The sequence below is a fragment of the Dreissena polymorpha genome, chromosome 6 (assembly GCF_020536995.1).
Source record: "Dreissena polymorpha isolate Duluth1 chromosome 6, UMN_Dpol_1.0, whole genome shotgun sequence".
In the NCBI taxonomy this organism is placed as follows: domain Eukaryota; kingdom Metazoa; phylum Mollusca; class Bivalvia; order Myida; family Dreissenidae; genus Dreissena; species Dreissena polymorpha.
In genome coordinates this window covers 109,577,142-109,685,077 of record NC_068360.1, presented here as the reverse complement: position 1 = coordinate 109,685,077, position 107,936 = coordinate 109,577,142, and the positions used below count along the sequence as shown (strand labels likewise).

At 33.4% G+C, this 107,936-nt stretch overlaps 4 protein-coding genes and 1 long non-coding RNA gene across 5 annotated transcripts; 4 read left to right on the top strand and 1 right to left on the bottom strand.

Annotated features, from left to right (window-relative positions):
• Positions 1-20,272: 20,272 nt before the first annotated feature.
• LOC127835991 (adhesion G-protein coupled receptor D1-like) lies at positions 20,273-33,335 on the top strand. Its single transcript, XM_052362407.1, has 15 exons — positions 20,273-20,957; positions 21,356-21,424; positions 22,718-22,791; positions 23,558-23,607; positions 24,071-24,185; positions 24,660-24,763; positions 25,609-25,711; positions 26,443-26,544; positions 27,776-28,049; positions 28,413-28,608; positions 29,487-29,583; positions 30,125-30,286; positions 31,526-31,621; positions 32,059-32,131; positions 33,036-33,335. The coding sequence occupies exons 3-15, from the start codon at positions 22,771-22,773 to the stop codon at positions 33,056-33,058; spliced, it is 1,416 nt and encodes a 471-aa protein (XP_052218367.1). The 5' UTR covers positions 20,273-20,957; positions 21,356-21,424; positions 22,718-22,770; the 3' UTR covers positions 33,059-33,335.
• A 7,644-nt stretch (positions 33,336-40,979) lies between these two features.
• Positions 40,980-44,245, top strand: LOC127834827 (integrin beta-like protein A). Its single transcript, XM_052360886.1, has 8 exons — positions 40,980-41,074; positions 41,359-41,450; positions 41,864-42,105; positions 42,253-42,387; positions 42,670-42,814; positions 43,210-43,359; positions 43,648-43,796; positions 44,116-44,245. Exons 1-7 carry the CDS (start codon positions 41,056-41,058, stop codon positions 43,684-43,686), a joined length of 822 nt encoding a protein of 273 aa, XP_052216846.1. The 5' UTR covers positions 40,980-41,055; the 3' UTR covers positions 43,687-43,796; positions 44,116-44,245.
• Positions 43,993-52,329, top strand: LOC127835990 (fibropellin-1-like). The gene is made up of 12 exons (XM_052362406.1): positions 43,993-44,004; positions 44,090-44,283; positions 45,134-45,171; positions 45,712-45,831; positions 45,989-46,102; positions 46,463-46,576; positions 47,232-47,345; positions 47,706-47,819; positions 48,492-48,605; positions 48,996-49,109; positions 50,444-50,604; positions 51,587-52,329. Exons 1-12 carry the CDS (start codon positions 43,993-43,995, stop codon positions 51,992-51,994), a joined length of 1,617 nt encoding a protein of 538 aa, XP_052218366.1. The 3' UTR covers positions 51,995-52,329.
• A 9,093-nt stretch (positions 52,330-61,422) lies between these two features.
• On the bottom strand, positions 61,423-67,948 carry LOC127835989 (uncharacterized; the record flags this gene model as incomplete). Its single annotated transcript, XM_052362405.1, has 5 exons — positions 61,423-61,462; positions 63,305-63,424; positions 63,815-64,061; positions 65,919-65,977; positions 67,914-67,948. Coding segments are annotated over 5 exons (501 nt in total), but the record flags the coding sequence as incomplete, so codon positions are not given.
• A 13,982-nt stretch (positions 67,949-81,930) lies between these two features.
• On the top strand, positions 81,931-85,340 carry LOC127834682 (uncharacterized). Its single transcript, XR_008028052.1, has 5 exons — positions 81,931-82,365; positions 82,819-82,895; positions 83,091-83,186; positions 83,792-83,873; positions 84,165-85,340. It is a non-coding gene; the product is annotated as an uncharacterized LOC127834682 (long non-coding RNA).
• The last annotated feature ends 22,596 nt before the right edge of the window (positions 85,341-107,936 follow it).

Genomic DNA, 107,936 nt, shown 5'->3' with positions numbered 1-107,936 from the left:
ACACAATTATGTAACTTGTCGCCATTTTTATAAGATAATAAATAATTTAATAGAATAGGATAATCACTCATTTCTAGGTGTGAAGGTGGTAAATATGCTTTTATGTCAGGTTTCTTATTTCTTTAATATTTAAAGTAATATTACTACTCAAAATCAACGAAAATTGCGTACATTTGTTCGTCAAATAAACTTAGCCAATTAAAAATCATTGATCCTTATGGCAAGTGACGAAATTTCAACGCCATATGTGGTCTGGTAACATAAATGTTTGTAGATACAAAATGCTCGTTTTTATTATTGTTGTGCATATTTAAATCCATTTTAATTTTCCGCAACGATATCTATTCATACGACACATGAACACTAACATGGTGTTCGTGTGTCGTATGAATAGATATATTCGCGGGAAATTAAAATGGAATTGTGTCACAAATAAATAAAAACGAGCATTTTGTATCTACACAAATCTATGTAATCATACCACATCTAGCGTTGAAAATCGTGGCTTTTGCTATAAGGAACACTGATTGTTTAGTTGTAACTTTATTTTACAAAATACTTTACGAAATTTGCGTTGATTTTGAGCGTTATAGAGATTTTAATTCAAGTTATAAACGAATTAGGGACCATACGGACCATGGACCATACAGCTCAGACTTTACGGCCCAGATTAGCGGACCATACGGCCCAGATTTGCGGGCAATACGGCCCAGATTTGCGGACATTACGGCCCAGATTTTCGGACCATACAAAACATGTTTGAATTAATATTCATTTTGTGTTCCATTTTTTTATATTGTATTTATACATTTAATAAAATATTAAAGTTGATATAATCCCATTAATGACTACACTCTTTTTTAAATTTTGAACATTTGCGGACCATACGGCTCAGATTTTTGGACCCTATGGTACATGTCAGAATTAATATTCATTTCGTGTTCCACTCCTTCAATATTGTATCGAATAATTTAATAAAAAAAGTTGCTGAAAGAACATTCATGACAACATACTTGTTAAAATGAACATTTGCGGACCGTACGGCCCCGATTTGCGGACATTACGGACCATGTCTATATTAATAATGATTTCGTGTTCCATTCCTTCAATATTGTATCAATAAATTTAATAAAATATTAAAAGTTGTTGTAATAAAATTAATGCCAACATACTTGTTTAAATTTGAACATTTGCCAACTATACGGCCCCGATTTGCGGAACGTACGGATCATGTCTACATTAATATTTATTTCTTGTTCAATATTGTATATATTTTTTTTAAATATTTAAAGTTGCTGTAATAAATTTAATGGCAAACATACCTGTTTAAATTTGAACATTTGCGGACCATACGGACCAGACTATACGGCCCTGATTAGCGGACTAAACTGCCAGATAAGCGGAATGTACGACCTAGATTTGCGGACCATACGGAACATGTCTGAATTAATACATTGTATTCATTTTGTGTTCCACTTTTATCAATAGATTAATTACAATATTAAAGTATATGTAATGACATTAATTAAAAAATACTTGTTTAAATGTGAACATTGGCGGACCATTCGGATCATGTCTTAATAAGTAATTCATGTTCATTCAAGATTGTGAGAAAATATAACATATACAAATGACGGGCCATGAACGGCAATAGTTCTATTATGTCATTGTTTAACGAGACATCAAGTATCAATTAGTGAAATTATTAACATCAAACAATATGTGTCATAAATGGGCGTACTCGAGATGCAAATATATGCCGATGTTGTCTACACTGATAACGATTGTCGTACTATACCTTTAATTGGTAATTACAGACGTGTAAATCAATATTCTCAACAACTGAAATAGATAACACCAATCAGTAAGTGTCATAAATAGGGCGTACTCGAGATGAAAACATACAAGTTAATTATGTGAAAGTTATACCCGTATTGACATTTTGAAATATACGTTTGACTGCTAAATTTTAATAACATGTATTAACAAGAGATGTCTCCATAGGATGACATATGCTCCCGATAAACGCTTTGATAGAAATTATGAGCATTTTTCGAAACCTAAACGCATTATTCGAAACCTAAACGCGGACCCTAAGTTCGAGGTCAAGGTAAAAGGGGTCAAAATTAGTGTGCGTATGAAAAGGCGTTGTCCGTATACACATGCATACAAAATATGAATGTTACATCTGAGGCGACATAGAAGTTATGAGCATTTGTTTGAAACCTAAACGCAAAGTTTGACGGACAGACAGACGGACGGACAGACGGACGGACGGACAGTGCGATCACTATTTGCCCTCCTTCAGGGGCATAAAAAGGTATAAGACGTGTTTTATAAAGATACTTAGAGAAAACATGTGTTGTTTGCATTTATTTTTTAAGAAACACATGTGTATTCTTTTGTAAAATATTTATGTGATGTAAGAAATTTTAATAAACGTTGTCACCAAGCTGCATCTAATAATTTTAATAAGTATTAATGTCCAATTGTATAAAATATACTTTTTCCATGAAAGTGCATGTTTATGTGATGCATACTGTTTAAATGCATACTGTTTAAATAAATAATTGATGACACAATTAAGATGAGTTAGAAATCTGAGAATATGATTAACGTGATTGAAATTATCATGAACACAAACGTTTTATTACCTTTTTTTTGTTTTAACAGATGCATAGTATCACAGCATACTAAGAAATGTAGTATTTCGTGCATTAAAATAATCTCCATGGCGTAAAGACATATGGTCCGTATGGCCCGCAAATCTGGACCGTATATTCCGCAAACGTGGCCGTATGGTCTGGGCCGTATGGTCATGGTCCGTATAGTCCGTATGGTCCGTATGGTCCGTATACCTTATCAACCAAGATTTTCACACATCATATTTAAATCAGAACTAATGCTAATAAATAAACACCTGCATTTGACAAATCTTTTAGCGTTTTTATCAACTGAAAGAAAGGTAAAAATATTATAAGAAGCATAATCCTCTTGAATTAAATGGTTGTCTGTTGCTGATAAGTGTGGGTAAAAAATAATTCTATATTTTTCTACACACAAGATAAGTGATATAAAAGCATGTAGACTTTGCCATCAATTTAATTGGCATCAACATAAAATATACTCATACAATATACTAGCTGATGATATTAACTTTACAAATCATATAGACCAGAAACTTTTCAAACGGAGGACACTTATGTTTATTATTAACCATAACACATTAAAGTTATTGAAAATGGTATACCATTGGCTTTATTTCTCTACCTATACAAAACAGTAGAGTTATTTAGGAACATACCTTTTTGTTTCTTAGGTATCGTTTTGCCCAAACATTCTTCGGGAGCATTACACTTTTGGATCCGCAGCTTTAAATAAATATTGCATATTTCATTAAATTGAATTTGTGTCATTATAAAATAAAAATCCTATTCTTAAATAAAACTCACGACTTAGACAATTAGTGCCAATACACTTATAGCCCATCCCGCGCCTATAATTTTTTTATCTGGCCATTGTCTGATGTTGAAATAAATATACTGGTATCGCTGTAGCATAATTTCTAAACGTGTGTCAATTCTTAAAACTTAATAATCTACTAAATAACTAGCGCTGCTTCAAAAGATAAATTTGAGTAAATACACGCAGACATAATGTCAGCCAGCCATTACCCAATCGTTAGACTTTTTCCTGAAAGATTATATCTGCTCCAGTAATTTACATTTCATATCTGTACAAGTAACTGAAATTCTTAACAAACGAATTTGTCCGAAATTACCGACAGTCCGAAAAAGATAGTATTTTATGAAGCTCTAGTTAAATGAAACTATACCGATGGTTTACATATATGCTCGAGAGCTTTTTAATATTGACTGTAAGATTTGATTACTGCATTTCTTTTTCAAAATCATGCCTTACTTATAATGACCAATGAGATAATCAGCATTCGGTTAGGTGGCAGGGGATATATCAGTGAAAGGGGGGTCCATGAAAATTACATATCTTTAGGGTAGGGCTAACCTATGGTCTTTAAAAATCAATTAGGTATTTATTAGATGTATTTCTTGTGTTAGGTTTGAGAAAGAATGTCTCAAAATTTTGGAAAAAAACATTGAAACTCGTGACAGCTCCCTAGCAAGTAAATTTTGAATCTTCAAAAAGGAGGTTTTCACTTTTGGCGGAAGTCAATATTTCACGCTGCAGAAACAGAACAGAACTTTGAAGGTAAATTGTGAAAAATCTAAACGTATGGGAGACACTTTTCTATGTGAATAAACACAGCACAGGGATGAAATAAATGAGTAATGTAGCCAAAACTAGGATTGCATTCTGTTTGAATGTACTGTGCATGCCATGAAATGGGTCAAATTTCTTAAGTTTTCATTAAAAATGAGGTGGGTGGGGGGAAAGATCAAGGGCCATAGTTTCACAAGTGAAGAAGCCAGCCTTGTGTTTGACTGTATTTTCAATGTATGTTGCCTATGTTATGACACTGACACAAAAAGACTTTCTTGTGTCACTTTTTCTTTTGATGAAATGGATTTGACTGTTTGCGGCCTTTCGGAACTCGAAATTTGGTCAAAAATATATCCCCTGCCCCCTTAACTGCTTTCCCCCCAAAAAAAATAAACCGCCATTTATTGAGTTTGTTACAATCAATTTCATTGGTTATTGTAAAGCTTAATATCCAATCAAAAAACACTTTAATGCGAACAATCTCGATTGAAAAAAACACGGAGTTTTAATCGATTACGTCTACAATATTGTATTGGTTTGGTTTCCGTCTTACGTTACGCTGCTGTACAACGTTAAGAGAGACAGGTTAACGAATTATAAAATGTATAAAATTATGCAGTTTGAACAACGATTTACCGTTTTCACATTCGTAAGTTTAGTTTTATAATACGATGCGATGATCATGCGAATATAAAAGCGATATAGTTACACGAATTTTTTTTTAATATACATATTTATAGATAGCTTTTTGGTAACACGCAACTTAATTTAATATACGTAGATAAGACGTTATTCCAGAATGCAAAAGAATAGATATGTATATTGTATTTACCTATATTGCATCAGAAAATTCACGTTTTCACGATATGGTTAATACAGATGCACATTTCCACTAAGAAAACGATATATGTAATTTTCAAAACAAAGGAATAGTATTGGCTTGTTGGGACTTTAATGCGAGGGTAGGGCAGAAATCGGATTTTATACGCTTTGATCGACATGTATCTCAATCAACATATGACGAGATTGATCTTTACATTCATCGGTATCTAATGATAATAGAACTAATTAACGCATTTGGCGACAGCTTACTGGAGTTATGCAAAGCTCGTGATTTACGAATATGTAACGGTCGAATAGGGAGCGATGCAAGTGTTGGTAAATTCACGTGTTTCACGCATAATGGCGAAAGCGTTGTTAATTATTTGTTAGCAAGTTACAATTATTTTGATCATATAACGAATTTCTGCGTACAAGATTTTACCGAATTTTCAAATCACGCCCCACTAACGATTTAAAAACGAATACAAAAATATCTGCTCATAATATAAACGAAAGTTATTACGTTAAATGAGATAATAATTATTGTGATCAGTTTTTAAGGGATTTAAACTTATGTATATACATGAAGGATATTAAATAAAATGTTAATGTAAATTATTATGATAAATATAAAATGCACAAAATTTCATAATATATTCATTCATTTTAGCAGATAGTAATGTTCAATACTAATTATTTAGACAAATGTTTAAAGTACATTTGTACTGACAATTAAACTAAACTGTAAACACATTCACCATTAAAATATGAGTTTGAACATACTTTCTTGTAATTAAAAATTGCATTTGAAATATTTTCATGGTGGTCATTGAAGTTGTTATTTAAATTATTTCAGGTAAAAGTACAAACATATTGTTTCAATTCCTATATAATCATCACTTTTTGTTGGATATTAACAATGGTATAATTAATTGTCGGGTGAGGCAATTGTTTATTAGCGGTGTACATTACCCAAATAACGCAAAGGTAACGGTCCAGTGACTTTTTACATTTATCTGACAGGTTTTATGATCGTTATCAGGTCGTAAAACACATCTGTTATGTGTCACCGGATTAACGGACATTTTTTGATTACCCGATAATATGCAAGTATCAAATAATTTAGATTCATTAGTTATGGGGAAACATTAGATGCCTTACCTCAAAATGTAAGTCACAACAAAGTCACACAATCGCTCGCAGGCACTGCAAGAAACAGCACGTTGCCTCTGCCTAACTGTCATTCCACAATGTATACACTTACATAACTTTTTAGTATGACGTCTGAAATGAAAATTACAAGAACCTTTGGCAAGCAAGGATTCATTTTCACTTGAAATGTTGGTCATTGTGTTACTCACACATTGCATTGTATTTTGAGACTGGCTTCAGAAAATTTGAAAAATATAGTAATATACGATAACTTTTTGAGGAAATTTGTTAGGCGAGCATTTCACTGTGAGTTGAAATGTCTGCAAATTTGTTATGCTGGCATAACAGCGCGTGTTTGACTTCTGCAAAGCGAAATTAAACGAAACTTGTAATGCAAGCCATTTTTTGTGTTGAAATGTCTGATATCTGTTTTGCTGATAGAACAGTGTGTGTTCGACTTAAGTTAATTATTATTTATTGGAAAAAAGTAAAGCCAGCTACTCTCTTTGGGGAATTTTACAATGAAGGTGTAACGTTTTGAGTATTAGAAATGATAGAACATTTGTAAAAAGCAAGCCAATTGCTGTGATTTTTACTACTAAGGTTTCGCTTGATTTTGGGTCTGTAAATTAAAAATAATAAGATTTAATGCGAGTTATTCACTTTCACTTGAAATGTTTGTAATTTTAATAAGATGGCGTTAAATTTTAAGATTGGTTGCTTTTAATTAGCAATGATAGAAACTCTGTATGCCATTCACTTTTTGTTGAAATGTTTCAATTTTGTTAATGTGAGGGAACATTTTTGAGTTTGGGTCTGTGAATAAGAAACAATTAAAAATGTGAGCGATTCAATTTTGAGTTGAAATGTTATGAATTTTGTTATGCCGGCGTAACATTTGAGTTTGTGTCTGTAAATAAAAAATTATTGGAAATGCAAGAGATTCACTTATGAGTTTAAATGTTAGAAATTTTGTTACACCAGCATAACATTTTGTGTTTTTGTCTGTTAATATGGAATTATTGGGAATTTGTGAGCCATTCACTTTCTGTTGAAATCTTTATGAATTTTGTTACACTTGCTTAGCATTTGAGTTTGTGTCTGTAAATATGAAATTATGGGAAATACACGGAATTCGCTTATGAGTTGAAATGTTTGGAATTTTGTTATGCTGGCATAACATTTGGAGTTTAGGTCTGTTAATAAGGAATGATTGGAAATTTGAGAGCAATTCACATTCTGTGGAAATATTATGCAGGCATAACATTTGAGTTTGGGTCTGTAAATAAGAAATTATTGGAAATGCAAGGGATTTGCTTATAAGTTGAAGTGTTATGAATTTTGGTACGCTGGCATAACTTTTGAGTTTGGGTCTGTAAATAAGGAATGATTGGAAACTTGAGAGCAAGGCACTTTCTGTTGAAATATTATTTATTTTGTTATGCCGGCGTAACATTTGAGTTTGGGTCTGTAAATATAAAATTATTCGAAAAGCAAAGGGTTTGCCTTTTAGTTGAAGTGTTATTAATTTTGTTACTCTGGCATAACATTTTTAGTTTTGCTCTGTAAATAAAGAATGATTGGAAACTTGAGAGCAAGGCATTTTCTGTTTTTTTTTCCGGCGTAACATTTGTTTCGAAATGCAAGCGATTTGCTTTTGTGTTGAAATATTTGGAATTTTGTTACGCTTGCATAACATTTTAAGTTTTGGTCTGTAAATAAGACATCATTTGAAATACAAGCGATTCGCTTTGGAGTTGAAATGTTTGGATTTTGTTACGCTCGCATAACATTTTAAGTTTTGGTCTGTAAATAAGAAATCATTTGAAATGCAAGCGATTCACATTTAAAGTTGAAATGTTTGGAATTTTGTTACGTTGCAATAACATTTTATTTTTTGTATGTAAATAAAAAATGAATTGAAATGCAAGTGATTCACTTTGGAGTTGAAATATTTGGAATTTTGTTATGCTGGCAAAATATTGTAAGTTTTGGTCTGTAAATAAGAAATGATTCAAAATGCAAGTGATTCACTTTGGAAATGAAGTGTTTGGAACTTTGTTACACTGGCATAACATTATAAGTTTTGGTCTGTAAATGAAATGCAAGCGATTCATTTTGGAGTTGAAATGTTTGGAATTTTGTTACGCTGGCATAACATTTTAAGTTTTGGTCTGTAAATAAAAAATGATTCGAACTGCAAGTGATTCACTTTGGAGTTTACATAATTTATTCGAAATTTTGTTACGCTGGCATAACATTTTAAGTTTTGGTCTGTAAATAAGAAATGCTTCGGACTGCAAGTGATTCACTTTGGAGTTGACATATTTGGAATTTTGTTACGCTGGCATAACATTTTAAGTTTTGGTCTGTAAATAAGAAATGATTCGAAATGCAAGATTCACTTTGGAGTTGAAATGTTTGGAATTTTGTTACGCCGGCATTACATTTTAAGTTTTTGTCTGTAAATAAGAAATCATTCCAAATGCAAGCGATTCACGTTTGAGTTGAAAGGTAATGAATTTTGTTAAGCTGGCGTAACATTTTTTATCTGAAATAAATAAGCATGTCGAAATTATCACAAAAATGATTTTTTTTAAGTAGAACAAACCTGTAACCCCCCCCCCCCTTTAAATTGGGATTGATGGACATTCCCTTTTTAAAATAGACACAGTTCTAAGTAATTTCTCTTCATATAATATTTTGTAATATCAAATTGTTTTGTATAACGTTCTAATAGCTGTACTCTGTTTAAAAATTTCTTCTTCCAAATTTGTGCGAACAAGTTCATAATTAAATTAATTGTACTCGTCATTGGTATATGTTCACCCATCACAACACTAATATTATCATTGAATACTTTAAAATTTGTAAAAAAATCTAATGTTTGTACAATTGATTAATTGAATTATTCATGTTTTACAATTTTATATTCTAATTATGCATTTAAAGCCTTATCGCATGTTCCAATTTAACTAATCCTGCGATAAGTTTACGTTTACTTAAGCTTACAACAACTGTTTATTCCAGTAACCTATTTTTCTCACCCACCCTTAACTTTTAATTTGGTATTAAAGGTGGAGTTTTCGATCATATTTGCTGCTACAGAACATATTATTTAAATTGATATTAACATACAAATACAAAATAAAACATTACCTTAACAAGATATTTGGGATTTTTTATGTTATGTTAAATACTTGCGTGTATATCATACACAAGTAAACATAATACAATAAAGCTGAACTCCTACATTATTTTCAATCGCATTTATATTATACATTCAATATTATGTTCAAGTTGAATCACAAATTGATAGTGTTTAAAGTGATATTATGGGCATCTAACAGTTTATAGGTGTATATCGCAACCGTTGTTTATTTTTGGTGTTTTCACTTCATATACACTTATATTTGTTAATGCAGCATCAACACACTAAAACAATATCCCGGAAAGAGAAAAATAATGCATTTGAATATCAACCGTACTTTCGTTTGACAACTGATCACGCATGAACAATGTGCACCAAAATTTAGTTTAGTGCAGATTCGTTTATACGACACAAAGACACCATTTTGTTGTACGGATCATTTCGGCTTACAGGATTGGGTGGGTCACGTAAAATATATAATATAAAATATATTTTTATAAACAACTGGTAGCAAGATGAGTTACAGATAATTGGTCAGTAACCACATTTTAACTTACTATTTTGACCTGTTAATTCTTTTCAGCTCAATTCAAAAGTAAAAAATGCCCACAATATCACTTTAAATCATCGATGTAAATAAAATAGTATGTAATTACTGTACTTAAACTACATTCATTTATTACAATTATGTGATAATTATACATTTAACTTAGATAAAAAACAAAGAGCCATTCTTATTTAAACATTTTTCAAAGTTAAAAGAAACAAATGGTAATTCAAGATTATCTAGGATTGGCTCGTACACTGGTGTCAATGTTGTCATATATCATCATATTATGATATATGTTTTGTATGCGCTTGTAAAGGATTGCGTTTTCTGTCAATAATTTGTAAGGTTAGTCACGATAAATAATTTTACTCCTATAAGAAAACATTATTTAACCTTAAGCAATAATGTGAATATCAATAATTATTACTTTATTCGAATACGTAAGAAAGTGTTTAAAGGAATTTTTGACAGACAGTCGAAATGACAAATTGTCTATCTTTGAGTCACATATTTAAAATAAAAAGAACACTGTACATAGGGTATGATATAACACTAGTAACGTAGACGCATCCTGTAAATGCATGTTCGACAATAAGTAATCGTAGATAGAAATTTATACAATAATAAAACGCGGAACGGCATTCTGAATAATTTTCAGTGTTTCTGTAAATATATTTTGTGATAAAACGTGAATTTCGTAAAATGCGTGATATCTTGGAACAGACCGGATGGCGGAGTGGTTAAGGAGATAACTTTTTAATGAAAATAATTTTTAAAATATTAATAATAACAACACATCGCCCCGTGGGAAAATTGTATTTAATAGATATAATTTGAACACAATCAATTGTCGCATAGCAAGATGGATTATCAAGTTATTAAATTAAATATAATAAATATAATACTAAATACTAGTTAGATATTATATTGTTTTTATTAATAGACTAAATATTATAAACATTGGAAAAATATAAACAATAAAAAATTCAATTGGCAAATTCCCTATATAACCAATATCGAACATACAAAGATAAAATCTGGCATCGTGGTGCATGCAAGTATATTCAGTCGAAAGCCAATACACCTATGACGGGTTGTTGTTTAGATTGGCATTCAGATATGAATGCCATAATGGAACTTCACGATAAAACCCGTCGCGAGTTGTAGTCGCAGTGTTCATTCTAGACCGCGCGATTGCGCGATTCGCGCTATTTTTTCAAAGATCGCGCACATCTGCAGCATGTGTGCGAGAAAATTCGCGCACTCGATTTCCGTTACGGGTTTTTTAAACTGTTAAATTCTGCTTCGCGTATTTATTGAGAAAAACACCGGAAATCAAAGGGAATTAACTCTTCGATTCACGGGTTAATAAACTTTAAAGAATTTTCGTTTAAAATGATACTTGGGTTAATTAAAAAATAAGAAATTTCGTTTAAAAATAAAGGGATGCGACTCGTGAATGATTAAGGAAGAAAATTGTCCTTTGATACTGGAATGTAAAAACTTAATTCTATACATTAATTAAGACACTTACATGACTTAGGTTTTAATATCATATCATCATTCATATTATATCATGATAGACAATCAGTTTTTTTTTATTGTTTTAAATGATACAGAAATATCATGTGAACAATTATTTTCATAATCCTTTGTTTTTATTTAAGTCAGCAATATACTATGGAAAGTGCAGTTATATTTAATAGCAGTAACAATGGTATTTCACTGACTTGACTGTTTTAAGTAATGTAGAAGTTAAAACAAATAAACATTAAAACGAAAATGAAAACATATAAATGGTACTTGATCAATTCCCCCCCATTTGTGAAAAATCCCCCCTATTTTTCAAAGTGAGGGGGGAAATTCCCCCCTACTTTTCGATTTCTAGAATGAAGACTGCAGTCGTACGTAACATACGGACGAATATAGCTTTGGGGCGGTGTCTATATACCGAGAATCACAATTAAGAAATAATTGATCACGAAAGACTTAAAGATCAGATAGGTAGGGCATTTACCTTCTTATTATACCCAATTAATTAATCAAAGGATACATGTCTTCGTATGATGCTAGATGTCCAGTACATGCAGCTCGGCCTATATAATACTTACCCCAAGACATGATACTGCACTAGTGTTAGGAAGTAGGGTAGGTTTTTCTATGTTATTTTAAAAGTGTTTTAAAGTTATTAATTATTATAACTTGAGATTGTAAATTAATAGAACTTTATATTAAATAAAATTAGCATTGTGAATTGACTTAGTTGTGTTTTATCATACTTAGAAAGATAAGGTATAGAACTACATTACACAATGTTCTTTTTTAATGAACATCAAAAATGTATGTACAATATAACGATCCGCGTGAAGTTAAATGAAAACCATATTAATGTTCTGCGTTCGTAGTTGCATAAGGCGTAATTACCCTAAAATGAATAGATTACGAACAGTAAACCGACTTCCTGAAAATGAACTACACCTTTATTTTTTTACCCAAATATGTGAATGGTGTAAACAGCGCCACCGAGTTTTTTTTAGGAACATACGCTGTTTCTAATTGAAATTAAATATAAAAAATAAGCTTAAATTCGGCGTATTGAAGAAGCTTAATGTAAATATTGTATTAATACCACTTATTTCTTTATTTTAAGTATTTAGAAAGAAAGAACGTTTAAGTTTTTTTGCAACTTTTTTTGCAAAATTATATTACTATCCTTTGCACCACTAACAGCTCTGCTATACATGCCTATTATAGACATCCCTTTTCCGCGACAAAAGTTCGCTTTAATGAGAAAAACATGACGTAATACAGACCCATCATCGAGTTCAGCTCAGGCGCTGTATTTCTGAAGTCAGCTCTGTCTTAAAAGAATATGATTAACACAACACTCGATCGTGAAAGGCTCACTTAAATAAGACAATCATTAAATAAAACCCAACCATCCTTGGGACAAAAACCTAGCTCTTTATTTAGCTGTTCATTGAATACCTACGACAGCCACTAGAATCCTGCTACACCCATTTACAGCAAAAATGACAATCCAAGTAAACGCAACATACAATCGAATGCAGATCGTACTCTGTATTCATCTCTAAAGTCAGCTTTGAATGATTACGCTATGAGAGACATCACAGCCGATCGCTATAAGACAAGCATCTTGAGTGTGCAGACTTACCATCGAATATAGACTAAGCTCTGAAGTCAGCTCTGCATTGCAAACTTATGATGAAAACAACTGCGAGATACCAGAATTGAAATAGATCCATTATCGAATACAGCGCTGGCTATTTTGTTCAGCTCATCTTTTACATACATTGACAGATACCCCTTTCCCGCGACAAGCGCTCTCTATATTTAGACACGCATGAAGCAGCACAAGTTGTATACAACCGAGTGCGGAACTGGTTATGTATACAGCTATGAATTCATCGCTTTGAAAGCCTGTCAGAGAGACTATATTTCAGCTACATGCCACGCTGTCAAAGCAACAATACGAAGCATGGGCGATTCCTGTCAGCAAGTGATATATGCGGGGAAAATAAGAAGTTTTTTTCAGTACTGAAAGCTTCTTCAACTGGAAGTACGCCACTACTTTAGAGGAAAGGTCCATCAGTTATGTTTCCATAAGGAAGACATAGAGAAACGCGCGGCGCTGACGCGCGTCATATATGTCATAAGAGAAATCCTTTGCAGCATAAGCTTTAAGAAGAAAGAACACAACCTGAAACAGCTCAATCATATTTCACATAGTATTCCGTATCCTTAGTGACAGGGATTGGCATTTTGCAGACACGATAAAACGGCAGATGATCTTTATTGAAACTATAGTCAGACTACATGACAAGGCGGATACATTCATCAATGAAGAGAACATACTCCTTCGTTTCGGTCCTCAAATAGACATGCAGACATTGAACCATGTAATAGAAAATACGTTACTTAGGATAAAGATGTATGTAATTCTCTAAATGCCATGGTCAATTTTTCGAAGGTGACGGAACGAAACGGGTGTTGCAATCAAAATAGCAACTATGTGTGTTGTGTTCCGTAGATTCAAAGGTTGTCTAGTAAAAGTCATATTGCAATTACCGGTGTAACTTTATGTCGACAGTGTATATGTTGTCATAAATACGTTTGTTGTTTCTGAGAGTTCGTAATGTTGTTTTTACATATATACATACATATACGTGTGTTGTTTATATGTAAATGAAATATAAGGAAAAAAAACGTATACGAATGTTAAATCACGACGTTCTTTAGCGTTCAATAATTCGGATATTTACCTTAACATGTTTTGTTTAGTTCAATTTTAATAACATTTAATTAACGTATAGTTTATATATTCATTTAAGCTGTCATTAGTTAAGTATAATAATGATTTATCTATAGACTATCTTTTGTCATTTTCTGTGCTTTTTTAAAATGCGAATTAAGTCTTCGCTTAGGTTTATCGCTCACCTGTTTACATTAATCATAATGACATAATTATATCGCTGAGAATTATTGTAAATACGGTAAACAGTTGTTTGTAGTCTTAACTTAATAGACACCACCATCCTAACTACCAATGGTGACTATCTTACAATGTCAGTCGTGACGTATATGTTTATAAAAAAGTATGCGGATGATAGAGACAAAAACGTTCATCATACTACCAGATGATATACATTTATACTACCGATAAAATAACGCATTAAAATATGATGCTACAGGAAATATAAATTATTCATTAACAATATTATGCGAGTTAAAATTGAATAAGGTGAAGGTATATATCATAAAAAAACTTAAGTAACATAACATGTACACATGTACACTACAACAAATTAGATTATTTTGTAAGATAAATATACCTGTTCTAAATTCTTTTTTATATACTTATCTTAGGAGTTTAACGTATCGTAGAGCGCATCGATAATTGGTTGAAGATTCTAATTTAGACAGGTCGTATAAAATTACTGTCAAGGACAGGAAAATACAACTGGGATCAAAAATGACAACAACAATATGTGCATTGATTTATTTTCTTATGAGCCAACTAACTCGGCTTCCAATTATAACAAAGCATCGTTTGATCCTTTGTTCACAAGATAATCGCCAACTGACAGTACGACATTAAGTAAATATTTTAATACTGGCGCCTTTCAGTAGCGTCACCAAATGGTGTGATATCGCCACATGTTTTCGATGCGGACATATAAGATTCAGCAATTTTATCGCTAATTTGAGATTTATATGAAAGTCCGGAGAGTGCGGATGGCATTAATGAAACTTCTTAAAACAGACATTAATAATTGTTCAGATTAGCTCTAATAATTTATTTGCAATGTCCTGTATTTTGTAGAAGCTTGCTTGGTTTGTTTTCTGTAGCCACCATTTTACGGCTGTATTTTAATGCGTAAATACATTCAGACGTTTTTGTCTGTGCTGTGTTGAATATAACATAGGGTCCGTAGCCCTTCATACTCTTAAAATTGTTTTAATTTAACATTAGCATTTTCACTAAGATAGTAATATAAATAGAAAGCGAGTATAACTCTATATATAAATTTTTTTTTATTATTTAAGTAGCTTGCCTCATGGAATGGGACTTCCGAGGCCTAGAGCTGGATATGCTGGTAGGTATCTAATTACTTTAGAAACTCTTCTGAATAATCATAATTAAACATTAACATTCTGAATTGTCAATTTCTACATGAAGGTTTACTCTTATCACATATTTTGAATCAGTGCAGGAATGACTTCAAAGATAAGCTCAACATATTCGGATCACGTATAGCATTATCAGCAAACGGAATAATTTTGTTTAACATCATTAATCTCGACTCGTTGTTTTTAAAGTTATTTTTTATCATCGCAATATTATAATTATTGATATTTAAAAATGATATTTCGTTTCAAAGTTAAACAAGATAAAATTGCTCAATATTATACAGTATTCAGTCTAAGACAAGTAGTTCGGAAACATGTATGAATAATACAAAACTACATATGTGCTTGAAACCTCTTTAACCACCACAAAAACGAACTTTGTATCTATTTCTTCAAAATTTGTCGATAATCTGTCATACAATATACAATTTAAAAAACAACAAAGCAGATAAATAGCAATACAAAAGTCGGTATAGTTCGTTTAATATAAAATCACCATTAAGAACAAAACTTGATGAAAAACTTCCCACAAATTACAAATAAGCATCACGAAAATTACTGATACAAATTCCAGAAATCACTGATAAACATCGCGAAATTATTTGATAAACATTGATAAAATTAAAGTTGAAATGAATCTCGCAAGAAACATTCAGTAATTACTTCTCGAACTGTGAGTTTTAGTTTCAGTTCCACTTGTTAGTGTTTGCCTTTGTTATCGGGTAGTGTAGCAAAAGTGTGGTTTTGTATGCATTACATTTATAAATCTGTTTACTAAAAAGCAAACCATTGACCTGATTGGATTAAGAGAATTTTTTATTATAATGGAAAAAGCTATGAAATGCTTTGCTTGGGATTTTATAAATAGAAGGCTTTTTTGGTTCGCTCCCCCGGTCTTATTGGCCCAGATTCATGTCAAGATGTGTGACGGTCTGATGGTGTTTCTTTGAAAAGAAGTAAAGAAATGTTAGGTATTTGTATAACACTTTTACTTGTATGACTTTCCCATACGCTTGTCTTTGTAACATGTCCTCTTTTCAGTCTTCTCCACACCCGCGTTTCGCATAACCGATGAGAAATGTATGTGGACCGGAGGTGGCGGTAACTTGTCGTCTGCGAACCAGACATGTCGCGCTGATGGCGGTGAAATATTTACTTTCAATGACATGGGTGCTGCCAATGAAACGCTGCGTATGTTAAACATATATAAGTGTAGAAGTTTTTTGTTTAACAAACGTTGTATTTTTTTTTACTTAAAAATCATGTTTGATGTATTTAATGATTTTCATATGTATTTAAAAGCAAGATGTACTAAAGCTTTTCAAAAATTCGTATGGCTATCAAATCTGACTAAATGTACTTATGTCTGAAATATAACACGTTTTATATATTTTATGTTTGTTAATCTTAAATGTTCTTGCGGGCCTGTTGAACAATGCATTGAGCTGCAAAAAACGTACTGGACAGAAATGCAAAAGCAACAACATTCTTCTTAATATTATCAACGAACATTTTCAGCACAAGCGGCCACAGTGTTCATCGGCGCAATTGTGAATCACGTAAATCACAGTTCTCGCTTTTTTGATTGGCTCTCCCGTCCTGGCACTTGGCACGAATCGCTGAATGAGCGATTTGTTGACGTGAATGATACTGACAACGAGGATAAACGCTGTATAACGCTAAAACGTGGTTCGCTTTACCTGGAGGATTGCAGTAGACCAATGAATGTAACTATATGCGAAAAAGGTTAGCTATTCTTGTTTACGAAAAGCATGGTTGCCTGGAATCAGTCTTATTCCATTAAAATATGAAGCTGAATCGAAATTTAGTCCATAATCATGTGGTTTAATAATAAATCATAACATTTACACAATCTCCAACATGTCACAAAAACGCCCCTTTAAAGGTCTGTTAACAGTGAAATTGAAATAATACCGGCTTGCCGAAAAATGTATTGATGTTGTAAGCTACAGTGATGTTTACCTTTACTCGATCGGCCCAAATTGAGCCTCTTTGCAAGTTACCTAAAAACAAAGTTATAAAACAATAGCAACATTCGAAGATTGATCTTTTCATTGACTTAACGAGCCCCAAACGTAATTCTGATCTGGGTGTCTATTTGCGTTGCAAAACGGGTTGTTTTAACAATATCAAATTGCAATAAGACACTCTAACCCGTTTTGTAATGCAATTATCATTTCTGGGTTTTCTTCAATTTAGTATTACATTGGTTGAAATCACTTTCTTCACCAATTCGGTGTTGTTGTATCACATTTTCTTATGAAATTGATCTTTTTAACTGCCTTTTCTTTGTTGGTCGAATCTTACACATCTGTCTTATTTTGAAAAAAAATCCTTTAAAACAACATTTGAGACTTTCTTCGATAAGTTTCCAATCAATTGGAATCATAAGAACATGTGTGATGAATTAGGGCAAAACGAGTTTATTGCGAAACGGGCTGTTATTTCTTTTTTTTACATGGCAATAAGACACTGCAACCCGTTTTGCAATAACATTATTTGATTTCTGGGTTAAATTCGCTTAATCATGAAAGTGTTAAGATCACTGTTTATATACATTCTACATTCTGTGTTTGTTTATCACATTTACTCATGAAATTTGTCACTTTCAATGTCTGTTAGTTTTAGGTCAAATCGTACACCTCTGTCTTATTATATGTATACAAACTCCCTTAATACGACATTTGAATCTTTCTTTTCAGCGTTTCAAATCAATTTGAATCAATAAGTTCAACTTCAATTTTGCAATAAAATTATGCACTTCTTGGTATTCTTCACTTAATTCCCGAATTGGTGAACATCACTTCATATATACATTCAACCTTGTTTTATCATATTTACGTTAGAGACAAAATTTAAAACTTTATACCGTTTCAAATCAATATGAAACAATTAGTATATATTGTTAGTATATATATATATATATATATATATATATATATATATATATATGATTTTATTGCGAAACGGGTTGTTACACAAAATTCACATTGCAATAAGACATTTCAACACGTTTTTCCATAAATTATTGCATTTTTGCATCTTAACTTTAGTTCTCAATTGTTTGAAATAGCTTTCGATACACATGCTGTGTTGTTTTTTCGTATATCTCGAAATTCATCACCTTCCATGCATTTTAATTTAAAGTCTAAACTCAAAGTTTTGTCAAATTTTTTGTAAACAATTTTATTTAAATACGAAACTTGAAACTCCCTTTGAAATGTTTCAATCCATTTGAATTAATTAATACAAGAGTGATGATTTTATTGCAAAACGGGTTTATTACAAAACGGGTTGATTTCACAATGCAATAAGACACTCCAACCCGTTTTGCAATAAGACACTCCAATCCGTTTTGCAATAAGACACTCTAACCCGTTTTGCAATAAAATTTTTTGCAAAACGGGTTTATTGCACAACGGGTTGTTACAAAGCCCTATTTGTATATGGGCGTATAAAAAGGAACGCACAAAAACGTTCCATCTAAGTAAATGGGTATTCTGATAAAATCTGATATCAATATCACACCTTAAAGCGATGCATACAACGTTTTGTCAATCATCGAAATGGTAATGTCATTCAACTCGTAAGATCTAAAGGTCTGTACCCGGTCAGCCTGTCTGAAAGTCTACCCTTATCTCCAGAATAGGCCACCGATATTTGCTCCGAACACAGGACGTAAATGTTCTGGCAAAAAGTATCGTGGTTAGATATTTCATATTGCAAAACGAAATCATGTATACATATCCTTTTTGAAAGTGAGGAAAGAAGACTTCGTCATAATCAATGTATTATATACTATGCATTGATTTATGAACTATACAACATGAAGTATTTTTGTCAAACATATGCATGCAATACAGTACATATTTGTTTAAAATTTAATTATTTAAAAACGTACATATTAAATCTTTATTGTCACAATTAGAATATACGCCCAAAAGTTTATTATTCTGTTATACTGTTTTGTTATTATTTATGTATTGCTAAATTGTTTGGTGCATGATAATCTAGAAACAAACATATTACTTTCCTTATTATCCTTATATGCTCGTATTTGCTCAATTTCAACTTCTTGGAAAGTGTTATTCGGCCAAACTGATAACAAGTCCCGTTTATACAGAGTGTGTATGCCTAACGAACGACAACTCTTCTAGGAAAGATTGCCTTTGCTTTAAGTGACAGTTCGTGTTTCATTTATGGTCAAAAGTAATTTCAATGAATGCGAATTTAAAAAAGTATCTTACACGTAATTTCATAAAAATACACATATTTTTTTACCAGCCTACTGATAATGAAATATTTTTTATATATATTATGATTTCATTATAATCCGAATGTACATAATAATTGGAGTAATTAAATAAGTATACGTTCCCGTTCGAAGGATATAATAAAGGATGTGAGAGCGAAGTGCAACTTATTCTCAGCAAGCGACACGATCCACCATCCGACTCTGGTCCTAACGATGCGCCGATTGGGACATCATACCACTTAACGTATATCGTGTCAACTGATGCTTTTGTCCACGATGCATTAGATCAGATTGGAAACATTAACACCGACAATCTTACCATTGGCAATGAAACTCATGCTGCGAATGCACGTGAAATGAATAATATTGATGTAGCCAAAAGAGATATATCGGTGAAAGATTTGAATGTAACCGAGAACGTCTCGTCTATCAATGCAAGTACTTCGCACGTGGCAACAAGATCGCCGAAATAAACGGAAAGCGATGTCAATGGAACATTATCTGACACAATGCCAGAGGAAGACCAAAGTATTCCAATTTTCTCAACAGCTTCTACGTGTTCAAATGACAATCTGACGTCGTCACTGACGTCGTCATCAACAACACCTCCTGTTCAAACATTACCATCCGAATGTCGCGACGGTGACGTTAGTAAAATCTGCAACAGAACATCACAAATTGGCTTGTTCAGCAACGAAATTTTGCAAAACGTCCCCGACGGGGAAAACGGTACGAAAACAATAGAATTTACTGAGCTCCTGAACGAGATTTTCGAAAAAGCAGAAAAAGGCAACATTTCATTGCAGAGGCAAATGTCGTCAACGGTGGCGACAATCAAGCCACCGCCTTTTCCTTTTCCGGGACATCCCATCAGCGCTTTGACAAACGGCTCTCCGGGGAGCCAGAACAGTTCCGTACCGATCAAAGAGGTTTCATTCCACGTTTCCGAAGAGAACGCGGAAGCGGAAAATGGTCGTTTACGTACTAATGTTTCTCGATTACATTTACCGCTTCTCACGGAAAATCACGTCATCAGTTCACCTGAACTGAGCAATCTGACACGTCTGCTGAAAGCGCTGAAGGACAAACCCCGCGTCAACCAAACAACCATCGAGGTTAGATTTCGCTTGAACTACATGTTTTGGAAATGATTATGTTATGATTTCATAAAACTCATGTTATTGAATAGGAAGCGTCATTTTAAGGTTTTGAAAAGAAGAATACTTGAGAACATGCTCTGTAGAGTAAAGGATCTCATCCGTTAACGATATCTTCTTTCATGTACTAGTTTTCATTTTTCACGTTATTTCCGTATCTCTGAAAGTACATATTTGTTTACGATTTCGTGTTTTATTTTGTCAACATAATGATAATTTAATTAAACCAATTAACAGCTTTTCGGTCAAAATGTATTCTGTGTTCATTTTTATATTAAACGTATATTACTGTAAGTTTCTTTCATCGCCAACAGTGTTACAATGCTGTCAGCGCTTTGATTTAAATTATTTTCCAGGAATTTGCTGTTACTGTTTCCAACACGGTCGCTAGCAGCAGTGCCTTGGCTGAATCAAGTCAACTTAAGGTTGCTTTGTTATACATTCAAAATACAATTTGACAGTTTTTAAAACCACTGTTACAGGGACAAAGTGTTCTGCGTATTTTAATCATGCAATACATGTAAATTAGAGTTTATACAAGAGAGTTTTGACATTTGGGTTTCAGTATATCCAAACCAGTTCATTAAAAATCGTGCATGTTTGAGTAGATAACCTTGTTGCAAATTATCTATACTAATACAAAGAATGTTATAACATAAGTCGAATCCTTTCTGTAAACATTGCAAAACATGTGTTCATCTTGCATACGGAGTGCTGTAGCCTTGAGTGATTGTGCATGTACTTTTGTATTCGAATATCAACCGTTACATATCACGGCGTAAAGTCGTTCGTTAATGCAACAAATGCGCACGTAAGCAGTCACGTGATGGCGGTCAGCCTGTGTACTCAATTAATGGTACGTAGGTTTCAGTTCATGCAATTAATTGTATGTTTGCCCAAGTGCATGCTATTGATTGTACGTAGTTGGTCACATTCAACGTATTTTAGGTTACAATATACTAACCAAATTATATGTGCAATGGTATAAACAAATCATCTTAATATACTATTCTCTATCTCATGACCCACCGTTTTCATTTCTTAAATGAATTCAAAGAAAATGTATACCTATAATAGCATCAACGTTCACAATGTTTTTTCTTTACTAACGTTGAACGTTTTACGTTCAACTACAATATGGATTCAAACTAGTATTTCGTGACGTTAATGGTATGTAGGTTACAGTGTATGCAATTCACCGTATATACGTTACAGTCTACGCAATTAATTGTACGTAGGTCACAGTGTACGCATTTTCTTGTACGAAGGTCAAAGTTTATGTAAGTAATGGTACCCAATTCATAGTGCACGCTATAAATTGCGCCTAGATGCAGTGAATAGTAATTAGGTCTCAGTGCATGCACATAATTTAACATATATCATAGTGTTTGCAATTAATGGTAAACACGTCACCGTGTATGCAATTAATTGTTCGTACGAACCCAGTGTATGCAATGCGAATTCTCGAATGGCGCGTCGGAACTATTTCAAGATTAAGTCCGCAATTTTCCACCGATTCTATCTTGAGAAAAAGTGAATCGTAAGAATTTTGATCTACACAAAATCAAATAATTATTAGTGTTCATTAAATATAATTGAATCATATAATCCTGTACATGTTACCACTAGAAAATCTTATAACAGTGACCCAAACAAAATACACGGACAAATGATTTTTCACAATGCAACATAACAGCGCGAAACTAATTGTTTTGCAGGAAATAGGGCCATAAAGCGTTCTTTGAATACAGCGGGTGCCATCACGTTTGAAATGAAAACGTTTGTATCGAAGGTATGAGAACCTTGCTCGTGAATAGACATGTATGCAACAACAAAAACAACAATAATACTATCAACGAATTAAATAACATTTATTTTCAATCATTTGATTTATATCTCACAACCATATAAGAACATTAATCTCAATAAAGGTTTGTATAAGACTAACTGATATCAATTTAAATAATTACATAATATTTAGGTAGACAAATCCTGTTGACTTTAAAACGTCACATTTACTTTCCCAATTCTTTAGGTTGTTGTTTTGGAGAGATAAAACTTCCAAGAATGCCATGGAAGAAGCCAAGTAAATTCAAAGAAACATTATATCGTATTAAATCAATATTTGACATAAACGACTGTATCCGTATAAAGACTTCATTAGTTAAAAATGTACTGTTTAAACAAGATGACTAATACGTAACTTCTTGTTTCGTGTGTATTGCAGTCAAAAGGTGGTGTTTCTTCAATCTAAAAGTACTTCTATTGTCCTTTTAAGTTATAATAAAATCGCAGCACCGTTTAATGTACACAATTAGAATTTCTTATTGTACTAAATTTGGCATACAATCATCTTAAAATAATTTGACGATTGTTTGAATTGACTTGTTAATTGCATTAATTAAAACGGATAAGATAGTAAGCTACATTTTACTTATCTTCACATAATTTCGTAACTGTTGGTATTAAATCGTTTAAGAGCTGTACAAAAAAGATAAACATCGTACAACCCGCGCATATGTCGATGCAATCGTATAATAGACACGTTATTTATACAGCATAAAGAAGAAGCCGCGAGAGAATGCGTCTTCTGGGATTTCGCCAAGAGGTAAGTTGATGTGGAGGTTAACTTTGATATAATCTGTTGCATGTTTGTTGAGGATATTTTAATTGAAGTTTTCAGAACTTTGCTTTTATATAATAAATGTTACTTTACGTTGCTTTTAATTTCCGTGTAACGTCATTCAAACTAAACTAGACATACTATAGAACACAATACAATACTAGACTAGTGTAGAACACATTACTTGAGAGATTGAATCAAGCCCCATTCAATAGGCTTGTATACTTAAGCATATACCAAAAAGTTATTGTCAAGACCAGACACGGCTAGTTTGGACTTGTCATGTTTTCTTTTTCCTTTTTTTTGGGGGGGGGGGGAATATCTGTACACCATTTTTTAATGGCACAAAATCCGTTCGTTTTTGTACAATTTTCACTATGTTGCTGCCCTCTTTCCATTACACGCAAACACATATTAATTAACACTTTTTTTCAACAAACACTCACAGTGCCTGGTTTAGTGCCGAATGTAAGGTTGTTGATCAGAACGCCTCGCACACCACGTGCACTTGCAATCATCTCACCAACTTTGCCGTGCTGGTGATGTACGTGGAAACCAAGGATGTGAGTTGCTTGCTTATTTCTCCCTTGATCGATTGCATTGCTATAAGCATGCGTGCGCTAGTATCACATACACAATATGAGTATCAGCGTATATAATTATACACAAAACATTGTTTCATGCTGATACTATTTTATCCCTATCATATCATCACCATTACTTAAACAATCGTTATTGTACTGACCGTCATTATTTACAAAATATTCCGAATTGAAAGCATGATAATCACTATCACCTTCACCATCATAAACGGCGTTAATCATTTGCATCATGATATTCATCGTTTTCATAATCGTCACCATCACAATACTATCAATGCTTCAAATACTTTAATCACCGCCGTCATTACATAATGGTCGTAAAGTTGTGTTTCAAATAAGCCCGTGTATTTCAAATAATAATAATAATAACAATAATAATAATGATACTAGTACTAATAATAATAATAGCAATAATAATACATAACTGCACTGTAGATGTCACTTGGTAACCGTCATGCGCTGTTTACTCTGACCACGGTCGGCTGCATCCTCTCTATCGCCTGTCTACTGATGACCCTCATAGCCTACGTGTACTTGAAGTAAGTAATTTCACCCCCGCCAAGACACATTCAAACTTCCTTATGACTATCATAGCGTGCGTGTACTTGAAGTAAGTGATCCCCCCACCAAGACACTTTCAAACTTCCTGATGGCTATCATAGCTTACGTGTACTCGAAGTAAGTGATCCCCCCCCCCAAGTATTCACTTAGACAATGTCAAACTTTGTTATCAGAGAACAGTGGAGTAAATTTATATCTCATTAAACGTCTTATCAAATTACATTTTGTTCATTTATATTTCGTTATACGACCCCAAAATGGTTTAGAGATATCTACGATATTATTTTCTTTCAAGACTAAACAAAAATATGCTTTTCGAGAATCCCGACATTTCAACGTTAAATTATTACTTCACAAAGGAATTCACCCGAGACCACTTTCACTAGATCATGTGTTCAAAATAGGCGTTTTGTAATCATTTCACTGGCATTTCATAAAAACTGCGATTTAGTACAAGAACAGCGTTCCAAAACAGCGTTTCGTCACAAATATGTAATATAATGAAAAATGCACATGTATTGCTCTTATAAATTGATTATGTATTAACTTTCTTGACATGAAACAGATTTGTAAAAAAGCGATCATTAAATGGGCCTGGTTCTATGAAAACTGGGCGTAATGCATATGCGTAAAGTGTTTCACCGGCTAATCAGGGACGATATTTTCGTTAAGAAGAGACTTCCCTTTAACGGAAATGCCATAAAAACGGAAAGTGTCGTACCTGATCAGCCTGTGTGGACTACACATGCTAATCTGGGACCACATTTTACGCACATGCATTAAGACCAGTTTCAAAAGAACGAGGCTCTTATTTTCGGAACAGCATGCTGGGTAACGAGAAGATACTGATACATTTCAACCTCTCCCTGGCGCTCATGATGAGTCAGCTGGTGTTTGTTTCCGCCAGCGACGCACACCGGAACCAGGTAGAAATCTCGCATAAGGAATGTTTTGCCCCATCCATAGGGTATTTCATGAGCATACAAATGTCGCATCTTATACTCACGTATGTAATATTTTATCTAGCTGAATTATCAATCGTTTACTAGACTTCTGCAGTTGATCATCACCGATATGGTCGCTGCCGCGTTACCAGATCGAAAGCCAGTGCACATATAAAATATAGTGTGATATAATGCACGGGATTCGGAGTCGGATTCAAATGAAGAAGGCTTAAACAATACCTATGAGCACTTCATAGTTTAAATTTTATCTTTGTTTATCTGACACCATGTTTGTTCATCGACAAAGATGATGTATTATCCCCCGTTAAACAATGATTTGAAGGTCTGATGCTCGTGAATAATAAATCTACACTGCAGAACGACTAATAGTTGTCGTGTTGCGGATAAACACCAGTAGTAAATCAATTACTTTTTGATCCGAAACAATTTGTATTGCAAAATCGAAATGGGAACTACATTTATGTTTACTGGGAACCGTGGTGTAGTGGTAGAAATTGGATGGTGCCTGGTTCGAATACCGCTAAGACCAGTAGAATATTTCTGAGAAAAACATTACTATCAAACTTGTCCATCTTCACTCAGGAAAACCTATGAAGAAATAAGCCAATGTGCCGTGGTTGCATACTGCGCGGACGAGTTGATGTTAAAAGTCGGCTGAAGATGAACCCAAACTCTAACCTTTTTACTCTCAGGCGGCGTGTAAGGCGGTGGCGGTGGTGCTCCATTTCCTGTTCATGGCCTCGTTTTCCTGGATGCTCGTGGAGGGCATCGCGCTCTACATGTGCTGCACAAAGGTGAGACCGGAAGTATCAAACCGGTATTTGCGGTCAGACTAATTGTTAAACGACGCCAGCTCTCACACCGGTATTGTAGCCCTATTTAAATCGTTTTGACCATTTGCGAGATGCCATCGGTAATAAATTACCTTTTTTGCTTCGAAAAACAAAACGTGCCATTCTTTAAATCATATTTTTGCGCACTTAAATTGTCTTTGGGCTGATACATGTTTTTATTCTACGTTAAAGGCCCCGTCACACTAGGCCACGTTCATGAAGACCGTGCTGCGTCCTGAAAATGTCGTAGGACGTAGCGAGGACGGGGTAAAAAATGTAAAAAAATGCATTTCTCAAGTTTCTGCTACCCTCATACTACGTTTGCGCTAAGTTCTTACTGCGTCTAACACGTTCCCACTATGTTCTTATTACGCGTGTATTCAGGCGGGTACCACGTCTAACACGTTCTTGCTATGCTTTAACTACGCTCGCACTAGGCTGCTACTACGACCGCCAAGATAGCACTGCGTTCTTACAACGCGCCCATCACGTTCTCACCGTGTTCTATGTCTGCACGAAAATTCAATGAAAGAGGAAAGTGGTGTTCCGGATTAGCCTATGCGAATTGCACAGGCTGATCCGAGAGGCATTTTACGAAGGTATCAATATAACAGCTTTTCTCATAGAACGACCCAATTTTATTAACTGCAGTATCACCTATGAATCAACAGAGTTAAGATTTTAACAATTTAGTCGTACATATTAATGCGAAGGGTCGTAGTGAGAACCTGATGGACGTAGCAAGAACGTAGTGACAATCTAGAGACAACGTGATGCGAACGTCACACACTCGTCCACGTCTGCACTACGCGTGTATTGCGCCAATGAGGTTCTTACTTGGTTTAAGCTACGTCATTACTACGACCTTACCAAGTTCTTACCACGTCCTCATTTGACCACGTCCGCGCCACGTAAATTTTGAACATTCTCAAAGTTCACCCACGTCCTTCACGTCCATGAAGACCGTACCACGCGAAAAGCCGTGTCTACTGCGTCGTCGCTACATTGTACACGTTCGCACTGCGTCCTGGCATATTTTTGAGGACGTAGTGGGAACATGGCCTAGTGTGACGGGGGTATTATGCTTTTTTGAGAATTTAAACAAAATGACTTCTAACACGTTGCAAATATTAAAAAACATTCAAATTTGAAGTTTGTTTAAAACGTAAACACATATTTTCCATAAATGAAGGGGATATTTAACCATCGGGACATGCGCGTCAAGTACATCCTGCTGGGATGGGGACTTCCGCTTCTGATTGTGATCATCTCGGTTGCCGCCCGTACTCCGGAATACGGGAACGGACCCCAATATAGGTGCGTTAAAACACGATTGTACGGTAAAACACGAGTCTACGGTAAAACACGAGTCTACGGTAGTACACGAGTCTACGATAAAACACGAGTCCACGGTGAAACACGACTCTACCGTAAAACACGAGTCTACTGTAGTACACCAGTTTACGGTAAACCATGTGCATACACGTGAATTACTCAATATAAACGGTTTTGTAATTTGTAATTTGACAAAACATAGGTACCTTGTATTAAACCCGCAAACATGGGTACCCAACATTGGACGCCATATATCGGCAATTTATTATTGTATTTGTGCCTTGCTTTGAGAAAACGCAGTTTAATGCATGTGCGTAAAGTGTCGTTCCAGTTTAGCTTTTGCAGTCTGCACAGGCTATCCAGGAACGACCCTTTCCGCCTAGATTGGATTTTTAATTAGAAGGGACTTTCTTTATACGAACAATTTAATACATCGGAAAGTGTCGTCCCTGATAAGCCTGTGCGTACTGCACATGCTTTTTCAGGGTGACACACTTCGCACATGTTTAAGTTCCTTTTTTCAAAGAGTGAGTCCCTTTTGTTTATCAGCTGCTGGTTGTCCGTGAAAGAGGGTCTCATCTGGGCCTTCATTGGGCCAATGCTGGTCGTCGTGCTGGTAGGTGACTTCCGTTACTCAACTGCCGAAGGGAGGGGGGCTTTTCAGAAAGTTCATATGATGAATAACATTATGGGGACTCTCTAGAACATGCTTCTTCTGTTTGAAGTCCTCTTCTATACATGAGCTTAAATGTAAAAACCAAGCATATAAACGTGAAGTATCCATTTTAATATGACATAAAGACTACAGCGTTTTAGGAATACACTCTCGTTTTATCAAACAGGTTTTGGGAATACGGCCCTGGTACATAACCTCAACGATAAATTTAACAATTTAAGTAACGAATTAATATCATTAAGTTTCTGACATTTTGTCTTCAAGTTACATTATATATCAATAACCAGACTACAATAAAGTGACAAAAACGAAGAAACGTGGACTCTGATATATTTAGTGCTGTATATACTAAGTAAACCCCCCTTTTTACTTTGTCAAAGGATTCGGATATATTACTACACGGCAAAAAACATTTTCTGCGCATGCACGGACTGCATTGAAATTAATATGATTGGGGCCAATTTATTCCCCATCATGCGTTACAAAAAAATATTATGTCCGTTTGTTTCCGCGTAAAACTTGGGCACACATTCATAACAATAATTCGTTTTTAGGACAATGCTGTAATTTTTAGAATAGAATATTCTTGATTTTAATGATTTTAGCTTTAAATACTACTTTAAAGCTATTTTGTAGTATATCTAGGAGCTTTGCGAACTCTTGGTCTGCATTGATGGTTGTTTCTGTTTAGTTGAACATCTTACACGTTTAAGAATAAGTAAAATTATTAGTTTAACACGTCATTTGTGATCAATATGTACCTGACGTTATGGGTATGCGGAGTATAAAACTAGTGAAAATAATATATCGTAACTGAATCGCAGTATATAAATGTATATGTTTGTTATTTTCAAAAATTATATCGAATATATTTTTCAACGTGTTAAATAAGATATGTTGCAGATGAACATGTTCGTTCTGGGACTGGTGGTGAAGGTTTTTCTGACATTGAAGACCATCTCAGAAAAGACGGAGTTAGCCAAATTAGGGTACTAACCAAACGTGGCAAGAAATCTGCTTTCAGTGAAGTTAGTGTGTTCGCTGGGGATAACTGTTTTTGCTCTATAACTGGTGATTTTTTTTAAATATCTATGTTTTAGGATCACTGTTCATGAACTCAACATAATATTCCTCAGCGACATTCTGAGCGCTAACCGCCTGCCGATCGAGAAACAATTACACTGCGTTATATTGTATAAATGTACAGTTAATCACCACGGAAATAGGCATTTTCTTTGTTTCCTGAGCGTGTTATATGTTTACACTTCGCAATATTTGCGTCATTAACGCGTGAAAATCAAACGCTGCAAAGTAAAACATTCTAAACGCACATACAATATAGATATTATTATTAATATTATTATTATTGTTATAATAATAATAATGATGATAATAATAATAATAATAATAATAAAAATAATAATAATAATAATGATAATTATTATTATTATTATTATTATTATTATTATTATTATTGTTATTATTATTAACCTTATCATGATCATTATCATCATTCCGAATACCCCCAAGGGAAGCCTCCGCGCGATGCTAACGCTGCTCCCCCTGTTGGGCCTCACGTGGATCCTTGGTCTGCTGGTCCCTATTAATGTCGTGTTCCACTACCTCTTCGTGATCGCCAACACAGTGCAGGGGATGTGCATATTCTTTCTCCACTGCATCTGCAATGACGAGGTATTGTTTTTAAGGGCTGGGTCATAGAATATCGTTATTTTTAAAGGTAATCATATATACGGTATTAACTTAGACACAATAATATTGAAACTAGTTTTGTGATATAATTACAATAGCAAGAAAAACAAAACAAAATGAAAACAAGCTATTGCTTCTCCCTGGAATCAGCGACCTATACGTTTCGAACTAGGGACAACTGTACGCATACTCAACCTCGCTACCATTTGATCATTCAATCTAATAATGTTGGCAGCGTATTTTAATCTCTATGTAAGAAATCGACGTATTTTCAAATTGTAAGATGGCAATCATTACTAACACTTTATTATTTCAGCGATTCAGAATGATAATCATCCATAAACAAACCATTATTTTTTGTGTAACCACTAGTGTTATTTAATATGGTTCGTACTTACCCTGGGGTCGCCACCTTGGAATGGTCTTTTGAAATGTACAGATGATTTTTTTCTGCGGCAAAACGCGATATATTATCCCCGAATCGGACATAATTACGCGTTTCATGCGCAAGGGTGTTACAGTACTTTCTATTGACTGTTATATAACCCATCAATTAATGTGTTTATGAGTATATTTCCATAGCTATTAGCAGAAATATGAACGTTAAATGTTTTTAACCAGTCCGCGAGTTATCGGATTGTTTTATGATGTGAACTTTGATCCCCTGAAAGCTAGACAATACATGTTTGTATCAGAAAAGGAAATAACTGTTTATACATAGTAATAATTACTAAACATACCGGTCAGGCGCCGTTTTATTTTTTTCAGTTGTGTCATATACATAATGTATTAAATACCCGAGGGAGAGGTATTTTTCTAACCGTTCTCATGTCGTATTTCCTTACTAGAATATGAGGCAATTACTTTTTTCAATAGCGACTGCGTCATTTATGCCGTTTAGTATTTGCTCAAGGTTTATGCTCGATTCTTACAAATGGTGGTGTGGTAAAAAATGTTTATAACATACAGGGGACATTACTATGTTAAAACATTGATTGATTTCGCACAATTTTTCACTTGCCAAACGTACAAAAGATAAGAAATGCGTTATAAAACCACATAACCAATTATTTATTCCTGGTTAGAGAAATGCACCGTTTTTAATTCATTAAAATTTGTTAACTATGTGCACGTATATGTGCATGTATATTGTAAAGATTATTAAAATAATTAAAACCTAAAAAACCCACATCGTTTAAATAGCATATTTTGATCTCGCAGATCCGGAAGAAGTTCCGTGAAAAGCGGCGCCGATGGTCGACGACCAGGACCTTATCTGAAGTTGATATGGCGTTTCCCGGTCGGCGGAAGTTAGGGGTAACGCATGATGATTGGTTGCCTGTCTTCGCGTTCTCGACTGAATTCAAAATTGAGTCGATTTAATTCAAATACAAATTTAAAATTGATTTGTTCCTTACTTTCGGGACTTATTATCTGTGAAATAAGTATGATGATTTATTAATAGTTTTGATGTTATTTACTTTGTTCATTGTTGAGATGCTCGATGTGCTTTTGTCCTGCAATTTCTTTAAAATACACCAATAAAAATCAAAATAAATTCTATATGCTTATAACACCATGCCGTCAAATTCTTGGATACTCTGTTATATCAACATGTGTTGCTTTGTTCGTCATACACAAATATCGACTATTTATTTATTTTTGCAATGAATTTCGTGCATTAAATAAGTTGTGATATGTTGAGAGTAATGTTAGAATGTCAGTTTATAATATATGTTTTGTATTGTTTGTAGAGTATCGATACGGCGAAATTTTCAGCTGTGGGAAATGTTATGCAAAACACGGCGGATTGCATAGTCTCCAAACGTAAGTATGATAATAACAACTACTTTTAGTTAGATCGAGTTTTTCAATTTGGATTAGTTTTCTTTCTCGTATTTAAGACACGTTAGACTTACTGATTGCTGTTTACGTAACAGGTTGCCACACGTCTATCTATTGATAGTATTTACATACATTTCTGACATCAACATTTAAACGTAATCTGTATACCCCTCAACGAAGTAAATGATGTTAGCTGGAATTACAAGGACTTTTTTGGCCTGGCAGTCCGCAGATAAAATGTCTGAAGGTGTTCTGCCCCACCATTCAGCATACAGCTTTCAAACTTGCAGGCTGTGTTTCTTAAGACATTTATTTTTGCATGTCGGGTGTGCTATCATCTTACGTTTAAAAAAATGCAAATGTTATGCCCTCTTTGCAAATAAACATTATATGACCTCATTATCAATATGATATTCCTTTAGTTTAAAAACTCCTCTAAAACAAAATTGTTTACGAGTTTTAAATTTGGTATGTAACATCGTTTAGCAGTTCTATACAAAGCTATGACCATTGTGTAAACTGTGGCTATGCCCTGAAGGTCGCAAGGTTTTAGCACAATAACTTCAATTAACCTTTGTCTTAGCAAACACAAGGCAAACGGTTTTAATATATTGGATGAAACATAGTATATTAGCAATCTATACAATTTTTTTATGTCATACTTCAAAGTTTAAAACTGGACACACTCGTGGGTTCCAATTATATATATACAGATTAAGATATCAACATAACTTTTCTTCCGGATCAGCAGTCTACTAATCAGTAAACAATATTGTAAACTGATCCTAGACATATTGTTTACAAGTAGGGAATGATGTGTGTGTGTGGGGGGGGGGGGGGGGCGTGTAACTTGTGTGATAGCTCTTCTTTATAATGTCTGTTTTAGTTCCTCAAGTCGTCTGGTCATAAAGCAGGAACCGTGATGCCCCCTACCGGCACATGCAGTAGCACGTGACGTTCGTGATTACTAGCCGTTGAAGACCACGGGGCTTCTCGAGCTACAGCCACGATATTCTGTGGGATTTCTTGCTATATTCATAAACACTATTTGAAGTCAATGTCGTTCATTGCGAATTGCATTGTTTCTTGTCTTTTTTTAACGTGAGATCTTTGTGAAATATTTAGTGGTTAGAGACAGATTATATCTGTTTAGAACTTCTTAAATTACACAGAAAACAAAAACAAATCGACATGGTCTTTTTCATTTAAACTCAAATATATGTACATACCTTTGCGTATAAATCGATGGCGTAACAACAGCAACTGACAGACAAAACGGACAGGACCGTTCAACAAACAAGTGTTAAAATGAGTGGTCACCTATATAGCTTTTACACAACCAAGTGTTGGATTGTACTTTTGTGTTTTTGCTTTTTCCACCGACACACATTATAACGTCGAAGACATATCACAAAAAACGCGAATGAGTGAAAATAAATCACCAACGAAGGAAAAAGATTTTAGGCAAAGTACTGGTGCAATTAGCAAATGCGATAATATAATCTCAGAATAAGGATCTTAATTTGCTTAATGGCTGAATTTAGACGGGAGAGAGAACCTTGATCATCAGCCAAACTTGTATAAGAAATAGCCATAAGAATTACAAAAGCAGCATCCTATGAAACGCAAATTTTCTCGTCCTCGCTTTCAGTTGTTCGCAAAAACAACTAAAATGTATAGTGGTGTTTTGAAAATTGTTGTGCAAGGTACTACCATTCACCAAATCACACTCAACCCGCATCCGTGCCGAGAAAGAGTTTGTGGCGAGGTAGATTATACTTTCAATAACTTTTTTTTAATGAAAAAAGTCTACTGCGTGTAACGTTTATATCGCGTTACACAGCTCTCCTTAAAGGCCACAGGGGCGGATCAGCCAATAAATGCATTCGCGAAGACACACAGGGACAAGTAAATAAACTCTTAAGGGACCTGTAAATAAACTCATAGACAATCCCAGAAATCGATACCTCCCGGATTACCCGCCCCTGAATACAATCGTGCGCCTCCAAAACGGTACTGAAGAAATAAACATGGACCTATTTATGTGTGTATAGGTCCCTACGCAAAACAAGGAAGCGAAACGGGTTTATCAAATATATTTGAGGATTTAAAGAGTTTCTGTTATCGATCTGACAACCAGATAATAGTTCGTGTTTTTTAATTAATATAAATTACGTAATTAGTAGAAATAAGGTTCATCTGCATTCGTTTAAGAGTAATAACACACAGCATGGACATGGACCTATTTGTGTAGGTCCCTGGCATGAATAAGGTGATATCTTATCTAAATTTCGGTATCAACACATGTGCAGACATGTGGTGTCACGGGCAAACCCATAAATGCTTTTAATCCACACTTGGAACATCGCCTCCCATTGAGCGAATTCGTTCGCGCATTTATCGCTGATGTTTTTTTAAAGAGATGTATGTTGCTGTCATTAATAATCCGTAATTAAAGAAAAATAAATCACTTATTTTGTGCGTGTTTTTATTTTTTAAGCGTAAATTTAGACCGTTTTACGAACATTTAATAAAGACATACGTTTAGGAAATCTAGAGAACACAATTGGAACTATTTAAGTTTATTTAAGGCTCATTATTTTTCATGTTGAACATTTCAATCGTGAATTAAGATGTTATTAAGAAAATTTAATAATATTTCAGGCAACATGTAAAACGTTATTTAAATAATAATAATAGAAAGTTGTAGACAAAAGCTGATATGTCCTTTTCAAAAAAAAAGTATGACATATCCTGACATCTTACACAGTTTTGCAAGCGAATAACTCCGATACTTGTTCATTTAAATCACAAAATTCATTTCCGGCTAGTTATTTTTGTATAAGCTTGAGAGCGATTTTTTAATAAAAGATTGCTAAAAACCACTTTAGTTTTAGACTAAACTATATATATTATTTTAATTTAAAAAAAATCTCTACCTGAAAATCTTACAGAGTTTTGATAACAAAGATTTACGAAACAATTTTAGAATCACAAACTTCATTTCGGCTATAGATTTGTATATTACCTGTAAAATGACACTTACAAGGGAAATATTTATAGCGAAATGGTAACTGTTTAGACAAACAAAGAGATGTATTATTCAATTAAAGAAGTCGTCCTAAGTCTTTAATCTTACAACGTTTCTTAATGAATATCTCCGGAAAGTATAGAAAGTACGACATTTAATAAGAAATAATATAGGATTTAACAAAGGCAGATATCAATTTAATTGTCTACATCGATCTTAAATCTATCTAATTAGTATCAAAGATCTATCCAAAAAATATGGTCTGAATGGATGTTTCCAATCTTTATATATTGATAGATCTTTGTTAATATCTCCTGCCCTATGTACGCTAAAATCACAACGTTTACTTCACACTTTAGATATTTCTATACCTTTATAATTATGCTTGAATAATTTTATTCCATAAAGAAGTAATTAAATTTTATACAAAGGCATTATGCTGAAAGGTATGCTTAAAAATGCCAACTCGGCCTTAAACATTACGTGTTGTCACTGAATATTGTTTCAAAAACACATATTTTATGAATCTATCGTGTATATTTTTAATTTAAATTATATTGATTTACGATGTGATACATATCGACACTTGGTTTCATGTTTCACTTGTTTTCAATCCTAATGTGCGAAGTCTTAAAGTACTGTTTATTGGAATAAAGCGGGTGTACACTATGATAACGTTGTAATCTGTCAAATTCTTCAGTACCGTTTTCAATCGCGGGTTACGTAATAGCCAATATGGCGGCGCCCATATTATCGATTCTGGGATTGTCTATACACACACGGTGAGAAACACAATGCGCGCAGCACAGCAGCTGAAGCTATTAATCAGCAACCTTAATAACAGTCGATTACTTACCATATCAACGGGAGAGAAACAGAAAAACCCAATGCCACTTTACTAAGTTATCAATAAAACCATTATTTCATTGTGTACGGCAAGCACATATTAGATGAAACATGTTTTGTTTTAATATACATACACATTCATTTTATTACTGTTTAATAATGATAAGTAATACGCTGTTAATTGAGAAAAATCATGACAATCGGAAATCATAAATCCATATTCAATTAAGTCAACATAAAACAACAACAAGGTTTGTTTTGATCATTGTCGATATTATTGTGTTTGATATATGTTTAAATGATACTTAGATTACTATCAAAACCAGTTGTTCGCATTGATGGCAAACTTCGTCCGGGGAAGACGTACTGGACTATCGATAAACGTTAATAGCACAGTATTAAATTTAAGACGAGGAAACCCAAACTATCGAGATAGAATGTAGGTAAAATTGCCAGAGGTAAAAATGCCATAGGTAAAAATGCCAGAGGTAAAAATGCAAGAGGTAAAAATGCCAGATGTAAAGTGGTAAAAATGCCATAGGTAAAAATGCCATAGGTAAAAATGCCAGATGTTAAAAAAGTAAAATAGAGTTTTGAGCAATATTTTCAAGGATATTGAGTATTGTAAGGAAACATTTCTTATTGAACATGATATTTTTATTTTAATTGTCTCACTAATAAATTTAGACTATAATTTTGTTATTGTGCTTTATTCGTTCTGTTTATTGGTTAGGATTTTTTGTTTCTTTGATGTATCGGTCATTAAATAACACTTGTTAAATTCCTTTTAAAAGCTATTTTTATTGATGTAATGGAATCTTTTGATTTTTGAGGTCAATTAATTATTAAAGCAATGTGTGACAAACAAGCAGGGTTTTGATGGTGATTATGTTTACATTAATTATTAAATGAGGCATGTATTGATAGGTATAGCTAATTAAAGCATTTTAACTTAAAGCCGATAATATATTGATTTATTACAGAGTAAATTCCCCTCCCCCCACAACTGAAAGTTTGTACATAATATTTATCTGCACTTTTTTTCTTAATCAATTACGGATTTTAAACATTCACTTAACCCCTACAATACTCAATATCCTTAAGAATATTGCTCAAAACTCTATTTTATAATTTCATGATAAGGCGGAAGTCGTTTCATTTTCTAACCGAACATGTTTGTCATACTCGGTCAGTCGGAATTGAAATCTTTCTTGAAAGATTGAATAGGCTAACGAAATTTGCCTGTTTGCTATAAATAACACAGTTTGACTTCAATTTTCTATCGGAAATTATTGTGCTTAGATATTCCAATTATAAGAAACAAAGAGAGACCCGCGTCATGCGAAAATGGATCTTATGTCATATACGGCGAGCGTAACTTTAGCCCAGCATTCGCATCTCGCAGTCTAGCCAGGAGATACCTAATAAGACCATGAAAAATTGCTTGTTTTATAGCGGACAACAATTGCACTGACTGGGCTTGAGCTGCGCAAGTCGAAACGAGATATGTCCCATTTTCGCATGACGCGGTCCTGAAATTGTGATTTGAATGTATCGAAAGAAAACTACGTGTAAATCAAATACTAAAATACCATAAATTTATAAATGGTGAAAAAATAAACTCATAATAAGCCATTTCAGGAACACATGATGTGATCTCCCGTTATATAATTTTATTTATAAACATTAACGTGTGGTTTGAATAAACGTGTACTTAATGAAACTCATTTCATGCGGTGAATATGCAAATAGCGAGTGATAAAAACAACAATTAAAACTTTTTTTTAATTTAATAATTTTAAAGTGTATTTTTCTAACTAATTTCAAAGTCAGGATTGATATATTAGCGTTTCCGAACGCCAAAATCGCCAATGACGATTAAATCGTCCAGAAGGCGATTAAAGTTGAAAATGTCAATAACGGCGATTATTAAACGAATCAAGGTTTCCCTATAATTATACCAGTGTTCCCTAATGTAAAAGAGTACTCGATACCTACTTCTACGCGTCATCGCAATAAACCTCCCATGGAGTAATATATATAATCCACTGATAGGAGATTACAGAACGTGCGTTTTGAACAGTCAGTCAATCCTCATTACACAATCATGTTTGCTGAAACAGATACGTCACTAGAAATTCTCAGATAACTTTGCAGTCACCAAAATGTGTTTAACCGTCCAATCGGTTTCGAGAATGCTTATGAGGTCGGGTTAACTGGCGACTATTTTTGTATCGACGTCGGTCAATGAAGAAAGCGTTAACCGCAGTTATATTAAAGTAATTACAGCTTTACCATTTAACGTAATATAAAACGGTAATGAATACAGTACATTGAAGACAATGTCGGGCATCATCATCACATCTTTGAACAGTAAATTAATTCTAACACAACGGTTATTAATGCCCTTACAATATTCTGAACTACAAGATATATGCAGCAACATAACGGCCGGGGCCACCCCGAGACAAAATCAAATTGTGTGCCTTCTATATCCGACTGTGTGCTTGGTACTCTTCTTCCCTACTGAAATTGAATATATTAGTATAGATTGGAACACTCAATGGTGACGTGTGCGATTTCCGACGGGAACGTGTTCAAAATCATGTGCCCAAAGGTAACGACGTAAACAGATGTATGCAACAGACGTATATGGACGTCAGCCCGTCATTAACACGATATTATACAAGAATCAATGGGCCGCATGCTTACCCAAGACATGACTAATCAGCAAAACGAGCAATGAGTCATTACTTGGTGCATTCTTTTCGTCTAGTCTTACGTTAACACGTGTCTATTTGCACATCCATCTAGGTAGAGACGATATTGCACTTGCTGCAAAACAAACATAAATTAAAACTATCCTTAGTTATATATTTTAGGCACTATGTGACACATATATTGCTTGTGTGGGTCTTATACCTTCGCAGCAAAAACAATCCGTTAATAATGTCTCGTACACAAATACATAAGCAACCTCTACACTAAGAACTCATGTATTTGCTGAAAACAATATTTGAACGTTATACCTTTCTACGTTATACGTGATATTTTGAATCAATACATGAATTATTTTATACTCAAATATATACTCCTTTTCATTGCTCCCAAATTGATAAAGCCCTGCATGACGTTAACAGAAATATTACAACGGATATAATTCAGATTTTGAAAGCAAGCTTGTACCTCTTTGAGTATTTTGCGTCTAGTTTGTTATGTGATAAACAAAGCCATTCGCTTCCATAAGTGTTGCCTAGCTTAGTTAGTACAGTGCTGGACTACACGTTCGATTATTCGATCAATGGCCCAACCAAATGACCTGTGTCATATTGTGTAATATTGGTAATGGAATCATTTTTATAGCCAATACCTCTGCTTTTAATATGGGATTCGTCATTTACAGGTACGAAAACGAATTGTTAGTTTATTGAATGTTCGCGATGTGACCGAAATAAAAAACGGCGAAAAACAAAACAAAAAAACTTTATAAGTGCCTTCGCAAGACAAAACATTATTTTCTGAACACGTCTTTACAACTTTTTGGTCTAACAACATTTGATATTAGTTATTCTGTTTTATGATGTTGTCAGCATGATAACTATTCTTTAAGGCACTAAGGCACTAACATTATATTATTGGAATAATTATAATGACGCATTTAAAGGGGCCTTTTCATGTTTTGGTAAATTGACACAATTGAAAAAAGTTGTTTCAGATTCGCAAATTTTCGTTTTAGTTATGATATTTGTGAGGAAACAGTATTACTGAACATTTACCATAGTCCAATATAGCCAATATATGTATCTTTTGACGATTTGAAAACCTAAAAGTTATAAAGCGTTGCAATGCGAAACGATTGAATAATTTGGAGAGTTCTGTTGTTGTCGTTTAAATTTACGAAACTACGAAGATTGCTTATATAAGGTATAAAATAGTTATTCTGTGTATACTCGGCGGAATAGCCGAGAGGGCCAATGTGTTTTTACTTCAGACTAACTCCAGGACTCTGGGGGTCACTGGTTCGAGCCCTGGTACCGGCTACTTTTTTCCTTGTTTTAATTTTATTCTTTATTTTTTACTGGAGCTTGTAAGATCCAATGTTTACATTTATCAATATAAAGCATGCAATGACAAACTTCAAAATATGCCAAAATCTGTGAAAAGGCCCCTTTAAGTGACGTGAAATAAATTTTAGCAGACGATACCGAATGACACCAATAAGGTGTACATCTGCTACCGGGTGAGTAACTATAAATATTTTACCGACGTTCTTCCTAGTCATTAGTTTGGTCTATTAATTTGTACTTCCAGTTTATCTCATTGATAAAACTTTGTTAACCCATTCGCGGGATATGCGTAGAGAAAAATATGGATTTAGATAACAGTTATAGTTTTACTCACCAATACTTCCTACCACAGACTTAACCTAGTTTTGAGAGCATTACAAGCAATACATACTTATTTACAATTACAAACCGCTATCAAAGAAGGTTTGATCATAACGTAATTACATCTACCACTTCGACATATCAACAGTGTAATTGCTTCATAACTAAACCTATAATTAACTTAATTTATTGTTAAATAATAGTATTTGTTCTGACAGTGACCTGAGATATGACCTCCTTCAAATTAATTAATCATTTCCCTATAATCATGTTTAATATAAACACAAGTTTGTGTTTATATTTCATTTTACTTCTTTGGAAGTTATTATTATTCGCGGAGGTACTGACTGATTAACATAAAAATGTCACTGTCAGACATTTACATGAAAACCTTTAGCCCAATGAGTAAACCACATTACATTATTACGTCTCAAGAAGTTAATTATTTACTTATCGTACATTTATAATTTGCAATGTACATGCTATCTTGAGATTCGTTTGTATTGGTTGGACTTGAAAACAAGACTCATTGGTTTAGAATAAGGAAGCGGTTAACAGTATAAAACGGTATTTGTTTTTTAATGTGAATGTAAAATGCTTTTTACATAGTGTTAAACAAATTCCATTTGTCGATAAAGAAAATGAACCGGTTAGTTCATGGTAAGGTATTTTGCAAATATTATATTATGGCTTGGATTTATAAACATTTAACGCAGTTGCGTTGTATAGGAGTACATAGAGTGTGGACAAATTATATCCAACAAACATTGAATTAACAGTTGCTTAAACCATATCGTGTTCTAAACTGCTATGCTAAATATCTCGTAACATCATTAGTAAGCCGGCTTATTGAAAAAAGAAAAGTGTATTCATTGTATTACGAAAAACGTTTCAAACAATCCATCAATCATACATGTTGATATCATTGTCTGATTTCTATTTAGGTTTTGTTATTTTTGCAATGTTGGCGAGTTGTTCTGGAAGCCATTTTCGAGGTGGAACAATAACTTGGAAATCAACAGGACATGGTTTCGAAGTATGTACGTTTTTCTGATCAGATCACTAAAATGTTATTTAAACTTAAGTGTTTTGTTTATTATACATTTTTGATTTACTAGTTTTATGCTTTTAATTTTTCCAAACAATATAAATGTAAGATTTAGACGGTTTGCGTTTCTTAACGTTAGCCGACGCGCATACATGTAATAATTATTATCGACCTTACTCCACGGTAGCAATTTCATTAATTCATTAATATACAGTGTGTTGCAAGTTGCAAGGCAAAACAATAAACACTAACTATTCTTCACTTTTGTTTTGGAGTCTACAATACAACTTCCTCAATCATGGCAATATTTTGTATTAAGTTAATCACGGTATGACAGAAAATAAGAGCTGATACGATAACGTGTAAGCACACTAGCTATTCGATTCTGTAATATGTGACAGGTGGAATTCAGTTCAAAGCTAGGATGGGTGGCTGGAATGTACTGTTCGATAGCGACGGTCGGCTCGGGTCGGAATGGATCGGAAGCTTCATGGAAATGTGTGAAAGGTTGTTTGGTACCGGTGTTTGTCAATGTCAACCAGACAAGTTTTCAGTGCACCGGTTTTAATTTAGCGCAAAAATGGGAACGAACAGAGGGCGTCTTCAAATACACATTTCCTGGAGCTGGACCGTTTGAAGTTGAGTGAGTGTCATTACTTATTAAATCAGCAGTTATTTCATTAAATAAAACGAAACAACTTTTATTATTATAATTTCAGTGTAAACGAGATGACTTTATATTCATACCAATGTTCGTATATGCATAATGTGAATCTCTGTATTGATAAAGGTATTCCAGCGGTGCTTGGATAGCCGAAGTTGGTGGCGGGTCCTGGACACTTAAGACTATAGTTGATCTAAGAGACCGTTCGGACACTGGTGCTCCTAACCATAGTCCAATAATACCATCTAAACCTGTTTATTTGTGAGTCATTGTTTTTTACATGGCATATACGTTAATAATTTGCTTGATAAAAGGTACCTGGGCTAATTTTAGCAAATACTTATGGGGGAAAACTACCTCATTCATGCTGTTTACTTGCAGATGTATTTTAAGTCTTTATTTTTAACGCATTTTATTAACAAACGTGTTTTACAAATTAATAAAATTATTAATGAGCGTTTTATTATTTGATTCGAGTTATGTTTTCCCTCACACAAGTCGAAACACTAGCATTATACTTTATTATACCACTGTGTAATACAGCATCAAATACGGTTGCACTGGTGATATTGTTCTACCAACTATTGACGAGGATAACGACAACGTCACGTGTAGATGGTCTGTTGGAAACGAATGCTCGTCCATATGCCATCACAACGGATATGCACAAGTTGCAACACTTAATGAGGTTCAATTTAATAAATACTTCATATTGAATATAATTGTATATTCTTTTAAATACACTTGTGTGTATAATTTGCAAATTAAACTAAATAACAATATAAGATTGATATTAAAATTTTAGTTTAGATATTGTTTACTATTGGTTATCAAGAAAAACCTAGAAACACACGCTAAAACAACGTGACTTTTTGTTACTTTATGTGGGTATTTAGACATTGAGGAATCTATAAAATATTAAGTTGCAGTTTAACGTTATTAATATATCGCGTTTTGTTTATATGCTAACACGAAAGAAAGGTCTTATTTCTGTAATGTAAAAATCAATACATGATTGTTAATTAAGATCTAAGACAATTTGTATAACCATGTTTTTTTTCTCCTAACTACTAATAATTTAAGGAGACATGCACTCTTACGATAAGCGCCAACTTAAAGATAAACGACAGTTACGCAGTGGCAATAACCATAGAGGACAGACCAAAGACATCCATTACAATTGGGGGAAGCCCCTATGCTGCTGGAACAGTTATATCATCTGTACCTCTGCAGGTGCGCTGAAGTTTAGATGTAAACATTGTAATGCATTTGCGCTAATTTTGTGAGTTTGCATCAAAATTCTATATATGTGGCAAATCTTTATGCAAACTATATTTGTGTAAATACGGCCGTACCTTCAAAACAACAGCGTGTTAAATCTTCAATTGTATAAAGACTTTAAGTTTATAAGCATACGTTTAGTATAAATATACATATGATACAGTACTTATTCGTGGTACTTTATAATTAAGAACATTTATTATTATTCCACGACTTTATTAATATCGATAGATAATAAAGTTTATTCTAGTAACACCCGATATGCCGTCAAGAAATTGAGACGACAGACCCGAATTTGTTGAGCCAACTCCTTCAGAGAAAGACCTACTTGTGTACCAGATTGGAGATGTGGTTTTCATCAGTTTTTACGCTACGTCTCGTGCGGCAAGGTTGAACAAAATGAACCGTTTATCGTAAAATTGCAAATATTTTAACAAACAAATGGTGTTGTTGTGTGGAGAATATTTTACCGACATATAAAAGCAACAATTAATGCTATATTGTGTGATTCTTTAATAACAAAAATCCTTTCGTTATCTAACGTGTTTGACCAGAACAATATTTGTCATAATAGATTAATTTAGTATGAAACGACAGGTATGGTGTATTTATTAAATTACCTGGTCGACGTGCATATTTTGTACATTAATTGGTCAGGCTACAATATATACAATTCCACCAGGTATCAAATTACAACCTTTTTTCAAGAATCACCTCCTTCACGCTGCTAGACCCGCCCCCTAATGTGAAGCAGTCCACTCTGGGAAATGACGGTAAGTTCCGCCCAGGGGTGTTTGCTGTTGACCTTTCTTGGATCCCGACTGGGGCCGAAACAGGAGAGAAAAAGATATGCGTTGAAGCAACGGATGAATACTTGTAAGCATTAAATTCGCTATTATGTATGTTAAATCTAGTAAAATAATACTTATGTAAACAACTTCTCATGCCAATAACTCCACTTACGTGTTTGGGTCAAACTGTTTGAATCAATATATCAATATTTGCTTGCTGAGATAAAATGTGTGTCATGTATTATATGCATTTTAAAACGATTTCATCATGTAACTTAATATGATTAAGATTAGAAATAAAACAAAAAACTAGCCAATTTGAAAGCCTTTAACTTATAAATATAAAATAACGTGAACATAAAATAAATATATTAAAGTTGATAATATTGATTAAAGCCACACACCTTATTTGGCACAATAAATTTAAGTATAAATAAGAAACATATTATATCTATGCCAATTAGAATATATCTGGTGGTGACAAGGTATAAATCCGTCTTTATTGCGCTTTAAAACTTAAAAATAATCACGTTTGTCGAAATGGACGTATACGTCTAGAAATCCTACTTTTGGTTTTAAAAGCGGTACCGTTTGAAAAATAATAAATTTTTTGCTAACTAGGCGATATATTTAATTTTATCTATGCCAATTATAATATATCTGGTGGTGACAAGGTAGAAATCCGTCTTTTTGCGCTTTGAAATTTAAACATAATCGCGTTTGTCGAAATGAATACGTCTATAAATCCTACATTCGGTTTTAAAAGCGATACCGTTTGAAAAATAAGAAATTACTTGCTAACTAGGCTATAGATTTAATGACAATTTTGCACACTCTCAAACTGCATCTATATGTATTGATTAACATGTATTTCATTTCAAAGTCAGAGGCAATGTGTGTGGGTTTAATAAAAAAAAAGCTTAAATTGTCTTTAGGTTGAGCCATCAGCATTGCGTCACTGTCACAATTGCAGGTACGTGATGCATTAAACTTCTATTAAATGTGATTCGATAAATTAAAAATATTAGTATTTAATTGCAGAATTGCATTTATAAACATTATAATTCATACATCTCATCGTAATATTAATTGCTAAATATCGTCATTCACCTTTTATCACTACATATATTAATTAAACAGAGTGTATGTGTTGCTTTCGTGCCTGTATAATGTTCTTAAAAATGACAAAATAATTATCGAATGATAGCAACAATGTTTTACATAACTATCGTGGAAAAATAGCATCATGGTTGCGAAATCTTAGATAAAAAATGTTTGTTGTATTGTTCATTAAGTGTTATAAGGACTTCCTTTAAACTGCTCTAGACTACATGTATCAATTTTGTCAATGAAAGTGACTATCAAATCAACGGTAGTTAATTTTCGTTTATGGTTAGGATAAGTTTTGATATATATTTTCATAGCGGTGAAAAATAGATTTATCGTATAATTTTGTTTAAGATCGTATTGTGCATCAAATATAAATAAAAACGAAAGTGTTGTTGTGTTTTAGTCGTTGACCCGTGTATCAATACGCTCTGCCAACATAATAGCACTTGCATAAGACATGGATTTACAAATATATTCACATGCGAATGTGCACCTGGGTATACAGGAAGTCGTTGTGAAACAGGTATGATCCAAGGAGGTATAGCTTTAGAATACACAGGCGTCTTTGTCTTGCATTGTTATTGAATTGAACTCTTCACGGACCAATGTATTGATCATAACTAAAAATCTCCGATGTTTATAACAGTTCTCAATTATATTTGCCTTACTATGTGATGTAGATATCGACGAATGTGCCAGCGCTCCGTGTCAGAACAACGCCACGTGTTTTGATTTGGTAAACGAATACTTCTGTGGTTGTCACGTGGTATACAGCGGAGTTAATTGTCAGACAGGTATAATGGATATAAATTAAATATACCGGGTAATACAAATGTTTAAGTTCGCTTGGTTTAGGCTTCTCTACAACTATAGTTCGCTTAAAAAATTCATCTCATGATCAATGTGGACGAACTTTTTGTTAGTGCTTAATTAAAAACAAGACAAACACAATAATCCGTTTGGGCAATTTCAAATGACATAAAGTTAGTTCATCTGGCATCAACAATTGGGTATTAAAAATAATAATACCAGAGTAATATGTATATTTAACCAAACTGACGGTTTAATAAAACTATTTTTAAAAAAGACTTGTAACACACAACACGTTAATTGTATACCACTGTAAAATTTAAGGTAATTTTGTGTATTTCTAGATATAGACGAATGCTTATTGCGCCCATGCAAAAATGGCGGAACGTGCAACGATCAAATCGGTTGGGCGAAATGCACTTGTAAACCGGGATTTACTGACGAAGTGTGCCAAACAGGTAAATAAGAATTGTGGCATAAGAAAAATTCAAGTGAATATCACACCATTTTCAGAGCCATACATATTTCATAAGTTTTTATAGATTGATAAAATCGCAATACTTACCCATAATAACGATGCTTATCATTGACAAATAAACATTTTATTTATTTTAACAATTACTTGTTTTAATATTTAAACGAACATGAATGTTTAATTAAAAGCAAGCATTTACGATCTTACTCTTGTTTGAAGAACAGATAAAACGTCGATGAATCAACATTTTAATAAAAACTCATAATAAGTGGTACGAATATCAACAAAATAAGAATTGTTTACAATTTTATATTGTTTAAAATCAAAACGACATCACTTTACTAAGGACATGTACACTAAAATGTGTCGGCAGATTTCTTCATACGTTACGTAGAACATATTTGTATCGGCGTAAACTTGGTCATTATGAATTTTATTAGGTGACCATTGAACGATAATTTAAAATTGTAAACATTCCTTGTTGATTAATGCGCTATGAACTGAAGGAGTTAATATTCATGCACGCTGTTAAGAATATGCATATATAAGCATAGCTCAATTTCTTTAGTCATATGTTTTATAATTGTATTAACCGATTGAACAGTTCTCCATTATATTTGCCTTACTATGTGGTGTAGATATCGACGAATGTGCCAGCGCTCCGTGTCAGAACAACGCCACGTGTTTTGATTTGATAAACGAATACTTCTGTGGTTGTCACGTGGGATACAACGGAGTTAATTGTCAGACAGGTATAATGGATATAAATAAAATATATCGGGTAATACAAACTTCTTATGTTCGCTTGGTTTATGATTCTCTATAATTATAGTTCGCTTAAGCACAATCAGCTCATGCGAAATTCGGATGAACTTTTTGTTGGTGCTCCATTAAAATCAAGACCAACACAATAATCCGTTTGGGCAGTTTTACATGAATTCAAATTAGTTCATCAGGCATAACACAATCAGTATTAAAATATAGAACCAGAGAAATCTGTATATTAAATTAAAATGACAGCTTTCTTAAAATATGTTTAAAGTAGACTTGTAACACATAACACGTAAATTGTACACCACTGCAAAATTTAAGGTAATTTTGTGGATTTCTAGACATAGACGAATGCTTACTGCGCCCATGCAAAAATGGCGGAACGTGTAACGATCAAATCGGCTGGGCGAAATGCACTTGCAAACCGGGATTTACTGGCGAAGTGTGCCAAACAGGTAAATAAGAATTGTGGCATAAGAAACATTCAAGTGGATATCACACCATTTTCAGAGGCATACACCTTTCGTATGTTCACGTCTAAGTTTGAATAGATCGATCAAATCGCAAATACTTACCCATAATAGCGATGCTTATCATTGACAAATGAACATTTAATTAATTTTAACAATTACTTATTTTTATATTTTAACGAACACGAATGTATTATTAAAAGTTAGCATTTACGATCTAACTCCTGTTTTAAGAAAAAATAAAACGTCGATGAATCAACATTTAAATAAAACTCATAAGATGTGGTACGAGAATATAAATAAAAAATAAGAATTATTTACAATTTTATATTGTGTATAGTCAAAATGACATCACTGTTCTAAAGACATGTACACTTAAATGTGTAAGCAGATATCTTCATACGTCACGCAGAAAAAAATTGTATCGGCGTAAACTTGTTCGTTACGAATTTTTATTAGTTGACCATTGAACGATAATTTACTTTTTAAACATTTTTTGTTGATTAATGCGCTGTGAACTGTGGGAGATTATATTCATGCACGCTGTTAAGAATATGCATATATAAGAATAGTTCAATTACTTTAGTCATCTGTTATATAATTCTATTAACCGATTGAACAGTTCTCAATTATATTTGCCTTTCTGTGTGGTTTAAGATATCGACGAATGTGCCAGCGCTCCGTGTCAGAACAACGCCACGTGTTTTGATTTGATAAACGAATACTTCTGCGGTTGTCACGTGGGATACAGCGGAGTTAATTGTCAGACAGGTATAATGGATATAAATAAAATATATCGGGTAATACAAACTTCTTAAGTTCGCTTGGTTTATGATTGTCTATAATTATAGTTCGCTTAAGCAAAATTAGCTCATGAGAAATTCGGATAAATTTTTTGTTGGTGCTCCATTCACATCAAGACCAACACAATGCTCCGTTTGGGCAGTTTTACATGAATTCAAGTAAGTTAATCAGGCATCAACAATTCAGTATTAAAATGTAGAACCAGCGTAATCTTTATACTAGTATTACCAGCGTAATCTTTATACTAGTAGTAGATTAAAATTATAGTTGTCTTAAACTATGTTCAAACTAGAACTAAAACATAACACGTAAATTGTATACTACTGTACAATTTAAGGTAATTTTGTGTATTTCTAGATATAGACGAATGCTTACTGCGCCCATGCAAAAATGGCGGAACATGCACCGATCAAATCGGCTGGGCGAAATGCACTTGCAAACCGGGATTTACTGGCGAAGTGTGCCAAACAGGTAAATAAGAATTGTGGCATAGGATACATACAAGTGGATATAACACCATATTCAAAGACCTACACATTTCATATGTTCACGTCTAATTTTTTATAGAGCGATCAAATCGCAAATACTTACCTATAAAAAGATGCTTATCATTGATAAATGAACATTTTATTTATTTTTACAATTACTTGTTTTAATATAAACACGAACATGAATTTATATCAAAAACAAGTATTTACGAGCTTACTCTTTTTTTAAAACATATAAAACGTATATAATCAACCCATAAATAAAAATTCATAAAAAGTGGAACTAGAATATCAACAAAATAAGAATTGTTTACAATTTAATATTTTGTAAAGTCAAAATGACATCACTGTACTGAAGACGTGTACGCTAAAATTTGTAAGCAGATTTCTTCTTACGACACGTAGAAACAATTTGTAAGCAGATTTCTTCTTACGACACGTAGAAACAATGTGTAGGCAGATTTCTTCTTACGACACGTAGAAACAATGTGTAAGCAGATTTCTTCTTACGACACGTAGAAACAATTTGTAAGCAGATTTCTTCTTACGACATGTAGAAACAATGTGTAAGCAGATTTCTTCTAACGACACGTAGAAACAATTTGTAAGCAGATTTCTTCTTACGACATGTAGAAACAATTTGTAAGCAGATTTCTTCTTACGACACGTAGAAACAATTTGTAAGCAGATTTCTTCTTACGACACGTAGAAACAATTTGTAAGCAGATTTCTTCTTACGACATGTAGAAACAATTTGTAAGCAGATTTCTTCTTACGACACGTAGAAACAATTTGTAAGCAGATTTCTTCTTACGACACGTAGAAACAATTTGTAAGCAGATTTCTTCTTACGACACGTAGAAACAATTTGTAAGCAGATTTCTTCTTATGACACGTAGAAACAATTTGTAAGCAGATTTCTTCTTACGACACGTAGAATCAATTTGTATCAGCGTATTCTTGGTCGTTATGGATTTCATTGAAGTTATCATTGAAAAATAATTTAACTAATAAAACATTCCTTGTAGATAAGTGTGCTGCGAACTGTATGATTTAAAATTAATACACACTGTTAAAATATGCATATATAAGCATAGAACTATTTCTTTAGTGATCGTTTATACAATTGTATTAACCGATTTTAATAAAAATTTGCTTAACGATATATACAACAACGTGTTTATGTGCATATGCATCACCATCGTTTCATGTATGCATATTTAAACGCCAAGGTATTTAAATTTAAAACAGCTTATGGAAATATGACTGTACAATGTTGTTTGTCGTTATGTATGACTTACGACCCATTTTGTTTAGGATTAGACGCTTGCGAGTCCAGGCCGTGTCAAAACGGGGGCACTTGTTCCTACCACGTGTCTTTCGGCTACGCATGCCAATGTGGGGATAGCTGGCTTGGAAGGAATTGCGAGTATCGATACGAAAATGACACGTTCCTATTGGGAAACATTACTCAGATGGTCTGTACATTAAATGTTGTGACTTTATCTTCATTTTAATGCATATTATCAGAAAACGCTGCACAGCTTTGTCCCGGTTATTCGTAAATGATATTACTTTACAAGGCTTTCACACATAATGTTGTCTTGAACACATTCACACATACCATTGTCAGATGAAGGAAATAAAGGTACAATATTGACTGTAACCTGAAACATGACCATGACCTTGATTTTATAACCAAACATATAATTATGCTGTTATATATTTTTTAAATTCAATACAGTATCTTATTACATAATTGTTACTTTTGTAATGACTACGGAATGGGTAAACATGTTTTACAATCAGAGAAAGGAGTGAGGTATCATAATTTAGATATGCATACTATACATAAAACGAATGTCAATACTATATAGGTAGTTAATATTACACCTAGAATGAATTAGTATACGGATAGATATTAATCAAATTGAATACAAATATAAGCACACTTTTTATGTGCAAGCTAAAAGTATTGCAATTATGACATATATTTACAAATCTATATATTATACTACACAGGCTGTACCAGTAAATGACGTATGTGAATACTATTTTTTATTTGAATAGTGTGTTAGATGTGTGTATTCGGGAATAATATATACACACTTTAATTACAATGTTTATCCATTTGCTCATCACGAAAGAATTATAATCATGTTTGTCGTGTTCTGAGAAAACTGGGCATAATGCATGTGTGCAAAGTGTCTTCCAAGATTAGCCTGTGCAGTCCGCACAGTATAATTAGGGACGACACATTCCGCCTAAATTGGATTTTTGCTAAGAAGATACTTCATTTAAACGCAAAAAATGTCATAAAAGCGGACAATGTTGTCCCGGATTAGCCTATGTGGATTGCACAGGCTACTCTGGGACGACACTTTACGCACATGCATTAAGCCCAGTTTTTTCAGAAAGCGGCTTAGTCATAACCATTTTGTATCATCTTCCTGGTTCCAGACCTCCAGCTACATGCATTACTCCGCCTGTGACTGTGTGGTAGCTGAACGACGACAGGATAGATGTTACCAATACTCACGCAGCAAACACGCCGGATATGGGTTCCTGTCGGCTATAGCTGGCATCATAACCGCTATTTTTTTATACATTCTCTTTGATGCTATCTCCAACAAAACGCTTTGCTGCTATCAGAAGACGAATATGGTTCAAATGGAGAAAACGATTCCTGAAAATAAAGTAGTGCTACATGTAGTAGAACCAACGGAACCAGAACCGAAAGTTGAAACGCTGGAAAAACTCGAGGCCCCGCGGATCAGGAAGCACCATTGCTGGGCATGCGAGGTGAAGTACAACAAAGCACCCATTCCAGCCTGGTATAAACAGGGATCAAGAACTAACAAACATTAAACTGACTCACGTATTATTAAAACATAGTTTTCAGTAAAGATATGCAAGGATTTTATCAAGCTGTATTAGTTTTTTGTGTTTTTATTATATTTTTGTCTTTACTGCATCGAAAATTGCATATATGTGAGCACAACTAGGTTGTTGCGTGGTAAAGTAAAATTGCAGTGCAGGGGAGATCCTTTTAACAAATTATTTAAACACGCTTTTTGAAGACGTGTAATGCTATTTATACGAAGAACTTTTATTTCGATACATTTTTTTGTATTTTCTATACTGTATCGTATAATATTCTACGTATATTTTCACATTTATATCGAATATATGAAAATATCTTATTGTTTATTTTAGCTCTTGCACATTCTCATAATGCCATTGCTTTTACACTGATTTTTGTTTTGTTACGCCTGTTTGTTCCTGTGTCCAAAATTTAAATGAAAACGTAAAGGCATATAAGGGTTGATGACACGCAGAGAATTTAAACTGCAGTCCACATGAACGGTTTGGTTGAAACTTGGAAACGCAAACACTAAAATAATACACGAAATAAAACTGATATAAAAACAGTCATACAAGCCGTGGAATTCTTAACAAATTAGTCACGAATCGAAGTGTTGTATTTTACAAATGCGATGGATTGCGATCAACTGAAATATTGACGATAACTATTTCGCGTACGAATACCTTTAGTTGTCAGTTTCATGAACTTCATTTAAAATATCTCGATTTCGACTGACTATTGGTACCCGGTTTCACCGCAGAGCATACACACGTACTTTCCACTTTAACAAATATTGTATTAAAAATAAAGCAACATTTTCAGCTCTGCGAAAAATAGAGTGTAAGGCGTGAAAGCCAGCCTGATGGCATAAGAACATGTATTCTTTATGTCGTCAGCAACTATTCCCTATTGTCGTCGATCATACCTAAGGTAATCAGGTGCGCGATTAAAAAAGAACTTTTATGTGTCAACAGGTGTATATAATCTATCATTCTAATTATATACGTTTGCTGGTGGTTTCACCAATTTGTTAAAATTTTCAAACAGTCAAATAGACGGATGGGCTATAATTGAAATAAATGATTTATGTACTCAATAGTAATTATAAAATATAAGCTACACACCACAGTACAATTCAAGCATATTAAACATGTTATCGTGCAAATACAAATAACCGGTGACGTCATAATAAGCTATAACATTTAATACCGAATACTGAATATATTTGTTAGGAAAACATTTAACACGTATTTAAAGAAAATTACTGAAAATCATGATACATTGTTTATATGATCTTAAAAGAGATACACATATACCTGTGCAATGAGAATTTTGCGAAGCAAAGATTTATATATATAGGTATCCCAATTTCTAACATTAAATGGTATTATACATGTATGATACAGTACAGGTTACACAAAATGTATTTAACACAAGTACCTGTCATTTTATAGTTACTGAAACAATTTATATAACGGAAACCAACAGAAGCATTAAGCGTACATTCGTGTTCGTGAAAACATAAACGTTGATGTAAAACGACATTTCTTAATTTCTCGTCTTAAGTGTCCTTTCTTCATCATTTTCCTAATTGGATGGTCGCTCTGACTGCCTTTCTGGCTTTTTTCATTACCGCATTTTAGTGTTTGTATTTTATAATCTTAACTTCGTTTTGTTTCCTTTCAAATTTTATTCACGTTTAACTTTCGTTCATTCTCTTGTTGTTGGTATTTATCTCAGTTTCTACTTACTTCCGTTGAACTTCCTGTGACGTTTTCTTAAAAGCGTTAATATGAACTAAAATCTATTCATTAGTAATTAGATTTATCTAGATTTTATTATTTAATGCATTTTTACATTGAACTAACAGACGGGAGTTCAATAAGATACATGCATGAAATTCACCTGGCGAGAATTCAATTAAGTTATATTAGCCCCTTGGTAATTGGTTACCCACGTCTTTCGGATATTACCGAATAACCTGTTTTGATAATTCGTACAGTGCGCGGTAATTTTCCCGCAAAATTGATATAAACGTACTCATTATATGCTGTTTTCGCCAAATAGTCTTTATAATACAACTACAGTATAAAATCACGACAATAATGCAATTGAGAGCTATAAAATATGACATCAGTTCTGAGTTCTTTTCTTACAGGTACGGAGCCCAATGTATAGAAAGCTTGTCCGTACTTTCCATCTGGTCAGTTTGTTATATTGAATGGTTTTACCGAATGTTTAATGTATCATTCAGTAAAAATTAAAACAAATGTAATGCACACTTCACGGTCTTGACTTTGTTTTGCGCGATTAATTAATTTACATACAGAGACTTATTTCGATCACAGAGGCACTGGAACTGTTGATGTTCGTGTCACCGGTACAAACAATGGTGCCGCTTAATACAACAGTCCATCAATGCTATATAAATCTTCTCAACGTTTTATATGTAGCAGCATTCAAGTGAAAACGAAACGCCAACAATCCGCAAGCTTCCAGCTCAAAAGATCAAATGTAATTCTTTTGTGGAGAGTGTTGGGTGTGGAACTCGGGGATGATACATTAACAATAATACAATATATAATAAGTTATTTCCAAATGTATTATTGCATAGGACATTAAGATCATGTCAACAACGTGGGCCTTAATAAACGAAGGTTCAGCAGTGACTGCGGAATAATTTGCCATGTTTCATGCTATCTGCTGGTCGTCGGTAAATCGGTAGATAAGTCAATCTTATCAGCCTCCACTTCAATGCACCATCGGAGCAAACTAATTGTGTCGAAAGCATTTGAATTGAATAAATCGATTTTTTACCCGTCGTTTATAATCTTGAGCCCGTCATCATCAACGGAAAATGTACTACATATTATACCGAAGCATGAATTTATGCACATAATACAAATATGATTACATGCTTATTAATTATACTTGTTAGCGTCGATTGGGACGTTTTGTTTAAGTGTACTTTCTTTGTGAGATACACGTTTGTTTTAAAACTCTGTGAACATTTGGCAACAAGATATGCGCCTCTAACAAATCGCACATTGATTGTTTTTTCCTTATGAATATAGTTAGGATGGGTGGTTTTTCAACTTCTGTGGAAATATCGCAATACAAATTTGAAGTTACAACTAAAATATCGAAATGGGTGGAGACAACACAGATACATAACTTGCCCTTTGAATATTGAATGCGATGCGGGTTGAATTGAACTGCAGAGTAATACTCAATACAGCAAATTAGATATCGTATATTATCACAATAGACACATTGTATTATATAGCAATGACTTAACGGACAAATATTGAGACGAATTCACGCGCTATAGCGTCGATTTAGTAAGTAATTTGTGATGGTAAATTACTGAAGAAACATCGTTGACAGACATAATTTGTACAATTTATAAGCATAACACAGTTGAAAACATAGTTTAAGAACAAGCTCTAAAAGTACTGAACCTTTATTCATAGCGCAACTGATTTTATAGACTGTTTATTTAAGAGTTAAACTTTTAACTGATGCATTCACACATACAAGATATTTGTAGCAGTAAAACACCAGTAGCGAGTTCATATTTCATTTTCTTTTAATGACGTTATTTGTTATTAAAACTACAGTTTTGCTTTATTGTCTGTAAATTAATATTGTTGGTCTAAATCGTCCAACCTATTTGTATATTTCCTCTTTGATTTAAGCTTGTTAAAACACTTGCCCATATCCATCTGTGTTAACTTTTAAACGACATTCATACCAATATAGTTCCAATGATGTGCTTAACTTAAGAATCATGAAACATTGCAAAGGAGCATCCTGGAAGTCCAGAGCATGTATAGTATTTACAAAAAAAAACTATATTTAAAAAGAAATAAATTGCAATTTTAGCTACACAAGCGGAGGAGAACCCTGATTATCTCCCGTATTACTTTATTTCTAGCATGAAACCAATGTACACACAGTACTACACGATTTTAGAACACAATACATGTATACACAAAAAATACGCAACAGTGAATAAGTACCAAGTTTCGCGTTGGAAAGGTCAATGAAAAACATGTAACATCAACAGTGTTAAAAAACACACGACAACAACTCCACCATAACAATCTTACCAGAACCGGATACGCAATCGGGTCTAGGTTTGACATCGTACCGAACTGTCAAGTTGCATATAAATTGGAACACTGTTAAATGATAAGATTTGAGTTGTTTATAGTATCATAAAATCGATAATAACAATAATAACAAAACGCTGTGCACACTCATAATACTTAAATTTCGATTTAACATGATATTGCAAATTAGATCAAATGCAAATGCTAGCTTTAAAAGGAGTAATCCAACTTATAAAGGTTAAGCTTACCCTAATTACATTTTTTATATAATACTTATAACAATAACTTTTCAACAATTTAGACGCCTTTTTTATATTCATCCATCTATTAATCTGAACTAATTTTAAATCTCACTTCTTTTGGAATGTGTTGTATCGAATTCTAACCATAATGACCAAAAACTCGATTTGCGAAATCGACTGACTGGTCAGAGCAATTGCTTTATTCCCATTGAAGTTGCCAATTACGCATATATAACACGTTTTTCAAAATATGTTTTGGATTCGTACGCTGTATATATATTGAACTTGTTCTTCTAACAGTTTCTGTTCCAAAATAAAGATAACTGTTGACCCAAAGATAACGAGCGTCTATCTTAAACTGATGTGTTTTTACGAACAACAAGATGAGTTTTTGCGTATTTATTTGAATACAAATATGATAAAAGACGGTTGGTAACAAATATTTGCGAAGCATGAAAATAAGAAAATGTATATTATGAATGATAATATTTGGCAGAGCTGGGCATATAAAAAAACATCCAAACTCCGTCGTATCTTACTGTCAAAGCATATAGAAACCTTATATGTACATGTAATCCACGATTAAAAGAGATATCAGAGTTGTGGAGAAATGACAATATGTAACTTCAAAATTAATGCGAGAACAACATATGACATTACAACATAATTTCAGGAATTCAAGGTTGACATCTTTAAAGCTTTGAATACATAAAGATCATTTGGACTTGGAGTTGGACTTGATTAAGGCAAAAATAAGTTAAAATAATTAGATAAAAACAATAGTTTCTTCGGAGGCATGTTACTTCAACCATTCTATACACCAACGACACGAACGCTTCTGTGTGTTACTGTTCTACTGCGCATATCTGTTGTTATACTGTCAGATATTTGTTTTCTATATTATATTAAATAAAGTATTATCCAACAGAACTCAAACATGATGTTTGCCTGGCGTCAGTCAGTGCGTCTGTTTGTAAAATATGTGTCTTTAAATCTGCATATGTTTAATGTCTGACTTTCTGTGTGCAATTCAGATTTTAGTGGAAAGTGTGACTGACGGATTTCGTGCGTAGTCAAAAACTTGAAACACCGTCCCTCTTTAAAGTAGTGTAACTGTATGTTATATTAAAATATATATTTCCTGTCGTTACATCGTGCAGGCGTGTTCGTTTGATCGCATGTATAATGCAACTTATTATTTTCAACTACGGTTAGCGTATATCTTTGTCGTACGTCTAGTTGTCTGTTTTTTTCTGAGGCTATTTTGTCAGTGTTTTTAATCAACAGTATGCATTTTGCACCAAACATCACAACGCTTCCTATAACATCTAAACCTATCAGTGGTTCTAGGTTGTGCTCGTAACTCAATGTTCACACATTAAAACATCCTAAGACTACGACAATGCTTGAAAGCTGTTTCATAATGCCCTTCTTTCATAATAGAAATATATCAAACAATATATTATGCAAACAATGATAGCAAAATAAATATAATTACATGCCAAGAGCGTATTACGATTTTATTTAATATAACAAACATGCTGTTGTTTTTGCAGGAGGAATGTTTACAGCACACAAAGACCAAATATGTTATTGTTATTTGTTCACAAACTCAAAGAGAGATACTAAATATTAATTAACAGGTTTTCATGACAGTGACGTCTATATTCAACTGTACATTTCCGTATGTGAACACCATATGTGTTTACATATTCAAAAAATAAGTCTGGGCTTTGGTAATGTTAAACAATTCTTGGAAAGCCTGACGTATTCGAATTTAAACAAGTCTTCGATAGAGCAGAGTTAATCTGATGGTTACATATTATATACAGTCCAAACGTAGTGTAAAACATTTGCAACACAATTGTCGAACATATCAAGCACTCCACTGTGCAGCGCCGCGTACCAAGTTGTATTACCATAGTACTCTCCCTTGGCGCTTTAATTCAGTAAGTACTGACTCTTTTGTTGTACAAAAATCCATTCATTTATGACAGTTTAGAATATTATTTGTTGGAGTATACCTATTTCTTCATAACATCGTTTACATTATAAGTATCTTGCTTCATGAAATGATAAATCGTATTTGATAATATATTCGTAAGATACTCATGTATTTCTAAAAGGTAACTTTCTTTGAAAATATTATATTATTTGTTTATTCGTGTGTATTCGAGTGTCTGAATAAACCAATTGTGTTTTACAAGTTTCTGTTCTTTGTTTAGGTTGCTAGATGACTACGTCGTTTTAAAAATAAACGTATCACCCAAAGGGTTGATGTAGACTACACCATACAATACATCGTCAAACATTATGTATATACTGGAATGTATTTTAGAGTCTCGATGTAACGAAATAATGTCCAATCACTTATCTTAAATTATTTGAACTGGCATTATGAAATATATTTGATTCATTCGTTTTAACTTTTAATGTTCATTTTTTGGTCTGGGGCGTAGCCCCAAGGCCATAGTAATGATATTAATTTCTGAGCCTATCCGAATTGGCTGGCCGCCAAAAACCAAATCCCAAAACTCCGATTTACCACTTAATATATGCGCAATAAAAGTAGTCCTTCGCAGATCTCAATAACCCGCCTTGTAAATACAAAACATCACTATATAACTTTACAGTGTCATAAAAAGTGTAAAAACATATGATTGAAGCAAAATTGCTAAGCATTGGCTACGGCATAGTTTTTATTGTTTACATATTCATGCGAGAATAAGTTCCACATTTGACGGTCTAGGCCAAAAAGATACGAGTGTTTACGGAGACAGTAAGAGGATCTTTTTTCTGAGACATTTTTTAAGACATTATATTTTGTATTTATAAAATATATTTTAAAATAGTGTTACCGTAATTACTCTAAGTTTTCGGACACTCTAAGTTTTCGGACACCCCCATTTTTTGCCAAAATAATTATTGTTCCTGACTCAATATTTTCGTACATACGCTTTTCGTCCATAATTTAAGTCTCGAATTTTCGGACAGTTTATTTTACAGCGCTATTTTACTAGATTTCTGCCCTGCTTTCTTGGACCCTTCGATCATGTATATTTACTACCGGATTAAGGTCATAAAACTGGTATAGAATGCCCTGAGGGCAATGGACAATTACAATTGCGTTATTGGGTAGATAACCATGTATTTTGGTAATAAATAATGGTTTCACCCAACAGCATTTGAAATGATATCGTATACAGGAAGAAGTATGGTTGTTTTTATAACGTTTTTATATACAATTTCAGATAAGACATTGCAATTAAGTGAAGTTGTGTTTTATGTAAAGTAGAGAGTACAACACAATACAATTATTGTACATTTATTAGTTGGTTTTATTTTAATATTAAAATTGACTAACAAACATAACATACATGTCTCTAAATTTTCGGACACTCGTACTTTTTAAATACTTTTCGTATCTAAATTTTCGGACATGAACAAAACTAATTATTTTAAGTGTCCGAAAACTTAGAGTAATTACTTTTATTTTGCGTATACAAGATTAAAAAGAAATTAAAAAACAACAAATATTCATGATCATCTTGGAAAAAGACGAAGTAACCGGATATGGTATTTCAATGCGCAGATCGAGCGCGAACATCGAGTGCGAAAAGTTCTACGTGAGACAAAGTACACATTGTATACCCATACAAAGGACGTATAAGTGTTTTCCTGATCTGTTAATTATGTAATAAAAAGCTATTTTAGGCTATTGAAAGTGATTTATTTTACGTCAACAATAACAGTTTGTTGCGGCCATGTTGTTAGACGAACCTCTACCAGATCTGTAGAGTTAAACAAAAGGTTATCGTTCCCACCACCAGTATCATGTAGTCGTCCACCGTCTATGTACACTGAAGTATATACACAAATATTGTATTTTCTTACAGTCTCTGAGCTTCTGCACTCAACCGCTATGGCAAATCCGTATAAATTCGGACAAAGGGAGCAATTCGGACAATACTTCTCCCCAAGCACACTTAATCTAGCTCCAGGCTGGGATATTTTGATTATCATATGTTTACACTTACCACGACCGTTCATCCTGCGCGCTACCTTTTTTGAGATGCATTAATAAATGAGCCAATGCAACTTCCGAGGTGGCGCTCAGGCCCGGATGTTTTGAAATTTCATGGATAATTTGACAGGGTAAATATATTCTTTTCCTGTTTTATCTCAAATTTACACTTTATTTGGAAAATTGAATAAATACATAGATAAGTGAAGCAAATAAAGAGATCTCTGGAACAGGTCAATATAAACTCATCCATTTTATTTCAGCCGTTAGTGTATTTCATTAATTTTAAAATTACAGTTTAAGCCAAAGGCAGTTATGAACTTTCAAAAAAAAGTATGCCGCGGCTTGAACTCTTCCAAAGTCTCCCAACTAAATATCTTCTGAACCTCTTCAGTTAAAATCGCTAAATTTATTTTCGGCCACGGCTTCTTATATTACCTCAGAGTTTAAATATTCGAACATGAAATGTTAATTTAGAAATGGTAAAGTTGAGGGCAAAGGCGGATATGTACTTTACAATAAGAAAATATGCATCGACATGAAATGTTACAAAGATTCGCTTATGAATATCTCCAAGACTATTCACGCTAAAATCAAAACGTGTTCGTAGCAGTGTTAATTTTATATTACCTTTAACGTAAATCAGAAGTATTTTTTAAAGACACAATACAGTTTTAAGCAAAGGTTGATATGTAATTTTGAATAGTCTAACTCGGCCTGAAATATCTGTAAGTATTGTAATTTAATACCTGCGGAAGTATTAAAGTTAAAAGCAAAAAGTAATAGACTATATATTTGATATAACCTTTATACGTATACTTTATTCATTGTTTCCAAAAATAAATACTTAAGTTTAAGGGAATGGCGTATTGGAAGGTGTCACTCATCTAACATACTATTATAACTTATCGTGGCTTTATATTGGTTCAGAGCGCATATTTTGTTTAATATATTATGTTGTATTTATAAATCACGCTTAATATCAACGCTACTAAACATAGCGCAACTTTTTTTCACGTGTAACATGTTTTCAATTGTATTGTGCGAAGTCATGAACTTGTGTTTATTGGAATCAAGCGGGTGGACACACTGCAATAGCATATGGTATCGCCAGATAACAGAGGGAGATCAGCGACTGCTCGATTGATGTCACGTGATGTAGATCTCGTATTCGCGGCTAGAAAGTCGGATACTTTTTTTTACGAATAGACTTTTCCAATCTGTGTGTATTTATCTTTGGAAAGGTCTACTTAAAGTCCGTTAAACCGTAATCATGTTTAAACCTTTAGACAATATAAAAGTGTTTATTTGGTATTTTAGGAGCCCTATTTACTCCTTTCAAACATCAAATTCTTTGAATACACCGTTACAAGGCGATTATAAACGTTTCATATATGTCTGCATATTTAGTGTGTGCCTCTGTGTTTCTCGCTTTTAAGGTATGTCAATCTGTTAAGAGATATCTCGATTCAACAAACCACCAGCCGCGCATAATTATGTTTCTTCGCGGAATATGCATTTGAAGTGTTTTATTGTCCCCTACTAGTTTCACTGGAGGGGACTGTTTGAGCTCTATGCGTATGTGAGTCTGTCTGTGATTCTGTCTGTGAGTTTGTCTGTCACACATTTCTGGATCCTGCGATAACTTAAAAAGTTCTTCATATTTATACATGAAACTTGAAACATGCTCAGATGGCAATATGAAGATTATGCACGTCTTTTCATTTTGTTCCTACGTCAGGAATTCTGGTTGCTATGGCAACAAATTAAAAAAAATCTGACAATGGTGTAGCCGGCAGAGGACATATATTGCTTGGAAATAGTCTTGTTGTTTATATTACAATGCATCGATTTTATCAAACAATCATTAAATGAAATAAATAAATACCGTAGTAATTGTGTGTTGCTATGGTCACATATCCTTTAAATTTAAATAATACGAATATACCATTTAGCGTTATTTTAATACAACCCCTAATATATTGAGATACAGAATTATTTTATTCGTTTTCGACAGACTCGGTCGATGAGTGATTAGCTTGCGTGATTGATAAGATGCCTTCCTTAACGGTCTGATTGCCATATGTCTGTGTCGTTCATTTTTCTGGGTGCACATCTTGGCAACATGTCATGTGTTGGCTTTTTGCGTGCAGAGCTTTTTGTTTGAAATTGGAGCTGTTGTCGTTTGTTAATGTAAGTTTCTAAGCCTAGTTATATGTGTTTATAAAAGCCCTGTTTTAAATATATAATTTCTTATTTTTGAAAGTCGGCATTGCGCTAGGTTGTATTTTATGATTTGTATAAATTACAATACATAACTAAAACACGTATTCCGTTGCGAAGTACGATTTATTTTTCTGTTTATGTAACGTTGCTTTGTTAATTTGGAAGAATGCTACGCCATACAAATCTGTTCAAAAGATTTTATTTTAAACAAAAAATCAACGTCAACAATAATATATACAATACTATTTATATACATATTTTTTCCTAAACCAAGTTTATCAAACTCAATATATTACTTATTACAAACACATGTGTACATTCTTGCTTGTCACACAATGACGTGTTAACGTGTATGTCCTTTCTGCTGGAGTCTAAACATAAACGGCTTTCCCGGGGCGTTTGCCCGACCCGCAGGAAACAGTGACGTTATTTGCAGTAGTAACAATGGTGAAATCTGATATCTTAGAAGTATTTCGGTACATGTACATGCGTTGATGAGCAGCAGCTCTTTCATCGGTCCTCTGGACTTTATTAAAGCGTCTCAGCACTTTTGCGTTAAAACTGTTCCGAAATCTACTTCCAAATGTGTAATATATGACAAAATTAATTGCTAGTGACATGTAGTGTAACATCAATGTAGCAGTCTGAAAGGCCGATTCGTGTTGAGAAATCATAACTGATTCAATTGCATATAAATACATGTACCGAAGACGCACGATATGTGAAGGTAGATTTAAAATAAGGAAAATTAAAGTTATTGCAAAAAGCATTGTTGTAACCTGTTTTACTGGATGCCCGCACGTCCTTGACCATCTAGTGGCCGTCCTACGATGTAGATATGATCTTGTGCCTGACCAGGCCATAGCAATGAATGCAACAAGCATGATTCCGATTGGTGCGAACATTGTCATTACGCTATCAACGTAAACCATAGTATGAATTGTGACATGATGCTTTTCTAATGGCTGGCAGTTCTTGCCTACTGTCCAAAATGGAAAAGAGTAACAGCATAGGATTGCTGCAGTCATGAACAAAGTAATGATCGCCGCATTCTTTCGCTTGCATATTTTGTACACAAGGAACGGCTTACATATGCGTATGTAGTTTATCAAGACAACAAGCCACACAGAACTACAGCTGAACACATATGTTAGGTATATCATCAGTTGACATATTGGAATTATACGACTCAAATGAAGATCGAAAGTTGTTGACATCCAGATAACCAAAAGCGTTATGAGAAACCCACTGTCCGAAACGCTCCTCATTGACAATAACAAACTCGAATAACTTTTTATCAGCGGTTTCGTTGAAAATATTGCACATGAAAACGCGTTGCCGACTAGGCCGAACACAGCAATGACAGGCACAAGGACTAGTTCAATTACAGCAGAAGCGTTATCCACTGAAGATATCTCATTGCCGTCTGTTGTGTTTTCTGTCGTGTTTGAATCCATTTTCTCTGTAGTGATATAAATAGTTTATTTGTTATTAAGTCGATGAAATTAAAATCAAATCAAAGTCAATACAGCTACATTTGGTACAGTATAACAATAAAATGAGGTTAAGTCTACAATATTACCATCTAAATAAATCTGGACTTTAATTTAATTTGGTTTAAGTAAATATCTGAATAGAAGTTTAAATAAAAAATACATGTATATATATATGACAGATAATTAAAACTCAATTCGATTATGATAAATCTGGAAACAAAAACTGTTGATAATGACTGTACATTATGCGAATTGTAAACAAACTTACCTTGTTCACTTATACACGCGTTTTGGTACTTCATCCAGCGGTGTAGATTCTGACGACAAACTCGTTACATACATGTGTTTAGGGTAATATATACGTTTTTATTTCAGATAGAAAAAGTGTTAATTATAAGCGACCAATCGCTTCGTCCTTTTGATTAGCAGTTCTTGCCGCTATGGTTTGAACCTTCACGAGGGTGTGTTGAGAGAGAAAGATGATAAACAGACCTCTGATACGATACTATATGGCGACAATATCATTTTCAGCAATGGACAATTTAAAGACTTACATGTTATTTGTTTCTGCTTATAATGCTGATATTTGATTATTTAGGGTCAATTGTAATTGATAGTGTTATGTTTTATTATTATTATGAATGACGTCCATTTCTTGAATGATTCCCTTTTTGCTTTGCAAAAGTACAAACAATTACTAATTGTGCCAATAATAATTGATACGATTCACCCTCGTACATGAGTTCTTACCTTGTTGTAGTCTATCTAGTATTCAGGCGTCAAACTTAGAAGGTATATGCGATTTTTACTCTTATGACATTATTGTATGTTATTATAAAATCCTACCTAAACTTATAACGCTTTCTGGAAAACATTTTCTATTGTCTTTTTTCTTGATTGCACAACTACATACTCAAAACGTTCGATTATCATATCTAACGTCACAATTTATTCAAATTACCTTCGTAACTGTCAACTTCTTAAGTTTTAAATCACATTTGTGTTAATATAGGACACATATCAAGGTATACAATAAATACCACATATTGTCATTGTAAAGACCAAGATTCTCAAAATGCAATGTGCGTTAAAGATATCAATACAATAACGAACTGTAAACCTATTCACACGTTTTCATTATCTGATATTGGAATAGCATAAAACATTGTACCTTTTGTTCTTTTGAAGCAAATGTTAACAGCAAATGGATCGCTTACAATACGTAGAGCTGTCGGCAATAACATTTGCATAAAAATAAGAAAGCAATTAGCATGCGCGTAATGTCTATGAATATTCGCAAGTATTTTGTTGATAATAAATGATGTAGTTAACTTGTTTATTTTCATATGTTGTACTTTTTGTTAAGATTTTCACATGGATTAGACTAACTTATATTATTGGATAAATGCCATTTACAGTGTTGCTGACTGTTTATGCTATTCGGCAGATGCTGTTATATCGTATGCGGATTAACAACTCTTTATGAAGGGCCAACAAGCATCATTTATACGTTCGATAAGATGTTTGTCAGATCAGCAATGCGTAAGAAATACAATAAAATTAAAATCCACTGTTTCTATATTAAAGAAATTATACTCAATAGTGGGTATAATTTGTTTTCAGCGCAAATAATTCAAACCGATTGTATTATCTGGCTATTTAATATGCAATCTGAAGAACATAAAGAAATGAAAGTTTCTGTTATACATGTCTTAATGTTAACAAAACGATGCACTCACATACGTTAACCAAGACGTATAAGCAAAGGAATCAGCGCAGACTAATACGTTTTCTTACACGTATATACAGTACATACTTATAACTGACATAAATACATTCGTGACTAAAGATCCGCGTATCGCAGTTTCGATTTCCTGAACCACTTCATAACGTGTTTAAAAATTGATCAAATAATTATTTCAATGGTAATTCCCCCCTAACGTCTGATTTACGTAGGACAGTTGTCAGTTACTAGCATAATTATGTACATATACAACAATACCAGAAACACACAGTAAGCATATGCAAATATACTTAAATCGCAGCACACGTTCTAACATACACAACAATATCATCACTATTATTATGTTCACAATCTATACATTTGTTAGGACCTTCTCGCTTCATAGTGACGAACTGTTATAAGGTCCAGCTAATATGTGCCGTCTGACTTGTGAATAAATTGTGACGTTAGATGAGTCGCTTAAATGCAGTATGGTCCTAAAGTGATATGTTCTATCTTGTGTGTAATACCTCACATTTTTAATGTGCATATACATGATAACATGCACACATGTAGTTCAAGAATTGGAGAAGCACGTCCTAGTGTTTAACACGTGCACGTCTTTATGTTTGATTTCGCGCGCATATTATGTAATTTCTGTATTTAATAAGATTTTCAATAAAAAGTTTTGATGATTTACCTTTTATGACACCTCTTTTTAAAAACTGTTATTTGGGACTTTTCGTCAACAGCTTATACATTATCGATACGTACAATAAACGTACAGACATTTAACTTTATAATGAACGTATGAGATTTGTATTCCCCAAACAGAAGCAGAATAAATAAGGTCAAATATATTATTTAGAAGAGTATGTTTGTGATACTGCATGCAGTTTACCAACAAGGGCGCAAAGCACAGTACGGAACAATGGTGATACAATTCTGAACATAATAATAATTTTCGAAAAGATGACATCTTAGGGCGAATATTCACCGTGGAATTGTTACGCAAATGAGGCAAGTCAATGGCAATTCAGTTAAGATAATTGCAATATGAAAATATTGTTTTAACGATGGTTTGTTTTCTTAATGGACTTCCAAGAAAATTGAGGAAAATAGGAGTAGTATAATAGCAGGGAGACATACTCACTGACTGACGGGTTTGTCTACATTTGATATACCAATTCTGTAACAGGAATGACACAGTAACTATACATAGCACGATCTTAACTATTTTAGTCTACGGTTGCATGCCAAAGAGCTGGTACTCAGTTTTCAGCGATGCACACATACTACGAAAAAAAGAGATTTCTAGTAAAACACTTCATTAGCTCAATCATATACATGTAAACTAAGTGACACATGCCATAATGACAAAAAAGTTTAACTTATTGATATTGTCCGTTAAGTTAAATAGATTTCCGTTTGATTTCATCGGCTCTAACACTGCAAACAAATCCGAGATAAGCAATCGACCTTCATAATTGATTAAGATTTACCATTTATCATACTTCGTGCATAAAAAGCTTGTTACGCTAGTTTATTAACTAAATCAATCTGACGACTAATTCGGCTTATCTATCTGTGGTACTTCGTAAAAGAAGACATGCACGCCATCATTGCCACGGTAGATTTACATCAAAGCGGACTGGCAATACCCAAAAATATGACTTGAAGATAATTTATCAGCTGCATAAAATCACAAATCAAAATAAGGTATAAACGTATGTTATATTCATCTTATTCTGATCTTTACCTGTGGTTACTATGGATTTATATAACCTTACTCGTTTACGAACACAGCGTATAAACATACGATAAAGTGTGTAATGGGCGTGCGATAACATCGTTGATGGTCATTGAACATATCATGACTGAAATAAACATACATGCATAAAATAGGGTCGCAAAGAGAATGGCTTTATTTTTTACAATTAACATTCTTTATTTTATTATTTTATTAAGATGAGTTTAAACCATATTTGTATGGAGAAAAACTATACTTTATGTAGAACGAATGATTGAATGTATGAAATATCCCGAGGAACATGAGACGTTTGATGAAACACTGTATATAGACAACGTTTTTAACCTTATATGCATGCTCGTTGAGAAGTGTATTCCAATGTTTACGACCAATGTTGATAGTTAACAACTAAATATTAGAAATTTGAATACGAAAATATCAGTACAAAACACTTCACTTTGTTTTTTTTATTCGACCGCTCATTCTTCATTAATGATATGTACGATGTTTTGACCATAAGTGATTTTTTTCAAACTGATCCGCAGATCTCTACTGAAAAAAGCGTGGTGCCTTTAAGTCAAGTTTTTTCGGTACAAGTGTATCAATTGTGTATAATGATATGTAATTTATTAATTAAATATTGTCCTCTAAGTAATGTTTTTATTTAATGTTTTATTGTTCTTAACGTGTATATATCTAAAACCGTAACCCTCATTTAACGTAAATACATTATCTGCTAGGTATAGTGAACGATGCATCCTCATTATTTTTTCTTTCCAACAAAACAATTGAGGCAATATTAAACACCGTTTTAGCAACTGCAAAATTAAAACAGCTTTACTTTGGGAAAAAACTTCACAATGAAAGGGCTTTGTACATCCAAATAAACAGTAAACTACATTTAAACTTTAATCAGCATCTTCAAGTAAGAAATCAATAAATATGTCAATACAAACAACGCTATGGACGACCGTTACTTTGCAGACGATACAACATTACAAATGTAACATAATGAGTATATGCTAACAAGCCCAGTATCGATTTCCTTCGGGAGTTGGATCGTAATATTATCAATTATACAGACTTATGACGTATGCATTAACACATACGCCTTGTTTACTTGTATTTGTTGTCGCAAAGTTAACAAACGTGCTTTTGAACAACGAAAACAATAATATTTATTGTCGAAAAATGCGTCACTTCTCCCGATGTGCTAAGTATCGCTATACTCGCTAAATAAAGAATTGAAAATCGTGTCTTTGGTGTTAACAGTTGTCTACACAATTCGAGGAAACTGGTATTATATTAATATTTATACCCGTTTTAAATTTCGCAAAGCGAAAATACAAGTTTTAAACAACGTTAAGTTCCAAAACATCTATGCGAAACAAAAGCAAACCATTGACATACAAATATGTGTTTTTGAGAAAATAAGACTTTGTATGATTCTGCTTCTACACAAAAAAAACATGCGGCTCGTTTTCAATCAATATTTCAGCAAAAAGGTAATAATGCATATAATTATTTGCGTATACGTAGTTGTAAAAACGCTTATCGAGTACATCATTGGTGTTCCAAGACGTAGGGTCATATTCGCGAACGAAACAAGCAAATTATAACTTTCTATAAATGTAGTTAAACGGTTTGTATTGTTATGAGATAATTGACACTTTAAATGTATAATATTTATGTGTATATTCATGTCCGTTAGGACATTGCGATCAACATAAACATTTAACAGATACATGTATCAACAGCAACCTTCATGGTGTATTATTTGTCATGTTACGATTTGAATTAATTACTGTTTTAACAGGATCTTTTTACGTTTTGGTAAATTGTTAAAATATATAAAAAGATGTTTAAGAACCGCAAATTTTCGTTGTAGTTATGATATTTGTGAGGAAACAGTAATACTGAGCATTTACCATGCTGTAAAATATCCATTATATGCGTCTTTTTTACGATTTAAAAACCTGAACATTATAAAGCGTTGCAACGCGAAAAATCGTTAAATTTTGTGACACTACGAGGATTGCTTATATAGAGTATAAAATACATTCATTCTTGTATGAGCACGGATGGCCAAGTGGTCTAAGCGATAGACTTTTTCTCCAGTGTTCAGTGGTGCGAGCCCAGTTTGGGTTACTTTTTTATTTCTTTAATTTTATTTTTGTTTTAATACTAAAGCTTTTTAAATCGAATGTTTACATTAATCAATATAAAGCATTTACTAACAAACTTCAATACATACCATACATACCAAAATCTGTGAAAAGGTCCCTTTAATTAACTATGATAGTGAAAAGGCCCCTTTAATTAACTATGACACACATTGTAACCAGTAAATATCAACACTGAAAACGTAATAAAACCGATGGGAACTTCGAACAGGCAAAATTGCAACAAAGCATTTAGATTTTTCTACACAATTCTTGTGTGTTATTTTTATGTTAAAAAAAAAAAAAAAAACACACAAAACAACAACAACAAAAAATCTCTAAGTTTAGACACCAAAATAATTAAAGTTGAGTCGATGCTCACATATTTATGATCATTAATTGGTTTTTAGTGTCCGTCTTGGACGCCATCTTGAAAACAACATTTTTCCGGTGGTGTGCTTTTGGTAAACTGTTGATATGTTATAAATGACATTCTATCCTAACAGGGTCAGTTATAATACTTTTTATAGCAATTGTTTGGGGGTTGAGTGGTATTTTTTCATATATTGATCCGATTATATCTATTTCATGAAGACAATCCTGTGCACAGCCTACACATAGAGAACAACAACAAATCTTACTCCATACGGGATCACGTTGTGGCCGTTTGCGTCTGTTCCTGAGCATGGACTACAGACTGTCGTAAGACAGACTGCATTTATGTAAAAGGCGTCAAAATTATGGTAGTGAAAATGACTGTATGCCCTGTTCTGATTCTGTTATAAAACCATAAGGATACCACATTGAACGAACTCGTACACTCATACTAATGAAACTCAACGCTCAGTGACCGCTGCCATGTCTGATTCTTATCCATTTCCCTCTACTGATTCCTTTTTACAGCACATTGCTCATTCCCTTAGAATGTAGTTCAACTCTTGTAGATTATCAAGGTGGTGAAATAACGAGTTCTAGCAAGGGTCTCTTTTTGCCCTGTTGCGGCAAATTTTCGACCCAGCAAATCTATACCCCGACGTCGCCCACCAGAAATGATATTTTAACAGCTCGTCGAGTATTTTGTTTAATGTTATCATATTTCTTCAATCTGCAGTTTTTATGAATGATGTTTTGTAACATCTAATTGTTGAATGTAACCTTCTGAGTCTGTTACAATTTCATTTTGCTAGCCTTGTTATAAACATTTAAATAGCAATTGCCTCTTAATTTCATAAATATTTTAGAGAAATGGTGTTAAAATCTCAAAATAATTAATAGATTCTTTTAAAAGTTTCTTTTTTTTTAAATTCTGTTCATAATTGTTTTCATTCTCTTTTGAACATAATGTAGATTACAATTTTTGTTAATTGATTAATTTAAAAACAAGAACCCTAAATATTAGCACTTGGCGCTTAATTTACTAATATATTAATGCGAGAATGTCATTGTTAGCCATATGGTAACCAATATTGTTTCAAATGCTTTGTGTTTGCAATTGGTGAGTTTGTTTACAGCTCCAAGTTAAACATTTTCATTTGGGTGCCTTTGTTATTTGTTTCATACATTACATGGGAGAAAAACTTTATGTAACAGGGAATTTAATGATAAATTGTTACTCCCCTTTGACTTCAATGTTATCCATAGCAGTACAGTTTACTCGTATGTATCATGAATGTATTAATTCCAGGTTCGATTATCTTTTATTCGTGTCTATGTATGTGTTCTATTACTAAATTCGTAATTTCTATTAACTTGTTATTGTAGTAATCTCTGCATGTTTCCTGTTCTGGAAATTAGTGTTTACAAGTTCAACTAGTTTTGAGACATTTTGCAGAAATGAGGGAAAGTTTAGGATATGTCATTGTTACTTTATGGTTTATATGTATATATATTTGATATACAGTTTTCAATTTTCCTGACCTTATGTGAATCCGTTTGAACGTGTTGTGAGGTTCGTTTATTGTCCTATATTCTCCCATTTATCTACTGTGATATCATGCATAAATAGTCCAGTAAGAATGCGAGATATGTAATCAACACGTTTCTGATTTGTCAGCGCTTTGTTTTATTAGTTATGTTCTGTTTATTAGGATCTAAGTTAATAATAATACGCATTTAAACAAGTTTGTTAGAAATGTAAGTAAACAATGAATTAAGACTTAATCATGTTGACAATTTTTGGTACGTTTCTGTTTGATTAAATAATACACATGATTATGAAAATTACGATATTGTCAAAATATATGTAATAATTATAACATAATTATAATGGAGGAATTAAAAAAAGAACGTCAATAATTATGGATTGATTATAAATATACTTTAATTTATTACTTTACTAAATTAAGTTAATGTTATTATATTAATTGGTTTAAAGTAATATTAATAAAAAATCCTTTTTAAATGTTTTGAACCTGCTATTGCGGTCAGTATATGTACAATTCTTAAGGATTTTTCACCGGATTGATATAAACAAGAGCCCCGCATATTAAGTTAACTGAAATATAAGTTTTATTTAGTTGCACACCTGTTATGCTACAAGTTCAAACTTTCGCTATATTGATCTAATACGGGATTGATGTATTAACATACCTAACATGCCAGTAAAACAAAAGTAAGCATACATTTAAAATAATATTTACACATATAAAGATTTCGCTTGATCACGATATGGGTTTATGGATAAGGTTGAAGTACTGTTGTGTAAATTTAATTAGTGTGTAGGAAGAACATTAGAACGAACTGTAGACTATAGTAACACAAAACGCCAGCTTGTCTGTTATTATGGCTGTATTTGGTGATTATTTTATAAGTTGCAGAGTATATAATTTCGTTAAGCGATACCAATATATCAAATTAACCGGAATCTTCACTTTTTACTTGTTCATTTTGCTGTCTTATTCCGATATCATACAAGTGACGACCCATGTTGTATAACAAATACTTACCAGAGTTGCGACACCTTAAGGGTTTCGCAGGATGGAATGAGTGGGGAGATCAAATCAAATTGTAAACCGATTATTTCTACCAAAAAATTGGGTACGAAAAACATTTGGGTACGAAAAAAATAAATGGGTAAGAATAAAAAATGTGGGTACGAAAACGTTTGGATACGAAAAAAAATTGGGTACGAAAAAAATGGGAACGAAAAAATAATTGAGTACGAAAAAATTTGGGTACGAAAAATTTGGGTAGAAAAAAAATAGGAACGAAAAAATTTGGGTACGAAAAAAAATTGGGTACGAAAAATTTTGGGTAAAAAAAAAGAGTGTGTACGAAAAAGTTTGGGTACAAAAAAAGTTTGGGTACGAAAAAATGGGTACGAAAAAAAAATTGGGTACGAAAACATGTGGGTACGAAAAAAAATTGGGTACGAAAAAAAATTGGGTACGAAATAAATGGGTCCGAAAAAAAAAAATTGGGTACGAAAAAATTTGGGTACGAAAAAAATGGGTACGAAACAAAAATTTGGGTACAAAAAAAATTTAGAAGGAAAAAAATGGGTACAAAAACATTTGGGTACGAAAAACATTTGATTAAGAAAAATATTTGGGTACGAAAAAAATGGGTACGAAAAAAAATTCTGGGTACAATGGGTTCATGTTAAGGTTTTAGCATGGCAGACGCCGGTGGCGAAAAGACACTTCATGACACAATGAGCTTGCTATGACAAAACCTTTTGTCCGAAAACAGCCGAGCTCATATGCATAAATCAGTGAGTAATAGTACTTATACTCAATAAAAGCTAGGCACAGCGTATAAAATCAGAACCACTGGGCCGAATCTGCTGAAACTTGGTCGCATTATAGATTATGGTCCAAACAAGCTACAGAATGAGCGCTTCTGGACCTGACAGCGTAAAACATTAACCGATAACGGACAGCACAAAATGGGTCATTTTGTAAAAAAAAAAGTAAACTTTAAGTGGCATTTAATGACTTTAAGACATCAGAAAGTTCAAATGTTTCATAATCTGCACACTTCGACTTGTTTGTTTTTTTTACAAATTTAGAAGCATTTATCCTTGGGGTGTATATAAACCCTGTTATTCAATGTCAAAAATAGCTAAGCAGCAATTCCCCTTTAACATTATTCCTTATATTTAATTGTATTGTTTAAAAAGATAACTGTGTATATTTAATCATAATGGCTCCGTATTTCACACTTGATAGGCCACTGCTGGGGCTTGAACCCAGAACTCATCTCACATTGTAAGATGCATTTTTCAATTAAACTACAATGACTGTATCGTGTGAAGTGGAGCCAACATACGCCCACATAAGTGAAAAAATCATTACGTCGATATATTTGTCCTGGGCGTTTTCGGACATGTCGCATAACTGTTTACAACAAAAGATGTATACATAGATAAATATACATACATGTAAATGGGGAAAAAATGAACCGTCTATTTTTTATTTTTGCTTCATATAAACACATTTCCTAGCCATGATATAAAATTATATCATGTTGAAATCATTTTTAGACAGAATATTACTGAAACTGCAATAAACAATAAGATGGATAGATATAATGTTTAATTCTATCTTAATGTTTAATTCTATCTAGTACAATGAACAAATGTTCTTCCGATGCCATTTTCACTAAGGTATAGGTATTGAATCCTGATATATATACGACTAAAAATGAACATCTAAACAGCAGTATTTTACATGAAGAGTACTCACAAAACCACAACAATAATACTCGATGAATGGGCTGTCCGAAATCCGAAAAATATTTACACTACAATAACAAGACGTTAATACAAAATATGCACGTTAACATTATTCAAGATATGAAAGCAATATATCAAGGGATATAGGAAATATTTGGGGTGGTACGCACACTTTAACATAGAGTCAGTGTGCAAATTTCACTTTTGAAACCACTAGCCCGTTCGGGCTACCAGATGGAATTTTTCACTAGCCCGAACCAAAGTTTACTAGCCCGAACTGTTTATCACAAGTTTTTAAAATAAGTTGATATTTTTGCGGTTCTGGATAGATTTTATTGCAGGTAGGGTGTAATTGATAGGGATTGCAACTAACAGTTGATCCCAATTAACTGGAAATGTTATTATAATATTTCAATGACACAATACGATTATAATATTTATGTATGAGGATATTCGTCAATCAATACCTTACATGCAGTCAAGATGCAAAGGTATATATCCAGTCTGTAAATAATTTTAGATGTCAATTGTCCCAAATTTGAAATCCGAAACATTTAGCCGAAAGTCTGAGGCCGTATGATAAAGCGAATAGAGGGCAGTGTCTCCTCCCCCTAGCTTACTGTTCTTTTTTATAGTCTTTCTAGGTCCAATTCTGGTGAGTACAATGTGAAAAATTATCAACCAGACCATCCGTAACATCGCATGTGTATTCATCATTCTAGATATTTTTTTATCAAGAATGTCGAAAATAAATTAAAATCGACAGATAATACCGTATCTGGAAACAACTGTCCAAAAACATATCAATGTCAGTCTTTGCACGTGAAATAAAATATGCATATCGTTTGACTGCCAAAACTGAAAATCAGTAAAAAGTAACCAAGCAACTACGCTATCAATATATAATTTGGTTGACATATTCTATTAAAATATGATATTGCAATGTGTTAATTCGTCAATAGATCATTACAAATCCAAGATGGCGGACATTTAAAACATTTGTAGACTTGTATGGTTTTCTGAAAGTACAGCAAATTGAACAAGCTGGGTAGATCCGCATTTTATTCGCACGGTATCAAAAAAAAATGTCATTCAAACTCTGTCATGTCAACATAATAGGAAGGGTGAGGAAACGCGATACGAAGCTAAATAAACCCGCTAAGGTATGGTTCGAAAAATCAATAGCCCAATCGGGCTAGTACCCATGGAAATTCAGTAGCCCGAAACAAGATCAACTAGCCCCGGGCTAGTGCGAATTTCAAACACTGTAGAGTTATCAATAATATGCATATTCATTTCTACATGGAAAAAGTGTCATAATTCTTACGAAATGCAAGTGAAACAGTTGTCTGCTCTTGTATTTAGGTTGGGGACATGTTGGTTAAGAAATATGCAAAATATGGAAGCAATACGTCAAGGGACATAGGAAATATTTGGGGTGGTACGCAAACTATAACATTTGCACGCTAACGCCAATGCCGGGGTCAGTAGGATAGCTCCACTTTATATATTTCATATATAATAGTCGAGCTAAAAAGTAAATATACTATATTAATAAAAACAAGCTTACCTCAATCACAACTTTAATGCAATGCTTATAACAATAAAGTTACAATGATATTTCATTGATTAAAACTAACTTATTACTATTGGTTGCCCGCACTGGCAACCATCTTTAGTATTTTGGTTGCCCAGATAAAAAATAACGAGCCCAGAAATATGTACATGTGTATATTATACTTTCTTTTAATAAAATAATAGATAATTAAATAAATTTGCTGACATTGCACTACTCAATGTTTGATGTTTTATTATGAGCCTGAATTTGATCATTTCCTATTCCTAAATAATGAATGTTATTTAACTAGTATTGATCCATGGTGGTCAATTGTTATTCAATTTTTATTGCACTGAATTGTTTTAAGCTTTAAAAAAAAAAAGTTGCCCAGCCGGACTATCAACTTTGGAAATTGAGTTGCCCAGGCCAAAGCTACTTGCCCTGGGCTCACGGGAAACCACTAATTTTCATCCCTGTATACCCTTTCATTTTCTGTTCTTCCATCCCATTCTCAAAATGAATTTTAAACCACAATACTTTATAATAACATTTGTATTGAATGCTGACCATATTATGACCCAAAAAACAATTTTACAAACCCATAATCCAGTCGCAGCGAGTTTTTTTATTTAGTTTACCATTATCAGTGTTCTCTGTAAGACCGGCAGCGGGCCATTTCGCCGGTTACATTTACTCTAGACGCCAACTATTTTCCCAAAGTATATCAAGTAAAATGTCACAAATGCTTTAGTTTTACTGCATAGTTGCTGGCCATATAACTGGCTACACAATTTTTTTTGGAAAACACTGAATTATGCATGACAAACACTAAATATTAAAATACATCTTAGATTTGTTTGTAAAATAAAATGACACTTTTAGCTTGTCTTCATTGAAATCCAAAGAGTAAAATAATATCATACGAGATAAGACAAAAATTGCGCTATCAATGGAATGGAAAATTAAAGTAAAAAAGCCAGAATTTACATAAATTTATGGTTGATAAACACAACAAGGTAAAGGTAGTTTGTGAGATATAATCATTATACAGTTAGTAAGGCTCCATTGGTCATTTTCGCCTCGGGTACTACATGTACTTACATGCACCTCAGGTACTCTTAAGTACACTGACATGTACCCTGGGTTCAATAAATATACTACAACGTACTGGTGAATTTTAACGCTAAATCGGTTGTTGTTGGCAAATTTGTAAAAATTAATTATGTTCACATTTATGTCAATTTTCTGCTAAACAGCCTTTATAGTATCTAAACGCATACTCAAAAAGCAACATGATGCAGATATTTTGAAAAAGAAGTTTGTTTAAGGTAAACAATATCATTTTACGGTAATCAGTAGCGTGTTTTACGACATCGGATTTTGGGCGGATATACAACTAGGGTACAGTCTAACATCACCGGGTACGTTTAAGTATATTTACCATACCCGGAGTACATGTAAGTATACTTTAGAGTACTTGGGGTACATGTAAGTAGAACCCGAGCCGAAAATAACCAATCAAGCCATAGTAAGTGAGTGATGGTGTATGGGATATACCTCCTCAGTAATTTCATACCATACGAGAGCTTCGCTGTTTGATCAGTTTCATCTTTTCCCTTTGATATCATGAGTCAGAGAAAAAAAACTCAATAATGAAAAAAAAAAAGGTAAATAGAGGGACAAATGTTTTCTTCCCATTCATTCATTCAATTTAGATTTAATGATTAATTTGTCCAGTGTGAGTCTTTACATATACTGTTAATTTGTTAAACAGTTAAAACACAAGAGTTGTCCTTATATTATATATTAGGACTGTAAAAATACATTCGAATTACTCGAATACGGCTGTGGATGATTCGTATTCGTTATTCGTCACCTCCCGAACCGAATATTTGACGAATACAAACAACGTGGTTCGAGTTTGAAAGTTTAATCATCTTACCTTACAAATGAATGTTCATACAATTAACCCCTATATTTAAATGTTCTTCTCCTAATTCCGGTGTTTTTCATCATGTTTACCCCACCCACTATGTTACACAGTGAGATTATCAACAAAAATGGCGGGAACCGGTTAAATATTTACGACATTGAAATGAATTGAAAAATCTTTCGTAGATGTTTAATGTTTATTTAGGTAAATACGAATGATTTGATGCTTAAACATACACACAAAGGATAAGCAGATGCAATTTCTTTTTTGTTTATCTTTACGACAATGATTGTGCAACTTATCAACAAACATGGAGCCTTGCACAAGAATGCTATTGGTATCGTTGACATGCCTGCCAAATACACGTTGTTTGTCTGGCGCTACTTTGGTCTCCCCAAAAAAGACGATGAGACGATGACAATTTGCAGTGTTTTGTTATTTCAAAGTGTTATATGTCATATTTTCAGTATGCAATGATACTCAATTAATCAAATTGACAAATACACATAGTTTCATACTATATAATGTCATGTCAAGTTGTCAGTATTACTTTTGTTCATTGAAATTCATATTCACGAATAAATATTCATATTCGCTACCCTGTATTCCTGATACGTATCGTATTCGTCACCTAGTGTATTGGTTACAGCCCTAGATAATATAGGCATATGATATGGCCGTAATCAACTTTAAATAAAAAATAATTACGAATATCTTTAAACTGAAACCTTTTTTATAATAGACTTGTTTTTTTCCTCAATCATTACTAGCGATAGCTGTTTTGTCACAAATTAGAGGAATTTGCAATGCAAATGGTCAGTATTTTAATTAGAGGAATTTGCAATGCAAATGGTCAGTATTTAAAAAAGTGTGCAACTCATTTTTTCACATTTTTGAACAGTTAGCGACTTTTTTTTTTCTCACAAATTTGAACAGTTTGAGACTCATATTTTCACAAATTTGAACAATGCTCAATAAATTATTTTCACAATTTCCAACAGTCACAAGTCAAATTTGTTCACAATTTTGAACAGTGTGCAACTTATAGGGGACAAAAATATTTCTAAACTGCACTCGTCCTGCAGGACGAGTGCATTTAAATTTGCACTCGTCCTGCAAACACATGCACTCGTCCTTGAATATGTGTGAAATAAATTTTTCAAAGGGCTCATATGACTAATAAAATTGCCTATATCACTGCTAAAATGCTGCTTACTCAGTTATTCATGCCAGCTGATCAAAAAAGAAATGTTAAGCAGTGAAATAAGTTCTTTATGAGGAACACAAAATAAATTAATGAAGACTGCTGTTTTACTTTTTCTAATGCTTGCGTGATTTCTGTTTCGGACGTTTGAACATCAACCCCCCCCCATCCCTTTAAAGAACGCTCAAATGTCAGATATTTTTCGGACGAAATTCAGACTAGTTATAAACTGTACTCTGCAGTTAAATAATTCTTTAAAAATCAACACTTACAGTGAATGCAGTTGGATGGTTCCCTGTCAACATTGACACCAACATTTACATGTACTCGGGACTTAGTCTCGCATAACAATGCGCACCTGTTGTATGAAATTTACAATTACTATTTCCAGTTCATTCTCGTTCTACTTTCGGAATAGATATGCTTTAAGAAAATGATTTTATTTAATTATTTACGGGTCCTAAAATACATATTTTAACATCTGCTTTTCCTCTTGTCCTGTAGGACGAGCGCTTTAGGGAAATTCACTTGTCCTTATAAAGTTTTCACTCGTCAATATGAGTGGACGAGTGGAATTTTTGTCCCCTGACTTATTTTTCCATAATTGTCTAGATCGCGAGGCTCATTTTTTACAACCTTCAACATTGTGCGACTCATATTTCACAATTTCCAACATTGTGAGACACTTTTTTTTACAATTTTCTAATGTTTGCGACTGCAGGGGACAAAAATTCCACTCGTCCGCTCGTATTGACGAGTGAAATCTTGAAAGGACGAGTGAATTTCCCTAAAGCTCTCGTCCTACAGGACGAGTGAAAAAAAACTGATGTTAAAATATGTATTTTCTGACCAGTAAGACTCTTTTTCATTAAATAAAATCATTTCTTAAAGCATATCTATTCCGAAAGTAGAACGCGAATGAACCGGAAATCGTAATTGTAAATTTCATACAGCAGGTGCGCGTTGTTATGCGAGACTGTGTCCCGAGTAAATATTGGCTTTTTGGTGTAAACTTTGCGCGTCCATGTTGACAGGGAACCATCTGACTTCATTCACTGTAAGTATTGATTTTTTTAAAGAATTATTTTACTGCGAAGTACGGTTTTAAACCAGTCTGAATTTCATCTGAAAAATGTCTGACATACGAGCGTTCTTTAAAGGGGGCAGGAGCGATGTTTAACCATCCAAAACGCAAGCATTAGAAAAAGGAAAAAACAAATTTGTCTTCATTTATTTATTTTGTGTTCCTCATAAATAAAGTAAGTTAACATTTCTTCTGTGATCAGCTGGCATGAATAACTAAGTAAGCAGCATTTTAGCAGTGATTTAGGAAACATTGTTAGTCATATCAGTCCTTTGCAATCTTTCTTTCACACATATTTGAAGGACAAGTGCATGTGTTTGCAGGACGAGTGAAAATTTTAATGCACTTGTCCTGCAGGACGAGTGCCATTTATAAATATTTTTGTCCCCTGGACTGATATTTTAAGAATTTTAAACAATGCGCGACTCATTTTTTCACATTGTTGAATAGTCAGTGATTTTTTTTGCTCAAATTTACAGCCGAATTTCGGCTGCTTCCCAATCGCAAAAATACACGTTTTTTCCCAAAATTCTGACCAAAATTTCCCCCAAAAAGCCCAACTTCCAAAAAAAAAAAACATTTTTTTTTTTTTTTTTTAGAAAGAAGTCTCATAAAACTTACAAAATATATAACTTGAATTTAGTCATTTTTGTCCATAAATCATTCCCAAACTTGCCACTTTTATTGATTAAAAAAACAACAATTTGACCAGACTCCTTTTCTAGAAAACTCCCTGAACATGCACTTAAAAACAATATCACAATATCACTTCTGTTACTTATAATCCTATTTATAATGTTAATTTTTCCCAAGTTCATGGTTTATCGCGCTATTTTTCCCAATTTCACGGTTTATCGCGCTTATTTTCCCAATTCAAAAGGCACAGGCTGTAACAAATTAAAGGGATCTTTTCACGCTTTGGTAAATTGACAAAATTGAAAAAAGTTGTTTCAGATTCGCAAATTTTCGTTTTAGTTATGATATTTGTGAGGAAACAGTAATACTGAACATTAACCATGCTCTAATATAGCCATTATATGCATCTTTTGACGATTTTAAAACCTAAAAATTATAAAGCGTTGCAACGCGAAACGATTGAATAATTTGGAGAGTTCTGTTTTTGTCGTTAAATTTTGTGAAACTACGAAGATTGCTTATATAAGGTATAAAATACTTCCAGCGTATGTACTCGGCGGAATAGCTCAGTAGGCTAGAGCGTTTTTACTTCAGGACTATGGCAGGACTCCAGGGGTCACTGGTTCGAAACCTGTTCCGGGCAATGTTCTTTTCCTTTTTTTAATTTTATTCTTGATTTTTTACTGGAGCTTTTACGATCCTATGTTTACATTTATCGATATAAAGCATTTAATGAATAAGTTAAAAAATGCCAAAATCTGTGAAAAGGCCCCTTTAAAGCAAAAAAAATCACTGAATAGTCACCACCCATTTTTCTCACTGTGAACAGTGCGCGACTCATTTTTCCACAATATGAACAGTGTGCGACTAATGTTTTCAAAAAATGAGGCGGCAGAGGTTGCTGCACAAAGATAAAAAGCCCACTGCAATAAATTTTATCCAAAAAATAGCAACATGGCTTATTGAAGCTAAACAACCCTTTCTACATGTACTTTCAACAAGCACACAGTAGCAATAACCACGCACCTGCTATGCAAATTATTGCGCAATCGGTGTTCAGGCAAAAAGTTGACCGAAAAATGTAGGGTGTTTTTAACGCTTCACTACGAGCGTGAAAGAAGTAATCCAAATGAAAAATTTGCATATGTGGGAGGAGATATGTCCAAATAAGCAGTATCTGACCTTGCCATGACCGGAAAATAAAAAATCATTGCTCAAAAGTGAAAGTAAAAAATTCGAAGGCCAATATTTTGCAGAAAGAAGGCAGATTCACTTGAAATTTAGCTTTTAATAAATCAATTATTGTGTTTTTTAATAAATTCTAACCATTTGAATCAGGTATATGCGCGTGAAATAATATATATTTATTTATTTCCAACACCACTATTCCTGTGCAGTAGAGTTACTCCCCTTTACGCGGAATTATTACATTGTTGTTACGGTGAATTCGGGAGCGATCTTTTGAGCAGTTTTACGGATATCGGTACGATAAACACAGTATTTGTTTGGCAGGAAGAGAAATCGTCTCATTTGGTATCGATGCAGGTATGAATTCACTTAAATCACCTAAATTATTGTGTTAATTATGTCAAAGAAAATCTGTTCCAGATCGTACCCGCGCCATGTCGTACCGGACTTGTCTTCATTTGTAACAAATGTAAAATGTAACTTCTGTGATTGATCATAATCATAAACTTAAAAGCTAAGGTACGTTATTAGTTTTAAGTTGATTATACATTTAGGGAGCATTATAATTCGCACACCATCTCATTATTAGTTTTGTTAACGTGTTAAAACTGCTATAATTAATTTCAGTTCTTATTTCATTTACAATATTAATATACAAAAAATAAATGGATATTATTATATATAAAGGTTAGGTTCTAGAATTAACCTTTGCAAAATTGAGGATGCAATGCTAAGACTCGGTTATTATGTGTCGCAGGTTTTGTGCATACCAGTATTGAAATTCTATTTTATTTACTTGTTATTTTATAGAGAACATGACTGACAAAGATCTATTGGACAGTGATTATGATGGGATTTCACAAATACATGAGCACAGTTACATTGTGGTAAGTAACATTTTAAGCAGTTGCATGTTGAAGACATTGAATTTGATGGTTAACAATTATATCCTGAATTAAAACTTAATTATTTAATAATACAGAATATACACATGCCTCTACTGTAAGAAATAATATTATTGTTGGAAATGTACTTTGTAAGTATGATGACAAAAATATGAATGTGTCTGTTCATTTGCATAGATATCGGACTCTGACGAGACACAACCACCTTCACCTTTTGGTTGACAGGAATATTCCAGTGAAAGATCAGTTGTTCAACAGCCTTTTTGACAAACAGTATGTGTGGCTGCATCTTATTATTAATTTTAATATTACTATTAAAATTAAATTGGAAATTACTTCAGTTGGCAAAGGAATTCCAGTTATTTCATCATATGGCGCTACATTAAAAAGATGACTTAAATGGATGAAATATTAAATGCCCTTACAATTGGCTAATTTTGATCTCAGCATGATTTTTTAGCAAACTTTGAAAAAAGAAACATTGAATCAGTAAAAGCTTGTAGAAAACATTTGCGGTTAAATGTTCTGTTCTTTCAGTTTGTCAGTATCACTTAATTAATATTTGCATGCAGTGCACTATTATATTTCAGCATCTTTGGAGTTCCTTTCATGAAGAAAACAAGCTCTTAATTAATGTATCGACAATGATTTACTAAATCCAAGAAGTTGTTTAAAGATATTGAGCTGTTACATACATTCGCCTATTATGAGTTCGAAACTTCTTACAGTAATTATTATAATATTTTTTTAATTATTTTATTATATGTTTATCTTTTTTTGAATAGGTGTGTGTTAAACTATTCTAACAAATAGTGTTTCTGTTTCATCTTACAAAAGTATATAAGATTTAATTTAGCAATGCATTGTCGATCTTTTAGAATTCCTGGTGCTGCCATTCCTAATCAACCGACATATCAGAATTTTGGATAAGAATTCAGATTACTGGCTGCATATTCAACCGTAAGTGTTTTTCCTGTTCAATTTAACTGCTAATTCATAAATAAAACTTTGTTTAAGAGAAATAATATTACTTAGAAAATGTTCTTAAATACCAGGTTGTATCACATTTGTATTGGGTGGGTGGGGCAGTTGTACATGTTTTGGATAATGTTTTTTTTTTAAATACTAACCAAATAAGTTTTTGTTTTTTGAACATTTATTCTTGTTTTGTTGTACATTATTTCAACTGTGATATTGAATCACATGCACATTTGCAATTAAAAAAAATCAACTTTGTATTGTCTATTTCAGGAATTTTTGGGTCCTGGGTTGGTGGGGGGTAACGTGTTTCAGACCAGAATCCTGCCGGACCATCCAATTGCAAGGACATCTAACATAGCTGAAATGTATCTGTAATGAATTATTAAAAGTTTGGATAAAAAATGTGTTCTTAAATCATTATTTTAAACAAATTATACACCCAGGTTGACTATTTTGAAAAAATGAAAAATGACAATTTTTACACATGGGATTTTTCAATGTTTCCGCATTCACTAACATTACTTTAGACAATGTAAGATAGACAAACCATACATATTTGGAAATGGTTTACTAATATCTATCAGAAAATGTATAATTTTACTGGGTTTATGTCAATTTTCAAAATCAGTGGTTATTGCTACACACAGACCAATGACAGTAGGACTACTGGCACTGACCGTTGGTTCATCAGCATGAAAAATGGGTGTCAAAAATAGCACAAATAATGTAAAATGTGTAATATGCATGTATAACGATGAAACTTACCAACCACTCGACCAGGAAACATCTGTTGCAGACTATGTGGGATTCGGGATGCTCTCCCACTGGCATCATATGCAGATCAGTGGTCACAAGAACGTACACATCATTAATGTCAGCAATATATATCTCCGACTTCAAACACACAGCTTGCAAAATCGCTGAATATTGCACAAAAGCAGCTTCGTTACAAACTTCCAGCAACTCGAAATCCACAAGCAGTCTCGTTCCCCACCAACTTTGACTTCGCAGCGAAGGCATGTTTTTTTTTGGAAACCGTTAACATCTCACAACTAAACGTATACTACGGAGATTGACAAGTTGAAAAATAAATTACTGTTATCACTTCCAATTTGCGCACTACGTTAAAATCCAGTTCCATTTTGTCTTTATTGTTGAAATGCTACTCTACACATTCGCTTTGAAAATAGCGGTTGGCGTGTTGTTGGAAGTACATGTACATGTCGAATGTGTTATTGTAAAAACTATTGGTATTGTGTTTTTAGTGCAGACATTGTATTTAAGTTTCGATTTCTAGCTTAAATTTATATATTTTGTTCAATAATTTGAGTTTAAATGTGATTGTTTGTTGCTTACTTACGAACTATTTTTTATGTGTAAATATGCATAGACGCTAGTGGATATGTAATCAGGTTACCATATTTACAACAATAAAATTTAACGGTTGTTTGTTTTTGTTTGTTATGTTAATATTTTCTTAAACGTATGTTAAACGCAAGATGAAATTATTAATTAATTTTGGAATAAAATCGCATTATGTACTATTTAAAATCAAATTTGAATTGCCTAGCGCGTGAATTGTCTCCTGGGGGTGAATTGTGTTTGGGTTGCTATTAACGCTATTAACGCTTCCGGCGAGAACTCATTTTATAGCGATTGCGCAATAAAAAACACCACTTTTTCGTCATTTTATCAAAAACTGGACTTTTCCCAGACATGACGAATACGCCATCGTCTAGATCGCGTTCTGGTCCATATACAGGTCAAATTTCAGGCACAGTGTTGGGCCAGTTTTCATGGCCCACAAATCGCGGCTATACCCTGGAGCTTAACGAAACTTAGCCCCCTTTATCATTCGTTCGATTGAACGTCATCAATGATGACGTCCAATACATCACTCATTCCATATTTTACTTGCGTCGAACGTTAATCGAAACTTATAACTGCGAATGATATAACATGTTAAGCATATTTACTACTAGACTTGCGACACCTTAAGGGTTTCGCGGGATGGAATGAGTGGGGAGATCATATACAATTTTCAGCTTTCAGGAAGCAAGGACCCTCTAGACGTGAAACATAAGCTTTCCAACACTATATGATTCCAGTTCCACAGCACATATTGCATTAGTTCAATGGGAAGAACATTAAACGGCATATTCACAAATCTCTGAATAACAAACAGTGCTCAAAAATATTTAAAGTAGTCATTTACTATTTAATTGATTATGTCCTCTGATTGTTGCATTTTAATTTAAATATGTGTTCCTATATGCATTTATTGTTGTTTTGACTTAAAAAACTAAAATGGATGCCCATTCTTAGTTTGCTGTCTTAGTCTACCCTAAAATTATACATGTTTCTTGCATAATTGAATTATCAAAAACTGCATACTTGTAAAGGCATTGTCAGAGTTATTTGGTTAGGTTAGAGACAAAGTAAAGCAAATATATTTATTTTTCTTAAAATGAATCATCCTCTGAAGCCCCCACTGGGATTCAAACCCAGATCTCTTTCCTCTGGGAAGGAAAGTATTCTATCTTGAAATACAAGGGCAAGTAAGAGGACAATTTGCAATTTTAAACCTATAAACATATAAACTTAATTTTTCACATGACCTTAGAAACAACACAGACATCTCCGAATCTGAAATACATTACAGTTACAATTCAGGTTTTTAGTATTGTGCATTGTACATGAATGTTTAAGTGTTGTATTTATCCTTGGTACACAGAACTGCCTAAAGATGCGTAAAATACCAGTATTCAAATCTGAAAACATCCCATGTGTTTGTTTTACTCTGTTAGTATCCCTATTTTATTTCAATAAAGCAGTTTTTTCCTTCTCCTGAAAATTTAACTAAATATCAGTTATGCTACTTTTTACATTCAGCAAATGACATGTGTCCGTAATGTCCATTTTGAAAATTTGGTTAAAAAAACATTATTTTTACCAAAAAGGTAGACTTAATAATTATTATTAAACAGTTGATGTATGTCGCCTTAATAAAAAAACAAAAATGGGAAAGAAATAAAATGTTTAAAAATGTCAGTTACATGACTTATAACATTAAGTAGACGATATAGCTTTGATACTTTAGGATAAGAGTAGACCTTAACACAAATAGGATAAGAGTAGACCTGAACTTAACCAAATTTTCAATTTTCTAACTATAAAAGGGGGCATTATTCAGTCAAAAAACAGAAAAAAATGGGTACAAAAAAATGTGTGTACGAAAACAATTGGGTAAGAAAAAATTATGCCGAAAAAATATATGCTAAAATAGCTTGGAGTCTTGACCACCAAAACGGCTTGGATTTTAATTATGCTGAAATAACTCGGGGTCATGACCACCAAACTGGCTTAGAATTCAATTATGCTGAAATAGCTCAGGATCTTGACCACCAAACTGGCTGGGATTTTTATCATGCTGAAAAAGCTCGGGATCTTTACCACCAAACTGGCTTGGATTTGAATTATGCTCATAGATCGGGTTCTTGACCACCAAACTGGCTTGCATTTTAATTATGCTGAAATAGCTAAGGATCTTGACCATCAAACTGGCTTGGATTTTAATTATGCCAAAATAGTTCAGGATCTTCACCACCAAACTGGCTTGGATTTTAAATATGCGGAAATAGCTTGAGGTCTCGGCCATGAAACTGGCTAGGATTTTAATTATGGTGAAAAAGCCCTGGTTCTTGACCACCAAACTGGCCTTGATTTTAATTATACCGAAATAGTTCAGGATCTTGACCACTAAACTGACTTGGATTTTAAATATGCTGAAATAGCTCAAGGTCTCCCCCACGAAACTGGCTTGGATTTTAATTATGCTGAAAAGGCTTGGGGTCTTGACCACCAAACTGGCCTGGATTTTAATTATACCGAAATAGTTCAGGATCTGGACCACCAAACTGACTTGGATTTTTATTATGCTGAAATAGCTCGGGGTATCCTCCACCAAACTGGCTTGGATTTTAATTATGGTTAGAAAGCTCGGAGTCTTTACCACAAAAATTGACCACCAAACTGGCTTGGATTTTAATTATACCGAAATAGTTCAGGATCTTGACCACTAACCTGACTTGGATTTTAATTATGCTGAAATAGCTCGGGGTCTCTGCCACCAAACTGGCTTGGATTTTAATTATGGTGAGAAAGCTCGGGTCTTGACCACAAAAATGGCTTGGATTTTAATTATGCTGAAATAGCTTGGGATCTTTACCACCAAAGTGGGCGGGGCCCTGGGGTGGGTAATGTGAACATGGATGGTCGAGACACTGTGTTGTCATAAGAAATCTTTAGTATTAATTTGAAGTCAATTGGTGAAGAATGGTGCGGCAGAGGCCGACGCGTATTCCCACGCCGCATGTTTGACCCAGGGGGCGCCCCAGGTTTGGTAATGTGGCCATGCATGGTTGAAATTGACCGTAACTATTGTCTTAAGAGATTTCGAGTGCTTGACAGGTTAATGTAAGCCATCATGGAGAGGGGTGGTTTATGTGGGTTGGTGGTAATTTAAAAGATGAAGTTTCAAAAATAATTATAAAAATAAAATTGGGGGGGGGGGGGGGGAATTCTTGGGTGGGGCATGGGGGATAGTTTGGGTGCAGTGCATTGTGGTATGTCAGGTAAGTGTTGTTTTGTCAAAGTATGAATCAAATGTGATCATATATAAAGAAGTTATGGCAATTTAAGCAAAATGTTCAATTATCTAAGTATAAAAGGGGCAATAATTCTGTCAAATGCTTGATACAGTTTTCTGCTCTTGTTTATAGATTGGGATCATGTTGGTAAAGAAGTATGCAAAATATGAAAGCAATATGTCAAAGGACATAGAAAATATTGGAGGTGGTATGCAAACTTTAACATAGATTTATCAAAAATATGCATATTCTAAGTATAAAAGAGCAATAATTCTGTCAAAATGCTTGATACAGTTGTCTGCTCTTGTTTATAGATTGGGATCATGTTGGTTATGAAGTATACAAAATATGAAAGCAATATGTCAAAGGACATAGAAAATATTTGAGGTGGTATGCAAACTTTAACATAGATTTATCAATAATACACTTTAACTCCAATATAGTGCGGTCCGTTATAACGCTGTGTCCAATATAACGCGGGGGATCCTTGGATCCCTTTTTTTCTCCAACCTTCCATTTCTGATTCAAATCCATGTTATGCAACTTCATGTATTTTCATAAATTCAAAGAAGCTGGCGATCACAGCTTGATTGCTTTATCCGCCCGTTTAACTGATTTTAATCGATTAGAGGTTAAACAACACTCGACAGCTAATTGGTGTTAATCTGTTGTGTAATGTCAATAAAGGTGTGAAAACAAGCGAGTCAGTGTTTATTACATGTATTCCCTATCAGAGCGGTTCGATGCGCTAATTTCAATAAGGCAAGTGCAAGCGGATTAATTATCAAATTAAAGTTATTTAAAACTATTACCTGTTTATGTTCCATATTTATCGTGTATTGTATTTCGTTGGTATAAAATATGGCTGTGTAAGTGTGTTATTGTTTATTATATGCTACACATGCTTGATAAATAAAGTTATCTTTGTGTGTGTTTAATGTTTCAGTAGGTATACGAAAAATACATTTAACAAGGGACAAAATTGTCACAAAACCAGGTTTTCATTGTGAAAAAAAAATCTGATAAACGGAGAAAAGTCAAACTGAACTTTTGAAATGAACAAACAAAATTAACCCCCTTTATAAGTTTTTTTTTTTTTTAAATCTATTTTTAGTCGTGGCGACCTTGACATTGGAGATATTGACGTGATTCTTTCGTGCGACACACCATCCCATGATGGTGAACAAATGTGCCAAATGATTTTAAAATCTCACAATGAATGACATAGTTATGGCCAGGACAAGCTCATTTATGGCCATTTTTGACCTTTGAACTCAAAGTGTGACCTTAACCTTGGAGATATCGACGTAATTATTTCGCGCGACATACCGTCCAATGATGGTGAACAAATGTTCCAAATGACTATAAAATCTGACAATGAAAGACATAGTTATGGCCCGGACAAGCTTGTTCCGCCAGCCCGCCCGCATTCGCCAATCTAATAACCATTTTTTTCCTTTGGAAAACCTGGTTAAAAATCCTGACGATTTATTTACATGCTAACGCAGTGTAATAGTTAACAGAGATGCACTTAAATTTTTGCCAGTTATCAGAAAGTCCACGGAAAGCACGTTTTTTACATGCTGCGTATGACGCAATAAAACATTTCTTTGTACATGTATCATTTTGCATCGTATTGCATTCAATCTAAATTTAAATTCGCTCGTTCAATGAAAGCTGTGTCCCATAATGCACTGTACTAATTTTTCTGAAAAATGGCGTAGGCATATGAATTTGTTAACGAAGTTCGTAAACATATTTCTTGTCATAAATGTTAAACATTATTTTTTCGTAAGTGATATAATTATATTGGATTATCGGATAAATGTGCACATTAGAAAAGCGGTAGTTATACTGTTATCGCTCGATTCGGTTTACATGCATGTATTTGCGGTTGACAACACAGCATGAAGATACACAAGACCTATATTATAGGCTATACTTTACCTGTTTTTATAGCCCCTTAAATAAATTAGCTCAAAACTTATAACGCTTTCTGTTTATAACGCTGTTGCGTGGCTTGGACCCCGTCATCCGCGTTATATTGGAGTGACAGTGTATGCATATTCTTAGTATAAAAGGGGCAATAATCCTGTCAAAATGCTTGATACAGTTGTCTGCTCTTGTTTATAGATAAGGGTCATGTTGGTAAAGAAGTGCATGTATGCAAAATATAAAAGTAATTTGTTAAAGGACAAAGAAAATATTTGGGGTAGTACACAAACTTTAACATGTGCACGCTAACGGTAACGCCGACGTGATCAGGATAGCTCCATTATATATATTTCATATATATTAGTCGAGCTAAAAATGAGTGAAAATCTCTGACCCGTCTCCACCCCATCCCCTTTAACTTTTGACCCAGGGGTCAGATCAAAATTCCAAATAGTGCAGGGTCGCACATAATGCTCATAGCTACCATGTGTTTAAGTTTCAAGGTTCTAGTGCTTATGGTGTAGGAGATAGTGGCTAGGACAGACGGACAGACTGATGTTGGAGATAACCACAATGAACCTGTTAACAGCCAACTAACGCTGCCAACAAAGCACAAGCTTTACGTGTCAGGATGCGGCACTATCTATACAAACTGCATAAGGAATTACAAGACGCTTAGGGTTTGAGGGACACCAAACCTGATTATGAGTCTTCCACACCTTAAGCATCTTAATAACCCTTTGCATGCTGGTAAATTTGTCGTCTGCTAAAATGTCGTCTGCTGAATTTCTAAAATCAGCATTTTCTTCATTTTTTTTTCAAAGAATACTATCAGAATAGCAAACAGTTTGGATCCTGATGAGACGCCACGTTTTGTGGCGTCTCATCTGGATCCAAACTGTTTTCAAAGGCCTTTAAAATTCGGTTCCTGCACTGAAAGGGTTAAATATACTTATTTGCTTGTGTACATGTACCTGATAATAAATTATTATTATTACCTGTTTTGGCATCAACAAGCTTTATCGATTGGCTCTCAAATTTTGCACATAAACGCTACACGATCAACCATTGGCCTTTTCATTTCAAGTCGGAGAGCAATTTAGCCCTTAGTCGGTCATAAAAGGGTGGAGGATCTATTTAAAGTACAACTATTCCAGATACAAAAATATGAATTCATTTATTTAATGCACTTATTTTCTTCTCTTTTGCTACGAAATGACCATAAACCAGCTTACGCATATTTTGCATTAGCAGATAATATTTCTTCTTTTACATATGAAAGGTAAAAAGAAATTCAAGCAGCATTTTATAATATAAATTCTCAATTTTATGGTTTACTATCTATTTTTCCCAATTTTATGGTTTATCTGGATTATTTTCTGAATTCAAAAGACACTGGCTTAAAAAAACTGTCTATGCATGTAACTGTTTATTGAAATCTCTTTATGAGTGATTATAAATGCATGATAAAATTCTAACATGTTATGTAATAGATAAATCTATATTGTTTGTATTTTTCGTAAACATTATTAGCCACCGTTGTGGTCAAACATATTTTTTTGTTTTATTAATGACTTTGTTTCACAGATTACTGTAACAGAGCTACAGATAAGGTGCGCATTTGTGTAAATACCCAATGTAAAATTGCCGATAACGCATAGAAAAATAAAACCATGCGTTCCGAAACCCAATTGAAATTGCCGATTACGCATATCATATTTTTCCTTTGCATAACGAGTAAATTTGTCCCGGAAATACCCTGGTCAGAAATACCCGGATTCTTTCCGCTTTGTCCAAGTGCTTTCAGTATAACCTTCAGCACAATAATATGTACGGAAAAAAGTGTCTTTGTGACTACATGTTATTGTTGTGAAAATGTCGAAACCTTGAGGCCTTAAAAATGGAAACATCGTATCCTAGGAACAAAAAAACTCAATTTTAAGATATTTAACCGCAGGCAACACAAAATCAGAAGCGGAAAATATAGTGAAACTAATTCTTGACGATATTATGTCGGAGGCAATCGCTGTCAGTGCTTACATTGTAAGAAAACTGGTGGAAAAAATCGTTGAACTTTTTGTTTTAATCAAGACTGTATATTATGGATACATCTACATAATTACACAAAATCTCTGAAACTAATCAATTAAGAGTGGAACTACAACCAGCTTATTCAGGTAAGCAGGTGAGAATTTAAGACAATGAACATACCCAATTTTAAAACAAAGGTACCCAATTGTCAATTAAAGTACCCGGTAGTGGGTACCGATTTTTTTGTACCCAATTGAATATGAAAATACCCAATTGAACTCAAAAGTAGTGGGTATTAACCAAATTACTCAAAAAAGTTATCTGGAGCTCTGCTGTAACGTACAATCTTTATACGGAATGAAGGAGTTTTTATTTACAAGTACACTTTTTGTATTTTTTTGATAGTCTACTTAATTTTTGTTTTACTGTTAAACAAAATTAAGCCGCACGCGTCAGACTAATGTCGTTACAATCTAGAGTTTAAATGAAATTATGTCACACGATAGACGTATTAAAATATTTAACTGCATGTCCGACTTGTCGTCATTAAATTCAAGTAGTCATCAAATTCAAGATTTAAAATGAAAATACGTCACAAGATATATGTATTTCATACCATCCAATTTTTTAAGAATATTTTCAGATCTGAATACTGGTATTTTACATGTGTTAAACTTTAACTGTAATGTATCGCAGATTCAGAGATGTATGTTTTGTTGTAAAGGTCATTTAACCCAACATATCTCAGACACAAAGAGTGTCCAAATTTGTGCGAACAATTAAATTAAAACTAAGACATTTATCGATTGTCATTACCTGCTGTATAATTTATTTGTGTACTGACATATATTCAATTGTGGTGAAATCAACCGGGATCACCTTGGTGAGAATCTGGTGGAAAAATCACTGCACTAACCTGAGGCATCAGAGTGTCATGATTGATTGCTCAGTTGTACATATTTTTTGAATTCTGGCTACCATAACTTTAAATGTCGCTTTTTATGATTTTTGACTGGCGCGACTTTATAGTTATGGACCAACCCCATTAGGAAAGTCAACCAGAAAATGCCGAAAGTCGACAGTTTACAAAGACCGGTCCAAAACAGCTTTTAAATGCAGTTATTGGCCCATATCAATCACTTGATTGGAAAGATTGACATTTTTCACATTTAACTGATACATTCTTTCACAAAATACTATCTTAAACATTTAAAATTTATCTATTCTGCTCTTTCATATCGAGAAAAACAGCGATGTGACAGACTTTCTTGAAATGCGAATCTCCCGAGATTTCACGGTCATATGATGGTATTTCTACTTTTAGTAACATACCATGTGCTCAAGTGTTTTCAAATTCAGAATGACATTTCCCGGTATTTTAGAATATTCTGGCTTGTTTTGTGAACAAATTGTAGTGTAAATACAAACTCAAAGTAAATATTTAAAACTTCACACTGAAATCATTTTTATAATCCACCAGACTTGTTGTTAATCACAAATAATAGATTTCAGAAAACGAAAGTAATGTTTACAATTTCAGCAAAAAATGTCAAGGTCGTTCGAAAGTATCCAAATTAAAACTAGTCTTGGACAAAGCGACAATGGCGTCAAAATTGTGAATTTCAGACTGATGAGAGTTATTTTCATCTATTGTAAGATGCATTTGAAACATTTGAACCTTAAAATATTCCTTGGTGCAGTAATTTATATTCATTCACCAATATATGTAGAAATGTATCCAAGAAAATGAGTATTCTTTGATTTATAGCGTGACATAAATATGTTACGACTCTGGTTGACTTTCGATACGGGGTTGGCTTCATCATACAGGTATGTCAATACTATATCAGTGTCCGACAAATTTCTTATTTTTCAGGGAGCCCACTGGGCTACCAATAAAAATATTTGGTAGCCCATATAATTTTCCTACAAAATGATAAGATGCAGGTTTTCATCTTTATTTTATTTCTTCATTTACATATATACATAATATGTATACATACATATACATAATACAGCAAGTAGTCTGATGTACACAGTCAATATCGTTAATTAATGTTACAGTACAGGCACCGTGTACTTAAATGTAAATGTACCAAAGAAAATCATATACTACATGTAGATATTACATGTATGTGCACATGTATGTGTACTTAAATTCGGACAGCACATTAAGTTGGAAACGTAAATAAAGCGTTTAGATGATCAATACGACTGACTCGTATGGTGTTAATCAATGCAATTGCTCTTTTTAACAACAAATACCGAGTTTCAAGAAATCAAGAGTATTAAATCATTTATTTACTTGTGTCCGACTTTAAGTTCTGTCCGAATTTACATATTGCATCCGTATGTTACGACACTAGTGTGCAGTCAGTATACAATACAATAATTGTTTCAATAATGAAGGAACTGATACAGTGTCATGGCTCGAAATTAACACTCGCACACTCGCAAAATGCGAGTGAAAAATACGGATTGCGAGTTAAGTTTTAAGCCACTAGTAATTTTTTGCGAGTAAAGAAATAGTGAAAAAAAAATAAGTAATATTGCTAAATATGCTTGACGTTCTGAACGCTAAACCGTAGGTCATAGAACGTCCATATACCCGTATGCGGAAGTCCGCACCTTGTATGTAGACTGGTAAAGATATAGTACAGATTCGCGGATGGTATTCGTACAGAGAACGTTAAACAGTCTACTAATTCAAACGTGTTCATTGAACTTGAACAGACATGGTGTCGAAGCGAAAAATAACTAGTTTCTTTTTGCCCACAGGCGTAAATAACAATACGAAAGATAAAGCAAAGTTAACCTTTGAGTAAAAAAAAACAAAAACGTTAAATTATGTTTTCAGCAAAATTTTCGAGAATGTTTTTGATTTTGCGAGTTGGTATGAAAGCTGCTCGCAATGTTTTGCAAGTAGAAAAAAAAAGTTAAATTCGAGCCCTGAGTGTTACCGTAACGATACAGCGTGTTTACATTATATTTTATGAAGAGGAAATGTCAATGCCAAATAATTCGCGAGATACCCCGGTACTTTAGTTGAAATTCACAACGAAACTTTTAATGGAAATTAAATGATCTCAATGATGTACCCACTACAAAATTTTTATTTACAAATAAATACACCCATGCCAATTTGTGTGCGCTTTTTATCTGGACCAGGGGTTATACGTTTGTATAGGTCCCTGTCTGGACAAAGAAATTCATTTATTAAATGTAGAATTTTGTAACCTAAAATAGCTGTACACAACGTGTGCAAACCGTCGCAGGTGATTTACGCAAGTTGCAATTGAACGGTCCTGATTGGGAGCTTATTTCATCATATCTTTAAATAGAATCATATGCCGAAATTCAATTGACACTTAAGAAAATTTCAAACGTTTGTGTTTATGACTCTCATCGTCTATATTACCCTCCCATAATTTGGTTTAAAAAAAATTAAATTGGGCATATATGGGATTATTGATTAACAGTCGATCAATCCAATTATTAATTGACAATGCAAACTTATTAGCAGGTGTTAACCGCGTTGTTATTAATATTCATTTTCGGTTTCATTACCGTTTTGAAGAATCCGCTATTGTTTTGATTTATTTAATGTTCTGCATCCTTGGATATTTAACGACATAAAAAACGTAGTCGCTCTTACTCATAGTTGCGGTTAACAAAGAATTCCAAACTGCGAAATGATGTTGCATCATGTGCGCCAACTATCCAACCGGCTCTCATTATATTATTAGCAGACGACAAATGTTGATTCTGATTGAATGATTAAAATTCACTCTTACTGTTTACGACATTACCGCAAGTGATCGGTGACTGATAAGATAATTGATTGCACTTTGTTATCGGATTATAAACAAGACACGGTGTAGAAACACATGGTCAGCGTGTTTATTCTACGTATGTCTGTCAATAAAACGGGCTACCGCTCTTATAGATTTATAGTAGCCCGGCGGGCGTCAGCTGAACATTTCAGTAGCCCAATGAAAAAATGGATTTGTCGGACACTGCTATATAAATTGTACGCTGAAGTTTCTTTAGCTAATATTTTTCTTATGTTGACAGACCATTGACATTGCTGGGGTTTGTTGAGATAAATACTTATTATCATCAGGGGCAGGAAGACATTAAACAGCGTATCATTACGTAGACAACAGTTGCACAACTGTATGCGTAAAAGGTAAATCAGTATATTAATAATTATGTTGACAACTAGCTTACGTAGCAACGTCCGAAAATATGAATAATCCGACATCTATTTCAATATTTTAAATTCAAGATATAATGACTACTGAACTGTTTTACTTTAAGGAAAAAACAGTAAAAGTATGTTTTTAAAGAAAATGAAACACAACAAACAATATACTTATCATGATAACGGCTAAACGACTTATTATCCCAATATAACACTGTCATTGAATCGCACATTTCAATTTAAAATTATTCCCCTTGAAAGTAAATGCATATTGATATAACGAATTCATCAAACGTTATCAAACATGAGTAATTTGCATTGCATCGGATTCCCACAATATTATGTGGATGTAAATCGGATGCGATTGTTGTTTATGTGTCAATTTGCCAGTGAGATACTTAAATTTCTTGCGTAGTAAAATCGGCTAGATTGAACTTAACCGGTACGCAGTTGTTTACCACTATCAAATCTACTGTAAAGTACACAAAGATACTTACATAATTCTGCCGTATCTGTCTTAATAAACATCCGCTGCACAAAATATAGACATTTGTATTAATGATTATAAAACACAATCATATTTTTCTGTGTTTATTGAATTTATGACACTGAGTTTCTTTGTTGCGTTACAAGATGGCGGATCTCTAGCGCTGTTTGTGAAGTGACGTCACAATGTTTATTTGAGCGCGTGCTCGTTCCCACAAAAAAAGTCTAAACACAAAATACTCGAAAACTTGATTTTTGCCAGGTATAACGCCTACGCCAACAGGTAGATCGCATTCTTGTCCATATACATGTCAAATTTCAGCAAACGTGTTCGGCCAGTTTTCAAGAGACCCAAATCGCGGCTATATGCCTCAACTTAACGAAACTTAGCCCCCTTTATCATTCGTTCGAATGAACGTCATCAATGATGACGTCCAATACATCACTCATTCCATAATGAGCATATGTCTACATATCTCTATGTCTATATACCAGAGTTGCGACACCTTAAGGGTTTCGCGGGATGGAATGAGTGGGGAGATCAAATCAAATTGAAAACCGATTATTTCGATCAAAAAATTGGGTACGAAAAACATTTGGGTACGAAAAAAATAAATGGGTAAGAATATACAAATGTGGGTACGAAAACGTTTGGATACGAAAAAAAATTGGGTACGAAAAAAATGGGAACCAAAAAATAATTGGGTATGAAAAAATTTGGGTACGAAAAATTTGGGTAGTAAAAAAATGGGAACGAAAAAAATTTGGGTACGAAAAAAATTGGGTACGAAAAATTTTGGGTTAAAAAAAAAGAGTGGGTACGAAAAAGAGTGGGTACGAAAAAGTTTGGGTACAAAAAAAAGGGTATGAAAAAAAATTTGGGTACGAAAACATGTGGGTACGAAAAAAAATTGGGTACGAAAAAAATTTGGGTACGAAATAAATGGGTACGAAAAAAAAAATTGGGTACGAAAAAATTTGGGTACGAAAAAAATGGGTACGAAAAAAAAATTTGGTAGGAAAAAAATGGGTACAAAAAAAATTTGGGTACGAAAAACATTTGATTACGAAAAATATTTGGGTACGAAAAAAATGGGTACGAAAAAATATGTGGGTACAATGGGTTCATGTTAAGGTTTTAGCATGGCGGACGCCGGATGGCGAAAAGACACTTCATGACACAATGAGCTTGCTATGACAAAACCTCAGGTTTTGTTCGAAAACAGCCAAGCTCATATGCATAAATCAGTGAGTAATAGTACTTATACTCAATAAAAGCTAGGCACAGCGTATAAAATCAGAACCACTGGGCTGAATCTGCTGAAACTTGGTCACATTATACATTATGGTCCAAACATGCTACAGAATGAGCGCTTCTGGACCTGACAGCGTAAAACATTAACCGATAATGGACAGCACAAAATGGGTTATTTTGTACAAAAAAAAAGTAAACTTCAAGTGGCATTTGATGACTTTTAGACATCAGAAAGTTGCAAATGTTTAATATTCTGCACACTTCGACTTGTTTTTTGTTTTTTTTACAAATTTAGAAGCATTTATCCTTGGGGTGTATATAAACCCTGTTATTCAATGTCAAAAATAGCTAAGCAGCAATTCCCCTTTAACATTATTCCTTATATTTAATTGTATTGTTTAAAAAGATAACTGTGTATATTTAATCATAATGGCTCCGTATTTCACACTTGATAGGCCACTGCTGGGGCTTGAACCCAGAACTCATCTCACATTGTAAGATGCATTTTTCAATTAAACTACAATGACTGTATCGTGTGAAGTGGAGCCAACATACACCCACATGAGTGAAAAAATCATTACGTCGATATATTTGTCCTGGGCGTTTCCAACATGTCGCATAACTGTTTACAACAAAAGATGTATACATAGATAAATATACATACATGTAAATGGGAAAAAATGAACCATCTATTTTTAATTTTTGCTTCATATATACACATTTCCTAGCAATGATTTATAATTATATCATGTTGAAATCATTTTTAGACAGAATATTACTGAAACTGCAATAAACAATAAGATGGATAGATATAATGTTTACTTTTATCTAGTACAATGAACAAATGTTCTTCCGATGCCATTTTCACTAAGGTATAGGTATTGAATCCTGATATATATACGACTAAAAATGAACATCTAAACAGCAGTATTTTACATGAAGAGTACTCACAAAACCACAACAATAATACTCAATGAATGGGCTGTCCGAAATCCGAAAAATATGTACACTACAATAACAAGACGTTAATACAAAATATGCACGTTAACATTATTCAAGATATGAAAGCAATATATCAAGGGATATAGGAAATATTTGGGGTGGTACGCACACTTTAACAAAGAGTCAGTGTGCGAATTTCACATTTGAAACCACTAGCCCGTTCGGGCTACCAGATGGAATTTTTCACTAGCCCGAACCAAAGTTTACTAACCCGAACTGTTTATCACAAGTTTTTAAAATAAGTTTATATTTTTGCGGTTCTGGGTAGTTTTTATTGCAGGTAGGGTGTAATTGATGAGGATTGCAACTAACAGTTGATCCCAATTAACTGGAAATGTTATTATAATATTTCATTTTCAATGACACAATACGATTATAATATTTATGTATGACGATATTCGTCAATCAATACCTTACATGCAGTCAAGATGCAAAGGTTTATATCCAGTCTGTAAATAATTTTAGATGTCAATTGTCCCAAATTTGAAATCCGAAACATTTAGCCGAAAGTCTTAGGCCGTATGATAAAGCGAATAGAGGGCAGTGTCTCCTCCCCCTAGCTTACTGTTTTTTTTTATAGTCTTTCTAGGTCCAATTCTGGTGAGTACAATGTGAAAAATTATCAACCAGACCATCCGTAACATCGCATGTGTATTCATCATTCTAGATATTTTTTTATCAAGAATGTCGAAAATAAATTAAAATCGACAGATAATACCGTATCCTGAAACAACTGTCCAAAAACAATCAATGTAAGTCCTTGCACGTGAAATAAAATATGCATAACGTTTGACTGCCAAAACTGAAAACCAGTAAAAAGTAACCAAGCAACTACGCTATCAATATATAATTTGGTTGACATATTCTATTAAAATATGATATTGCAATGCGTTAATTCGTCAATAGATCATTACAAATCCAAGATGGCGGACATTTAAAACATTTGTAGACTTGTATGGTTTTCTGAAAGTACAGCAAATTGAACAACCTGGGTAGATCCGCATTTTATTTGCACGGTATCAAAAAAAAATTGTCATTCAAACTCTCGTCATGTCAACATAATCGGAAGGGTGAGGAAACGCGATACGAAGCTAAATAAACCCTCTAAGGTATGGTTCAAACGATGGATGAAAATAATATTTTTGAGCATTTTTAATTTCAAAAGTTCGAAAAATCAATAGCCCAATCGGGCTAGTACCCATTGAAATTCAGTAGCCCGAAACAAGATCAACTAGCTCCGGGCTAGTGCGAATTTCGAACATTGTAGAGTTATCAATAATATGCATATTCTACATGGAAAAAGTGTCATAATTCTTATAAAATGCAAGTGATACAGTTGTCTGCTCTTGTATTTAGGTTGGGGTCATGTTGGTTAAGAAATATGCAAAATATGGAAGCAATATGTCAAGGGACATAGGAAATATTTGGGGTGGTACGCAAACTATAACATTTGCACGCTAACGCCAATGCCGGGGTGAGTAGGATAGCTCCACTTTATATATTTCATATATAATAGTCGAGCTAAAAAGTAAATATACTATATTATTAACAACAAGCTTACCTCAATCACAACTTTAATGCAATGCTTATAACAATAAAGTTACAATGATATTTCATTGATTAAAACTAACTTATTACTATTGGTTGCCTGCACTGGCAACCATCTTTAGTATTTTGGTTGCCCAGATAAAGAATAACGAGCCCAGAAATATGTACATGTGTATATTATACTTTCTTTTAATAAAATAATAGATAATTAAATAAATTTGCTGACATTGCAATACTCAATGTTTGATGTTTTATTATGAGCCTGAATTTAATTATTTCCTATTCCTAAATAATGAATGTTATTTAACTAGTATTGATCCATGGTGGTCAATTGTTATTCAATTTTTATTGCACTGAATTGTTTTAAGCTTTAAAAAAAAAACAAGTTGCCCGGCCGGACTATCAACTTTGGAAATTGAGTTGCCCAGGCCAAAACTACTTGTCCTGGGCTCACGGGAAACCACTAATTTTCATCCCTGTATACCCTTTCATTTTCTGTTCTTCCATCCTATTCTCAAAATGAATTTTAAACCACAATACTTTATAATAACATTTGTATTGAATGCTAACCATATTATGACCCAAAAAACAATTTTACAAACCCGTAATCCAGTTGCAGCGAGTTTTTTTTATTTAGTTTACCATTATCAGTGTTCTCTGTAAGACCGGCAGCGGGCCATTTCGCCGGTTACATTTACTCTAGACGCCAACTACTTTCCCCAAGTATATCAAGTAAAATGTCACAAATGCTTTAGTTTTACTGCATTGTTGCTGGCCATATAACTGGCTACTCAATTTTTTTTGGAAAACACTGAATTATGCATGACAAACACACAAAACTTAAAATCTTAGATTTGTTTTTAAAATAAATTGACACTTACAGCTTGTCGCCATTAAAATCCCAAGATTCAAATAATGTTCCACGAGATACGTCAACAATTGCTTAATCAAATGAATGAAAAATAAAAGTAAAGAAAGCCGGATTTTACATAAATTCCAGGTTGATAAACACAACAAGGTAAAGGTACCTTGTAGTCGGTGAGATATAATAATAATACAGTTAGTAAGGCTCGTACCCTGGGTACGGTAAATATACTAAAATGTACCCGGGAATTTTAACACTTAATCGGTTGTTGTCGGCTATTTTGTACAAATATTAATATATGGTCACATTTATGTCAATTTTCTGTTCAATGGCATTTATATAATCAAAACTCATTGTTAAATCATTAATGTGATTTAATTTTAAATCTTAAATTGTTAAAAGTCGCATCATTGTATGACGTCGTCAAGTATAATATTTTCCGCGACGTTGCACATTAACTTTTTACCGCCATAGATTTTTTTAAAGAAACATTATTTGGTTTGCGAGGTCAGGGGTCAGATCAAAATTCCAAATAGTGCAGGGTCGCACATAATGCTCATAGCTACCATGTGTTTAAGTTTCATGGTTCTAGTGCTTATGGTGTAAGAGATAGTGGCTAGGACAGACGGACAGACTGATGGTGGAGATAACCACAATGAACCTGTTAACAGCCAACTAACGCTGCCAACAAAGCACAAGCTTTACGTGTCAGGATGTGGCACTATCTATACAAACTGCATAAGAAATAACAAGACGCTTAGGGTTTGAGGGACACCAAACCTGATTATGAGTCTTCCACACCTTAAGCATCTTAACCCTTTGCATGCTGGGAAATTTGTCGTCTGCTAAAATGTCGTCTGCTGAATTTCTAAAATTAGCATTTTCTTCGATTTTTTATCAAAGAATACTATCAGAATAGCAAACAGTTTGGATCCTGATGAGACGCCACGTTGTGTGGCGTCTCATCTGAATCCAAACTGTTTTCAAAGGCCTTTAAAATTCGGTTCCCGCACTGAAAGGGTTAAATATACTTATTTGCTTGTGTACATGTACCTGATAATAAATTATTATTATTACCTGTTTTGGCATCAACAAGCTTTATCAATTGGCCCTCAAATTTTGCACATAAACGCTACACGATCAACCAATATGCCTTTTCATTTCAAGTTGGAAAGCAATTTAGCCCTTATTCGGCCATAATAGGGTGGAGGATCAATTTAAAATACAACTATTCCAGATACAAAAATATTAATTCATTTATTTAATGCACTTATTTTCTTCTCTTTTGCTACGAAATGACCAGTCATATTTTGCACTAGCAGATGATATTTCTTTTTTTACATATGAAAGGTAAAAAGAAATTCAAGCAGCATTTTATAATATAAATTTAAAAATGCACTAAATCATGCACTTAAAAACAATATTATTGTGATTCTGTTATTTATAATCATATTAATAATGCCTCATTTTTCTCCATTTTATGGTTTACTATCTATTTTTCCCAATTTTATGGTTTATCTTGCTTATTTTCTGAATTCAAAAGGCACTGGCTTAAAAAAGCTGTCTATGCATGTAACTGTATATTGAAATCTCATTATGAGTGATTATAAATGCATGATAAAATTCTAACATGTTATGTTATAGATAAATCTATATTGTTGGTAATTTTTCCTAAACATTATTAGCCACCGTTGTGGTCAAACATATTTTTTGTTTTATTAATGACGTTGTTTCACAGATTACTGTAACAGAGCTACAGATTAGGTGCGCATTTGTGTAAATACCCAATGTAAAATTGCCGATTACGCATAGAAAAATAAAACCATGCGTTCCGAAACCCAATTGAAATTGTCGATTAGGCATATCATATTTTTCCTTTGCATATTGAGTAAATCTGTCCCGGAAATACCCTCGTCCGAAATACCCAGAGTTTCCGCTTTGTCCAAGCGCTTTCAGTATACGTGTTATTGTTGTGAAAATGTAGATGTTAATGTTATACTTGTTATGTACAAACTGACTTAAAATAAAATTTGTATTTGTATATTTGTATACCATGTGCTCAAGTGTTTTCAAATTCAGAATGACATTTCCCGGTATTTTAGAATATTCTGGCTTGTGTTGTTAACAAATTGTAGTGTAAATACAAACTCAAAGTAAATATTTAAAACTACCCGATTCACACTGAAATCAGTTTTATAATCCACCAGACGTATGTTGTTAATCACAAATAATAGATTTCAGAAAACAAAGGCAATGTTTACAATATTAGCAAAAGATGTCAAGGATGATCCGACAGTATCCAAATGAAAACTAGTCTTGGACAAAGCGACAATGGCTTCAAAATTGTGAATTTCAGACTGATGAGAGTTATTTTCATCTATTGTTAGATGCATTTGAAACATTTAAACCTTAAAACATTCCTCGATGCAGTAATTTATATTCATTCACCAATATATGTAGAAATGTATCCAAGAAAATGAGTATTCTTTGATTTATAGCGTGACATAAATATGTTACGACTCTGGTTGACTTTCGATACAGAGTTGGCTTCAGAGTACAGGTATGTCAATACCATATAAATTGTACGCTGAAGTTTCTTTAGCTAATATTTTTCTAATGTTGACAGACCATTGACATTGCTGGGGTTTGTTGATTTAAATACTTATTATCATCACGGGCAGAAAAACATTATTGACATTAAACAGCGCGTCATTAATTAGACATCAGCTGCACAACTGTATGGTAAAAGGTAAATATGTATCTTAATAATTATGTTGACAACTAGCTTACGTAGCAACGTCCGAAAATATGAAATATCCGACATGTATTTCAATATTTAAAATTCAAGATATAATGACGACTGAACTGTTTTACTTTTAGGAAAAAACGGTAAAACTATGTTGAAAATGAAACACAACAAACTAAATACTTATCTGTTACGGCTAAACGACTAATTATCCCAATATAACACTGTCATTGAATCGCACATTTCAATTATAATTATTCCCCTTGAAAGTTAATGCATATTGATATAACGAATTCATCAAACGTTATCAAACATTAGTAATTTGAATTGCATCGGATTCGCACAATATTATGTGGATGTAAATCCGATCCGGTTGTTGTTTATGTGTCAAGCTCATTTTGTCAGTGACTGAGTAAGATATAATAAATTTCTTCCGTAGTAAAATCTACTGTAAAGTACACAATGATACTTACGTAATTCTGTCGTATCCGTCTGAATAAACATCCGCTGCACAAAATATAGACATTTGTATTAATGATAATTAAACACAATCATATTTTCTGTGTTTATTGAATTAATAACACTGAGTTTCTTTGTCGCGTTACAAGATGGCGGATGTCTAACGCTGTTTGTGAAGTGACGTCACAATGTTTATCTGTGCGCGTGCCCTTTCCCATAAAAGTATTTAAACACAAAATACTCGAAAACTTGATTTTTGCCAGGTATAACGCCTATGCCAACAGGTAGATCGCATTCTTGTCCATATACATGTCAAATTTCAGCAAACGTGTTCGGCCAGTTTTCAAGGCGCTCAAATCGCGGCTATATGCCTCAACTTAACGAAACTTAGCCCCCTTTATCATTCGTTCGAATGAACGTCATCAATGATGACGTCCAATACATCACTCATTCCATATGTACGGTATTTGCAGTTGAATACTTTTTAACGCTTTTGGACATCACCTAATTAAATGATATATAAATATATTGAATAACAAGCAAGACAGAGCAGTTATACTGATATTGAATATTGTTTTATAGTTATCTTAAAAGACAAAAAATACATTTAATGTTGCTGCCATATTTGTATGGGCAGACGAATCTAATCCAAAAAATTGTTTTAAGTACGCAACCTCTCATTTTAAGAATACCCAACTTGAACAAAAAACACAAACAAATCAACAATGTAACCATGTAACTATTGTTAACTATATACATATCATATATACCTGTGCAAGTAGTGTTTAATTGCCTTTTTGTATAGCTTTTTGTTTGTGTTGTTGTTGTTGTTGTTTTTCTTTGTAAATTTGATTGCATATATCTTTATTTACGATATACACTTATTATTTACCATCACTCGAACTCATCTCTCTGTATCTACCTGAAATAAGACTACCTGTCCAACAATTTTCTAACATCTATAAAGCAGGAGCTATGTGTTTATCTCTTTTTTGTTTTTTCTTCTCACTTTTGTGATATTTCTTTTTACTTCTTCATTTCTATGGAAATTTCTGTTTTTGAATCCCTAATTTTTGTTTTCTATTTTGTCTTTGTATGTATACACATCTTATGTCTTAAAATAGAAACCAACTGGACACATAAATTATCATGTACATCTCCATCCACCTCTTTTTAAATGATTAAATTATGTACTTTGAATGCAAAAGGGCTAAACAATAAAGACAAACGCATAAAACTCTTTAAATGGTTAGACAAAAAATATAGTGTATGCCTATTACAAGAAAGTCACTTGACACATACTTTAGCACAAAACTTAAAAGATGAATGGGACGGAGACATATATCTCAGTGGGCAATATACTAATAAACAAGGCATTGCCTTTCTGATAAAAAATTATATAGGGATCACAGTCGATAACTTTAGCGAAATAATAATTTTCAGACAAGCAAGTATAAATATCAAAATACACGAAACACAATTAACATTAATCAACGTTTACGGCCCTAACAAAGATGATTCCACATTCTACGAAACATTACAATCCTTTATAATTAATACCAGGATAAAAACATTATCGTCGGTGGTGATTTCAATACTGTTCTTAACCCATTATTAGATTAAAAAAATGGAAACCTTTATACTCATCCTAAAAAAAAGAAACATTTTGAATAACATAATTGAAAACTATAATATGATAAACATCTGGCGTACAGTAAAACCAAACGAAAGCAAATTCACCTGGCACTCAAACACAAAATCAACAATATTTTGTAGTTTAGACTATTTATTAATATCTGAGTCACTTTGCAACATAATTGACACATGTAGCATAAAACAGGATTTTGTCCAATGTTGTCCATGGATAACAGAAGTTGAAGGAGGTAAGAATATCTTTACTTAACTTAACTTTTTATAAGTATGTAGTGAAATCAACGCAAAATGAAATCGCACGTGAATAATTATTAAAAACAGACAGATATTGTGTTGACTCAAATATTAGACACTACAGATGATAACATTTTAATATAAAATCATATCTTAATGTAATTTTATAAACATATACTAGACTTTAAAATAAAACAGTTGTTTGAAAAAAAATCCACCCTTTTTAGTTTTATTGTGCTCTTTGTGTATTCTTCACATGTGCAGATCAGTGCGTTCAGAAGTCGGTACTGCTCCTTGGGTACTTGACTAGACTGTCAATAATATACGTAATAACAAACGAAAAATGATTTTTTGCTTAAGCATCGCTTTGTGTTAAGTCAATGAGATTTAACATTCTAATTTCAGAATAATTTTACATTTTGTTTGTATTTCACACTGCGAGTAGGCTTAAGCACAATGAAAGGGGGTAAAAGCAGAAAATTCTGCTCGCCTGAAGTCTGCTGTCCGCAACGCTCTGGTGATGGTCAGCATTTAAGGACCAGACAATGAGGCAGTGGACTTAGGAAGACTGGTGGATGACTGGCACCAGGAGAAGCCTCGGAGAAAAGGTGTTCCAAGTGAAAATTGTATATATGTACACGTGTGGTAAAAAATGTAACTTTACTATTGTGGTGTTTTTTTTAATCATTTATGTGCGTTCTAATGCCTACTGTTATTTTTCTTGTTATTTTATAATATAAATATGATTTTAATATAATAAATTTAGGAAAAATAAATAAACAATAAAATAAATTTTAATGTTTTCATAGCTCCAAATTAGTGTGTATTGTATATAGGAACATGTAGAAAAAAGTGGTTAAATATCTCCTAAGAATTGTGTATTGTGATTAAGAAAATGTAGAAAAAAGGAAACTTAATGGGCACCCTTTTGAATAAACCCCCATTCCGCCATGTCTTGCCGCTGAACCTGACCAA

Excerpts from the sequence above, each read along its gene's own strand:
- LOC127835990 (XM_052362406.1), top strand. Across the intron at positions 47,820-48,491 it reads TGGCGAAGTGTGCCAAACAG|ATATCGACGAATGTGCCAGC; the intron begins GTAAATAAGAAT and ends GTGTGGTTTAAG. Across the intron at positions 50,605-51,586 it reads TGGGAAACATTACTCAGATG|ACCTCCAGCTACATGCATTA; the intron begins GTCTGTACATTA and ends TCCTGGTTCCAG.
- LOC127834827 (XM_052360886.1), top strand. Across the intron at positions 42,106-42,252 it reads GCTGGACCGTTTGAAGTTGA|GTATTCCAGCGGTGCTTGGA; the intron begins GTGAGTGTCATT and ends GTATTGATAAAG. Across the intron at positions 42,388-42,669 it reads CCATCTAAACCTGTTTATTT|CATCAAATACGGTTGCACTG; the intron begins GTGAGTCATTGT and ends TGTGTAATACAG.
- LOC127835991 (XM_052362407.1), top strand. The coding sequence starts at position 22,771 with ATGAAAACGTTTGTATCGAAG. Across the intron at positions 25,712-26,442 it reads GCGACGCACACCGGAACCAG|GCGGCGTGTAAGGCGGTGGC; the intron begins GTAGAAATCTCG and ends TTTTACTCTCAG. Across the intron at positions 26,545-27,775 it reads TCTACATGTGCTGCACAAAG|GGGATATTTAACCATCGGGA; the intron begins GTGAGACCGGAA and ends CCATAAATGAAG.